Source organism: Urocitellus parryii, chromosome 9 (assembly GCF_045843805.1).
Source record: "Urocitellus parryii isolate mUroPar1 chromosome 9, mUroPar1.hap1, whole genome shotgun sequence".
NCBI lineage: Eukaryota > Metazoa > Chordata > Mammalia > Rodentia > Sciuridae > Urocitellus > Urocitellus parryii.
The window spans coordinates 134469469-134601782 of NC_135539.1; the positions used below are offsets into that span (position 1 = coordinate 134469469).

General features: G+C 43.8%; 4 protein-coding genes and 1 non-coding gene across 11 annotated transcripts; 2 read left to right on the forward strand and 3 right to left on the reverse strand.

Moving 5' to 3' along the window:
* Positions 1-1228: 1228 nt before the first annotated feature.
* On the reverse strand, positions 1229-32421 carry Tor1aip1 (torsin 1A interacting protein 1). Of its 3 annotated transcripts, none has more exons than XM_077802366.1 (12): positions 31677-32421; positions 29911-29985; positions 26895-26957; positions 25653-25697; positions 20691-20735; positions 19308-19394; positions 15183-15239; positions 12298-12339; positions 11609-11677; positions 6437-6481; positions 6025-6081; positions 1229-3295 (listed from the first exon to the last, which is right to left on the reverse strand). In XM_077802366.1, exons 1-12 carry the CDS (start codon positions 32149-32151, stop codon positions 2505-2507), a joined length of 1851 nt encoding a protein of 616 aa, XP_077658492.1. In that variant the 5' UTR covers positions 32152-32421; the 3' UTR covers positions 1229-2504. The 3 variants fall into 3 exon arrangements, with proteins under 3 accessions (XP_077658492.1, XP_077658491.1, XP_077658493.1); XM_077802365.1 differs by having other exon boundaries at positions 29911-29988; positions 31677-32419; XM_077802367.1 differs by lacking the exon at positions 6025-6081 and having other exon boundaries at positions 29911-29988; positions 31677-32420.
* Positions 32422-36866: 4445 nt separating this feature from the next.
* LOC113182503 (torsin-1A-interacting protein 2) lies at positions 36867-51421 on the forward strand. 4 transcript variants are annotated; one of them, XM_026388434.2, is made up of 3 exons: positions 36872-36951; positions 46941-47099; positions 48272-51421. In XM_026388434.2, exon 3 carries the CDS (start codon positions 48877-48879, stop codon positions 49270-49272), a length of 396 nt encoding a protein of 131 aa, XP_026244219.1. In that variant the 5' UTR covers positions 36872-36951; positions 46941-47099; positions 48272-48876; the 3' UTR covers positions 49273-51421. The 4 variants fall into 4 exon arrangements, with proteins under 4 accessions (XP_026244218.1, XP_026244219.1, XP_026244217.1 ...); XM_026388432.2 differs by lacking the exon at positions 36872-36951 and adding an exon at positions 41018-41107; XM_026388433.2 differs by lacking the exon at positions 46941-47099 and having other exon boundaries at positions 36867-36951.
* On the forward strand, positions 36872-64664 carry LOC113182502 (torsin-1A-interacting protein 2-like). 2 transcript variants are annotated; one of them, XM_026388430.2, is made up of 5 exons: positions 36872-36951; positions 56500-56676; positions 59141-59623; positions 59914-60018; positions 60616-64664. In XM_026388430.2, exons 2-5 carry the CDS (start codon positions 56577-56579, stop codon positions 61377-61379), a joined length of 1452 nt encoding a protein of 483 aa, XP_026244215.2. In that variant the 5' UTR covers positions 36872-36951; positions 56500-56576; the 3' UTR covers positions 61380-64664. The 2 variants fall into 2 exon arrangements, with proteins under 2 accessions (XP_026244215.2, XP_026244214.2); XM_026388429.2 differs by lacking the exon at positions 36872-36951 and adding an exon at positions 41030-41107.
* Trnaa-agc (transfer RNA alanine (anticodon AGC)) lies at positions 48119-48190 on the reverse strand. The gene has a single exon. It is a non-coding gene; the product is annotated as a tRNA-Ala (tRNA).
* A 14284-nt stretch (positions 64665-78948) lies between the features above and the next one.
* On the reverse strand, positions 78949-79919 carry LOC113182568 (protein FAM163A). The gene is made up of 2 exons (XM_026388526.2): positions 79827-79919; positions 78949-79365 (listed from the first exon to the last, which is right to left on the reverse strand). The coding sequence occupies exons 1-2, from the start codon at positions 79917-79919 to the stop codon at positions 78949-78951; spliced, it is 510 nt and encodes a 169-aa protein (XP_026244311.1).
* Between the last annotated feature and the right edge of the window lie 52395 nt (positions 79920-132314).

Sequence of the window (132314 nt, forward strand, 5' to 3'; positions counted from 1 at the left end):
AGATTCTTTTTTTAAAGAGAGAGAACTTTTAATATTTATTTTTTTTAGTTCTCGGCGGACACAACATCTTTGTTGGTATGTGGTGCTGAGGATCGAACCCGGGTCGCACGCATGCCAGGCGAGCGCGCTATCGCTTGAGCCACATCCCCAGCCCCTGGTGCAGAGATTCTTATGTCAAGTAAGGAAAACCTTAAGTAACTACTGAATTATTAAAATTTCCTGGGTAAGTGAGGTATGGTGGTGCACATCTGTAATTCCAGTGGCTTGGAAGGCTGAGGCAGGAGGATTGCAAGTTTGAGGCCAGCCTCAACAACTTAGCGAGGCTCTAAACAACTTAGCGAGACACTGTTTAAAAAAAAAAAAAAAAAGGCTAGGGATGTGGCTCAATGGTAAAGCGCCCCTGGATTTAATCTCCAGTGCAAAGAAAAAAGAAAAGTTCCTGGATAAACTAGAAAATCATGGGTGTTCCATTTCTTTTTTCTTTTGGTACCCCAGGGGTAGTTAATCTCTGAGCCAGATCTACAGCCCTTTTTTATACTTTAATTAGAGAAACGGTCTACCTAAGTTGCTTAGGGCCCCCACTAAGTTGCTGAGGCTGACCTTTTTTTGTTTTATTTTTTAGTTGTCAAAGGACCATTTATTTATTTATTTACTTATGGTGCTGAGAATCAAACCCAGTGCCACCTCACATATGCTAGGCAGGCGCTCTACCACTGAGCTACCACCCAGCCCTGAGGCTGACTTTTGTGATCACAGGAGTGCACCACTGTGCCTGGCTGATTGTTCCACTTCTAACCAATGTACTTGTGAATCGCTCAAATTCTCTGGTCTTTGTTTCTCCCAGCCAAAGTCACTAAAATTGTTCAAGTGTAAAGAAAATGTGGATTTATAAGAAAAAGTTTCTAAAATCATTAAGTTTATATCACATAAGTGTACAAACCAAGAAAGTAAGTTTATTTAAATTACTAAAATAGCTTTTAAAGTCATTTATACATCAGCTGCTTCAAATATTTTTCCTGAAAGATATAAGTAACATATTACTTTTAAAAAATGTTTCACTGGGGTCAGTGAAACATTTAATAAAAACATTTCTCCATATAATATGTATGTATAAAATAAGTCTTTTCAAAAACTCCTGTTTTCTAATCCTCTATAAAATAAATCAGATGATCTAACTTTGGATAGTTAGGAACAAATTACAATAAAGAGTATAAATTTATGAGTACTGATAGTCCTAATAGAAAGAAACTAGACAACTCTCAGCTACCAGTTGTGAGACCCTCAAAGGGTAAATGATGAAGTCAATGACTGCTTTGAATACTCTAAAATTGGCCCTGTGGCCAATTAAAAAAAAGGTGAGTCCAGAATTATAAGATTTTATGAAAACCAAAGCAGTTGACAGGTGAGAAAGCTCAATTTAAATGCAAAGTTATAATTAAAATACTACAGAAGTACATCTAACATTCTTCTCATGTGGTAAAGTTTACTATCTTTTTGGCTTGAGGCACTCAATAAAATTTATCATGTGCATAATAAATCTTCAGATTTGTGATGCAGTGTCACTAAAGGACTGCAACAAATGGGCAAGCAGAAAATTAAATCCTTCTTCAATAGCCCAGGATGGCTGGTTAACAAACTGTGTGCCAATTTCTGAAACCGTATTGCTTATTTCAAAAAACCCCAAACTTCTGGTTATGTCCAAAATATACTGCTCTGAATTTACATGCCCTTAAGAGCCAAAGGAGAAAATGTATTAAACCTTGTGATATATAGGCTTTAAAAATCCTTGGGAGAACCAAGGATTTCTTGGAAGGAAGGAAGGAAGCAGGGAGAAAGAAACAAAACACATCTCAATAGATTTTGCTGAGGTCACAGTTCAGATGTCTGACTAACATATAGCTCAGTGACTTCATGAACATTTCATCTTGGAGACTTTTTCTCTTCCACAGCATTCTCCATTCCACAATTCCTCTCTTCCCTTCCCTCATCCCCAGCCTTCAAGAACAAAGGAAAAAATTCTAAATATATACTCAGATGACCGCTCATTACTTTTGTTCCTAACAAGCAGAAGCTGAGAACTCACACCTCTATGGTATAAAAGGAAACATAATGGGAAAGTCCATGGTTACAATCAGAGAGCTGCCTTAATAATAACAAACTGTGAGAAATCTAAGTTAAAAAGCAGGAACCGTTCCTAGGAAAGGAGCCTAACTCCTCTCACTGTCACACCGCAGCAATAAAGACTCAGTCCAGAACCAACACAGATCCTCTACAGGACTGCATATAATTTACTCTCCTAAATATCTTAACATAGCTCTCAACAGAAACAGAGAAATGATTCTCTCAAGTCACAGATAATTAGGTTGAATATATGATTTAGATGTTCCATGAACTTCCTTTAAAAAGAAACCAGTTCTTTCAAAAAGTACTCTGAATTTTGACTCTGGATACAAAGTCTGAAAAATTCTCAGAACTTGAGACATGATTTTCTCTTCTTTCACCCCTTATAAGCAGATGCCCCTTTTCAGGGCATTTTCTGGTTGCACAGGCAGAACTAAGTGGGAAATTCGGCTCCAGAGCCCATTCAGTTTGTCTGGGTCCATGTGATTGTAGGAGCTGGGTGTGTTTGAGTTGGTGAACTTGACTTTGAGGAAATCCCTCACTTTTTCTTCAATTTCCTTTAGGCCAAGACTGGTTCCAAGTGTCTCCTCTTCCAACAAGACAGTCAGAACTAAAGCTACATCTTTGAAGGCTGCATTTTCATGGTCACAATATTTATAGAAGATCATGGTAGAGCCTGCAGGCAGCGACTCAAAGCGGTGCACCACTGCGGCATTCTGGCCATTTTTGAATCCGTTGCTCAGCTGCTGATCTACCTCCAGTTTGACAATATCACTGTCTTCAGCAGCTTTGCCTGTCCCATCAATCCGGATGGCACGGACGCTGCGGAAGGAAGAATAGGCATCGGCAATTTGTTCACTCAGACACTTCAGTGCTTCTTCAGCGTCCCGGGCAGCAGTGAGCAGCAAGATAGCTGGCTGATTCCGAGGATGGGAGCTGTTAAGATGCTTTTCCAGGAACGTTTGGCTCCTTTTCCACAGCTTCTCATCTTGACCTTGGTACTTAGTCATAAGTTGTTGCATCTGGTTTTGGAACTCTTGAACAGCAGCAGTTTCTACCTCAGGAGTATGAAGGAACCAAAATATCCCGCAGGCGAGCGGAGCTATCATAAAAAGCAGCCACCACCCCCATTTCCTCTTGACAAAAGATTCGTTTTGGGGTTGTTCAGCCACTTCTGCTCAGAAAAAAGAAATGACACATGTATCATTTTCTTAGATTCAGTATTGTGTGACTTTTAAAATATTAATCTTTATAAACATTAGACAAAAAAGAGGGAGGACTTTAAAGAAGGGGACTGATAATTTTCTTTCTTGAAGGAACAAAATAATTTATCACATTTTCAAGAAAATCTCACACCCACAGGCTTGAATTCATGTATATAAATATGCATATACCTCTTCAATGTAAAATGACAAAAATTATGAGGAAAAAGTAGAATTTAAATGTACGAAATGGCATAAACAAGTCAGAAATAAAACCATTTACAAAGCAAAACTATTATTACCACTGTTAATAGTTAGGAGATAAAAATATTAAAAGATACCTTATATTTTTAATTTATAAACCTAGTAGTTCAAATGACTAATTATCTAAGGTAGAATCTCTCCGAAGAATATAAAATAAAGAGATGCGAGGTATCTCCCACAGATGTCCCTTTAGACTGACTGCACTGATGCCTATCTTTTTGCAACATGCAAGTCACACTGGTAAAATTTACTTTTGAATTTCATCCCAAATTATTAATAATAGTTACAATATCAATTTACATTTTCATAGCACTTCTCCGTTTATAAAGTGTTTTCTCATATACCACTTCATTTAATTGTTAATAATGACAGTAGTAGTAACACTTTTACATCTTTTATTGATTGTTTCAGCCTAACAATTGTACTAGGACCTTTAAGAGCAACAGCTCCCAAAGTGTGGTCTGTGGGGTATCTCAAGACCCTATTTAGTGAGGGTGTCCATGAAGCTAAGAGGTAAGATGTTTTTTTACTTTTTCCATTGTGTTGACATTTGTACTGATGGTGCAAAAGCAATGGTGGCAAAAATTTCTGATGCCTTCGTGTGAATTGTAGGGTAGTGGCACCAAACTGTACTAGGAGAGTGACTATTTTTCACTGCCGTGCATTCAAGGTTTAAAAAAAAATGAACATCAGTTTCACTTAAGATTGTCCTTCATAAAAGAGCTAAAATTATCTTGGGCTTGGGGTGTAGGTCAGTGGAAAGCTGGCTTACCATGTGTGAGGTCCTGGGTTTAATACTCAGCAGTACACAAAACTAAAAGCCCCTCAATTATTTTTTTTAAAATATTTATTTAGTCATTTATTTATTTTAGTATAGGTGGACACAATATCTTTATTTTATTTTTTTATGTGGTGCTGAGATCAAACCCAGTTCCTCATGGATGGCAGGCGAGCACTTTACCTCTAGGCCACAATCCCAGCCCGAGGCCCTCAATTCTTGAGTACATATCTCCTCAATACTGTGTGAAGAGATGGGAAATAGACACAGGGCACTCTGATATACAGCACACAAGCACATTGTTGTAAGGAAACGAACTTTGTGCAACCGAGTTGCAAGCTGAATCAGCACTTTTTCTCATGGAATACCATTTTCACTTCCAAGAACAAATAACAAAATATGGTTAGTCAGACTTATTTATTCAGCAGCCATTTTCTCGAAGATGAACAAAATAAGCCTGTTACTTCTAGGAAACAAAATGGCAATATTTTTGACAATTATAACATTCAAGCTTTTAAATGAAAACTGAGGAGTTTAGAGATATATCTACCACCATGAGCTTGATAGCCTCCAATATTTGAACACTTTGATAAGTCTTGAGATTGGTGGTGAGTGGTATTTGAAAATGTGATTATTTTTTACACTGTATGACAACATTTGTAAAATCTGCATATCTCAGTGAACTCATATTTTCTAAATGACTAGTGTATTATATTCCAATCAAAACACAAGCTCAGTGAAATTTAATGTAAGAGAGTACAAAAAGGTCATTAATATGGTTTCAATCATATTTCAAATAATACTTAAAAAACTAGCACTTGTTAAATTTTGAAGAATATCAAAAAAGAATATCCACAATTATCTGAAAAAGCTATCCAAATTCATATTTGTATAATATTTCTACAGGTACTTCAATTGAAACAACATATTCTAACAGACTGAATGCAGAAGCTGATGCAGGAAACCAACTAAATGATATTAAGCAAGGCATTTAAGAGATTAGAAAAAATTCAAAGCAATCTGTCATTCTTTTTACTTAAATTATTTAAAAATAGAGATTTTAAGAAATTTTTTTTACTTTAATTTCTATGTAAATATACACAAAATAGAAAAGCTTTTTTTTAAACTTTTTTTTTTAAAGAGAGAGAGAGAGAGAGAGAGAGAGAGAGAGAGAGAGAGAGAGAATTTTTAATATTTATTTTTTAGTTCTCGGCGGACACAACATCTTTGTTTGTATGTGGTGCTGAGGATCGAACCCGGGCCACACGCATGCCAGGCGAGCACGCTACCGCTTGAGCCACATCCCCAGCCCATAGAAAAGCTTTTATTTATATATAATAAATAAATATATATATATTATATGTCTGGCTATGTGCCCTCTTTCTGCTGATTCAGCATGGTTCACTCAGTTAACCAGTTAAAGGCACTGGAGGCTTTGGCTTTACTTATACTTTTATTTTGGGTCTTATGGATGACAAAGTGATGGGGAAAACTAGATGTTGTTTCATATAATTTGTTCATAGAGAATTTCCTTGCTAATAAAATTCATATTTTTTCCTTTGAAGTGCTTCAAATAGCATGAAGTTACAATACTGTCAAAACATTCCCAAACAATTATGGGTCAATTTTAGAGACTCAATAAAAACTGAACAAACTTACGTTGGCTAGAATTTGATGGAGACTGATTTCCAAGCTCTGATTTCTGAATGCTGTCATCTAATGATAGGAGTAATTAAAAAAGACTATCAACTTATATTTCATAATTTGAGCATTTATTTCTCATAGACAAGGAAGATACAAATTTGACCAAGAGGAAAGGCAGAGATCAACCACGAGCAGAAGAAAAAGCGGGACATCCAAATCCTATTATACTGAAAGCTTCTTAAGACATAAGAATTGTATTTTCCATAGTTATTTACAGCATGTAGTGATGCAGCACAAAGCACACACTTGATACTTGTTATGAGGAAAAGAGTTGACCCATAATTAATTTAATGGGATTGGTAAAATTCTGGGACAAAGTTAAGAAGACAAAGAAAATAAGAACACCATAACAAAAGGAATACTGTACCATCTGGAAAACGGCCATATACTGAACTCTTGCCTGGTGAAGATGCTGTAAAGAGGGGGGGGAAAGGACAAAATGTGGATTATGGATTACTAAACTACCTGGATACATTGTTTCAATTTTAGAAAACTCAAACTTCACTATATTCTACCTCAAACTAATTCAAATATTTCTTTGGGGCTTCTGACTATTTCAAACATGTAATATATCTAAAAACTTTTCATCATTTCTGTTAATAGACAAATAATTCTGTTTTAGGTTTGTGGTTAAACTCCAAAGTTCAAAAACAAATTTCTCATAAATTCATTACATCCTTATTTCTCTCATTATTTCAGAAAATAAATTAAAAACTCTCCCAACTTTTCCCTTTCCCTCTCCATTTTTCTTAACATAGCAGCAGGATCTAACATCTGAGAGAAGAGACAGAAGGAAAGGCCAGGGTTGGGAAGGTGCATAAGCTGAGTTATCTTACTGGTCTGCCCTACATTTTAGTATTGCCATCTATGGCTTCTCTGGAGTTTTGCAACTTTTATACATATAAATGATTTTCCCTGTGTTTATCAACAGCTTTCATTTGAGAAACATTGGACAAAACACTGGAGGAATAAATTTAGCTCTGCTAAGATTAAAGAAATAACCTCATTTTTGATCATATGATAAAAAAATCCCAAATAACACAAAATAACATCAACCATGACTCTAAGAGGCATATTGTTTTTCAATTACTAAATTAGCTTAAGAAACTTTATAATTTTAGAAGTTTCTAATTTAATTCATCTAAGTCACAAGTGTGTTACTAAAAAACCAAACACCAACCACACAAAAAAATCCCAAACAGATGTTTATTTTGAAAAATTCACTATATGGCTGCAAAAACCAAATGAGAAAATATTTATGAAAATGCTGATGTGCTATATTATGATGATGTTTATGATGAATAAATATTAATATGTACCATGTATAGTATTTATATAATTCATAGAATACACAAAACAGCATAGGAAATATACACTGCTTAGGCAAAAAATTGTCTGTAATCCCAGCAGCTCAGGAGGCTGAGACAAGAGGATCGCTGAGTTCAAAGCCAGCCTCAGCAAGTGAGGTGCTAAGCAACTCAGTGAGACCCTGTCTTTAAATAAAATACAAAAAAGGGCTGGGGATGTAGCTTAGTGGTCTAGTGGTCTAGTGCCCCTAAGTTTAATACCGAATACCAAAAAAAAAAAAAAAAAAAAGTATACCACTCACCACTCTATCCTACTTATTCAAATTATTAGAAACAGTAACAAAAATTCTGAAAGAAATCTTTTTAAAAGATAAAGATCAACCTTTTCCAGTCTGAAGAGTATGGTAATAATTACTTCACAAAAGTCAAGAGTGAAGGAATGAATTCTCCATCTTAATGATTTTTGCACAACATATTGTTAATAATAAAAAAGCCTTAATATTTAAGTGAGTTACACTCTAAAAATTGTTTATACATGTAAGTTTATTACAACAACCCAGCTTAAGCACTACTGTCTCTAAAGGTAAGAAAACCAAGGTTCACAAAGCTTAAGTGACTTTACTCCACTTTACTAATTAGTGGAAGAGCTAGGACTGGACCCTGAGAGAGATCTCTAACTCCAAACTGGTCCTGGTGGCACCCTCAGGTAATTCCATCCACTCATGAAGTTGAGGCACGAGAATCTTAAATTTAAGGCCAACCTCAGTAACTTAGCAAACTCTATCTCAAAATAAAAAAACAAAAGGGCTAGGGATGTAGCTCGGTGATAGGGGAATCCTGGGATCAATACCCAGTACTGTGCAAAAAAAAAAAAAAAAAAAAAAAAGGAGGAGGAGAAGAAAGAAGAAAAAGGAGGAGGAGGAGGAAGAAGAAAGATGATAGAAGAAGAAAGGAGGAAGAAGAGAAAGAACAGAAGAAGAATAAGAGAACAAGGAGAAGTACAAGAAGAAAGAAGGAAAAGAAGAAATGAGAAAAAAGAATTCTAACTTCAAACTCTACTTTTTTTTCCCTTCACATCAACTTAATAAACAGATTCCAAACCCATATATTAATGATCCGGTCTATCCATAGACATCTTCCCTATTCTCACTATTTTACCACCTGTAAATACACAAAAAAGTGAAGAAGTGACTCCATCTTTCCCAAAGACTAGGATGCAAGCAGAAACGTGAACTGGGACCTTTTACCCAGGGAATTGGTGCTAACATGCAGTGACAATAAGGATCCAAAGTCCCAGTTCTTGAACACCCAAATTTTACTTTTCCCTCACCAAAGCAGGCAGAATGTGTAATAAAGAGGATGAGATATGCAAATTGAATTGGAATGCTAATAAAAAAGTTAAAAATGTCTTGGATTGAAGAGGAATCTATGATAAGGATCTTAAAAAAATACCCCCCCAAAATACACTGTTTTAAAAAAAAAATGATAGCCAACAAGAAGGCAAGGGCAAAAGACCATTTTAGCTCTAGACAATTGGAGAACTCATGTGGAGCAAGACTTCACAGCTAAAAAAAATGAATTGTGATCACTTAGGAAGTCATTGCAGTCTTCTTCTATTTCCATTGACAATATTTTTTTAAATTTTTTTTTAGTTGTTTATTTATGTACTTATGTGGTGTTGAGAATCGAACCCAGTGCCTAAGACATGTCAGGCAAATGCATTACCGCTGATCCATAATAGCCCCAGCCCCAACAATATTTTTTACCTGTGCATTACTCTATCTTAATGTTTTCATGTGGTTTAAAGTCTGAAAATTCTGTTACATGCATATTTCTAGTATGTTACTTCTACATAACTCTCAAAGCTCAATAGAGTACCTAGATATGGTAGATGGTTACAAGTATTTAAGCCACAATAAATATACTAACTTAAACCAAAATCAGAAGGCAAATAGAATTCTAAAACTGAGCTATCAATTTGGAAACAAAAAAGGTTTCTTTGGCATTTCAATTAGATGTTCAATATAATTATTTTTCCTTTTGCATTGCACAGTGTCTCATTATTGGAAATAACAATACAAATACATTTTCTGCTGGGTACGATGGTGCACACCTATAATCCTCAGCTTGGGAGGCCGAGGCAGGAGAATCACAAGTTGAAAGTCAGCAACTTAGTGAGGCTCTAAACAACTCAGTGAAACCCTGTCTCAAAATAAAAAATAAAAAGGGCTAGAGATGTGGCTCAGTGGTTAAGTGCCCTTGGGTTCAATCTCTGGTACCAAAAATAATAATAATAAAAAAAATTTAAAAAATCATTTTTTATTAACGATGTGTACTAACTTCACTTATCTGTAAGTTGTTTAACTGCTACTCACTACCCAGAATGTATAGTTAAGAACTAAGAGGGCTGGGCTATAGCTCTGTGGCAAAATGCTTGCCTAGCACGTGTGAGGCACTAGGTTTAATTCTTAGCACTGCATAAACATAAAGTAAAGGCATGTTGTCCACCTATAACTACAAAAATAATTAAAAATAAAAGAAAGAACGAATGAACTAAGAAATCACATAAAAAGTTTCTGAATTTCTCTTGATATATATCCTGAAACTTATGCATTTTCACTTTCAAAGAGTATCTCAGGTTTTCAAATTTAATTTTCATTTTAAATTCTGGTTATAAACATAATTCTAATGAGATGAATAGTTAATATTTGGTTTCCCAACTATAATAGCTCAGGAAGAGAAAATTATAAGAGGAAATGGTCTTTTAATAGTAGGCACACATGGGCTGGGGTTGTGGCCCAGTGGTAGAGTGTTCGCCTACCATGCATGAGGCACCGGGTTTGATCCTCAGTACCACATAAAATGAAGATATTGTGTGCACCTATAACTAAAAAATAAATATTAAAAAAATAGTAGGCACACATAGCAATTAGAAAAAGACATTCAAGGCAAGGTGCAGTGGCACATGCCTATAATCTCAGCAGCTTGGAAGGCTGACACAGGAGAAACTAGAGTTCAAAACAGCCTCAGCTGGGCTGGGGATTTGGCTCAAGCAGTAGCGTGCTCGCCTGGCATGCGCGCGGCCCGGGTTCGATCCTCAGCACCACATACAAAGATGTTGTGTCCGCCGAAAACTTAAAAAAAAAAAACAAAAACAAACAAACAAAAAAAAAAAAACAAAAAAAAAAACAGCCTCAGCAAAAGCGAGGCGCTATGTAACTGTCTCTAAAATTGGGCTGGGGATGTGATTCAGTGGTTTAGTGCCCCTGAGTTCAATCCCTAGTACCCCTGCCCCCCCCCAAAAAAATACACTGCTTTAAAAAAAAATGATAGCCAACAAGAAGGCAAGGGCAAAAGACCATTTCAGCTCTAGACAACTGGAGAACTCATGTGGAGCAAGACTTCACAGCTAAAAAAAATGAATTGTGATCATTATTAAGTTTACTAATGGAAAGACAAAACCGAGAGGTTATCTAATTACAGTTAACCATTCCAGGAGCAAGAGACAGAGTAAAAAGGGGACAGAAGATGAAGGTCATTTAAGACAGTGAGCATGTGCGGATTTTTTTATATAGTCAAGGTTTAATATGAACACATTTCTACAGAAATTATGATAGGCAATGAATTGGAAGTATTATCATTCTATCACATCAATTCATAGGTATTTCTTAAGTTCTGTCACATTTAATCCATCCTAAACCTAAACATGAAAATGCAATTTATGGATTTCAGCCCTTTTTATGTAAAATGATGGGTATGCAAATAAGTGGTTACTTTATAAAGTCTCCTAAAAACAAAAAATAGGAATTGTCAAGAGTACAATTTCATTATTGTATAGATTGTTTTCTGCTGCTAGAATTGACAGCCTATCAAGCCTAGATCTACATCCACTGGTTTTCTCATACCACTTCCTATATTCTTTTCTTTTACTGTGGGGAAACATTATGGTTGTACATAATGAATGATGGGATTTGTTGTTACTTATTTGAACATACATAAAACATAACAATATAATTTGGCCAATATCATTCCCTAGCACCTCCCCGACCATCTACATTCTATATTCTCTCATCTGACATCAGTCCAAGCAAATGGAAATTAAACTAGTAATCATAGCTGTCCTTTATTAGTGAACTTACAAACACCCCAAATGCTGATTTGAAGAATTAAATATTTTTGTATGCAGATAATCAAAAAAAAACATAGCAAATAACAGAGATTTATCTACTTACTTTGCATCTTAGTCCTCATTCTTACATTTTGTTCAATACACTCCTGAGGATTTTTTTGATATCCTGAGCCTGAGAGCAAATATACATATCAAAATATTATTTCACATACTTTCTATGTCATAGTGTAGTGCTATATAATAAATCGATCAGAAAGGACAAACAAAGTAGGGATGAAAACAATGAAAGTAACAGTTTCTTATGTAAAACATAATCTCAAAGGATTGTATCTGTAAACATGACTTCTCATAGCAAAATAGGTAGTAAATAAATATATTTTCATCTAAGAGACAAAAACTACATATTACATAGTTTGCACTGGTCTATGAGAATTACTGAGTTTCAAAAGTACTTTGGTGGATTAAAAAAGCAAAGTGAGCTGGGTACAGTGGTGCATGCCTGTAATCCCAGCCGCTCGGGAAGTTCAGACAGGATGATTTTGAGTTCAAAGTCAGCCTCAGCAAAGGCAAGGTGCTAAGCAACTCAGTGAGATCCTGTCTCTAAATAAAATACAAAAAAGGACTGGGGATGTGGCTAAATGGTTGAGTGCCCCTGAGTTCAATCCCTGATTCCCCCCCCCCCAAAAAAGCAAAGAGGGTGGAATGGCTTCAAATTATATTAGAACTTTCCATTGACAGAATAATGCAATGGGTTAGAACTGACTGAAAGAGAGCAGACTGCCAACCACTTACTCAGCACTGAAGTTTGCTTTTCTTGAGCTGTGAAGTCTTGATCTAAAACAGAAAACAAGGAAAAAGGTCACAGAACCTTAGAAATAAAAAAAGATAAAACAGGGGCTGGGGTTGTGGCTCAGTGGTAGAGCGCTCGCCTCGCACATGCAAGGCCCTGGGTTCGATCCTCAGCACCACATACAAATAATAAATAAATAAATAAGTTAAAAAAAAAAGATATCACAGAGACATTTTGCTTGTTTACCATGTATATTATAAACAAACAAAACCAAACTTTTTATCACTACTCTCACACGTACACAATAAATGCACTCACCTAGCTTTTGTGAGGGCCTGGGTACCATCCCCAGCACTGTTGCTTCCCCACCAAGAGCCATACGGTGTTTAACAGTTTCAAGTATAATTTTGTTAAAAAATATTTTTGGTTGTAGATGAACATAATACCTTTATTTTATTATTATTATAATTATTATTTTGTTATTATTATTATTATTATTTAAGAATAAAAGACAATAACTTATTCTTGAAAATAAATATGCTTATGGTAAAACACCTCTGAATACATTTCCACATCACAGAGTAATTCTCACATGTAGTACCAAAGCATCATGGTAGATTAAAAAAGCAAAGTGAGCTGGGCACAGTGATGCATGCCTGTAATCCCAGCTACTTGGGAAGCTATCTATTTATCTGTTCTTATGTGGTGCTGAGGATTGAACCCAGTGCATCACATGTGCTATGGAAGCACTCTACCACTGAGCCACAACACCAATCCCTTATGTATAATTTTATTTAATTCTTACACCTTATATAGAAGGTGCTATTAACCCTATTTTATAAATAAGGGAAAACAAACTGATAATTTCCCCCAAGATTACATTCTAAAAGGAATGGGACTGAGATACAAATTCGGGCAGTCCAGAAGTATATGTCATATTATATAGAATGGTATGAACTATATATGCAAATTTGTGGGCATTGCAAAGTTAGCTTGGAAGTAAAAGATGCCACTTCAAGTTTAAAAGTGGTATTTAAGAATAACTGTAAAATGATGCAAGAGGATAATTAGAAAATAACATTACAACTATAACAAAGCAAACTTTAAAATCCACAAGAAGAAATGTATTGCTTCTGTCCATTTATAATATAAACAAATACCAATGTCAATATCAGTGTCAAATGTTATTTATGCATCTGGGAGGCTGAGGCATGAGGATTGTGAGTTCAAAGCCTGCTTTAGCAACCTAGGCTCTAAGCAACTCAGTGAGACCCTGTTTCAACATAAAATATAAAAAGGGCAGAGGATGTGGGTCAGTGGTTAAGCAATCCTGGGTTCAATTCCTGATACATCCCCCTGCACCACCCCCCCAAAGGCTAGGTATGTGATTCAATGGTAAAGTGCCCCTGGATTCAAACCCCAGTTTGGGGAGAGGGGGAGGAACTTTATGAACAGTGATTAGATCGATTTCCAACAATGTTTTCTTTAAAAGTAATTTATTTTTAAAAAGAGGGTATGGAAGAAAAAAGTTGAAGACCTTACATACAAGGATATTTTCATTTAATTAATAAGTAACTCAGCTGGGCACAGAGGTGCATGCCTGTAATCCCAGTGGCTTGGGAGACTGAAGCAGGAGGATCATGAGTTCAAGGCCAGCCCTAGCAATTTAGTGAGGCCCTAAGCAACTCAGTGAGAACTTGTCTCTAAATAATACAAAAAAGGGCTGGGGATGTGGCTTAGTGGTTAAGTGCCCCTGAGTTCAATCTCCAGTACCAAGAAACAAAAAACAAACAAACTCATTAACAAAAAAAAAAAAGTAACTCAAATTCTGGGACTTTTTTTTTTTTTTTTTTAAAGAGAGAGTGAGAGAGGAGAGAGAGAGATAGAGAGAATTTTTTTTTAATATTTATTTTTTAGTTCTCGGCAGACACAACATCTTTGTTGGTATGTGGTGCTGAGGATCGAACCCGGGCCGCACGCATGCCAGACGAGCGCGTTACCGCTTGAGCCACATCCCCAGCCCTCTGGGACTTATTTAAAAATGGAAAAAGAAAACAGTTATTTTCACTTAACCTAAGAAATACATATCCATTATAGATAATCTGCAAAATATAGACAATGATAAAATAAAAGAAAAATGTCAGGCTGGATGTGCAGCTCAGTGGTAGAGCACTTGCTTAGTACATAAAAGGCCCTGGGTTCAATTCCCAGTAGCATCCCACAAACATCTCCCAAAAAAATGTCACCAATGTTCCTGTCATTCTGAACAAATCATTGTTACCATTTTAGTATATTACTTTCCAAAATTTTTTGACATATTTCCTCAACATCAGATCATAAAAATTGTCAGAATTGTAAGACTCAAACTATTGTAACAAAGTAAATGTAATTGATACATTTATATTTAACAAATCCCAGAAAGCAATAGGGTTCCCCCCCCACCTTGTTGTTTCTTTTTAAAATTCAAATTCAGGTTTGAGTTTAGAGAAGAGTTAACTCAAAAGTGAAATCAAACTGGGTGCAGTGCTGCACACCTGCAATCTCAGCAACTTCAGAGACTGAGACAAGGAGGACTAAGTTCATGGCCAGCCTCAACAATTTGTCAAAACCTGGTTTCAAAAAATAAATTAAAAAGGCCTAGATAGCTCAGTGGTAAAGTACCCCTGGGTTCAATCCTCAATACCAAAAATGGTGGGGGGGGGGGGAGAAAAGAAGGAAAGAAAAGTGAAATCAAAAAGTAGAGAGATACTGGGTGAACTTTTTTAGCTTTTATCACATCTCTTTTTAATTTACATTAACTTGCAAAAGAAGATCTTCAAAAATAAGAATAATACTATTAGCATCTGACCACACCCAAAGGTAGACCTCCAAACATTGCTTTACTTACTTTGTGATAATCTCCAAATTGATTCTGGATGTTGACCAGATGATCTGGTGGTTAGATCTAAAACATTAAAAAAAAAAAATACACTGTAAATTGTATTTAACTTTTTAATACACATTTTACAAGAAAATAATGAATATTTAATCAAAAGAGCAAAAATAGACAAACCACAGAGAATTTAACATTCAGGTACACAACTTATTTTAAAAAGTGTGTTTTCCCCATATACCACTTAAAAAAACTGTAAGATATAGAAAATGAAATTTCTGCATTAGAGAAAATTGTTTTTTCCCACATTTTTAAAATTGGTGTATTATTATTGTACATAATAATGGGACTTATAAATTGTTATCTATGTGTACATTCACATAATATAACAATAAATTTGGCCAACATCACTCCCCAGCACCTCCCTCTACCTCCCAGCTCCCACTCCTTGGTCCCTTTCCTCTATTGATCTCCCTTTGATTTTCATGAGATCCACCCCCATCTTTTCTTTTTTCTCTCTAGCTTCTGCATGAGAGAAAACATAGGACTCTTCACCTGATTTATTTTGCTTAACATAATGGCTATTTTCCTGCAAATGACATAATTTCATTTTTCTTTATGGATGAATAAAACTCCATTAGTGTATATACCACATTTTCTCTATCCATTCATCTGTTGATAAGACACCTAGGCTGGTTCCATTGTTTGGCTACTGTGAATTGTACTACTAGAAACATGATACGCACTTATCACTGTAGTATGATGACTTCAGTTCTTCAAGGATAAATACCAAGGAGTGGTAAGCTGGGTCATAAGGTGGGTCTGTGCCTAGTCATTTGAGAAACCTCCATACTGATTTCCATAGTGGTTGTACTAATTTACAATCTCACCAATGGTGTAAAATGTGTTACTTTTTCTCCACATACTCTCTTGGCATTTATTATTTGTATTCTTGATGACTGCCCTTCTGACTAGTGTGAGATGAAATCTCAGTGTAGTTTTGATTTGCATTTCTCTAATTGCTCATGATGCTGAACATTTTTTCGTATGCTTACAGGCCATTTGTATTTTTTCTTTTGAGAACTGGCTGTTTCATTAGTTTGCCCATTTATTAATTGGGTTATTTGATTTTTTGGTGTAAAGTTTTAAAAATTTCTTTAAATATCCTAGCTATTAATTCTTTTTTTTTTTTTTAAGAGAGAGATTGAGAGAGAGAGGATTTTAATATTTTTATTTTTTTTTAGCTTTCGGCAGACACAACATCTTTGTTTGTATGTGGTGCTGAGGATCAAATCCGGGCCACAAGCATGCCAGGTGAGCGCGCTACCACTTGAGCCATGCCCTATTAATTCTCTATCAGAAGAGTAGCTGGCAAAGATTTTGGAGAAAATTTTCTTGCAACATTTTAAAATTTGTCAGATTGGTATTTTGAAACAAGCATTTGACACATCTGGCTAATTTTTGACAGTACATAACTTTTTCTTTCTTTCTTTCTTTTTTTAGTATACAACTCTTACTAAAAAAATTTTGAGCCTTGATCCTTGAAACATTTTTTTCTTTAATTATTTTTTATTTATATATGACAGTGGAATGCATTACAATTCTTATTACACATATAGAGCACAATTTTTCATATCTCTGGTTATATAAAAAGTATATTTATTCACACCGATTTGTGTCTTCATACATGTATTTTTTTAATACCTTTATTGATTTATTTTTATGTGGTGCTGAGGATGGAACCCAGCACCTCACATGTGCTAGGGAAGCGCTCTATCGCTGAGCCCCAGCCCCAGCCCGCATACATGTACTTTGGATAATAATATCCATCACATTTTTTCTAACATTAAAACATGCATCACTGAAGTAATACTAGTTAATATGTAATTTTTTTTTTCCAGTGCTGAGGATTGAACCCAGGGTCTTGCACAAGCTAGGCAAGTGTTCTACCACTGAGCTATATTATATCCCTGGTCCATGAGTTGTGTATATTATAAAATTAGACATTTTAAAAGAATGAAATTAAAAAATGTGAAATTTTAGTATTTTCTTTTGTATTCCAGTGGATCTTCTTATAACTCTTTGGTGATGACTGGCCTAGAAGATGACCTTGGGAGACCAGTATTCTTTTTTTTTGGGTACCAGGTATTGAACCCAAACACACTTAACCACTGAGCCACATCCCCAGCCCTTTTTAATATTTTATTTAGAGACAGGGTCTCACTGTTGGTTAAGGCCTTGCTAAGTTGCTGAGGCTAGCTTTGAACTTGAGATCCTCCTGCTTTAGCCTCCTGAGCCACGGGATTACAGACGTGTACCAATGCACCTGGCTTAGTATCTTAATATGCCTCAATGCTTTGTTCTTTACAAGGAATTTTCTTCTGCATGTAGGTATGCACATTTCTATTAGGTTACAAGAACTTATTAGATTTCTAAAGGGGTCACAGACATCGGTTATGTAGTTCCAAAGTTATATGCTTGTAGGCAGTGAACTACTGGCTATACAAATGGCTTAATCTCAAATTTTTAGAGCTCAATGTATACATATATAAAAACTAATAATAGTGCTTATTATAAATGTTGACAATGTACCAGATACTGAGTGTTCTGAATATGTGAATTAATTTAATCTTCACAATAACACAGATGTTGAGGGCCACAGCCAAGTTGGGATGAAGCATGGCATTTTTGCCAGAACCAGTGGTTGAGAGGTGATGCCAGCAAGCCATTGAGATGATGATGGTTATGTTAAGCTGTGTATTCAATTGTATATTAGACCCCTGCTGTCTGCCTGCCCCCCCCCCCCCACTTTGGAGTTCTCGAGGGGATCTGAGTTGGTTGGGGAAGTGCTGGAGGAGGTTGGTTAGAGCTTGGTGCTGATAACGCCAAGGTCACGGGTTCCATCCATATGGGCCACCAAATGCCGCAGTCTGGCTGGGCACAAATCACGAGCCACTCAAGCAGGAACAAACTTTATTTCTGAACTCCCTCGAATGCCACACATGCGGCCTTCTCCCCGGACACACCACACATCAACGGGAAATCCCTCCTCTGGCACTTCCCCAACTAACTCGAACTCCCCAGGAATCCCCTGGAGAGGAGAACTTGGGAGAACTCCAAAGTAGCAGGCCTAGGTGGACAGCAGGGGTCTAATATACAATTGAATACACAGCTTAACATAACCATCATCATCTCAATGGCTTGCTGGCATCACCTCTCAACCACTCTTCTGGCAAAAATGCCATGCGTCATCCCAACTGGGCTGTGGCCCTCAACACAGGTAAGAAAACTGAGAAACATAGAAATTAAGCAATTTACTGAGGGTGTGTACACCAAGTAAGTGAAGAATTGGAGGGATTCTGGCTCCAGAGGCCATGTTCTTAGCCACTTAGAAATGTTACATAGCTTCTTTTAGGATTTCTCTATCAATTAAGAATGAAGGAAAGAAAATGAGGAAGAGTGGGAAATATACAGAATACCAAATGCCCATAAACCAGATTATGGGTTTTGAAATTTTTTGCAGTGCTGGGAACTGAAGGCAGGGCCTTATGCATACTAGGCCAGTCTTATAGGCTTATTTTTTAAAGGAATGATGAAGTAACTCATAGGAATTACAGAAATTCTCATGAGTTAGGTAAGGGGAAAGACATTTACTTTTCTGTGGGACTAAAATATAAAAGTACTCATTATTTACAACATCCTCTTAATACTCAAATTAGTTTTATTCTCTATTTAATTAGCAACTGTCATCACATCACTAACTTGGTATGAATTTGAATAATCCAGAGAAAAGTGGTTATCTATGAATATTAAAACTTCCTTAAAAACTAAGTAACACTCCTGATAGTGTGGGATGTTCCAATGTCCATGTGACTAATTTCTTTGTAAAATTCAAATACAACAGGTAATTCTTTTTTGAGTACAAAAATATCTTATTTTCCTTAAATAACTATACAGGCTAAAAGTAATTTACTTAGCTAGTTACTATATGTATATGGAATGAGTAATTTTAATAAGTATTAAGGGTTTTTAATAAAGAAATTCAGAAATTTTTTAAAAAAGGAAATGTTAACATACATTTATGTTTTAACTAAAAAAATAATTCCTGAGAAGACTCATATGTATATAAAGCAAGGTTACCTCTAGATTCAACAGAATCCCCAGATTTGACCTTAACAGCAGTGATGTCACTGCAAGAGCTGTCTTGATCATCATCTTCGGTTTCTCCTAAAGAGAATAACGTATTAGTATAGTATTTATTCTAAAGCTTATAAGGTCTGCATTAAAAAAACAAACAATTCAACAATAAAATGAAGGCTTTTAAATTTCAGATATGGAATTTTCATTTATTATGCTTACTATTTTGAATCACAAACTTCCAAGTGAGTTCCACTTGTTTGGTGTTCTTTAAGTTACATAAGTACTTCCTAAACAAACAAACATTCAGCTTACTAGCTAAAAGAGTATACTCTGAGGCTTTAATGTAGAGTAAAAAATTAACAGCTAGGCTTGATGGTGCACACTTGTAGTTACACTAATGGGAAAAGATGAGGAAGGAGGATTGTAAGTCCAAGCCCAGCCTGGACAACTTAGTGAGATTCTACCTCAAAATAAAATTTTTTTAAAAAAGGGGGCTGGGGATGTAGCTCAGTGGTAGTGGCACCTCTGGCATCAATCCTCAGTACCACAAACACCCACACACAAAAATAAAAAACAGATGAGTATTAAATAATGGAAAAAATTTATTTTAGGGAGGGAAAACTACATACATATAGTTAACATGTAATTAAAGTCAAACACAATTACTGTACAGATGTGTATTTATTTGTAAGTATGTGTTTAAGGGATAATGTACACACACCTATACACAAACCTTTCAGTATACAGGTGACTAATTTCAGATTATGTGGCTTAAAAATGAACAAAATTTTATATATGTACTTTTAAAACACTGACTAGTTATGAGAATTTGGAAAAGTGATTATTTTAATACCATAATCAAAGGCCAACACATGCCAGAAATGGAAAATATTATTTGTTTAAAATTAACTCAAAAGATAAAAAGATGCTTAACATATACATAAGGGGCTGGAGGTATAGCTCAGAAGCAGAGCACCTAGGTTTTATCCTTAGTACTGCAATTAAAAAAAACAAATGACGGGAGGCTGAGGCAGGAGGATCAAGAGTTCAAAGCCAGAAACAGCAAGGTACTAAGCAACTCAGTGAGACCCTGTCTCTAAATAAAATACAAAATAGGGCTGGGCATATGGCTCAGTGGTTGAGTGCCCTGAGTTCAATCCCCAGTACCTCAAAAAAACAAACAAACAAAAATATTTAGGGTTCTCATCATTCATTCTATCCCATTATATTCTGGTTTAACAGTTTAGATATGTATTATTTTTTTTTTTCCAGAAGAAAAAGACACTATTTTCTGTTCTTACCTCTTACATATTTATTAAAATTGCTTCTAATGTGAAGAAAAAGTCTTAAGATTATTTTGCATGATATTTAAAAAGAGAATACCTTCTTCTTCGGAAAAATTGACCTTCTGTAAGACACTGGCCGCTTCTAGAAAAGAAAAGCATATATATATATAACTTCAAAAGCTATTGCTTAGGAATTAATAAGAGCATACAGTTTTTTTTTTTTTTTCTTGGTACTGAGGATTGAACTCAGGGGCACTCGGCTACATTCCCAGCACTTTTTTGTATTTTAGTGCCTTGCTTTTGCTGAGGCTGGCTGTAAACTTGCGCTCCTCCTGCCTCAACTTCCTGAACTGCTGGGATTACCGGAATGTGCCACCACTCGTGGCAACAGCATATAATTTGGGAAAATTAACATCAAAAACAAAATAAATATTTTTTTCTGTTAAATCACAAAGAATCTACCATTTCCATCTAGCTATTTTAGAAATGAGTCTGATACAGATTAGAATCAGAAATAAAGTATTTATTTTCTCCTCAGTTATAGGTCTATTTGTCAACTAAAATATAACTTTGGTGTGCAGGAAACATTAAATTCTACATTGACAAATATTTTAGTCTCTATAGGTTTATGCATTCTCATTCTCCTATTTGCTAGATTTCCTAAGTCCCTTGAGAAGTCTCCCTTTCCACCACTCCAGCTGAACTGACAAGCCAAGTCTTTAGCGCACTGGTGTATCCAAAAAGGAAGAAAGAAAGGTTAAAAACCCTTTCTCTCGTTCCAGCAAGGCCATGTATATCCCTGTTTCTTAGAGAAAAAGGGAATTCAAATAAAAACAGATGAACAAAACTTATGATACTTTAAAGACAGTATTTTTACATAGGCTACTCTGATTTTTTTTAAATAAAGGGAAATCTACCCAAATGGATGCATTATATATGATTAGCCTAAAATACTGAAAAGACCCAAATAGAGAAGTAGCAGTGTGATTCAAACTTCAACAAAGCTAGAGAATATTTCTTTTCAGTGTTTTTCTTTACTGGCTTTAACCTGTTTTCTTTCTTTTTAAAGAGCATAAAAGTTGTCACTATCAAACCTAAACAAGATGGAGCCAGGAGGCCATTAAGGAAGGTCCTTCACGCATGTATGCTTAAGATAAGAACTATATTATAATCAGTCTCTTACACCACAAAAATTCCAGTGTAGTCACTTCCATAAAGACATCTCTCTAGCAACAGTCAGAGTTACCAACGAGTGAGTAATCACCAACTCCTGCAACAGTTCTCGTAGCCAAGGCTTATTTCAAAGCAGCTCACATGGACTTCTCACATCTTTAAAATTTTCCTCATGCCCCAGCCCCCTTTAGTTATACTCATGGTCTGCCATACAGCGCACATCCTGGACTACAATTCCTTGTGATTTTCAAATAAACTCTGTTTTGGAGAGTTGTTCTCTCTTGCCCATTTTAGGTTGATGAGGGAAAATATGAGTGTGGAAAGCAACTGCCAATGCATTATATGGTGAATTTGGGAAAAAATTTTCACATCAATTTAATTGTTTTTCTTTGTCATTAGATCATGTACTCTTTAGCAGAAAACTTTCTTGGCTCTTTATGGTCCAAGCATTCAGGTAAGTACCTGACACACGGAAGGTAGTTAAAAAGAAATATTTATTCAATAAGTGAATAGATTTTATGATAACAAAATTTAACATTTTTTCCCTTTCGTGGTACTAAGGATGGAACCCAGAGTCTTGCACATGCTGGATGAGTGCTTTACCACTGACCTACATCTCAAGCCCCAAATAAAACTTTTAAATTAAGACTTTTGCCAATATATCTCTGATAATGATAAATAACACTAATTAGCAACTTAAGAAAAATAACCTGAAATTGGTTCTCAATAATTTGATTTCATGCAAGTTTTAAAACATTCAATCTATTTCCATATTTTTAAAGTGATCTACAAACAATGTACAGATAAATATATCTGATAATTTATCAGTAGCATCTATTGACTTTCTACATTTTAATTTCATTTCCCTATTTTGTTTTTCAGCTTCCTTTAATTTCAAGTTGGTTGCTACATGCAGAAGGTTAAAGCATTAAAAAGGCGTCATTTTCTAAAAGGTGTGAAGGAGGCACATGCCTGAAATCCAGCAACTCAAGGCCAGCCTCAGCAATTTAGTGAGACCTTTAAGAATTCATACTCGGGGTCTCAAAATTTTTTTTTGAAATTTTTAATATTTATTTTTTAGTTATCGGCGGACACAACATCTTTGTTTGTATGTGGTGCTGAGGATCGAACCCAAGCCACACGCATGCCAGGCGAGCGACCTACCGCTTGAGCCATATCCCCAGGCCCCAGTGTCTCAAAAAAAAAAAAAAAAAAAACAACAAAAAAAAAAACAGAAAAAGGACTGAGGATGGCTCAGGGGTAAAGCACTCCTGTATATAAATAAAGAAGTTAAAAATTATAATAATAAAAGGCAGTAGTTGAGTGGTAAAGCTGGGTTAAATCCTCAGTACAAAAAAAATTAAAAATTTGGAAGTAGGTATTATTCTTTCTTATGTTCATATAGAAGCTGTGAGAAGCTAAAATTCTATTTGAAGCAAAAATATAATGTCCCTAATAAAAAATTAAGAGAAATTATAAAGGTTGTGGATTTAACAAATAGACAAATGATAGTAAACTACACTGTGAATAGGTGTGACCTTCTTATCATCATCAACGGATTAGGAAAAGCTACTTTCAGAAGTCCTAGGTCTTGGTTTAGGAACATATCACTTATAATCATCTCTTGTGGAGACCATCCACTAAATGCACCACTTTCTTTTGCTTAGCCAGATTCTTTAAAGGAATACAAATTCCAGGTATATCTCAGTTTGTCAGACTCATAAAAGTACCCAAGGATGAAAGCCCAGGTTCCCAAAGCATCTACATTTCTAACATTTCTTTCTTTCTTTCTTTTTAAATTGGTATTGGGGATTTAACCCAGGGCTGCTTTACCACTGAGTTAAAAATCACAGTCTTTTTTTTTTTTTTTTTTTTTTTTTGAGAAAGGGCCTCACTATGTTGCAGAGGCTGGCCTCAAACTTGGAATCCTCCTGCTTTAGCATCCCAAGAGTCACTGTGATTAGAGACATGTCCCACCACATCTTCTGATTCCTAGAGACTTATGAGATGTGCTTGGTGTGGAGAACACCGGGTACTCAAGAAAACATAAACTTTATTTATTCTATGTTCTGAAAAAAACATAAATTTTATTTACTCTATGTTTTATCTGGGGACAAAGATACGAAAATATAATAAATGTAACAGCAATTCTTTTTCAAAGGAAGACTAGATAGAACACAGGAGTCATTGTCTTCTTTGTTCCTGCGCAATCAGTACAACCTAGTAAAGAGTGTTGTAATAAAGATATATTCAGGAAAATAGAAAGTCCTGAATTTACTCTTAGAATAAATAAAATGGCAACTTGGGTGATTTAATGTCTTTGTTACCATCATCAGTATAAATCAGGAATCAGCAATTTTTTTGGGGGGCGGGGAGTACCGGGGATGAAGCTCAAGGGCACTTAACCACTGAGCCACATCCCCAGCCCTATTTTGTATTTTATTTAGAGATAGGGTCTCACTGAGTTGCTCAGCACCTTGCTTTTGCTGAGGCTGGCTTTGAACTCACGATCCTCCTGCCGCAGCCTCCTGAACTGCTGGGATTACAGGCATGTACTATGGCACCTGGACAAATTTTTTCCATAAAGAGCCACACAGTGGACTGGGGTTGTGGCTTAGTGGCAGAGCACTGGCTAGCATGTGTGAAGTACTGGGTTTAATTCTCAGCACCACATTAAAATAAAGGTCTATTGACAACTAAAAAAAGAAAAAAGGGCCACACAGTAAATAGTTTAGACTTTTTGAAGCACATAAAGGCTCTGTCACATGTTTTTTGTGCACATGTAAAATTGTCTCACTACATTGCTCAGGCTGATCTTGATCTTGAACTCTTGGACTCAAGCAGTTCACCTGACTCAGCCTCACAAGTAGCTGGGATTATAGGCATGAGCCTACACACCTAACTTTGAAAGTACTTTTAAAGTTAAGTTTCTATTATGAAATGATTTCTAAGTCTAGCATGCAAAGTAAGAATGTTAGGTTATTTCAGCTCCAAGTTCTTTTCCAATTAAGAATCTATAGCTTAAAAAACTGCTTTTTAGGGTTGGGGCTGTAGCTCAATGGTAAAGTGCTTGCCTTGAACGTATAAGGCACTGGGTTCAATCCTCAGATCCACATAAAAATAAATAAAGATACTGTGTGTTCATCTACAACTAAATAAATATTTAAAAAACAAAACAAAAAAACCACGCTTTTTAACATTTTGAGACAAAACTTGAGAAACTCTGGTGGGAAAAATATATAAAACACGCTGCATACTACAAGGATCATTTTCAGTACCCAAATACTATAAGTCCCTAAGTCTCTAACGAAATCATCAGCCTGAGCTTAAGTGAAAAATGAATTTAATATAGAGGAAGTTGCAACTATAGCAACCACATATTACTTAAGAAAAATAAAAGTTCCTTTTTTTTGCCTTAAAACTAAGTCTAATTATATTCAATGTAGGTTCACTTAAAGCCACAGATTCTGGAATCTCATGTCCTATATGAAGGCAAAAAAAAAAAAAAACGAATTTAAGATAGTTCAACAAACATGGGAAAGAACACTGAACTTTTAATGAAAAACATTTCAAACTTACTTCCTACATCAAGAGAAAAACTATAATAGGTAAGTTGATATATTCTTTTTTGTCAACAGTATGAATTTAGCAAAGGCTAATAAAAACTATTTTGATTTGCTATTTTATGCTCTCATATAAATTTAAAAAATAAAAGATTCAATTTCAGATAGAATGAAAATCAAGACTACTACAGCAGGTCAATGCCACAGGACAGTGTACCACAAGCAGAGATAATGAACAAAGTAATATTCTCAAGCGACTAATAAAATATATGTTCTCTTATATTCTGACAAATACAATTTATAAGAATTAGAGAAACACTAACCTACTTCACTCATTTTAGTATTTCCATTGGTTTTGTAAGTTGAATCTGCAAGACAGAGAGTAAGAAAATGATTAGAGCTGTAAAGGAAATGCATCATATGGTTTTTTACCACAGGCTCAAACCTTGACAGATCTTTATCATTCTGACCCTAAAAGAATAACGAATTATTATACAAAACAAAAATCATGATTTTTCTCTTAAAGGGATAAGGAGCAATAGAAAGCTAAGATTAACAAGTTTCCTTTTGTTCCTTGATACAGCATCCTTCACCATCAATAAACACAGAAAACAAAATAGATGTGTGGAGTGATCTAACTGGTTTTCTTTCACTGTCATGAAATCCATTTAAGGGCAATACTTTTTAAGGTTTTAGTCAAAAAGAAATGTAATTGAGATGGAGAAATTTTATAGCCCATATCACAAAATCTCAGTCTTGAATTTTTTATTAGCAGTATATTGGGAAGGATAGAAAGTTCTTGACTCAATTTAAAAGCATCATGTTAGCACAAAAGAACCATAGCCATGTATAAGAAAAATTTCTTTAAAAAGATCAGGGAAAGACAGGTGTGGTGGTGCACCCCTGTAATTCCAGCAACTTGAGAGGCTGAGGCAAGAGGATTACAAGTTCAAGGCCAGCCTTGGCAACTTAGTAAGGCCCTAAGCAACTTAGTGAGACCCTGTCTCAAAATTTAAAAAAAAAAAAGGGCTTGGGATGTAAGTCAGTGGTAGAGCACTTCCTTAGCATGTGCAAGGACCCGGGTTCAATCCCTAGCATGGTGAAAAATAAAATAAAAAGGACTGAGGATGTAGCTCAATAGTAAAGCACCCCTGGATTCAATTCTAAGTACTAAAAAAAACAAAAACAACAAATCAAAAACCAGGAACTTTTTTATATACCAATATGGAAAGATATCTCAATACATGTGAAATAAAACTAAAAGCAAACAACAAGAAGGTGCAAAGTACTATTTATTGGGTCAAAATTTTGTGTTTGGAAAAGGAGAGAAAATATATATATGAATTTCCTTAACCCTCCCCCCAAAATCTTTGGAAAATATATAAGAAACTGACATTGGTTGGCTAATGAAACTGGGTGTTTAAAGGACAGCAGAAAATGAAAAGTCTCCCTGTATCTATCTATAGTAACATCTGAGTTCTTAACCTTATGAATATATGCAGTATTCAAAAAACAAAACTGTATTTATAAAAAATCTTAAACCAACAGACAAAATGATCTCTTACCAGATCTTGGGCTTCTTAGAGGGGGTCTACATAGGCTAATCACAGGATCTTCACTTGCCACTGCTACAGGAAGAGAAACAGTTAAAAAATATAAAAATGTGGAACATAGTTGATTTATTATGCAATCATCCCTTTATTTAGTTAACAAAGATTTATAAACCTTTTCATCATGCTAAAACCTAAAGACAAGTTTTCTCTAAGTGACAAACTCTTGTGAACTAGTAACCATAGTGAACTAGAGATGTTTCTTGCCATATAAAATTCTTTGTCTTGGAGAACTTTGCCATTTTTCTCAGGAAAAATGGAAAGGAATACTAAATAAAACTTCTAAATTGCTTAATTAAGAACCAAAATCTGTACTTTAGCACCAACTAAATTATCTATTCCATTCATAACTTACCTTACTGTGGATTATTGATGATACATTTTCATCTTACAGTTGATTTAATAATCTACTCCAGCCAATATAATCCTGGGTATGTTCAGGAAATGCAAAGTCTACTTTTAAATAAGATGTCACTGTTAGACATAGTTCATGTCAGTCTATGGGTTTAATGACGCAGGATTTCGGGGAAGTTAGTTCCATTAAACAACATGCTAATTTCGTCTAGAAAGCTACACATAAAGTACGCTTTCTCAGAGGGCCCCATACAGTATAATATAAAACCCAATATATATATCCTAAATTTGGATTATGTTGTTTTGTTTCAATCATTTCTATAAAAAAAGCATGGTTTTGGTTCTGTTTGAAAGCTGCAAAAATAGACAGGCATAGTGCTGCATGCTTGTAATCCTAGTGACTTGGGAGGCAGAGGCAGAAGGATGGTTCAAGACCAGCCTGGGCAACTCAGCAAGATCCTGTCTCAACATAAAATTTAAAAAGGGCTTGAGGCTGGGTTGTGGCTCAGTGGTACAGCACCTGCCTTGCACGTGTGAGGCACTGGGTTCGATCCTTAGCACTACATACAAACAAATATTTAAGATATTGTGTCCATCTACAATTTAAAAAATATTTTTTTAAAAAAAGGGCTTGGGATGTAGCTCTGAGTTACAGCACTTGCCTAACATGCTGTGGCCCCAGGTTTAGTTCTCAGTATGAAAAGAGAAAAACTGGAGAAAACACATTCTGGAACTCTGATGATCCCCCTAAATCTTTCAATTCTAAGATTCTATGAAATAGCTATTTGGTTGTTAGCATTTCACATATCAGGCATTTAGAAAACACACACTAGCACACATATATGATAATATACACTAAAAGTAAACCTTGTACATATGTTGATAAAGGGGCAAATTTTACTTACTAATTACTCCCAATATTACAAATACCTTTTGTATTTGTACTTTTTTGTACCAACTTTTTTGGTTTAATTCAAACCTAAAACTCAAAATCCATTTGTTGTTGAGCTGTTAACAAAATCTACAGACGTCAATTACTATCTTTAGTTCCCATCTATTCATTTAAGAAGCTTTTCCTGTGTGTTCTACTACATACACAGCCCTTGGTAACATATTTGAAGGAGACAGAGTACCAGAGAGAGGTATAAAAAAAAATAAAATAGCAAATACCCTTCTTTGGGTAGAAGTCTCCTTCCCTTGTCTGCTTGCTCATCACTACACCCTCAGCCTCAAGTGCGGGAACTGGCATAAAGCAGGTGCTCAACATTTTACAAACATCTCTTATAAACTACCATGAGAGGCGGCGGGGAAAAAGCCTTATCATTTGTATGTTCTATAGTGTACAAAGTGATTTCACATGGACTCTTTTTTCCAGTGGTCCTGTGAGTTACACAGGGCAAGTAATACAGCTGTAAAAGCCTGAGGCTTAAGGTAGGTGGGTAAAGCATAAAGGTGTGTTTATCTGAAACTGAACTACAACCAGACATACTTTATTCTAAATTGAGAATAGAATAGTTCAAATTATAAAGAATAATTGTAATAGAAGTAACAGATAAATAAATCAGGATTTGGGCAATAAAAACCAGGGATGGCATGGGGGTGCACACCTATAATCCCAGAGACGCAGGAGGCTGAGGCAGAAGGATTGAAAGTTTCCTGAAAGCCTCTGCAACTTAGTAAGATTCTAAGCAACTTAGTGAACCTGTGTCTCAAAATAAAAAAGGGTGTAGCTCAGTGGTAAAACACCCCTTGGTTCAATCACTAGTATTAAAAACAACAACAACCACAACCACCACAACAACAACAAAACCCAGGGATGATCAGTTTCAATAGGTCTTATGAAATTTTCTTGTTATCAAGAAAAGCAAACTGAAAATAAATGAAAAAACTGAGGCATTAATAAACTAAATTGAACCTGGGTCTGAATTTTGGCTGTTAGACATCACACGAAGAATCTTAGATGCTTTGAGCTTCAGTTTTCTCATCTATAAAACATGTATAGTTAAGTGCATAACTGTAATCACAGCTACTTGTAAGGCTGAGGAAGGAGGATGGAAAGTTTGAGGCCAGCCTGGGCAACTTAACGAGATCCTGCCTCAAAAATAAAAATGGCTGGGAGTGTAGTGTAGCTCAGTGGGAGAGCATTTGCCTAACATGCTCAAGGTCCTGGGTTTAATCACCAGTACCAGCAAACAAAAGGGTATAATATCTATCCTGCAAGGTTTTAAGAATTAGTATAGGGCTGGGGATGTGGCTCAAGTGGTAGCACGCTTGCCTGGCATGCGCGGGGTGCTGGGTTCGATCCTTAGAACCACACAAAAATAAAGATGTTGTGTCCACCGAAAACTAAAAAATAAATATTAAAAAAATCCCCTCTCTCTCTCTCTTAAAAAAAAAGAATTAGTATATACAGAGTGACTGGTACTTTGAGTGCATACTGAAAGATGCACCTTTTCTTTTCTCGACACATTCCTATATTGCTTAAGTCAATGAACTGACACAGAATGACCCACGAAACTAAAGAAGTATGACTTGGGATCCTTAATGAACACTTGATAAATCTATACTTCAAAAAGTTCACAAGTAAGGAGAAAAACAAAAATTTAACTATTTTTACCTGGAGCCTCTTGGGTTCTCCTGACAGTTTTCTTTGAGACTGTCTGGCTTGTAACAGTTTGGTAAGATGTTTCGTCTTCTAAAAGAACAGATGACTAAAGTTAAAATTCTGGGTAAAGGAACCTCAGAGACCATTACAGATTATGACTATTTAACAGCAATACATAAGCAGAGAATGCAGGTATTTGTGTATATTTAGGAATGTGAAATCAAGTTTACCAAAACTTTGGAATTAAACTAGTCAGAACTCCTCTAAAGACAGAGAATAACTAATTCATCAAATATATCAACTATTCACGACACCACTGATGTTTTTGAACCAAAATATATTACTTTAGAAAATTTAAATGATGGGCTTGAGTGCAAAAAAAAAAAAAATGATGTGGGAGAAAGTAAATGGAAGAGTGATAAATGTTTAAATCCTTACAGATTTGCTAAAATAGAGGCAAATTCCTTAAAAGACAAAAGTTAGCCTAGGTAAGGTACTAGGTGGGAGTCAATACAATATAACATATATTTACATTGCTTCCCAGGTGCAAAAGCATTTTTCCATGTACTGAAAGATACAGAAATTAACACAAGCCTTTAAGTAATCTCATTATCAGTACACATGATAGGATCCTTGTCTTCAAGAAGTTTGTCATCTTAAACACACACACTAAACTATCTGGTTATACCCAAAAGTAACTTACATATCTTTATGTAACAAAGTTTCCAAAATCAACAAGATTTCAAATGTGTCAGCACTGTCATCAGGTCAACTTGCAGCATACTTACTATCATGCTCTGATTTAAAATTCACTCCTCTTTATATGCATCAATGGTCTACATTAACTATGTCATTTCATTGTGACTCAAATCCCCTGACTTTTACCTCTTGGTTTGGTGCTTTACATGAGATTTCATCTGTAACTCAAGTGTTAGATCTGGAGGAGAGGGGACAGGGTGTTTTAAGGAATGTGATTCACCTGTGACTTACCAAAAACTATCATACAGTCACTGTCAGCATTTTGGTCCATTTGGACAAAAACTTCCTAATTAACTGACCATCTCGTTTTGTTGGGCTACTTTGTCAGCCTTGTCAGGCTACTTGATGTTACAGTTAGGGTCCTCAACGTGGGAAGATTTTTGGTAGAGACCACACTTGAGAAAGGATCAGCTGAAGGACATCAGACATCGGGGAGCCTCAGTTGAGGATAACTGAGTCACCCCATTTCCGCATAAGTATTTGGAATAAAGTCTCAACTCACTAACTCTGCTATCCCTCGAAACCTCACAAAATTTCTCCCCACCAGAACGGGGCTGGGAAAGACAGGAAGGTTAGAGTAGAACCACGCTCCTCAGCGGGGGACTCCGGGCCTCCAAGGGTTAAAAGAGGAAAATGGAAGTGGTTTAGGGAGAAACATCTGCAGAGGACACGGAAATGAAACCGAACCCTGAGTAATCCGGTGTTAGACTACCGCCTACCTCGTTGTCCCCTCTAGAAAGCCTGGAGAAACAGGCGACCCCCAAACTGATGCCCAGGGATGGGCAAGGCTCCCCGTCCGCCAGGTCTTTGGCACCACCATCTCTCCGCACCGAGGTCAGTCCCTCCTCGCCTGCGGGTCGACGCGGACCCCGCATGGGGGCGCACAGCGGTGGGGTCCGAGGGGCCCCCGTCACCCTCGCGAGGACGAGCCGCACGAAGGCGCGCGCCACGCCGCGTGCGCCCTCCTGCCCGCCCGCTCCCTGGCTGAAGGCTGAGACTGTTATCTCCGCTCCCCTCACCTTCAGAGGACTGCGAGTCCCTTAAGCCTCTCCTGGCCGTAACCGGAGACGGCGGTAGAGGAGGCTGTGGTGAATGCTGCTGCAGAAGGCGGGTAGCCCTTCGCGTCTTCATCTCCTCGGCTTCCTGGAGTCGCGGCTGCCTCCGCTGCCGAGACCGAAGGTAGTAGGCGCTTTCTCTCACTTCTTCTTTCGCAGAATCCGGCCGGAACTCTTCTGGTGAGGTTCGTTTTCCCACCGGGGACTTTTCTTTGGCCACCCGGGGCTCGAAGTCGCCGTATACTTCTGGCGGTTCCTCTGAGAACCTCACTTCCCGCCGGCCCTGGCGCGACGGAGAAGTTCCGTACGCAGGCGCGTCACTGCCGCTGCCATTTTGAGGGGCGAGCCGGTGCCTTCCCTCGCGAAGGGGGGCTCGGGGCGTGACGTACAGGGCCCAGCCTTCTCCCGCCGGCTCCGCCCGCCGCCCCTCACGCGCCATAGTTGTTGACGTAGCTTTAGTAGATCGCGAAGATGGCCTTGAGACCCCTAGATCCTCCTGCCAGGGTTGGCAGCGGCTTCTCGGGGGTGTTGGGCGGTGGTCACAATGGTCAGGGAGGCAGTTGAGAGTCGCCGGGGTCGTCACCCGCGTCGTCGCTGCGGTGCCGCAAACCCGCCTCTGGGCCCATGGTGTGTCCTGAGGGCTGTGGGAGAGGCAGTGCCCGGGCTGGGTCAGCTGCTGTGTGGGTCACTCCCGCCTCCTGGCTGGAGGCACCAAAGAGGAGGAGAGGGGGAGGAGGACGTCGTTGTCCTGGCCTTGGGGGAGGGGAAGGTGGGGTGCCTGAAGGGTGGCGGGGCAAAGTGCTCGTGCTAAATCGGGCGGCTCCTGACAACTGTTGCCCGCACTCAGCATACGCCTGCCAGGCCCGCGTACCGAGTCTCTGGGAGAGGACAGGCGAGGGTGGAGGAGCCCGAGGCCAGTCCTTGCGCCAGGCTGTTGCGCAGTTTCTTCGGCATCTTTTGGATGGACTGCTGTCTTAGAGCCTTACGTTCCCAAGTGTCCCCAGCAGGAGTGATGATCAGATATTTTTGCATGTGTCGTCTTTAATAACGAGAATTGTTTCAAGTCGCTTATGAAGGCGGCTACCCAGTTTTAAAATTTAAATCACCTGTTGAGGGTGTACAAAGTCTTATCTAGAGTCATACTCATTGGACAGATTTGCATTTGCGAAACATACCAATAGCAAGCAGCCTTATTATTCCTGGTCTTTCACATAAAGGTTCTATTCTGCAGTGAGAATTGAATAGTGTGATTAAAGACTGCACTGTAATTTTAAGTTGAAATTCATTATTTTTAGATTCTGGGCATGACGATTTTCCTGCTTTGGATTTAAGGTTCTTCGCGTTTAATTTACAGAATAAGAAAGCATGATGAAAGTTATTTGTGGGCTGGGGATGTGGCTCAGAGGTAGAGCGCACGCCTAGCATGCGTGAGGCACTGAGTTCTATCCTCAGCACCACATAAAGTAAAATAAAGACATTGTGCCCACCTGTAACTAAAAATTAAATATTAAAAAATTAAAAAATTATTTGTTTCAGCTCCATATTTTTACAGATGTGGATAATCTGCAAATATCTAACCAAAATTAAAATGATGGAAGATAGATTAATTTGGTATAAAGTCTGAATTAGTATTGAAATAAAGCTTAATGTTGCAATACATAAACTATGCAACTTCTTGGAAGACTTTCTATGATTTATTTATTTATTTATTTTTTAAAGACAGAGTGAGAGAGGAGAGAAAGAGATAGAGAGAGAGAATTTTTAATAATTATTTTTTAGTTCTCGGCGGACACAACATCTTTGTTGGTATGTTGTGCTGAGGATCGAACCCAGGCCGCACGCATGCCAGGCGAGCGCGCTACCACTTGAGCCACATCCCCAGCCCCTATGATTGATTTAAATGGATAGGTTTAAATTGAGATTTGGAGCCGGGCTTGGTTCAAAGACAGCCTCTGCAACAGCGAGGTGCTAAGCAACTCTGTGAGACCCTGTCTCTGAATAAAATACAAAATAGGGCTGGGGTTGTGGTTTAGTGGCAGAGTGCCCCTGAGTTCAATTCCCTGGTACCAAAAAAGGGGGGGGGGCTGGAGATGTATGTTGGTGGGTAAAGCTCCCCTGGGTTCAATCCCCAGTACCTAAATAAATTGAGATTTGGATACCAATTAATTACAACGATTCCAAAAATTTTGAAGACATTTGTTTACCTTATCAAGTATTTAAAATAATCACTTTATAGTGTGTGAGCACTTCATTTGTTGCTCAAACTTGCACAAATTTCTGTTACTTATGTTTTCTAATATTCCACAAATTTGTCCAAAGAGACAAGGAATGACAGAAATTAGGTAGGTTTCAGCAGTTAAGAGTTTAGCTTTAACATAACCAAAAGAATATTTAATATAACCAAAGAAACTGGAGTACTATTAACAAGACTTTTTTAAAAAAAGTTGTTGAAAATGAAAAGGATACTTCTTGTTGTTAATCTGGAAAATTTGAGATATATTCTACCAAATGATACTTGGTAATATCTGACTTTTATTTAAGTAATTCTTTCTCAGCATGGTGGCTTTTACATTACTCATTATTGACACATAATAGTAAAAATTATTTAATAGACATGCAGTAAGTATTAGAGAATACAACTTTTATAATATTAATATACTAAGCTCATTATGAACATATGTTAAGAGCATATGTTAAAAGCCTCTTTAAAACATTTACTGGGACAGGTGATTATATAGGAACTTGGATATTGGCTTATGAAACTTTTGGTTTGGGGGAACATATTAAAAAGACAAGAGGTTCTACATGTATTGAACCTCAGAGATGGGAAGTTTTACAAGTTATTAAATAATTAGTGTATGTGTTATAATTAAAACTGCTTATAAAAGGCTTAGACTTTTTAAAAAAATAAATGAGAATGTTAAGACAATGAGAAGCATGGTAACTTTAGTATTAACACACATATTTGCTTAGGATTTTCCCTGTTTTGTTTAGGCTATAAGAACACATGATCCTAGTTCTAAATAACTGCCTCCCACACCTAGCAACCTTATAAATACCAAACTTTCATTACTAATTGAGTTAAAGGAAGTCTTGTAAAACCAGATATTCTACTGTAGATGTTTTCCAAACTACAGACTACATAAGGTTGCCCCAAATGAAATTAGAAACAGTAGACTTATAGCCAATGTTGTAAGAGATTTGATGGCCCACCAGTTCCAAGGGGAGACTTGAGCTCTAGATGTTAAATAAGTAACTGGGAATTTTAGAAATATGGAGGAATTCATATTCTCAGAAGAAAGAAATGTTTTAACTGTTGAGCCGGGGTTGTATCTCTGTGGCAGAGCACCTGCCTAGCACATGTGAGGCACTGGGTTCAATCCTTAGTCCCACATTAAAAAAAAATAATAATAAAGATATGATGTCCATCTACAACTACAAAAAAATTTTTTTTTAAAGAATTCATTATGGGGCTGGGATTGTGGCTCAGTGGCAGAGCACTTGCCTTGCACCTGTGAGGCACCAGGTTTAATCCTCAGCACCATATAAAAATAAACAAAATAAAGATCTTGTGACCATGTATAACTAAGAAAAAAATTTAAAAAGAATACATTATATAATATATTCTGGGCAACAAAGATGAAGACAACTATGAAGGAATTTGTCATATACTTGACATAAATTATAATTCAGATAAATGGTTGGCATTGATTGCTTACCCAGCTGGTATAGCCAGAGGTGGAAATCCTGTGCTCTTGACATTGGATATCTAAATGAAGCAATTTTAAATGAAACATTTTACTTTAAACTTACTTTAAAATAATTTTGGTACAGGATTTTTTGGTTAAAAGTAAGCAGAAATTAAAGAGAAAGCATCAATGAAGGCATAATACATTTCTGGATGGATAGGGAAATAACTTTGTGATTATGGCTTATAATAGAAGGGGCAAATCTAAAAAGAAAATAATAAAATATTAAGAGGAAATAAAGACATAGTATCTGGCTGCATTCTCACAAGCAACAGAAAAAAATTTTTTTTATTCTTTGCAGTACTGGGGATTTGAACCCAGAAGCATTCTACCTCTGAGTATCCCTAGCCCTTTCCAAATTTTTTTATTTTGAAACAGAGTCTCAAGTTGCTGACGCTCCTTAATCTTCCTACTATAGCCTCTGGAGTCAACTGGGGTGACTCAGTGTACCACCAACTCCAGCCCTTGGACTTTATTTTCAATAATAGGAGTCAGACAAAAATCAATTTTAGTATATGTGCTGCCAAAGCAAGCGCAGACAAAAGTGAAAGTTAATAAAGTGTGTTGGGAAAAAAAAAATGAAAGAGCGAGATTTACAGATTTCTTCTTGGTTGTTTTGATTGGGTAACAGGAACAGGAATGTTAGACATGTTTGGCTTTTCCCCTACCCAATTACATGTTCTTGGATAAATTGTTCGCCATTTCTTTTCACAGATAAAAATTAATAGATCGGGGGCTGGGAGAGCACTCTCCTTGCACATGCGAGGCCCTGGGTTCGATCCTCAGCACCTCATAAAAATAAATAAAATAAAGGTATTGGTCCAACTACAACTAAAAAATATTTAAAAAGTTAATAGAACCAAATAATAGATATTTTTGATTCATGGTTTACTATGGTCATGCTGCTTACATTATATTATTTACAGCAACCTCACATAGGTATGTAGCCTTGTCCCCGTTTGACACACTAGGGAACTGAGGTTTAGATTATGTAACCCATTAGGACACACTCTTAGTCATGGCAGAGGCTGGGTTCCAAGTCAGGTTGGGCTGGTGTTGGCCATTTTCATTATACACCGCTTCTCACTCTGTTGGGCCCCATAGGTTTTCCTAATCTATGGATTTCAGGTCTTTTGAAGGGTCGGAGTGGCCAGGCATGTGGCATAGGTGTCTGTGTTCCTTCCAGATGAGCAGGAGAAGCCGGGCAACCAGTACTGGTCACTCAGGCCCACTCCGGCTCTCGCTGGCGGCCAGGCCCCAGAGAGGCCGGGGCGTGGAGCAGAGGGAGGGGCCCGCAGGAGGCGGGGCCCCGGAACTACCCGTCCCAGCATTCCTCGCGCCTCCCGGCGGAGGTGGCGGTCACGTGGACGGGGACAGAAGACGTTCTGCCGCGGCGGCCGCAGGGTGCTTCTCGGCGTCTGGAGCAGGAGGCACACTTGACGGTCTCCCCTGCCGCTGACAGCTCCCCACCCAGATCCCCGCTGGACCTGGTAAGCAGGCGGGACGGGCACGCGGCCTTGCAGGCCGGAGCTGAACGGCGTTTGCTCCTTTCAGAGGCCTTTCAGCCGCGGCCCGCCCCGCCCCCACCCTCGCGCGGACCCGGGACCGGTGTGGGGCCGGCCCAGCCCGCGGGAGAGCGGGCGAGCGGGGGCCGGCGGAATCCGGATCGTCCAGCGCGCCGCGCCGCGCCGCGTCGAATTGTTGGTTTGGATTTTAAGACCAGGAGCTGAATTCCCTTTGGTTTCGAACCCTGAAAGGGAAATCTGCTGACGTAGGTGGAGGTTACTCCTTTTACTTCCACGCACAGCAGGACCCCGGCACGCATCATCTTAGTCCTTAAAAGATAGTGTTTTTTTCGTCCTTAATGGTGCTAAAAAGTTTGAAGTTTTTAGTAAGACCCATAGTTACTGTTTTGCTTGCATATTTATATACTCTGAATTATATTTCATATCCTATGAAAAAGTTCATTCCTTTTCCTTCTTTGAACAAAGTCTCCGTGCTTATCAGTAGTGCTTACTTGTTAGACTTTGTACTGTTAGAGAGATCCGGAGATGAGTGATCTTATTTGATTAAACATACTGTTTTTTGGTACTGGGAATTGAACCCAGGGACACTTTACCATTGAGCCACATCCCCAGCCCTTTTTATTTTTTGTTTTGAGTCAGGGTCTCACTAAGTTGCTGAGGGCCTTGCTAAGTTTGCCTGGCAGGCCTCACACTTAGGATCCTCCTGCCTCAGCCTCCCCAGTTGCTGGGATTACAGGCGTGTGTCCTGGCGCCTGGCTGGTTTTGTTTGTTTTACCTCTCTTTAGGTTTTAAAATACTTATTTTGGATGTATATGAGGGATTGTTTCCTCCTCTTTATTTTTTAAGAATTAAGGCCTTGGGGCTGGGGGTTGTGGCTCAGCGGAAAAGCGTTCGCCTAGCATGTGCAAGGCCCTGGATTCCATCCTCAGCACCACATAAAAACAAATAAAATAAAGGTATCGTGTCCAATTACAACTAAAAAATAAATTTTTAAAATTTATAACTAAAAAATAAATTTTTAAAATTTATTTTTTAGTTTTCGGTGGACACGACACCTTTATTTTATTTTTATGTGGTGCTGAGGATCAAACCCAGCCCCCCCCCCCATGCCAGGGGGGGCTTGAGCCACATCCCCAGCCCCCCAAAATAAATATTTTTTTAAAAAAGAATTAAAGCCTTGACAGCTACCAAAGTTTATCCGTTCTGTTTTTTAAAACACATGGTTAGTTTGTAAATGGCCAGTGAAAATGGAAAAAGGAACTTCATGGTTGAAGAAGAAAAATTTAATTTTGGAAGCCTTTGGATTAGAATAGTTTGAAAAATGAAAATTTGCTATGGAAGCTTTTATCTCTATGTTAGGAAGAAAACCAGATAAAACAGAGCTTAAATGAGTCATCCAAGGTAACATGATAACCCTGTAGCAAAACTGGTCATCAAGCTGGGGACTCTGTATTCAACAGAATGAAAAATAAAAATAAAAATAAATCAGAATTTAGCTACTTATTGCAGGATTATTGGATATGTTGGTAATACGTTGTATCTTGTATATGATTTATTTTTAACCTGAGAAGTCATTTTAAATTGTATTTGTAGAAGTCCACATTTCTTTAAGTGCCACTTGAATTTCCCAAAGGAAGTTTGCTCAGAGAATCCTTATCTGCTTTATCTATTTGAGTTTGTGCACTAAGCCAACTGTGAAAGCATATAAACTTGGAGGTTCTACAACACACCAAAAATGTAAAGAATAAAGAATTGCTGGGTGGCTTTTTTTCTTCCAGCTGATTATATCTGTATTTTATGAACCGCTTTTTAAGCCGTGCTCACAAGAGATGATTCAGTATGGTGATTATACTTGATCATAAATTTCAGGCAGAAAAATCAAGTGTTTGGGAATAAGGAATGGTGTCCCCAATATTGGTTATGCATATAGACTTTGGAGTATAGCTGGGTCTGAATCCTGTTCTTTGACAATGTGACTCTCATAGATAACCTTGTAGTGCTGAGCCATTTCCTTATTAGTAGAGATTCAAAGGGTCATTTGGAGTATTAAATGGGATAGTATAAGGACTCCAGATGAGTGGAAACTGCTATTATTTATTGGGCTACTTTCCTTCATACTAGTATTAAAGGAGTTTTATTACATGATTTTGGTAATCAAACTAGAGAGGAAGAAAATTCACCTATAATTCCACTACCTTAACACATCAAATTGTTTTACCTTTTATGTATTTTTCTGTAGTCCATGACTGTAAATGTACAAACATTGGTTTGTTAACTTCAGAAGTTCTTTTTATTTTGTTGTTGCTTTCCCAACTGGGGATTGAACCCAGAGCCACTGAGCTACATCCTTAGCCTTTTTTATTTTGAGACAAGGCCTTGATAAGTTTCCCAAACTTGTGCTCTTCCTGCATCAGGAGGCTCTGAAAGTTTTATTGTAACTATATGAATAGAGCTCTCTGGGTTTGCCTTTATTCTGATCTACTGGTAAAAAAGCAGCAGAACTTTACTTAGTGCAATTTCTACTTTTCCCATTCCCCAGTATGTTTAAAAAAAAAAAAAAAAACGTTTTCAAGAACTTTTTTACGCCCCACAGTGGTGTTACATATCATCTAATTTATCTGCACCCTGCCTCTGTCTTCTAACTAGTGTTATTCCATTTTGTGGTTAAGAAAACCAAAGGCGAAGAGAGAGAATTCAGATCAGAAGCAGGAGCAGTCATTAATGCCAAGGCAGTCGGCTTTAGTGGCAAGTGCCGTGTTGGCTTCTATATTTGTAGATTCATTACATGGCTACTAGATCATATATGTAATAATCAGGAGTTAATCCTGGAGGATGACTTGCAGCTTCTTTGTATAAAAGTAACAGCATCTGTACATGATAACTACTTAGACCACCAGATGTAAACATCATCTTATAGGAAAATGATAAAGAATAGGGAAGTGTTTAGATCCTTAACAGATGAGGCCACTCATCTGTTTTATTAGTTGTGGCAATAAAAATATTTATACGCAAGGAAGTTATTAGGACTACACTTTCCTTTTTTAAAAATAAACATAGGTTTATAATAAACATAATAAACATAGGGTTTATAATAAAGAAGGATGCTCCTTGAACCTTATAGTTTATAGTGAGCACCAGAATCATCTGGCAGACCTGTTAAAACAAATTCTTTTAGGAGACCTTGGAGATTCTGGTCTAATGGATCTGGAGTGGGGCCCAAGAATTTGTAGTTCTAACAAACTCCCAGGAGATACTAATTATTCCCAGCTAATAAGTTTAGTACTGTAAGGAAACATAATATTAATATTAGTGGTAAGCATGGTGGTGTGCCTGTAATCCCACCTACATGGACACTGAGGCAGCAGTATTGAGAGTTAAGAGGCCAGCCAAGGCAACATGGTGAGACCTCTCAAAAGAAAAAAAAGGGGGCGGGGTTTATTGTTCCAGTTGTTGGCTTGACAGTGACATCCCAATAGCATTGAGCACCTAGATCTTGATTTTTGAAGGAACCAGGTTGATTTCCCCGGGCCAGGACAGAGAAAATACCAGAGAACCTGGAACATGTCATGATGCTTGAAGTTAAGGAAGTACTCAAAAGTTTGGGTGTTTATTGAAAAGAGAAAAGTCAAGTTAGAGAATCTTCTTTTTTGGTATTAGGGATTGAACCCAGGGCACTCTACCACTGAGCCACACCCGCAGCCCTTTTTCTTTTGAGACAGGGTCTGTGCTGAGTTGCTTAGAGCCCTGCTAAGTTGCTGAGGCTGCCTTGAACTTGCTATCCTTCTGCCTTAGCTTCCTGAGATGCAGGCACAGTGGCGGCACAAGGCAACTTGGAGAATTGTCTAATGGCCAAGTTAAAACTGAGAATAACAAAATGAGTATTGATAGTATTGAGTTTGTTTGTTTGTTTGTTTTGTGGTACTGGGGATTGAACCCAGGGGTTTTCTACCACTGAGCTATATCTCCAGTCCTTTTTATTTTGTTTTGAGACAGGGTCTTGCTAAGTTGCCCAGGCTGGCCTCAAACTTGTGATCCTGCTGCCTCAGCTTCCCAGAGTTGCTGGAATTAACAGGCGTGTACAACTGTGACTGGCAATAGTGGTCGAATTTTAACCCTCAAAGTAAGTATGAGTCTATATTAATACTAGCCGAATAGACAAATAAGAAGGGAGAAGGGATAACTCTTACAGAGGAATTTAATTAATAAACAGAAGGAAAGAAGGAAATAGAAAATCACCAGTAGGCAAATAGCACCATACTAAATGTTGCAGATGATATCTGCCTATATGGTAGTGGGTGAAAGTTAGTGGAGAATCAGGCTGTTTACATAGTCTCTAGTATCTTGCCAAAGATAGTTATTAATTACAAAGGAAAAATAATAACTCAGCAGTTGAGAAACTGTAGACCAAGTAATCAAGGTTTACATCACATAAAACATCTGGGCGTCATGAATCTGGCGGTGGGACACAGTGAGAAAGACGCAGCATTGCATCTGTGGTGTTTGTTGTTCTTGCCAAAAATGCATCACCTCTTTTGTCTTTCTCATCATGATAAATGTTAAACAAACCTACAGAAGGACACTCTCCAAACTGATCATACTCTTCCAAAGTGTCAAAGTCACAAAGATGAGGAAAAGTCACAAATGAGAACTAATGGAGGAACTGTCACATATTGGAGACTAAGGAGAAATAGCAACTAAGTGCAATGGGGGTCCCTGAAACAGAAAAAGAATGTTAATGAAACATGGACTATATTATTTTAATTGACTTGCACCAATGTTAATTTCTTGGTTTTAATAATTGTACTTTAATTATATAGTTGCTAAATGAAGGATATAAGGGGACTTTTTAATTTTTAAACTAAATTCTTGCAATTTTCCCATAAGTCTTAAAATTAGTTCATACTAAAAAGTGTAATAAAAATATGTTCACTTGAAGTAGATATAAAAGGTGACTAGGGAAGGTGAGTAATAAATTGAGAGTCAGTTATGGCACCCACTGTTGGAAATCTTAGCAAACTCTTGAATTTTTTGTGTATTGCTATTGCTTTTCCAAGGTCAGGCTAAACCAGAGAGATATGAATCAAAGGGTTGGGAGTGGGAGGAAGAAGGATAAGCAGGAAAAAAAAATCAGAAAGTACGTGTAGTATCTGAACCGCTCCAGGCATTCAGTCTCTGTTAAAAACAGTTCCATAAGGAAGTAATGGGAGTTCTTTTTTGTTCCTGTTTTAAACTCCCTCTTAAACCCTCTTAAAAATCTGGAACAAGTTATCAGTTAGTGAAAATACTGGAAAGTGAGTAGAAAAACTGTGAAAAAATAGTACTGGGATATTATGACAGTGGATTTGGTGCAGAGAAGTGGACAAGACCTAGAAATTTGTTATAAACACAAATAGCTATTGCAAATATTAAAATACCTAAGCTTGTACCAGGTCTGACTATTGAAATCTGTTTGGCTGTTGGTATTTTAAATGGAAACTGGATAGAACCATGGACTTTTGATCTAGTAGGGCAGAGTAGGTGGAATGTGCCAGTAAACTTCTAAACTATGTGTTCTCTTTGCGCACATACCCCCAACCCCCACTATACAACACATACACACACCTGTTTTGTTTGTCAGTTCCTGCAGTGAGACAAGAACATTCTGCAGCTGTCCTCAATCCTAGGATCATATTTTTTAAATTAGCTTATCTCAACAGTGTTTGTGCTAAGTAGCACTAAATATTATCATCCACATACCTTCTCTCAGTGATCTCAAGACTTTGACACACTAAAAGTAGTTGCTCAAAAAAAGGTAGTTCTTCACAAAATAAAGTCTTCAGGACTATTTCTTTTTATAAAATATTTTCAATAAAGAATTATTTTAGAGTATATGAATTCAAAAGAGGGGCTTTTTTATTTTCATATTGCCTAATCATCTAAAATGAGAATTCATGAAATATGAAGCTCTTAAGATTTCACTTTGTGTATAAAACTTACCGGAGAAACTATTTCATACAAAAAGTAGACACTTAGGACTGTAGATTAGCCTTAGATTATGCTGTGAAAAAGAATATTTTAAGCGGAAATTTGAGAAGAATCAAAGCTTTTATTTTTTTAATGTGCTTTTGATTTTATGTATCATATGAGGAATTTGGTCAAGGCTGAAGTCTTAAGGGATATATTGCCTGAAAAATTGTCACCCTAGGGGCTGGGGCTGGGGCTCAGGGGTAGAGTGCTCGGCTGGCACATGAGAGGCACTGGGTTCGAACCTCAGCACCATATAAAAATAAATAAGTAAAATAAAGATATTATGTCCAACTATAGCTAAAAAATATATATATATATTAAAAAATTTGTCACCTTAATAATTAATAATTAATAATCAGACTTAGTCCGAAACTTAATTATATTCGACCACTAAAAAGAATGAGCGAATTTTTGTCTATCAAAGACAAATTTGAGCTTGCTTACTAACAATTTGTTAAAGAAATAACAAAGAATGTTATTTATTATGTTTAAAGCTGCTGTGGTTAGCTGATATAAATTTCAGTGAATTAAACAGAACTTCATTTTTTTTTTTTTTTTAATAGTGATAATTGAGCCCAGAGGCACTTAAACTTGGCAGTCCTCCTGCCTTAGCCTCCAGAGTTGCTGGGATTGATTATAAGAGTGTGCCACCATGTCCAGCTAGAACTGCATTTTCTATTTTGGTGCTAAAGTACTGTTCCCCGCCCCCCCTAAATTTCCCCTAATACAATTTCAGGAAGAATCTTATATTTACTTTAGTTCTCACAGTCAAAAAAACTGATTGGTAGTTTCTTTTGTGCTGTACAGGACCTCTTTAAGCTTTGTTTTTTTACCCACTGTGTTTGGTCATTTAGTTTGTTTGAAAATAGAGGCATTCCAGCTTCTTTTGTGACCTTGCTAAATGTTAGGTGATCTTTTTTTTATATCCCTCTAACGTCCTTAGCTTTCACCTATAGCATTGATTCCACTCTGGATTCCCTGGGCATAGAAGTCTTGAAAGATTGTTTTTTCTTATCTATAATAATTGGCATTGGGTCTGGCCCATGGTGAGTCCCCCTTAAAGAATTGTGTTTAATCGTTAGTAGGGTAATGGTAGTTTTCAAGATATTTTCAGCATTTCTAAAAGCCCAATGATAGTAATACTTTTACCTTAAATCAACTGCTAATTTATTTATTTTTTAGTTGTAGTTGGACACAACTTTATTTTACTTATTTTTATGTGGTGCTGAGGATTGAATCCAGGGCCTCGCTCGTGCTAGGTGAGCACTCTACCACTGAGCCACAGCCCCAAATCAACTGCTTTTGACTTGCGTTAGTAGAATTGAAGAAGGAAGCAAATTCAGGGTATCTCAATATTTCCAACGTTATAGTGTAGATATTTTGAATAGTATTTCTAGTTTAAAATGTTGAAAGTTCTAACTAAAGCTAATAACACTAGTTTTTTTATTAGAAGTTCTGACTGGCAAATCTACGAGGCTATGAGAGTGCAGATTGTTAGAATGTCTTTCCAAAATGAGATGGGGGGAACAAAAGTTGCCCTTGGTAGTGAAATGATTAGGAACCATTTTAGATTCCTTTGGGAGTCCAAAAGCATGTACCATCTTTCTGGGAAAAAATGCATATAAAATTTTTTATATGCACTGTCAGAGGATTCAGAAGGCCCTGAAACCTATCCTGTTTATCTTTTTGTATATGGGGGTGGAAAATCATGAGAGGTGATTTCTCCCGTCTCCACCCTAATATACACACTACCAAACCGTGTCCTGGAAATTTGTGAACAGTTTGTGAAAGGACTTTCTAAAGTATTAACTGTCACTGTTTTAGAAAGGGAGTGTCTCATAGTGGTTAAGAGTAAAAAGACTCTGAATCAGGATGGTCAAATCTGGGTTTCTCTAAAGCTATGCATGTGACGTCAGGGAAGTTGCTTAACTGTTTCGTAACTATGAAATGGGGATAATAATCCTCCTGTGGATTATCGTGGTGATTAAATTGTTAATACACATAAAGTGCTTAGAAGAGAAAGTGGCTTTCCTCAGGTCTGCTGTTAGCTGTTGTTGACAATAGGAGTAGCTGATGGTGTGTTACTGTGAGTGGTTGAATACCTGGCTAGGTGAGGTGCTGGAAGCTGCAGATTGCCTGGAGGAAGGGTTTGTTTTTCTAATTGGTGCAGAGACACTGTATGAAATAGCAGTGTTCCTACACACAAATGCATTCCTTCATGGGGAATGCCAAAATAAACATTCTTTTTCATACCAGCATTAGGTAGGCCTCTTTTACCTCATTTCTGTAGAAAAAATGGTGGTAACAATTTCAGGAGAAAAGCAAAGATCCATATTGATCTTTTCAAAGAGTATTGTTGCTCTTTTTAAATTATAAAATATTGAATAGAAATGCTGTAAGTTACTAGGAATTGTGATATATTGAACATTTTTTTTCTTCCATCTAGTTATCTTTAAAATTCTAGGAATGTCTTCCTAGGTCCTCTCCTTTAATCCTCCAGTTAAAGATAATAGTTACCCTGGGTTTGATGCTTATTGTCTTTTCTTCTTAGCTTTACTGCATGTTTATCCTTAAATAATATATCAATTTTATGTTTTCCAAACTTTATGTAAGTAGAAAATTTATAGGAATGTGTGTATGTATATATTATTTTTCTTTTGCTACTTTCTTTTTTTTTTTTTTAAGTTTTATCTCTGTATACACAGTATCCCATTGTGTGGCGATACCTGGATTTATTTACCTATTGTACTCTTCATGGGCATTTTGGCTGTTAGTTTGGTGTTACATAGGGCTACTCAGTGTTTTTATTCATGTTTTTAAATGTGTATTCACAGGTTTCTCTAGGGTATATGCCTAAGAGTGGAATTGCTGAGTTACGAGTAGTGCACGTCTTTAGCATTATTAGATAATGCTAACTTCATCCAGAAGTGGTTTTACTCACTTACACACTAACATTAGAGTATAAGGGTTCAAATTGCTCTTCCTTGTCATTTACTTCTTTTAAGAAATATTTGTTGGACACTTCAAGCAGTGAATAAAAGGACTAAAAGCCCTCTTCTCAGGCAGTTTATATTTTAGTGGCCAAAAAAGCTAAAACTTGTAATATAGCAAGATGTTAACATATTTTGTGGGGTCAAGTTAAGAAAGGGGAGTGGGTGCTTTCTCTCTCTGCTCTCAGAGCCATATGGGCAGTGAGAGTCTTAAGGGGATGAAGGACAGCCAGGAAGGCTGGGGCTTCATGTGATGTTTGACATGAACAGAGGTGCAGGTAAGAGATTGGTTCTGATGCTTGCAAGCAAATAATGGTAGTAACCCTATGAGTGTTGGTGAGGTGCAGGGGTTTGGAAATTGTGCCAGAAGCATTTGACCCTTCTCTCAACTTATCCTAGTGGTAGTGAGACTGAAAAGTGAGCAAGGAGGCTGGTAATGGGTGGCATTCTGAGCACTTGGAGATCTTTAGTCCCCCTTGATTCTTGCCTGTTGTGGTTTGAGGGACCAGGGCAAGTGTAGCTCACCTGAGACATCTGCAACACCAGCGTTTTGATTCAGGATTACTTGGAGTTCTGGTGATTGCTTGATTCTTGAAGTTGGATGTAACCCAGCTCTAGGTCTGTCTCTCAACTCCTATAGATGGAAATGGGAATTCCTGGGGGAGAGATGCTTTTACCTCGAACGATATGTGGCCCCCGATTGTCAGATTTGTCAATTTTGCCAGTCTGGTAGATGTAAAATAGTATCTTGCTATGGTTTTAATTGCATTTCCCTGATTTCACTCTAAGAATTCCAAATTCTATATCTGACTTAGTCATGAAACTTTGCTTTTATCATTTATGTTTAATGAGTTCCTCAATTATGAGGATTTTATTTCCCATCTGTCTGTTCTATGACTATACACTCTATATTTAATCTAGCACCTGAAATTTTATTTTGATTGTTTCTGTCAACAGAGCCTCGGGGAAATCTATCATTCCCTGTACAGTCACTACCAAGGAAGTCCTTGAGTCAAAAACGCACCTGAGTCGGAGATCCTACCTTTCTTCCACTCTGCCTGAGTGCCTGACTCGGTAGACTCATCCACTCATTGTCATCTCACTTCAAAAAAACAGGTCAATAAATCTATATTGACTCTTTCACTACCTCTGGGTACCATTGAAACACGGGCCCCATTTCACATCACTGTAGGAGGCTCTTCGTTGCCTTTTCAACTTGCCATTTTAAAATCAGAATCATGACTCTTCTTGCAAGTTTGTAAGGAAAATGGTTGCCTACACTGAGGCTGTAAGTCCTGCTTTTCAGGCTAGTTCTTTATACAGTTTTACCACTTACACACCCTCCCCAGTGTTCCATGTTGTCCCTTGTTGCCTCAGAATTTACAAAAAGAACACTGGAGAAAGGGAGAGTATATGATGTAATTTTGGTAATCTGGGGTACTGCCTAATGGCTGCGGTGTTTCAGGTACCCTACTCCCCCCCTGTTTACAAGTTACATTCAGTGGCATGAGGGAGCACAGAGGTGATGATAGCATCTGCACATTCCAACTGGTTGATGATGCATTTTCCAAGATAAATCAGGTCTCTTGTTCAGGGCTGTGCCTTCACATACTTGTTTTCACAAATACAGTGTGCATTGACCTGCGAAGACAAGCGTAGGCAATGAGACCTGCCCCACTGGTTTCTTTTTCAGCCTTCAAAAGGGTTTTATCCAGTTTCCTATGGTTAGCTATTAAGAATATTACCTAATAATTTTTTAAGCTTTCTCCTGTTCAGATTGAAGTCTGTGATGGAAAGCCTACATTATTAATGTCATCCCACACATCGTTAATGTTTAGGGAATACCATATACGGCATTCCTTTCACAGAAGAGATATACTAGAGCTCTTAAAGTTTAACCAGGTTAAATATGATTATACAGACCTTATTATTCCAGAAGTGCAAAAGGAGTATAAAAAAGAAATCTAGTCCTAAAAACATTGTCTTATATAAATCCTAAATAATCCAAAACCTTTCTTAGAGCTCACATGAGCATGACTCCCAGAAGATAAATTTGATTGAACCCATACTATAGTCTCATCTACCCTGACTGATCCAAAAAGTTCTAAATGCATGTCTCTTATGTTCTTTCCTTTTTGTGGTGCTGGGATTGAACCCAGGGCCTCCTGCATGCTAGGCAAGTGCTCTACCACTGAGCCACACCCCCAGCCCTTCAGATGCATGTTTCTGATGATATTGTGAGCAACTGCAAAGCCCATATGAGTCGTCTGAAGTTTTATCATTTACAGGTGTGTGACGCATTCCCAGACCCTCCATCCAAGTCAGCATCAGCTACTTCTGACTGGGTCCAGATTAAGGTCCTCCCAAGACAGACTTCATTAGATCCACGCTTAAGAGGAATCTGCCAGGTTTTCCTACCCCCTCTGCAGCACTGTAAAGTGTCAAGGCCTGAAGACTTGGGTACGTGTATTACAACTGCAAGGGTGCCAGCACCAGCTACGCAGAGTAAGCCTCGTGTCTGTGTGACGCCACCACCGGCTGATAACGCACAAGAAAAAATAACTAATTGAGACTAGAGCCCTCTCTTTTCTTGTGAAGCTGGGATTTGAAAGAGCTGTTCTGAGATCTGCACTGCTAGTAAGTGACTGATAACATCATAGTCTGCATTGGTCCCTGAGGTCAGAGATTGAGCTGCAACTGAGTGAACACCAGACAACGAAATCTTGAAGAATTGCACTGAGGTGCAAGCCACATTGAACCTTCTGCAAGTAATGCTGGTTGAACTGAGAAATTGCTAAACAAACCTGTAACGGGACTGCTTATTTGGGTGTCTCTCTTTGTCAATTTGCCTCTTGCTGTTACATTGCTTCTTGTGTTGTCTTTTGAAGTCCAGATGTTCTCCGATAATTCACATTGCCCTGATTGTGGGCAGCAGTGGTTCCCTAGTTTAGAACTAGGCCATTGGTTGTACCAAACCGAACTTGTTGAAAATGAATGCTACCAAGTATTCTTAGACCGTATTAACAGAGCTGATTATTGCCCAGAATGCTATCCTGATAATCCTGCTAATAGAAGCCTTGTTCTTCCTTGGTCTTTCCCACTTGAGTGGGCTCCCCAAAATCTTACCAGGTGGACCTTTGAAAAAGCTTGCCATCCATTTCTTCTGGGTCCTCCACTGGTTAGAAAAAGGATACATGACTCCAGAGTAGCTGGTTTTAACCCTGCATTACAGTTAATCTTGACCAGAACAGATAAAACCTTAAACAAAAAACTTGGCCAAAATAAATAACTTCAATAATAGTAAAAGTCATGGAGACTGTAGAGGGTTTTGTGCTAGTAGCCCAAGGAAGATGGAAATATAATTCATTTTTTTTCTTTTTCCTTTTTTTTTCGGGGGGGGGTGTGCTGGGGATCAAACCTGGGGTCTCACCCATGCTAGGCAAGCACTACACCACTAAGCTATATCCCCAGCCTCATTTCTGAATCTGACCCAGGCACTACTTAGGGGAACTGCTTAAATTATTGGGTCTGCTTCTGTGGCCTAAGCATATTTTATTTAGCATATTTTAGTATTCTAACCAGATGGTTCATCTAGAACCAGACTAATGCATATAAATAATGTTTTGAAACTAGCTTGCCCCTCCTAAAAAGTTGTACAGCCTAATTATTGACATCCAACTAGGTATTCCTGGAGGGGAGGCCCCATACTATGTGCCCCATAATTGTATTTCTAATAGTAACTTTTGCAGGAAAGCATCCTCACTGTAGCTGAATTCTAGATTCTTCCAATAAATTTTAATAAGAAACTACATTGTTCTAAATTGTCCCTCTTCTACATCTATCGGTGATAAAGAGATGTATGAGTGTGTGTGTATATAAAATTTGTTCATATATAACTATTTATTCCTCTTGCTCTGTTTGGCCCCATCCTCATGTTAATAACTGGTCATGGCCAGAAAAATTACATTCTATTAGGCAACACTTACATAGTTTACACAAAAATATGTAAAAATGCTGCCTGTTTACATTTTTAACTTGGCTCTACATAACCAAAGACTACCCTGTCTTTGTAGTGACTGAAACCTAAAATGTCCTCCCTTGGAAATGGAAAAGTACCTGTGTTGTGAGGTTTATGGCAAAAGGAATTACCAAGATTGACTTTATATGAATTATGAACAGTCTAGTGGAAACATCTTTCTTAGAAAGTCTTGCTGGCCATGTCTGGCCTTCTCTTATTCATGAAAATCATGGAACCAGAGTTGGGAGTTAGGCGACTTGGGAAAAGCTGTTGGAAACATCTCAGAAGCCACTGGACAATTTTCAGATTAAGATGCTGGGTAATCCAGTGCTTGTGTAGCAGCTCAGCAATGCTATTGAGGATCCAGATTCTTTCTGTCCTTACCTCTAGGATCCTTGTGTTTGATTTCTGTCCTCATGGTTTGTTTTCTCAATGAGTGTAATATGGTTTGTTGTTGGCCCAGACATTTTAATCCCACCAGACACTGGAAGCAGGGAGCAAGTCTTTCTCTCTTCAAGACTGTCTTGTTTGGGAGTAAAATCTTTCCACCAGATTCCTAGCAGATTTCTTCTTACATCTCACTAGAAGGTTAACCAGGGAGCCTGGGGAAATCTGGCAAAGGGGAATGGGGTTGGTATTGCCCCAGTGGGGCACATGGTCTCCACTGATACAATCAAGATTCTTTTAGGAAGGAAGAAGTGGGGGATGAATGGCTGTTGACACACAACAAATCATACTTGCTGCATGTTATGAAACCTAAAGTTATTTATTAGTCTGTGTGAAGAATGTATCCCAGAGACCCACTTCTGTGTTCTGCCTTATGTCTATCATGATGGTTCTCCCCAGTTACATTGCTGAATAAACTCTGTGGACTGCTAAACGGAGTGAAGACCACTTAGTTTATCATTAACCTGTGATTCAAAACTCCCTTCACTACTATAAAGCTCTTCCTAAAAAAGAGACAGGGCTTTTGAGGATAGTACTATGATAATGTTGTTGCATCTGAATGTTTTCAGTTATTAGAGAATGGTTATGCTCCATTTCCACATGCTAGGAAATGTTGGGGACCACAAATCAAGTCAAGATGGTGCCTGGCAGTTTGCCAGGAGGAGTGGTTTGTGAGGCAACGCCACCAAGCCATTAAAATGGTAAGGATTCCTTATTGGCTGACTGCTGTATCTAGATGATGCTAATTTGAGTCAAGCTGTGTGTAATCAGGCATATATACCTCTGCTGTTCTGCAGTAAAGCGGTGCCTGCTATCTTAGGTGCCCGCTACCTTGAGTTCCCGCTTCAACCTTCAAGTTGCTTGTCACCTCCCGGTTATTTTGCCCAGCCGGACTGCGGCAAGGAAACAGTCTACATATGTGAAATTTTCAATATCAGCAAAATGGAGAAAAGGTCTGTATTTTTGTTTTAACCAATTTTAAGTAGTGGAGAAACTCTGCAGCAGCACATCCAAGGTATTTACTTATTGGTTTAAAAGGATGGGAGCTGTGTGAGTAGTTTTTACACTAAAAGGTAATGATGTAGTTTGGTGTCCCTAATTCGGAGATCTGAAATATTCCAAAATCTCATACATTTTTGAGTTATCTTGTCAGTGCTCAAAAATTTTTGGTTTCTGGAGCATTTTGAATTTTGGGATTAAGGATACTTGACCAGGCCAGGCATGGTGGCGCATAATCTCAGCAGTTTGGGAGGCTTAGGCAGGATGATCCAAAAGTTTAAGGGCAGCCTCAGCAATTTAGCAAGGCCCTAAGCAACTTAGACCCTGTCTCAAAAAGAAGAAAGGCTGGGGATGTGGCTTGGTGGTAAAGCACCCCTGGGTTTAATCCCCAGTACAAAAAAAAAAAAAAAAAAAAAAAAGACTCGGTCCATAAAGTCTATGCAAATATTTCAAAAGCCTGAAGTCTGAAATGCTCTGGATTTTGGAGAAGGGATCTTCAACCTGTATTTATCATACTTTATACATGGAATATAAAAAGGTTTCATGTCAGACTGAAGGCCACTTGATATTTTAGGTCTTAACAGCCATATTTTTCTTTTTAATTAAGACTTCCCCAGGCATCCTCATGAACAGTTGTGTACTGCATTATAAGTATGTGGACAAGAGAGGGGAATTTTAAAAAAATCTTCATTTTAATATTAACAAGGGTACTTTGCCTTCAAACATGATGGCATTATCACACCTATTAGGGTTCACTCTCAAATCGACTTCATGTAGAAAAGCTCATAAAAGTGAGCAAAGGAGAAAATTTAGAAAGCCTTTTTTTGCTTCAGCTTAGGTCTTTTTGGAATGAATTCACAAGGCTTAAAATTGTAGACTATTCTAGAATACCTTGTAGTTGATATGAATAATGACATTAAAACAAATAGGTTGCTAAAATTAATTCTAATAACCTGCTCTGGGGTCTGATATTTTCAATTGTGAGCCTTATAAGTCTCTATTTGCATTGTGTGGGAGTTGATGGTATTACTTAGACATAATGGTAGCATTTTGAAAATGACCATTATACCTGTTTCCAGTTATTTAATGGCAGATTTGAGAGTGGAAACATACTGGGGCAGACTGGGGAAAATATACACCCACCAGAGCAGTGGCTTCTGAGGCAATGTGTGTGATTGAAATAAGACAATAAGTTATAGCAGGAGGCCTGGCCAAGCAGACAGGTAAAAAAGCAAGTCTGTGGCATCCGAAAAGTATGTGACAGTCTGCATGTCATGGCTTCTCATACCCACTTCATCTCCTAGGTCTCCACTGGCAACCCTTGAGACTCTGTGGAATTTTAAGGACATGGCTTAAAAACTGCTTTGTAAGGAGGAAAAATAATGACTTTGCTGCCAGCTGGGTTTGTGTTCTAACTCTGATGCGATCAAATGATGTTGGGCATGTTAACCATGCTGTGTGGTTTCACCATCTGTGAAACAGGCAGTGTTATAATGCCTACTGCATACCATTGTGGGGTTCGAGTGTAATAACATAATCTGACCATACTTCACATAGTAAGGTCGAGGAGAAGGTCAAGACATCAAGGCAGAAATGACAACTACGGGATAAAGTAGAGTCTTAGTTTTAGAACAGGGGTTAAAGCCTGTTAGAACTTGCTCTGAATTATCAAAAATTTAATCTCCCAAGAAAAACAGGATTGTTCTGAGGTCTGAAGTTGAGCCTGTAGTCACAAGTCAAATGGTCTTCTGTGTAAAGGTGAAGAGGCCTGAAGGAATGGATGACCCAGGGCAGACAGATCCTTGTCACATTTTTCAGGCTCGTGGATAATCTTAATTATGGTATATGTCATTGCCACATGATTTACTATGTCATCTGAGCTTTTCAACAACAAATAAGCAGAGCAAAGTTGAGAGATGTGTAGATTCACTCAGGTCACATATGCTAGGGTCACATTCACACTTAGATCTAATATTGTAGGACCTGGGTGCTTTGTTTACCAGTTTGAGATTTTCAAACTGTCTTAGTCGAAACTTTGTGTGCTACAGCCAGGCTATCTTTTTGTTCGAAAATTCTGACTCTGCTCTTAATGGTCATGTGTTCTTGGGTAAGGTTCTTAAACTTCTGCATCTCGGTTTCCTCATCCAAACAGTAGGAGGAATATTAATTGTCCCAACTATATGAGATTGTTGTGAAGATTAAAGGGTCATTAATGTGCTTTGCTGCCTGGCACAAAGAGGGTGCTCAATAAATGTTAGCTATTACAATTGTGCATGCTTTATTTGTTGTTTGTTTCCTCAGCAGGATTAGAAATTGCTTGAGGGTCAAGATATCGGTTTTCATCCTGAGATCCTAAAGTTACATAATTTACTGAATTAAGAGTGGTTAAAAATTTAGAAATACATAAACTTACTGGATCCTCACTGCTATGCCCTTGTCACAGTTGCACTCATTTAAACTACCATCCTGGCTGGAACGACTAATTTCTTTTGCTCTACAGCTGCTAAACTTTTAATTTTCTTGTGCTCGTCCTCTTTAAAAACTTAAACGTGTTTCTCACACCTGGCCCCCTCCCAGGTCTCCACTTCTGCCCTTCTTTTCTCTAGCCCCTGTGGCAGTGCCAGAGGTTTGTAGGATGGAGTGAGGGAGGGTAGGTCCTGCTGCTCTGCCCCTCCTGATTTCCTCACAGGCAGCATTTGCTTGGCTCCTTTTTACATAATTGTTAGACTTCTAGGTTTCCTCTTCGTTGAACTGCTTGTCCATCTCTTTTGCCCACTTTTTCATAACATATTTGTCTTTTATTGACTTGGGAGTTTTTGTGTATTCTGGGTGTTAATCCTTGACTAGTCATATATGCTGCAGATATTTTTCTAGTCAGCAACGTACCTTTTAATTTTCGTATTCTTGTCTAGTAATTAAACTTTTATCATGTGATCACATTTGTCAAATTCTTCTTATGGTTTGTGTATTTTATATTTTGTTTAAGAAACCGTTGAAGTTAGAAAGATATTGACATCTTCTGAAAGTTTCACAGTTTTGCTTTTTACATTTAGGTCTTTAATCTGAAATTGATTTTTGTGTGAGGTCAAAATCTAATTTTTCCCCATTTGACTTGTCAGTTGTGCCTCAACTATTTATTAATCTAATTTTTTGTGTGTGTCACTTAGCCAACTTTCTTTACACAGACTCACACCCATGCGTCCACGTATTTTTTTGACTATTCTGCATGTTCCAGTGGTCTGTTCTTGGCCCAGGACCTCATTGTTTCTGTTAAATGTGTCATTAAAGATTGCCCCTTCTTTAGGATTTTCTTAATTCTTCTCGATCCTCTGCCACTTGCCGTTTTCAAACTTTAGGATCAGTTTGCCTATTCTGTTAGAAACCAACCACAATCAGAAAGCTTTCTTGAGATTGTGTTTCACATTGTGTTGAATTTATAGATTCCTTTTGGAGAAAATTGGCACCAATGGTTTGCATTGTTACTGTCTATGCACAACTTATTTTTCTATTTATCTCTCCCTGAAGTTCTCCCACATCTGTCGTTAGATTTCTTACTGTGTACCTTTTAGTTTCTGTTTTTAGGTACCTTATGCTCAATGTGAATAGCATCTTTACTTTCTAAAATTTTTTTCCACTGGTACATAGAAAACTTTTTACTCTAAATATTCTTGGTTTGGGCTGGCAGGAAGAAAATTTTCTTTAAACAAAATTGAAAAGGATTGGGTACTTTTTATTTTCTTCAATGAACTCAGAGAGGAGGAAAACTCGCGTATAACAGGGGATAGCACAATTAAATTAAATGCAAAGCAATTCCAGGATCTTAAAGAAGAATGGGGTGATTAGGAAGCCTACAAGTCTGACATGTTCATAAGTGTTCACATCAGTGGAAAGAAGGGCCTGTCCCGCATTCCTCCCTTCCAGTGTATACACCACAACACTGTTGATTCATATATTCATTCATTTTTTTCTCATTTTAAAAATGAAATACAGAATTCTTACTATACACTGGGCACTGTGTTAGGCATTTGGAATACAAAATTTTAAAGATTTTAGTTTGTGTAACTAAATTTTACAACGGTACTGTGAGAAAAACAAAAGAGAGCCCATTTGAGAGGCTAACCAACTAGCTATCAAAAAATGTAACTGTACAAAGCTCTTTCACATGTGTTTTTGCATTTATACAACAATGCTTTGTTTCATTTTTTTTTAAACAGGTAATGAAGGTTAAGTAAACTTAATGACCAATTTGTTTTTTCTTATTTTTTTTATTTTTAAAATCTTTTTTTTGTGGTGCTAAGAATCAAACCCAGTGTTTCACATGTGCTAGGCAAGCTCTCCACTGAGCCCCAACCACAGCCCAACCAATTTGTTTTTGACAATAAGACAACTTTAAAATGATCTAAGTTTTTATTGCTTACAAACTGCCTCTGATTTTGGTCTTTTTGTATAAAGCTCATAATATTTTACCTGTATTTTCTGAACATGACATAGGAAGGCTTTGTAGGAAGGGTTCATCTCTGATTTTACAAAAGAGTGCTGGGAAGAAGCTCTAGGAGGGTGGTGATGAAATTCCAGATGCGTGCTCCCTGGGACCATAGGCAGTCATTGAATTTGGGTGGCACCATGTATTCCTACATGTTAATAAGTGGGAGCATCTGACAGGTGAGCTTTTGCACAGTGAAGGGTCGTCCAAGCCATACGGAAGTCTGCAGTGGCCACCGACCCGCTCTTGGGAGTCGTTAGCATTTCAGGTTCAGAGCTGTGGTCTTTCGGGCTCTGCTCCCTTGGTATGACTGTTCATACCCTTGCCATAGCCCTGGGATGTATTGGGAGACCGTGACGTCTGTGCCCGGTTAATAGTCGGGGGCCTCTTTCTGTGGTCTAGGATTTGGAGGGTAATGCTCATGAAAGCCAGAAGCACCTTTTCTTCACAAGGAACATTTCAGAGAGAAAATACTGTGTAGACCAAAGAGGTGTAAAAAATACAGCTGAAACTGGCATTTTGCCTTTTCATGGCTGAAAAGTCATTTAATGTTTTTCATTTTATTGTAGTCATGGTATATATGCCTTGTCTCCTGGGTCTGCGGGAAGCATAAGTCTGTTGGGACTTGGGATGAGAAGAAAACAAGATGTCTTCACAAGGAAACCCAGACACTAAAAAAAGTATCCTAAACTCTGAAGAGATAGAACACAAAATGACCGACAGTGGACTTAGGGATCCTCCAGAGGGTAAGACTAGTTGGGATGGCACTAAGCTTATGCTGTAGGAGACTAGGGCTGTGCCCAGAGAAAATCTGATGATTAAAACCTGAAGTTCTGGGGCTGGGGCTGGAGCTGGGGCTCAGTGGTAGAGCACTTACTTGCCTGGCATGTGTGAGGCACATAGAAATAAAATAAAGGTTTTGTGTCCACCTACAACTAAAAAATATATATTAAAAAAAGAAGACCCTGAAGTTTTAAAGTAAAAAGACTAACTCAGTGGATTCATTTGTTATGATTATTCTCTTTTGTTCCTATTTACTGAATTTTAACACATAGCAGACCCTCACTATAATATGAGGAAGAGAAATATTTTAGGCACTTCGATAGTAGGGACTTACAATATTGGCCAAATGCATACATCTTTTAAAAAGATGGTAGGCAGATCTTCAGAGTTATAAAATCAAAAAACCTGTAGTATGCTATATTTAGAGGGCATCATTCAATTATAGGTAAGGATGAGACTTAGGGTCTTCTTCCTACTTACAGAAATGAGATATAAAATAGCCAAAATATGAAATAGACTTTTCAGAAGAAAGAGGACATGTTTATTTTAAATCTTTTATTAAGTTTTTTCAATGTATAAAAGTAGAACAATATGAACCCACCCCCACCCCCCAGCATCCTCAGCGTCCAGCTCCACCTTTGACCAGCACAGCGCTGGTCTTACCTGCCCTGGATTATTTAAAAGCCAAGATAAATATGACTTCATTTGTAAATGTTTAGGTTTATATCTCTTAAAGATGGATTTTTAAAAAAAATATAACTAAAATGTCATCATCACATCTGAAAGATGAAGTTATTGTTCCTTAATATCATTACATAGCCTGTTGGTATTCAAATTTTCCAAGTTGTCTCATAATTTTGTTTTCCACAGTTGAGTTTGTTTTCGTTCTAGTTGGGCCACAACTGCATTTTACTGATATGTCTCCTCGGCTGCTTTTTTCCTGAGCTTTATCATAGATTATGTCTAACATAGATAAAAGCAGAGGGCTGAAGTGAGCCTCCCTGTAAACAGCTTGGTCTGTCCTGAGCACAGAGCTAACACTCTCAAGTCTGTGCTCCCTGGTCCCTGCTTCCCTCAGCATCTGACTGAGAAATTCTAGACATCTGTACTAAAATATGTCCCTCTAAAAGATAAGGATTCTTTTCTTTAAAAATACAACCCAAGCCAGACGCTGTGATGCACGCCTGTAATCCCAGCAGTTTGGGAGGCGGGGGCAGGAGGATCACGAGTTCAAAGTCAGCCTCAGCAAATGTGAGGCACTAAGCAACTCAGTAAATAAAATACAAAATAGGGCTGGGGATGTGGTTCAGATGTGGTTCCCGAGTTCGATCCCCACTACCCCCCACCACAAAAAAAACATAATCCAATAAATTTTGTTGTTCTAAATATTTTTTTATTTGTTGATGGACCTGTATTTTATTTATTTATATATGGTGCTGAGAATTGAATCCAGTGCCTCATACATGCTAGGCAAGCACTCTGCCACTGAGCTACAACCCCAGCCCCCCAATACCTTTATCACACCTAAAAAGATAATTTCTTAATATCATCAAATATCTGGCAGTCAGATTTTTCTGATTGTTTCATAGGTGGTTTCTTTAATGATTGGTTTATTCAAAACTAGACCTAAACTTTTTGGCCTGCACATTGTGTTTGTTTTTTTTTTAAGAGAGATTACCCCTCCTTTTTTCCCCTTTTCTTTTTCTTTTTTTTTTTTTTTTTTTAAAGAGAGAGAGAGAGAGAGAGAGAGAATTTTAATATTTATTTTTTTTTTAGTTTTTTCGGCAGACACAACATCTTTGTTGGTATGTGGTGCTGAGGATCGAACCCGGGCCGCACGCATGCCAGGCGAGCGCGCTACCGCTTGAGCCACATCCCCAGCCCTTTTTTCCCCTTTTCTGGCCATTTATTTTTATTGTTGCTGATGACATCCTTTTAAACTCCTTATAAACTAGTAATTAGCTCTAGAAGCTTAATCAAACATAAGTCCAGTTTAGCAAGAATGCTCCACGGGGGGATGGTGAACTCTCCATTGCCTGTAGTGGGAGGTTAATGATGGGAAGGTTGGTCAGTGGGTTCAGCAGTTGTCAATTTGATTCATCCATTATAAAATTCCCCATCAGCCTTTTGCATGATGGTTTGAACTGCCAGTGATAATCACTGCCTTTCATTAGAGGAGATATTTAATATACTCAAACATTAGTTTTGTCATTCAAAATTGTTTTACATTAGTATTAGCTGTTAGATTTATTAACATGATAATGAGTTTGTTTTAATCACCATTAGTGGGTCAGAGACAAATACTCTTTAGGAAGGGTACTTTCTAACTAGGAAAATCTATATAAATATCAATCAGGGACCTTGTTAAAATACAAAAAATATGGGGGAAGTTTTTTTCCAATAAAAATTAAATTTTTATCTTACTAGACTCTCAGAAGGTTTTGGAAAATGATCCATCAATAAATTCTCAGGCACAGGAGACCACAGTGACAGCAAGTGCCATTGAAGAAGAAGCAGCTCAGACCCCTCACCCTGCCTGTGGTCTTAACGAAGACCACCAAGAGGTAGAGGCAAACGGTCTAGAAAGTGCAGATACAGATGATAAATCAGAAAGTCCAGATGAAACAAATATTGGGAGCCATCCAGAGGATAAAACAGAGCACGAGAACAGCCCCAGTTCTGAGGCTAGCGCTCGAGGGCACCACTTCCCTTCAGAAGGGCTGGGTGAAAATCCCCAGGATCCAGATCCCAGCTGCTCTCCAAGCCAGGAGGTGGGAAGAGCGCCAGCAGGCCTGGGAAGTGCTTCTGAGGAGCCACCTGCTGAAGACTTTCCAGAAGCCCCGAGTCCTGGTCATTCCAGCGCAGGGCCGGAGGGCCAGGATTCACTGAGGAGGCGACGACCTGCCCCAGGTGAGGGGACCCACTTAACCCTACCCTGTTTGGTGTTGCCCTGTTACCAAGGACAATTTCAGGATTATGCAGGTTCACTGTGAGTAGAAAAGAAAACGTTGTTTTAAAAATGCAGTTGATGTGTGGGAAAGAACCTGACAGAGTGGAATGAGCTAATCTATAATCTTGGTGGCATAAAAGAAATTTTTTCAAAGTTTAGAAATTCAGTGTCAGGTGAAAGGTCATAAAGGCATACACACTCTTATTAGTGTACTGTCTAAAAATAATATTGTTCCTCCCCTTCCCTCCAGAGGCTGAAAGTCATGAGCCAGAAACACAAATATTGGAAGAAAAGGAAGAGATTGCACAGGATACCACCATAAGAAAGATTACTAAAAAGAATTTTTGGAACTATGGTGAGAACAAACCTGGTTTTATTGTAGTGTTGAACACATTCATAAATCCTCAGTGAACATATCTAGAAAACCAGCACAGTTAAACGGTTTTAATATCATGTTAATATCTTTCTAAAGAATGTTTGATAGCAAGTCATAGCAAGTCATAGTAAAATAAAACAAGAAAGTTTGAGGATTTTTTCCCCCTTAGGGGTACTGGCTGATGTTTTGCTGAGCTTAAACAAAATGGAAATCCCCACTGTGGGAAGGCTTTTCATAAACAAGAAACTAAACCCGCCTTCCAGTCAGAGTACTAACTTGATTGCTGTAGGTGGTAAGCATTTTGAGAAAGTGGAAGAAAATACTAATAGCTCATTTCTAAAAACATTAGTGACAACAAAAGATAAATATAATCCACTTTTACCTATTAACAAAAATGCCATATCTTAAAAAATAAGAGATAAAAGGTATTTCTGGTAGACTTTAATTGTTAAGTTTAGAAGATTCAGGCGGAAGGAACCTACTCCTCCCTGTGAGAGCTGAGCACTCTGCCTCATTTCAGTCACCACAGGCTTTGCATCTGACTCTGCTCTCTCTCGTTTTCTCCTTCTTTGACAGGCTTCTTTCTTGGCTGCCTGGTTATCGTGGCTTTTGTGTTAAGTTCAGTTAGTAGCTACTATTCCTCCCCAGTCCAGCAAGTGCCTCCAAATCCAGCGTTAGAGGCCTTCTTGGCTCAGTTCAGCCAATTGAAGGACAAATTCCCGGGCCAGAGTCCCTTCCTGTGGCAGCGAGGACGTAAGTTTCTCCAGAAGCACCTGAATTCTTCGAACCCCACCGAGCCAGCCACCATCATATTCACAGCAGCTCGAGAGGGAAGAGAAACCCTTAAGTGCCTGAGCCACCATGTTGCTGATGCCTATACCTCTTCCCAGAAAGTCTCTGCCATTACGATTGATGGGGCGGACAGAGCCATGAGCGACAGCGACACGGTCAAGCTGTGGGTTGACTTGGAGCTGAGCTCTGGATTTGAGAACGGCCAGAAGGCTGCCGTGGTCCACCACTTTGAATCCCTCCCTGCAGGCTCCACCTTGATCTTCTACAAGTATTGTGATCATGAGAATGCGGCCTTTAAAGATGTGGCCCTGGTCCTGACCGTGCTACTGGAGGAGGAAACATTAGAGGCCACTGTAGGCCCAAGGGAAACCGAAGAAAAAGTGAGGGATTTACTCTGGGCCAAATTTACCAACTCTAACACTCCCAGCTCCTTCAACCACATGGACTCTGACAAACTGAGCGGGCTGTGGAGCCGCATTTCACACCTGGTGCTGCCCGTCCAGCCCGTGAGGAACATAGAGGAACAGGGCTGCCTTCTGTCAAGCTAAGCAGGGAGCTGGTAACGGAAGGCCCTGGTTTGCAGAAGAGCTTCAGACTGCCCTTTGGTGGAGAGAGGGGGAGGGAGGTGGAGAGAGGGAGGGAACAGCCTGAAAAAACACCAACGAGCCTAGTTTAGAAAACAGCTTTCACTTTTTTACTTTCTGTAAATTTTTTCTAATCTAAGCTTTGACAAAGCTAAAATTGACCTTTTCAAGTAAATCAGGTTTGAGATATAGCATGATATAGAAATCTGAGGGATTTTTAAAATCCCAAAATATAACAGAATCATTGCACAGAAAGATATTATTCTCAGAGTAACTACAGAGTGACATTTGTTTTCTTGAGGGAGACGAAAGAGGCTTTTTAGACTTGGACTGAATCAGAGTTTGAAGCAGTGATCATTTTTAGAAACCTTTCAGTCATGTTAAATATTTTAAAAACTTGCTTTAATAACCAAGTTGAGGGATGATATTTTATACTAGTTTGTACTTTTGACTAGTATGGAAAAAAGGAAATAAGAATTCAAACCACCAGATCCCTAAATACTCAATTTATGTAAAGCACTACACCTTTGTTCCGTTAATGAGCTGAGGTCAAGCAAGCTATATTCAAAAATGTTCTTAAATATTGGAATCAATGGGAAATTGCTTGTAATCATTGGAAGTGAAGACATTCCAATTGGCTGTGTCTTTATGTCAGCTTTCCCTAATGATTTAGAGCAGTGATTCTTAACACTGTGTCTACCAGGATCCCTACGCTTTTATCAGAGCAGTTCTGCTTTTGACAGTTTTATATGTTGGGGATCTCTGTATGATTTCATTGGAACAGTTTCAATGATAATGAAGTTTGAAAATCAATAAGTGAAAAAACACCTTAGAATATAGGAAATAAGTAGAAAAAAATAAAGATTAAACCTTGTGAGCAGGCAGAAGATGAAAAATAGGTTTATTGTATACTTGTACTATTTATGAAAGAGAAAGACCTACAAATGAGGATTAGAATGTATAAGCTAGAATTTACCAACATGTTTCTGATGCTTTTGTTCATTCTGTTAATCATTTCTGTCTCCCTAAATGGAATTTTGTCATTGTTTAGGATGAGAGTCTGAGTACCATTTTCAGAAGAACAGATTTTAGTAACCAAGTTAATGGTAGTCTTTATACGGGCACATTGGCATAACTTCACCAAAGTTTCTTGGCTGTGCTGTGATGGAGCATTGTATACTGCAGCTCATTTTTAGATAGCTAGTTAGAAGCACCATTAGGGTAAAAATCAGAGAAAATGTGGGCTAGGAGTGTAGCTTGGTGGTAGAGTGCTTGCCTAGCATGTGTGAGGCCTTGGGTTTGATCCCCAAAACTGCAAAATAGAAGTGCAAGAGATGTTATACTTGGTGAGGAGAGGCAGAAATGGTAGAGTCTCAGAGGTTTTAATGACCAATATCAATTGCTGAATGATGATCTGTGATTGTGAGACAAACTGAGAACAATGTGTATGGAGACAGAAGTTGTTGATCAGCATTTGAGCTCTTGAAAGCGGAACACTAGTAGAATGTAGACCTAACAAAAGGTCTGTTCCATTACATGGACTATCACCACAGCCCTGGAATGTTTTAACTAGACTTTGGCTTCTCTTTGACTGTGAAAGCATACACATGTGTATTAGTTAAGAATTCTTGTGATTGAAGAATGGAAGGATTTTAGGAAACACTAAAAAGATGTAAGGATCTGTATTGATACCAAAAAGATTACAAAGACATGGGGAAAAGTTTATTTGAATATCTGCCAGAGGAAAAAAATGTGTTTTGAGCAAGGCTTTAAGTGTGCTCAGTTGAGTGCAGGGATATCCCCAAAGGAGTACTGACTTGAAAGAACCTCAATAGATTTGAGAAAAGACCTGAACACAAAGTTAAACCATAGTGAATGTAATATCAGGGTCAGTCCAATATAAAATCAGGAAATAGAAGAAAACTCTATATGCCATAAGTTGAATTTTTCCAGTATTTTTAGATCTTCGATGCTAGTATTACATTACACACAACCATTGGTGCCTTGTAGAATTGTTATGTTGGCCTGCTGACCTGTGTGTGCTACCTCAGATCTATAGAGGAACCAGTTTGAAGTACAGATCTAGTTTCTGTCAGTGATTCACATCACACTTGAAACAGAGGGAACTGTTTCTTCACTCGGTTGAATATGGATTTTCATCATTTGCTCTCAGTATAATTTAGAAGAATTGCTAAAAGTTGCTCAATTCCTTGTTTACTGTTTAGCTTTTGTTATACATGGAAGGAAAAGTATGCTTAAGTGCAATTGACTGAGATTTGTCAGTTTTCTGTCCATTATTTCAAAAATCATTTTTAGAAAAAGCAGATAATCTCATGAATAAAATGATTGTTTTTACAGTATAAAACTATATTTTTAAAATATGCAAATAATTAAAATCTATTATATATGGTACTCTATTAGTTTCTATTCCATTATTTTTTACATTTTTCATTTTTCAGACTTTTGTGTATTTAGTTGTTCACCTTTTATTGTTGTGGCAATTTGCTTATTTGACTCTGAAAAATGATTTGTGGGCACATGATACCACACATGACACCTGAACATCATTAATTATTGTCACAGAATAACTTCCATGACATTATGTATTAATGTAAAACACTTCTTGTAGGAGCAAGTGTCATTGGTTTTTTCCCCTCCTTAGGATGACATTTAGTTTTTCTAGTTAATTTCAGAGATTGAAAGGCAAGTTCCAAGGGGTTCATACTGCTAAAGGTAGTAGTGCTATTTGTTTCTTTTTTCTACTTTTAAAATCGATGAATAAAGTAATTGTAGCATGTTTCATTTGGAAGCCTCCACACTTGGTTGGTGAAGCTTGGTGTGTCCTTGGCCCACCAACCCCTGGGCCAATGGCCCAACTGAACAGTGCTAGCTGCCAAGGAGGCTTTGATCTAGCTCTTGTTTGATCTGTACTTCTGTCTGTTAAAACAGGAAGCATATTGAGCACTGATGTTAGAATATAACAAAGACAGCTTATAAAAGTGAGAAAATTCAGCAAAATGCTCTTCACCAGTTGTTTGCTAATCTCTGGCCCAGATTTTTAAATACCATTGAATTTTGCTTTTGTGAATTTAAAAAATTAATGGGCATTGAGAATCATTAATGTCAGACTTGACATTTCCCTTTTCCTTATATAACCATGATTACTTTTGCATTTATTTCCTGTAGACATTGAGTGTGCCTTATTCAAATCAGTTTTCTGGTTCTTATAAAAAATAAATCTTAATTTTTTTCTCAGCTGACTGATTTCTTCTTTTATTTTTCTTCTTTTGGGGGAATGGTACTAGAATTTGAACCCAGGGGTGCTTAACTACTGAGCTAAATCCTCAGCCCCTTTTATTTTTTTAATTTTGATACAGGGCTCACTAAGTTGCTTCAGGCCTCAATAGGTTGCCAAGGCTGGTCTCAAACTTGTGATTCTCCTTCTTCAGTTTGGGATTATAGGATTGTACCACCGTGCCTGGCTTAGATGACTATTTTTTTTTCCAAGTTGTAGATGGACACAATACTTTTATTTTCTTTATTTTTATGTTATGCTGAGAACCAAACCCAGTGCCTCACACATTGTAGGCAAGTGCTGTACTGCTGAGCTACAATCGCAGCCCCTGATTCTGGATTAAAGTTTCCAAAATAGCAAGTTTATAGAAATGGAAATGGTGTAATGAAGGGAAAGGAAACTGCCTTCAATTGGCAATTAGGTGAAGAGCCAAAGATTCTTGGGAGGTACTCATGGCCATCAGTGAAGAGGTATAGTGCAGATGTTACCTATCATCTCCTGACGTCTTCTGATCACATTCTTTGCGAACAGTTCCTGCTCAAGGAGGTTTTCCTGACAGAGGAAAAAGAGTGAAGTAATAGGTGCAAGCCCGGGAGTTGCTACTAACCTGGGGTGTCCTGATTAGGAATGCAGTTCTTAAGCAAGGGCTTCCATGGTCTTGTATGTGGGGAGTGTGGAGGTGGGTGTAAAGAATTCCAGTCTCCAGGGGCTGGGGCTGGGGCTCAGTGGTAGAGCACTTGTCTAGCATATGTGAGGCACTGGGTTCGATTCTCAGCACCACATATAAAACAAAAAAAGGTCCATCAATATCTAATTAAAAAAAAAAAAAGAATTCCAGTCTTCAAATGGTGCCAAAACAGAATTAGCAGAAGCACTTGGGTCCATACCCATTAGATCCTCACCATTCTTTCAAAGTTACACTCCACTGTCTATATGCAAATAAAACCAAAGGATTGGTTGACACATTTTTCAGACTAGTTTCCTACCAAATATGAATTGAATTATAAAAATCTGGAAGATTTATTTTTGCAGTTTAGAAAAACAGAAACTCTCAGGACTTGGCATATCTTAAACTATAAGCTTTCAGTGAACTGGGCTAGTCAAGTAAGCCAGAGGGGAAGAACACGGATTCCCTAATACCCATTCCAAATATGCACAGTTGGTTAGCAGCAGCATGTTTTTCTTAATGCATAAACTCACCACTACAGGATGTTAGTCTATACATGCGCTAGAACACACAGGCCTCAATGCTGTAAAAAGTGATAAGGAAGGGAGGGATTATGAATTATTCAATTACTGTAATAATTTTAATTTTATACAAGATGCAATAGGAATGACGTCAAATCTGGAGTTGCACTGTGTGTCACTGGTGCAGAAGCAGCACCATCAAACTAATAAAAGAACTTAGCTCCTGGACCAAGATCTTAGCTGCTTTAAGCCAAGGAGGCAGATCCCTGTGTGTGTGTGTGTGTGTGTGTGTGTGTGTGTGTGTGTTCGCGCCTGGACTGAGGAACATTCCACATGCTATATGATTTTAGGGCCAACAGGAGCCCCAGGAACACAACTAAAAATCAAACTGTGTACTTTTGACCCATAGCCTGATGCTTTCTAGGATCTGTGATTTCTTTTTTTTTTTTTTTTAGGATCTGTAATTTTTTAACATCATACAAGTCAACAATTTAGATGAGCCATCAATACGACAGTGCTTTTCAATGTTGAATTTCTAGAGATGCCATTGGAAGTCCTCACTTGGGAGTGAGGCACACCTAACTCCAAACACAATAATAATAGTTAAAGAAACCCAGGCTCTAAAACAAGAGGTACATTTTTGAGGATCAGAAACAATTTAACACTCAGAAGTGGCGAGTGGGTATGAAGCTGCAGACCTTCCATACCTCCCACATCTGAACTGCTGCACACGAGGTTGGCTCCATTGTCAAGACTGCTGGTTGGCAAGCCCTACGGTGGTGGTGGAGGTATCTGCAAATATCTGGTAATTGTTTTGTCTCAAGCAGCCTTTTAAAATGTTTGAACGCCTCTTGTGAAGTTAGGCTGCAGGTCAGTTTCACAGTTTCCTATATGCCGTGTTTGTTTTTGACTGAAGAGGGCCATTTGAATGTGCCCCTGCCACCTTCCTGCAGATGGGCAGCAATCCCTTCACACAATGGGGGACTCTGATTGCTTACCAAACACATTTCTGAACAGTGTGGACATATACTGGGTGTTCATGGTAGTTACTAATTCGTCACATTGATTCTACTCTCGGTGACATTGCACAACATTCTTCTGTCAGTTTTCATTCTCTGTTTCTTCAGATTTTCCACTTGTTGGTTTCAACCCGAGATCTGGCCTCTCAGGTAGAAAAGCAGAGGCATGGATGAATTCATTGTCTACCGTGCTGTCAAAACCATTGATTATTGTTTCCACATGACCAAATGTCCCTTCATATTAGCTAGTAAGTTATGCTGTACTTTAAAAAAAATTTTAGATGTTGATGGACCTTTATTTTATTCATTTATTTATATGTGGTGCTGAGAATTAAACCCACACACTCAGTGCCTCAGTTGTGCTGGGCAAGCGCTCGACCACTGAGCACAACCCCAGCCCTATATCGTACTTCTTTCCTTCACATTGTGTATCACTGATTACATCTGATTCATGATCTGCTTCATAGATGTTCTTGTACATAATTTGGGCTTATTTTTCCTTCTCATGAAATTTTTGAGGTGGCAAAGCTGACCATTTTACTTTTTGAGTTTTTAAATTAAAAACCTTTTGGGGCTGGGGATGTGGCTCAAGCGGTAGCACGTTCGCCTGGCATGCACGGGGCCCTGGGTTCAATCCTCAGCACCACATAAAAATAAAATAAAGATGTTGTGTCCACCGAAAACTAAAAAATAAATATTAAAAATTCTCTCTCTCTTTAAAAAAAATTATTAAATTAAAAACCTTTTTTTTTTCCCAGTACTGAGGATTGAACCCAGAGTTCCTCTGCCACTGAACTACATCCCCAGCCCTTTTTATTTTGACACAGGGTCTCATTAAGTTGCCCAGGCTCCTTGAACTTGGGATCCTTTTGCCTCAGCCTCCTGAGTAGCTGGGATGATAGGTGTGCCAGATGTCCAGCCTGACATTTTACTTTTAATACATGTTTACAAAATGTGAAAAAATCCTAATAGAACTTAAAAGATGGTTTAAGTGGGGAGAAAAAAACCCACTAAGAATGTAGCCATTAGAGATGAGCAAATTTAGGCAAAACTGCTCATTCTACTAACACTATTCAAGACCTGAGCTAGGTGCAAAATATCATGCCAGGCACTGGAGAAAACCAGACAAAAATACCAGCCCTGCCCTTGAGGAGATGATTAAAGTGTAGGGTGGAAAAATCACACACATTTTCACAGATGAAATCCTAAACACTTCAGGCATTTACTTTCCCTGGACTAAAATAAAAACACAGTGGAAGCCAGGTGTAGGAGATGAACTCAGATTTTTTAAGACTGGCCATGGTTGGAGACGGTGAGTGGAATAATTACTTTAGGAAACTGCTGTTAACCTCAGCATTTCTTCCCCTCCAGACTTTGTCCTCAGTTTAGAGAGAAAAAGAGTGAAATTACTAAGAATGGGCCTTAGATCGCTATTTATCAAAGTCGGTGAAGACAGTGAAATTCAACTAGAGATGAGCACAAAATGAAGAGGATGGGCAGGTGACAGGCTCATAATCTTGAGAAGTGGAAAAGATAATGAGGTCAATTAGGGAAGCAAAGGAAGAAAGAAGACGCTCCAGACTGGACCCTGGCTGTTAGCATCACAGCTTCCTAGGGCTAGAAGGACCGTTTGAGGTCATCCTGTCTACTTAGCGACATGGAACCACAGAAGCTGTCTGACAGGAAAAGCAGTGTGCCCAGTTTTGCAGATAATGCCATAGTCCAAGATTTCATCACAGAGGAAAGCCATCCCGGCAGAGCTGGCCCACTGGGTCTGCACAGCCATTACTAAGTCAATCAGCTTCAAAGTTCCAAGGCAGAGCTCTGCTTGGGTGTAAGGAGCCCTCTGTCTTCAGTTTCTCAAGCATAACCTAATGCCCTTTAGATGACACAGCTAAAGGGAATGAAGGAATCTTAACTCCCTGAACTTGAATCTTGTTCTCACTTGAAATTATTGTACTGTTCTATTTCTTCCTCTCCCCTTCTGAATACATCTACCTCTTTAAAAATGTTAAGAATGGCTTGATCTGCCTCACGCCCATCAGGATGGCTACTATCAAAAACCAGAAAATAACAAGTGTCAGGATGTGGAGTCATGGGACCCCTGGGGCAGTGGATGTGACTGTAAAATGGCAAAACTGCTGTGGAAAACAGAATGGTGATTCTTCAAAGTTTAAACAATTACCACATGCGCCAGGAATTCCACCTCTGGGTATACACTCCGAAGAGGTCAAAACAGGATCTCAGAGTTCTCTCTACACCCATGTTCTCAGCAGTATTATTCATAGTTGCTAAAATGCGAAAACAACCCAAGTGTCCTTCACGGATGAGGTTCATAGATAAGCAAAACGTGGTAACAGTACCTGCGATACAAGAGGGACTGTCAGCTTGAAAGGAGGGAAACTCAGGTATGCTACGTCGTGGATGAATCCCGAGGGCCTGATGCTAAGTGAATTAGGCCAGTCACAAAAAGACAGATACTGTATGATTGCACTTTTATGACGTACTTAGAATAGTCAAGATCATCAAGATAGAAAGTAGAATGGTAGTTGCCAGGGCCCAAGGAGGAGGAGGAGATGTGCACTGTTGTTTACAGAGGGCGCAGAGTTCCAGTTTTACAAGATGAAATGAGTTCTGGACATGGGTGTTGGTCATAGTTGCACAGCCTTATGAATGGATTGAATTCACTGAACTGTATACTTAAAAATGGTTAATTTTATGTGTATTTTACTACAATAGCAACAAAAATTAGGGGGACCCCCCAAAAAACATCCCAGTCTAATGAAAGGGAGAAGGGCTTCTCCCTCCTGGGGCAGCATTGGGCCGGCTGCAAACTGTGCCCAAGGTGCTGTGCTGGATGCCAGGGCTGACATGGTGGTGACTCCAGCCCTTGCGGGATGGGCCTGCCTGCAGTGGAAGATGAGGGGGTGACAAGGACCAGTAATCCAGCCCAGAATGTCAGAGAGGTGTTTGGTGGAGATCAGTGGTTTTGCTCATTCAGAAAAGGGAATGATTACTTCCAAGTGCTGCATGGGCGTAAATCATGCAATCACGAAGGTCTGAAGGAGAGGTAGGACTTGGGTAGGTGCCCATAGGTTTGTGGGGTCAGAATTGACAGTGGAAAGTCATGCCGGTGGGTGAGTATGGTAGAGAAAATTCATAGTGATTTGTAACTGGCGGCGGCCGGGGTAGGTGCACAGACCCGATTTGAATACTAGATGTGCACAAATTTCATTGAATCCCTGCAGGTTTGTAGACCTTATGATCATTTCAATGGGTCAGTCTGCTGCGGCCTCAGGGTGGAAAGTCTGGAGGTGCAGGGAGTGGGCTCCTGGTTTTTCTCTACCCCCACTCCTGGGGCCTGTGCTTCACTCTGTCAGTCTAGGGACCATTTATGGTCCAGGGCAAGCATTCCTAGGTGTGTGTGTGTGGGGGGGCTTTAGTGGACGGTTTCGCCTGGGTACCCATAAGTGGCCTGCCTGAAGCCTCCGCCGTCCATCCCATAGTCTAGAACCTCAATGTGTTAACAGGTTGGAGAAAGGAGGCCAGGTGGGCCAAGCTGGGCAGGGGAGAGGAGATGCCACCCACCGCTGTGCCTAGGCGAGCCTCGCAGCCTCCCAGCGGCTCCTCCTCTTCCCGGCGCCTCTCAGTGCTGAGGCACGTAGCTCTCCCAGCCTCCACCCTGTTGATATCCTTCCTTTTCACTTTAAATCGTGCTGCCCATCCCGCCTGCCCAGGACCGGCCATTCAGCTGCATTCCAACTCCTTTACCTTTGGAGCAGCTGAAGCCACTTCTCGCTGGGCGGAGTTCACCCTGGGAGCAGAAGCGCGGCCCTCAGCTTTTCAGGCTCACTGAGCCCCGTCCTCCCAGCGGGGCGCGCGGGATGAGCCTGCCTTAAAACTGTCTCAATGCAGAATAGCACAGACCTGCTAAAGGTAAGCCCAAACGGCTCCAGAGGGTCCGCTAGGGGCCGTGAAGGGGCTTCGGGAAGATCGCGGAGGTGGCTTCGCGACCTTGTGAATGAGTTCATGCCATGGAACCGTGTACCCTTCGAAATGGTCAAAAGCCACACATTTTCTATTGCAGTGTTTCCTTTAACCACGACAAAAGTATCTGTAGACATCACACCGTACGAACCTGTCCTGCCGACTCTGTTTTTCACGCTGATCTTCAGCGCTTTGTCTTGTTGGGAGAAAAAGGCTGAGCAATTGGAGCATGGCAGCCCCCTGCCTGCTGAAAGCCACCGGAGAGGCCCCAGGGCAGCAAGTCCCAGCTCCGGGACTGGAGGGTGGAGTCTGGCAGCACCCTAGGCACTCGCTGTGGGCCCGGCGGCGCCCCAGCTCCTGGGCGCCTCTCCCGGCGGGGGCGCAGCTTTCCCGCGCATGCGCCTGCGGGAGACCGCCAGGGCGCGCCTGGCACCCTCAGTCGCGGTTTTCGTTTAAGTTTACTTAGGGGAAAAGAAAAAAAAAACTTTTAAAATGTAGAGTGACCAAAAAACAAACAAACAACAACAACAACAAAAAAAACACAAAACAAAAAAATTCTTAGAAATGTAGAGTGACAAAAAAAATCAAACTAACATAACAAGGCATAATTTGAAAAGCTTCGTTTCTGCCCCCTTGTCATTCCCTGTTCCCCAACAGGAAATATTACCACGTCATCATCATGTGGATTCTTCCCATTTTTCTTTATCTTAGGCACATTTCCTATTACGACCTTTGCGTTATTTTAAATTCTCAGTTCCTTTTTCTTTGGGGCTCCTTCTCCTTTGTCACCAGCTCCAGGCTCCCCTTCAGGAGGCGGGAGGTAAAGGCGGAGGCGTGGTGAGACCTCAGTCGCTGGAGGCCTGGGGCTTGGAGCGTGGGGCCTTTTGGTCATTCCGGAGCCCTGCAGTTTGGGGCTGGAGCTCAGGGGACTTTCCCAGGGGGAAGCAGTCTCTGGTGTAATTTCCCAGTTTTTCCTTAGACCCAGAACAGAGCCTTCCAGGCAGTGCTCCGGTTTTAGGAGTGAGGATGCAATTCCCATGCAGTGGGAAACTGCCAGGTCCAGGGGCCAGGGGTTGGGTGGGAGCAATGCAGACCTGGTGGGTGCACGAGGGTCTGCAGTGAACCCCGAGCTCTTCCATGTGCTCAGGACTGAGTGAGCTGGTGTCTTATGGTCAGACTTGGAGGGGGAAGACAGTCTCAGATGCTCAGGACGATTTAACCAATCCAAGCCTCTGGCCATCATTGGATTGATGCCCAGGTGAAATCATCCTGGGCATCTGAAATGATGAACTTGGAATTGTCCATCCACTGGGAGTCTTCAGGGAGGCCCATCTGCCTACCCCTCTCCCACTAGGCTGTGGCTGAGGTCCCCATTTTGAGGCCCCATGGAGCTGGGACTTGCTTCTGTGGGGACTCTCGGGTGGCTTTCAACAGGCAAGGGACTGCCATGCTCCAACTGCTGGGGCAGTTGGTGATAGGATAGAAAGGAAGTATGGAGATCAAGTGGTTCCCCGGGGCTTGGGCAGGACTGGCCACACTAGGGAGCCAGGTGCACCAGGGACCCTGGAGGGGAGTTTTCAAAAGGAGGGGTGACTTCTGCCTAGGTTGGGGCAGGGACCCTGGTTGGAAGTTCATCTCCTAAGCTCCAGGGAGAGTCCAGGGCTGCCCACCCAAGGAGTTAAGAAGCAGAAAGTGTCATCTTTTTTTTTTTTTTTTTTTTTTTTTAGAGAGAGTGAGAGAGGAGAGAGAGAGATAGAGAGAATTTTTAATATTTATTTTTTAGTTCTCGGCAGACACAACATCTTTGTTGGTATGTGGTGCTGAGGATCGAACCCGGGCCGCACGCATGCCAGGCGAGCGCGCTACCGCTTGAGCCACATCCCCAGCCCGAAAGTGTCATCTTTGAGGATATTCATGACAAGTATGTTTATCCTGAATGTATTTGAATATGTTCATCAAACAACCTTTTCACAAATTTGGAGGACGTTGAGTTTTTCATAGCCTGTATGTAGTTGCTCTCAGTGATCTTGACCTTTAGCATCAAGAATAAGATAACTTCCTGCCTTCCCCTGCCTTCCTCTCACTCCCTATCTAGGACTCTGCCCGCCAGGGACGAGTTAGAGACTCCGCTCCACAGGTTACATTACTGACACTGTGACGGGTCCAGTAGACATAGGTGGTTTGGAAAAGACCTCTCCCTTTGGTTGGGTCCCTGTGTTTGGGGAAGGATTCAGGGGACTTTGTGAGGAGGATCAGGCCTCTGTTTGAGCTTGCATTGTTTAGTCCAGAACAAAAAGTCTGGTGACAATATGACGAGGAATGTGCTCACAGGGTTTATTTTTTCCTGTCTAAAAAGAGCCCACTTCTGCCCTTCAGAGCAGGCCCAGGGCAAAGGCAAGCACACGGGAGCTGCCCTGGTGAGCCCTTCTTCCGCTGGTGCCCACCACAGCCCAGGAGGGAGACGGAGGCGGAAGTGTGCAGGTGGTTAGTGGCGCTTGGTGGCACCATGGTAGGATGGCCGCCCATCCTCCTCCGCCGTGCAAGTGGAGGGTGGCTTGAGGGTCTGGTGTAGAAGTTGGCCCCAAAGCCTTATTCCCATATTCCATCTGCCAGCACTGGTCAAGGTGCCTTAACTCATTGAGGAGTTGAAGTCAATCTGTGGATGCAACGTCCCCCCTGCAACCAAGAATTACCTAGAAAACTGGCCTGAATATGTCAGATGACCAGGGCCACCGCAGGGCTGCAGGTTGGCTTCACCATTTTGGAGGCTGAATAGAGAAAGAGAACCTTGATTTCACATCTTAGGAAGTTTATGTCCGTTGGAAGGAGGGGCTTACAGGATCACAGGGTGGTTAGTCAGGGGAGTGGAGTTGCCTGTGGCCCCTGGGTTAGCCTTAGAGCTGCAGTGACATTTCCTTCTCTGTGGAGCCTGGCAGGACGTGAGGTAGGAGGGAGGATTCAGGGCAGAGGAAGCCGGTCCCTTTCAGCCAGCTCTGGCAGCCATTGGCACATGGCAGGGCCAGTCCTCCAGGTGGCTCTCCTTTGGTTTCCTAACTCTGAAGGCACAGGGTGTTCTGCATGGGTGCATGGGTGCATGGGTGTACGAGTGCATTCCCCTCCTTCCCTACCAGGTATCTGCCTCCCACCCTCTCCCCTAAGACGGCTGGAGTCCCTGCCCGTTCTTGTAGCAGGGAAGCCAGAGAGTATAGCAGGTTCTAAGTGAAGCCCAGCAGAGCCAGGAATAGGCTCACGGGAATCCAGGCTCACAGGAAAGGGCTAGAGGTCCTCTCTGTCCCCAGATCGGCTTTACAACCCAAGCACTGAACTTGGGAACCAGCAAAACCAGAAGCACAGCCAAACTGAGAGCTGTGCATTGAGCTGGAAGACAAGAACCCCCTCCTTCCTTCAGCTCATTGGGGTGAATGCAGTTTCAGGCTGACCGGCACGTGGGTCACTCGGAGTCACAGACAGAGTCATTGGGGAGGGAGAGGTCCAAACGAAGAGGGAGGCAGAAGTGCACAGGGCTTTAGTCCTAGCAGTGCCTGGCTCGGGCAGGGAGAGGGGCTCAGTAAAGGCGTGAGCATGAGTAAAGGTGGAACAAGAGAGTGGAGCCCAGAGGAGCCTCCCACCCCGAAGCCTGAGCAAGCCCCACGTGGGCCCCTCTCGTGCAGATACAAGTCTGTCTACAAATCCTACAAATGGGAATAGTGACCTCGGGTGCCAGGCATCAGTTCACTAAATTTCACAACAGTGAACTCGGTAGACATTAGGATCTCAATTTTCCAGATGAGGAAACTGACACAGAAAAGTTCAAAACATCCCTGAAGTCCCGGGGTGAGTGGTGGAGCCAGGAAGATTCACACTGAACTTTCACTCGAATTCCAGCCTCTACCACCACCCTTAGATTGCTGTGGCTGCCAGAGAGAAAAGAGACGATGGCCTTGTGACCCAGGATCCCCTCCATTCCCTCTCTCGGCTGTCCCCACACAATGCCCACCGGCTGGTGATGCCATCTGGAGGGTGCTGTGTGCTGGGCTGGAGGATGGGGTGTTCCAATGAGCATCCTGCTCTCCGGGAGGGCACCCAGAGACACACGTGCATGCAGTGTGTTCTGGGAGATCACGGACTCCCTGGTTCTCCACAGAGGGAGCAGACAGGTGACAGAGGAATGGTGGTCACTGGAATGGGGACTGGGGTAGAGAGGGTACAGACATCGGGGGAGGGTGGGGAGCAGCTTAAAGGTGACGTGAGGATGGGACGGGTGCCGTGGTAAGATTTGCCTCAGGGCCTGGTTTCTGTTCCCAGAGGACTGTGGTGACAGAGCTGCAGCCAGCGTTCCCTGCGCTGGGGTAAAGTTGTGCTCCCAGTGCTCAGGAAGGCCTGCTGCAGGTGCGGATTGCTCAGGCCAGGGTGCCTGCTGCCACCTGGCTCTAGTTATGGCTGCCATGACCCCGAGGTGGGGCGAGAGCCTCTCTCACACAGATGCAGACACACTCTGGCTTCATACCCGAGTTCTCTTTTTTGCATACAAAGTCTTTTCCCATCACTACTCTATAAGGCTCCTGTTTTGTCATCTCTGCCCAACACACTTGGCTGTGGCCAGTGAGGCTCAGCAAAACAGGCAGAACCTCTCAGCCTTGGGTTGCAGCTAGCACAATCCCTCTCCCCCAAAGCAGTCAATCCTCCCTGGATGTGAACTCCAGCAGAGCCCAGGAGGGGCTGCCTGAAGCAGGTGAGGCCTCATGTGAGCAGTAGAGGAGAGGAAACGGGCCTTCTGGCTGTTGAAATGGAGCGTTCCCTCTAAAATCCATGCCCAGTTGCCCCTTCCCCGGGAGAAGAACGGAGAACCCTGTGGAGTTTCTATTTCAAATTTCTCATTTATTTTGACATTCACTTGGTTGTGACTCCAAGTTATCAAAGATGCAAGACAAGAAATCTGCAGGAGTAGTGAAGTGGAGGCCGAGAAAGATGGCGAAGATGGGCCCCGCCTCCTTCTCTTCTGTTTAGGGTTCAGTTTGAAGAGTGTATAAATAGTGTCCCGTAGTAGACGCCACAGCTAACAGGACAGTGTGGCCGAGTGGGGTGAGCTTCCTCCTCCACGGGGCAGGCCTGTTACCGTCTGGGCCTGGAACACAGGCTCCCCAGCGCAGCAAGGTCCCGGGTGGGGCTTTTAGGCAATGATTGGGTCCTGGGGGCTCAGGACTCATCCGTGGATTAATGATTTGATAGATTGATAGTTTGAATGGGTTTTCTGGGAACTGGTGAGAACTCTAGGCAGCTGGAGTGTGGCTGGAAGGTGCAGGGCACTGGGAATGTGGCCTCGGGGGCTGCTTCTGTCCCTGGCCCCTTCTCTCTCCCCGGCTCTGCTTCCCTCTGCCACACCCTTCCACCATAAGCCATGGAGCCCACTGACCATGGACTGAGACCTCTGATGGAGCCCAAATAAGCTTTTCCTCCTCTAAGTTCTGATCGAGTATCATTGGTCACAATGACGAAAAGCTGACCGGCACAAGGCCCGGCAGCCACAGCGGGGCAAGCAAGCCTGAGCCTGGTTTGGAGCCTGTGCTCTGAGCAGTGAGGGCTGCAGAGGGAGGGCAGTGGCCTGCCTTCTAACACCCGGACCTAGATTCGGACTTGGGTTAAGAGCAGTTAGGTTGGGACAGCTGCCGGAGGAGACAGTGCTGTGGGATGCTTTGTCCTCAGGGACCCCAACAGATCAGGGGCAAGAAGCGGGTGGTGGTGAGCTGGGTTGTGCTGATTCTTCCCAGGCAGGAGGTGCAACGATGGAGTTGTTATTTTTGGTGGGGAAGGCTGTGGCCCTGGGGTCATCGGCTGTGGAATTGAAGGGGCGCAAGGCACCGGGGCTGGTCCTCAGGAAGCAGGGAGGGCGGCCAAGCCCAGCAGCTCATCACAGGGTTACATTAGCCCAGGAAAGGGATCAATGCCGTTCCCCTGCACTGGGAGACAAATCTCCTTGACGCACCTGGAGCTGCTTCCTGCTGCAGAAGCAGTGCTCCCACCTGAGGAGGTCACTCCGTGGGGGTCAAATATGTCTGTCTGACAGAGTTCAACCAGCATCCCCGTACACAGGATCAGACAGCTGGGAGCACATCCATCCCCCGTCAGGAGGAGGGCGAGAGGGAATAGCCAGGCTGCACCTGTTTTTAGGAAGCCCTCACTTCCTACAGCACTAGGGGGCCCTGAGACTTCACCCTCGTCTTCCTGGAGAAAATAGAGTCTTAGAGAAGTGACTGGTCCTAGAGCCAATGAGTGACCAAAATGTGGCCAGAGCCCAGGTCTTCTGCTTCTCAACCCAGTGTGCTCAGATTCCAGGTGGAGGCGTGAGGTGGGCGACCCCTTCCCACTCCCTCCACTGTACCTACCCGTGTCGAATACTAGGATTTCAGCAGGGAGGCCAGCCTCATCCCTGTGCCGCTATCTGAAACATCCAGCGACTCAGGAGTGGGCAGGGGTTAGCTATGCCCTTAGAAGCGGGGACAGCCACCTTTTACTGCAGAAGCTACTGGAAATTGCATCAGATATATGACTTAAAAAGCATAAGGCCACTGCAGGGTGGTAAGCAGGACTTGAACTTGGGACTAGAGTGAAACAGCAATAAATGTCCCACCAGCAGGAGACCGGAGAGTGGGGTGGCCAAGGAGGGTAGCAAGCACAAAAGTCAATGGCCAAGACACACCTGATCCTCAGAAGCCCTCTAGTGCTCGGGAGAGCTGTTGTTCCCTGTGGGACAAAATGATCTGGTGACACGGGTGGATGCCCAAGTGGAGTCCCTGGCTTCTGGAGGAGCTTGTGGGGGCAGCTTCAGTCACTGCAGCATTGCCCCATGGACTCCAGGCTCTTCCTGGACCTTCTGTCTGGTTGCCATAGGGACTGGCCCCCTAATCACCTCCTGGGGGCTGGGGCTGGGGCTCAGTGGTGGAGCGCTTGCCTGGCACATGTGAGGCACTGGGTTTGATCCTCAGCCACCCATAAAAATAAATAAAATAAAATAAAGGTATTGTGTTCATCTATAACTAAAAAACAATTTTAAAATATCACCTCTGTTCTTGCGGCTTTTCTTGCTCATTGGTGTCCCTGGACGCTTGTCCTGGGCAGCTATTACTGACTGTGACAAAGCCCTCAGTGCCTGCTGGTGGTGACTGGTGCGTGTGCACCTGGGGAAAGGAACGCACACCTCCCCACAGCACTGTGGCCATGCATGGCGCTAAGCGAGGTGGACCAGGGCCTGGGAGGACCAGAGGGATCTCAGAGCTAAGTTTCTAGAACTCTAGGAACAACTTGAAAAGCTTCTCCAGCAGGGGGCAGCTGGTTCCTAAGGCAGAGAAAGGATGCGGTGGGGGAGGGGATTGAATAGGGATATTCAATGCAGACCCTACATAACCTGTGCCACGACCTTTAAGGTCAGCTCGGTGTTCCGGGGGGTGGCGGTGCAGAGGCAGGTGTGGGACGTTCAGTCATCAACAGGCCCAGCAGAGCCGCTCCAGGGACAGTACTAGCTCTGGCCCCCAAGGTAGAAAACTGGACTGTGAACGAGCTCCTGGCTGACCCCAGCATGCAGGCCTCACCTTCCCTGCCCTCCCCAACTTCTGGGTGTCCAGTCCTCACTTCTCCCCTTGCCCTCTGTGCCCCTTTCCTCTGGACCTGGCCGCTTCCTCTCCCACAGGCTCCAGAGGCCCCTAGAGCCGTGTTCCCTGGGGCTCCTTTGCCAGCCAGCAGAGCCGGGGCTTGGGGATCCTGGAAGGGGTTGTGGTGATGCAGGGGGTGGTCAGAGGGGAGTCAGAGGGAAACTGGGGGAGCGGCAGGGCCAGCCTATCAGATGGGCCCCCACCTGTGAGCCACGGGGCCGGCGGGAGCCAGGCCTGCCCTGGTTCTCAAAGCACTCAACAGCTCGAGCCCTCCGCCGTGGAGCAAGAAAGGCCAAAGAAACGAGGAGTCTTCGTGGGGCTGTTGGAGGGCCACTGGCCGCCTCCTCTGCTCCTCCGGGTGGCAGCGTTGGTGTGTGTGCTGGCTGGGGTGGACGGGGTCACACGTCTGTACTAATAGCCCTTGGATTGGTGAAGGCCTCACGCCCAGAGCCTGGCCAGGTCACCGGGTAACTCTGGGGCGCTGCCAGTTTGAGGGATGGGGGTCCCCCCTCCTTGTAGCAAACGGGAGCAAAGGAGAGCCTCTCGCCTCCACCTCCGTTGGGCACCATGTCAGCTGTCCGTATGTAGAAGGGGGCGTGGTAGGGGGAGCAGGTGGTGCAGTGGCCGGCGGCCACCCCGCACGGCTGGCTGCAGGGCTCGCCGGTGAGAGGTGCCAGGCTGCCTCTGCCGTCCAGGGCTCGGGAGCTGCAGGCATTGCAGGTGGGGCCCCTGGGGTGGGCGGGAAGGCCATGCTCCTCCTCTTCGTCCTCCTCCTGGTCTGCATCTTCAGCTGTGCTCTTCTTGCAGCAGTAATACTGCGGGGAGGGGACAGAGATGGCTGAGAGGTGGTGCCCGCCCGCCCCCGGGTACACCTGGCCTTTTCTCTCCCTGTTGCTCAGTGTAGTAACTCCAGGCTACGGTTGAGGAGGGCCGAGAGAAGGACACACATCTCAAGTGGAAGGCAGGGCTGAGGGCTCTCCAGGAGCAGCTCTCAGAGTATCCCCCGAAGGGTGGCCTTCCCACCTCTCCCAAAACCTCAGGTGAATGTGATGACCCAGGATCTCCTGGCCACTCCCTGGGTGCCTGAAGGGTGCAGAGGGTGGTGCGTGGCTCCCTTCCGACCACCCACAGCTCCCAGCCTCCTGGACTTAGGTCTCCTACACTCCATGGCTTTGGGCTTTGTTGGGCCCAAAGTGGGCTTCCAGTTTTCTGCCCCCATAATGAAGTGGCTTGCCGGTGGCTGGGCAGCCTCCAGCCACAGGCCCAGGGGACTGACCTGGAGCCTACAGTAGCACAGGACGGCGATGATGCAGAGGAGGATCACCGTAGCTAGGATTCCGCCAGTGATCACGACCGTTCCCGCGGTCATCCGCCCGATGCCCCATCCAACTCTGCAAAGACGTGTGCGGAGGTTGAGACGCAGGGGACCTGAGGGCAGCAGGAGCTGGGAGGGCCTCAGCGCCCCGGGGCCTGAGATTGGCAGGGGCTGGGGCTGGGGCTGGGGCTGGGGCCAGCCTGAGCTGGGGTGAGTGAGAGCTGTTACTCCCCGTGGAATAAAATGAGCTGGTGACGCAGGTGGGTGTCTGAGTAGAGGACTGGCCTATAGAAGAGCTCGTGGGGACAGCTTCCATCACTGTAGCATCATCCCACGGACTCCAGGGAGGAGGCGGGTGCTAATTCTGCTCCCCATTTCCAATGTCACAGGTTCTTATTGTTTCCTCCTCAGTCCTCTTGCCCCCATTCCTCTCTCCCTACCTCCTTCTTGACCTCCCTGGCCCCATGGTTCCAATACCGGCCTCTGTAGGGGGCTGAGGCTCTGGCCACGGGAGGCCTTCATTGCTCACAGGGACAGTTTGGGATGGTCACTAACCATCCCTGTTCCATACAGGAGGAGCTGAGGCCCGATGGATCGGCTGGGATTCTGCCCAGTCCGTTTCCCCCAAGGACCTGTCCTTACTGCTGCTCCCCTGGGTACAGACACTGATGGTCCTGGCTCTTCCCTTGATCAAGCCCACATTCCTTTTGGGGGCAACTCTCCTCGCCTTCAGTTGATGGTAAACAAGGCGAGGTGAGACCAGAGGGAGTGGGTGGGCCACGCCCAGGCTCCTGGAAGGCTGTGTCCAGGCTGGGAGACTGGTCCTGCCGATGTACAGGGGGAGGCAAGCTCCAGTAAGGGGCTGCCCGGGCCTCCCAGGGAACTGGCCGGTGGGGTGTCTGGAGGATGGAAGAATGACTGTAAGCACTTACGTTCAGTAAAGGGAACGGTGACCTGCAAGACAAAAAAGGGACAGAGAAGAGTGTCACCCATTGCAGAAGGCCCTGAGGGCGAGCTAGTCCCTCATCCTCCACCTGCTCTCATTCTCTCATCAGCAAGCCCACAGAGCCCAATGCAGGACTCCAGGTGGGTCTCCAACTGCCAGTAGATGTCCATTCCACTCGGAAATCCCCACTGTCACCTCAAACTCAATTAGGACAGGCTAAAGCCATCACTCTGCTCTCCACACAGGCACCCCACCTCTGAGCATCGTCTCGGGGGTCCCACCAAGGCTTCTCTGAAGGGCGTGGCAGGCTGTTCCTTCCTCAAGTGGGGGCCAGACCTCACCAGCACGCTGCTCACCATGCTGGGCATCCTGTGTGTTCACCAGGAGCAAGAGGTACCTTTTCCTTCACCCAAAGACTCCTCCTGTCCTCCGCTCTGCTCTGGAGGGCTCCTTCCTCACAGTAGCACTGTTCTCAATTCACTTAGGGGTGCTGAGCAGCCTCATTGCTGCCTGTGGTCTGTGGACCAGGCCTGGGCATCCTGGGGGAGCTGGCTGGAAACGTGGTCCCCCCTGAGGCCTAAGAGCCGGAGTCTACCTCTTGCCAAGGTCTCAAGGGGGTTCAGTTATACATTAGTTTGATGGAGCCATAGGATGTGCTCCTAGTCACTCAGACTTTAAAATCCTTAAGGTCTTCTGTTCTCCAGTGCACCGAGTCAGGGCCCTGCATCTCAGGCCCGCACTGACGCGATGGCTTTCCTAACGGGTTTTCTTCTTCCCACCAGGCCCCCCTTCCCCTCTGTGGCTCCAGCGCCTTCCCTACACCACGCTGTCTGCAGTGTACATTTATCTGGGCACAAACTTTCGTGAGGAGCTTCAAGGCCTCTGCCCTCCCCTCCCTCCCATGTGTCATTACCAATTCACCGCTCCCTCCAGTTCCCCCACGTGGCGCCTCGGCCCTGTCAGGTAGCCCCGGTTCCTAGGAAGCTTATAGCTTAGTGATGAAGACACTCAGCACATCCTATGACATGGAGTGAGACAGGCAGCCACGTCACAGTCCCGGGGCCTGGGGACACCAGAAGGGCAACTGTGAAGTGGGGAGGTGTGCCATGTTTGAATCCCACGAGCTGATGAGTGGGAGACAGGCGGACAGGGAAGAAAGAAGAGTCCAGGGGTGAGAAGCACCTGGACTTTGGGGTAGTAGGGTTCCAGAAGTGTAAGGGCAGGCGTGTAGCTGGAGAGACTATAGGCAAGGCACAAAATTGGGACTTACCGTTGTGGAGATGAAGGGGGTTCCCTAGGGGCTTTCATGGAGAAGCGCATCATCTCCACCTGTTCAAACCCCACCCATCCTTCAAGGCTGCAGAAGCCTTCCTCATCTTCCCCATCCCTGCTCTCCCAGTTCTGGACTCCACTGCCTTTTTCCATGTTCCTTCTTCAAATTCTGCCTCCGGGGGATGCTAGTGGCCTTTTAGCGTGGGGATATCTTGACTCCTCCACTAAACTGCCAGTCCTCTGCACTCAGGGGTTGTGTCTTGGATTGCTTCCTATACCCCCCACCCCCCAGCATCCTGCATCCTGTGCAGAAGAGTGGGAAGATCATTTCACTGTGCAGCACGTCACAGGCCTGGCAGTTATTACTTCAATTTTCCACCAGGGGGCAGAAAATCGCAACTCTCAGCTTAATCCCATCTGCAAACTGTTCAAGATCAACTTGACTTTGCCCAGATGCATAGTGGGCCAGGCTTTGGGAATTCACTGAGGCATCTAGTGGGGGAAAGATGAACCTCTGGCCAGAGAGGATTTATGTGATTTCACTACATCATCACTTGATCCTGCCCTGTTTCCCTGCATGCTCACGCCGAGGGCTGCTGAGGAGCCCTGTAAGGTGACAGACCAGGATGCAGCAGGCCCAGGTCATCATGCGGGGATTCCTGACCCAGAGAAACTCAGATAATCAGTGTGTGTCCTTTTAAGCTGCTAGGTTTGTTGTAACTAATACACGTCCCTGAAAATCTCACCAAAACTCCACAATGCAAGAGGGGCAGCCTAGGTCACAGGACGGCAAGTGTCTGAGCCAGGATGCCAGGGTCAGGCTGTGGGGTTTCTGTCGAGCCGGCTGCTTCTTGGGGAGCTTTGTGAGAAGGAGGAGGAGTCCCTGTGCTTCTGCCCAAGTCCTCGAAGGTCTGGGGCACAATGACTCAGTGGGGACCATGTCCAGGACCCAGACTTTCTGAAGCTCCCTCTCCATCCAGCTTCCTCCCCACTCAGGTCCCCGACACCTGTCTGTGGGGGTAGAGGGTTGGCTGGTGCCTTCACTTACGTGAAACAGCTGGAGCAGCGGTGGCTCAGTCACACAGGCTGCACCTGTGCAAATAGTGGTTGGGGGTTCCTCATGGCCAAGGGCATCAGTCCCTGCCAGAGAAGAAAGAGGAAGGTCAGTGGAGGCTGGACATAGAGGCTGGGGGGACAGACAGGCTGGAGCACTAGGTCATGACCTGACCCTCGGTGGAGGTCTCCCAAGGGCTTTGCTTCTTGCCCCCCAGGGTTGCCTTGGCCTCTTGAGAACCTGGGGAGACTCATAAGGTGGTATCAGGTCCCATCGTCATTTCCTTCCCTCTGTGCTGCTGTCTGGACCCCTCACACCTTGGCCAGAAGCTGGAGGCCAGAGGATAGACATGGTGCCTCAAGGACTGGCATGCCTGTGGCCAGCAGGTGCCAGGAGCAGAGCTTTGGGAGCAGCTCCGGAGGCAGCCGGCCACCTGCAGAGCGGCCTCCGTCCTTCCCTTCCAGGCCTCCCAGTCCCGCAGCCTGGCCTCCTTTCCCTAGGAGGCTCTCACTGCTGGGAACACAGGTCCCGTGTGCTTGGAGGTTACAGCAGGGCTCTTCCTACCCAGTCGTGAGTGACGTCAGAAGACCCAGGAGAGTGGGACAAGTCCTGAGCGCTGGCGGTGTGCAAGCTGCACAGCGGAATGGAAGAACATCTGTTTCAGGATCCACAAACCCACCTCTGTCCCCCATAAAATGCAGGTGGGTCATTCATCTGGTGAAGAACTGGGGAGGAAGACTTTCCAGGCAGAGCTGCTGCTGAGTTGTGAATCCCTCCCTCCAACGAGGGAGGAGGACCAGGGCTGGCCCCGGGGTGACCCACATCCCACCCAGTGGGGCCAGTCGTCAGAAATCCCAGCGGAAGAGGCTGAAGGCGGTCCCCAGATGCCTGGGGCTGAGCAAAAGCTGCCGGGGACCCTGCGAATGGAGACGGGGTGTTTGCCTGGGTTAAGGGAACTGTAGGAGAGAGGGGCACAACAGGAATCTCAGGGGGCACCCCACCCCGCCCCATTCACAAGAGCAAGGGCCAGTTTTAAGGCCTTTCCAGCTCTCAGTATCAGAACCCCACGATTTCTATCCTGGCAGGTCTAAAACCAGTGCAGTTAGGGAGGGAAAGTGGGGGTGGGGTGGGGGTGGTGTCAGACAGCAGAGGGACCTGTGTCACCTCCTCCCCAGCTGCTTCCAGCCTTAAGCAGAGCCAGACCCAAAGAAGGGAGAAGACTGGAGGGTGCCGATTATCACTCAGGACTGGCGTTCTAGTCTCCAAGTTCAGACTGCATCTGTAACTTAAACTAGCCAGAAGAGAATCCACCACCCCGGAGTAAGAGAGCAGAGGGGCTGGCCAGGTTTCTCCCACCGAATACATTTTAAATTAAAGGAAAACTTGGGGGGGGGTTGCTTTTGGGGCACAAACCATGTGTCATACTTGCTTACTGTACTAATGACTTATAGAAAAACAAATGAAATGTAAGGACTGTAAGAGGTCTGGCCCAATATCTTTATTTCTACATGAAGAAATCAAGTTCAAAGAGGTCAAGGGACTTGCTTAACAAGAGAGAGACGGAGCTAGAGAGGTCCGGGGACTAGACTCCTGAACCCAGGGCTGCTGTCGCTCCTTCCAGAAGGTCTACACTTACTTCACCACGCCCCTAACGTAGGGTTTCTCAAATGGGCTTGATAGTGACAATCACCTGAGCCACATGTTAAAAACAGACCCCAGCCAGGTGAAGTGGTGCAAGCTGTATTTCCAGCTCTGGAGGCCGAGGCAGGAGAATCGCAAGTTTGAGGCCAGGCGCAGCAACTTTAGCAAGACCCTAAGCAACTTAGTGAAGCCCTATCTTGCCCACAGCAAGACTGGCTTTGAATTCTGTGTCCTTTAGGCAAGTGGGCCAGAGGTCAGGAGGAGGAAGGGAGCCTAAGAAGAGTCAAGGGCACATCCGTCTGGGGAATGGCACCCGTAATGAGGTCAGGATGGGAGGGCCCCAGAGGCATTCTGCCAGCAGAGGCTGGGAGGGACGTTAAAAGCCACCGTGATAGAACGTCTTCCACTCTGCTCTCTCTGAAGGACCCTCAGTGAATCAGCGTCACTGGATTAGAGTCACAGAGTCACCTCACCTCCCAGTCTGGGCAGACACTGGCAGGAAACGCAGCAGCCACTGCCCAGCACGTGTGATGAACAGGCACTGCCCTGCGTCCCGTGGCCCCGGGGAACGTGGGTGATCGAGTGGGCCTCTGTGCCAGCCATCTCAGGGTCTTCTGACCCAATTAGGCCTTCCAACCGCTTATCAACTCAAATTGACTGGCAGGTTAGCGCCCCAGAGAAGAGGAGCTGCGTTGCCCCTTGTGACCCGTCTTCTCGGACCTCGGTCCTCAGGCAAAGCCGGCAGAGGGGAGGAAAGAAAAGGGTCCTTTCCCTTTGATCGTGTCTCTGCCCACTTCCAAGCCCCGACTAGAGAATAAGCGTTGGAAGAGGTGGTGACCGCACAGGTCCCTTTGCCCCAGATAGGCAATCACAGCAGCTCCCAGGAGAGCGCTGTGTGAGAAGGAGCCTCTCTAGGAGACGGGGAACTCTTGCAAATCACCAAAGGCAAAAAACCCAAGGACGGGGATGTAATGATGGGCCAGGGGCAGGTGGTTTTCAGAAGGGGTGACCCTAAGGGCTAACAGGAGAATTAAGAAGAGGGGGAGCTACATGGCAGCTAGGTAAGATCCCAGGTGACTGTCTCCCCACAGACACTCCAAGTTGGATGGACAGTCATGCCTTCTGATACGGAAACAGTGACGACACACCAATCGCAGACTCCTACAAACCCCCACCTGGACACCATCCAGTGCTGAAGCAGTGGAAGTGACCAGTGCTAGAAAGCTCAGAGAGAATAAGCAGCCCGAGGAGAAGGTCCAGGAAGACAGGTACCACCAAAGCTGGAAGAGGGAGACTGGAACACACCTGAGCCTTCAATGCCCAGACCCCATCGCACACCAGTAAACATCTGGAGCTTTCAGGAAACCAGGATCCAACCTAATATTCAAAGTGTAGTGCCCAGAGAGCCGGGCATGGTGGTGCATGCCTGTAACCCCAGCGACTTGGAAGGCTGAGGCAGGAGGATCATGAGTTCAAAGCCAGCCTCAGCAACTTAGCAAGACCCTGTTTCTAAATAAAATATAAAAAAACAGGGCTGGGGCTGGGGCTCAGTGGTCAAGTGCCCCTGGGTTCATTCAATCCCTAGTACCAAAAAAATTAAAAAGATAGTACCCAGAAACTGATCAACTAATAACCAGTTTGGGAGAACTCAGAGAATTTAAAACAGTTTTATTGTGTGAGTGTGGGGGTGGTTCCTGGGGACTGAACTCAGAGGAACTCGACCACTGGTGGCTGCCTATGGAAAGAGGGGAACGAATGCAGAGGTGAGAATAAAAGAGAAAAAGAAAATAAGAGAGGGACTTTTCATGGAAAGATGTGCTCTGATCTGAGGAGTGTAATTACTTCGTCTTTTTCTGCATCTCAGATCCAACTCAAACCAAAAGAGAATAAAGAGGCCCTCACTTCCCCCAGGGAGCCCTCCAGGATGGACTCCACATTGCATGTTCTTCTTTGGCCTTCCTCAGGCCTGCTGCCCTGAGGTGCCTGTGTGGATTAATACACTGGTATCCTGTGGGTACACTTCCTCCTTCACTAGCTTACAGGCCATTTGCAGGCTGAGATCTTATGCCTTTACTAAGGTCCACTCCGGCTCTCTGGTGTTTTGCACATTTTGGATGCAGGAATGACTGGGTCTACTGGGAAAGCCGTTTTCCATGCCGAGTGCTATTCCCAGAGAGCCTTCTAGTCTGCCCTGCTTAGCTGTGTGTAGCGGAAAGAGCACTGGGCTGCGAGGCCCATAATTTGGGTTGATTCTACCTTCCTCGCCCATTAGCTGCATGACTTTGGGCAACTAATGATCTCTTTCTTTGCAAAAGGGAGATAAATAATAGACCTTTTTTATGGGATGAGGGTTGCATGGGGAAGGTGGGGAGGGTGTCAGTTAAAAGTTATGCCACTCTCTAGGAGGGGTGATTTGCCCCTCTGTGCTTAGAGGCAGAGATGATTATGAAAACAGTGGCCCTTGAGACAGATTTGGGGCTTCTTCTGAGCAAATCCTACCTAGATCCTGCAGAACAGGTGACCCCAGATCTTAGCTGAGTGGTACCTGAGCTGAGGCAGGGGAAAACTGTCATCCCCTTTCGTTCTGTCCTTGACCCGCTGCTCAGGTCAGAGTGCGTCCTAGGGATGCATCAAGACTCTGACTGACACTCTGGCTGGGACCTCTGAGCCTCGGCACACTCGGAACACACGCTGCTGTTCCCTGTCACGAGCGGCCCGTGGGCCGTGTGCGGACTGTGAGGGGCGAGGTCTGGCACCGGAACTCCCTGTCAGGGACCGATCACCTGATGCAGGTGAGCCTCCCCCTCGGGCTCCGCCTAGGATCCCACGCAGCACCTGAGAGGGGTGTGACCTGCCAAGATGCCAGTCACGATGCCACACCACAAAGAAAGTCTGCCCCTGAAACCTCATCTCCGCCTTCGATGTCCCTGTTATACAATAAACCAAACACGGGCTCAGACCCTCTTTCCAGAGTGGAAGCTTGACCCTAAGGTCACAGAGCCGTCTTGCCCTCAGCTCCCAGATCCCTTCTGTGTTGTGGGGTGTTTCATCCTGTCTCTCGGCCAGCACACTCCACACCAGGGAAACCCCAAATCCCTAGCTCGTGCCGACCCGGGTGAGTGGCGTCAGGTGGTAATTCCCTTTATTTACTCCTTGTTCACTAGTTACGGAGCGTGAAGGGAGGAGTGGAGCTCTTGGGGGCAGTCGCGGCTGGCCTCCTTGAGGCCTGTGCAGGGCCAGGCTGGACCCACGTCTTCCCTGACGGTGGTGACAAGGCTCAGGCTGCTCCACACGTCCCCTCAGTAGAGGCCGCACTGGCCACAGAAGAAGAGTGGGCACAGGTGCGTGGGAGCCCTGCGCTGGCAGAGCCCGAGAACCAGCTCGGGTTGGGTGGGGAGGGGTGTGACCCTGTGAAGCCCCTGAGCCCCCTGCTGTGTGACGACGCTGCCCAGGGAATCGCCAGCCCCAGATCATGGCAGATATTCAATACAGATTTGTCCAAAGGAGAAACGAGTCAGTCAAGGCACGCCAGGTTCCGGGAGTCCTGCCTGTCACCACCCACCTGTCGCCTCTGCAAAGCACCTCAAGGGCACTTCAAGCTCCACTTCTCCTCCACCTCTGACACCCCTCTCCTGGCCTCTGTGGGCTCTCTTCCTGAAACCCAGCTTGGTCACAGTCTGTGTGACACCCCGGACCTGCGCAGGTGCCCTTTCAGGTGAGTGTGGGCTGCTGTCTCTGCTGCTCTTCAGGTCCTGGGGGCAGTCCCCTCCCTGCCTTGAGGAAGGGTTGAAGCAGCAAACCTGTGAAGGGCTCGGTTCCCTGGACTCACTTTGTTTCCCTCTCTCTTTTCCTAGGACGCTCGCTGGAGCAGCCGACTGCCTCCCTGGGCTTCATCCGGTTTGGCCCCCGAGCGTGGACGTTTCTGATTTCTCTTATTTTATGGAAAACATTAAAGTTCAGAAGGTGATTTGGCCAAGGTCACAGGGCTATTTCAGGGAGACCCGGGACTCCCTGTCCCCACTCTTTCCAGAACCCGTACAGCTATTGCCATGTGAGGAACCCGTGGGGCGGCCCATCTGTGTGCTGACCCCACTCTCCCAGCCCATGTCCATGCTTTGCTGGCCTCACCATGTGGCCTCAGTTGCTAACCTTTGGCAGGAGGGCTGGGGCCACCACAGCCGGGTGTTGTGGAACAGGGTTCCCATTTCATCAGGAAATGGTGTTGCTGCTGATGTTCAGGTTTCTCTGACTGTCCTTGACATCTGCCGTTGTTTGGCAAGTGCTCAGGCAGCAGGCGCCCAGTGACGGTTACCCAGGCTCCTTAGAACAGAACCTCCACCCGGCTTGCTTCTCCTCTGGGGCAAGATGTCAGCAGACTGGAGGACCCAGCTGAGAACTCAGGCTGCTGAAGGGACAGAGCTTGACCTCTGCGGCTAGCTGAGTAAGGAGAGGCCTGGCATCAGGCTGAGATGGCCAGAGGAGCCAGCTCTAAGGACTGCTCACAAGCAGAGGGCCGTCGGACTCTGGCTTCCCAAGAGGGACAGGATTTGAGGCAGGGGGGAGGACTGTACCCAAGGAGATTAAAACCAAGCCCAAGGTCATTCTCCCCGAAGGACATAACAAGTCCTGCCAGGAGGTTTGGGGACTGCACTCACCAGGCGTGGGGGCTGGGGAGCATTGCTGGTCCCCTCTCCTCGGCCTCCAGGGGTCTGACCAGGCCAGGCTGTGGGCTTGTCCACGGTGAAACAGGGCAGTGTCTGGGCTTAGAGGCCTTAAGAAAAAGGCATCAGGATCTATTCAGAATCCTCAATCACCTCAAAGCAAACTTCAAAAACAGGTGTAAGTGTTCTGAGGCGGCTGTCGAGAATCCAGTGCTGGGTGAGCAGGTCGGGAGGCGCAGGGCTTTTGTGAGAGCACAGGAGAGGCCCCTAGGAGAGGGCTCACGAAATAACATCCCAGACAGCCCCACCTGGGGCAAGCCCAGCACAAGACACGGGGGACCTGGGGACGGCCAGCCGAATCTGCCGGCAAAGGGTCCGACTGGCTCAGAACTAAATTCTCCCCTCAGCCACGTGACCAGAGCTTCCATTCCAGCTCCCTTAGGGGACAGGGGGACATTCACCTCCAAATGTGCCTTAGATTCATGTGCTCAAGTCCACTGTACAGCACACATGGGGTTCCAAGTTCACCCCTCCTGGAAACTGTCTTATTGATGACTAGAGCCAATGTTCTGATGTGGAGAGGAAGCAAAACCGGGAAAAAAAAATCATCATTATCTCAAATCTTTATGATTTTATTTTATTTTTTTTGAAATATTTAATTTTTAGGTTTTTTTTTAAGGTGGACACAATATCTGTGTTTTACATTTATGTGGTGCAGAGAATCCAACCCAGTGCTTCACACATGCTAGGCAAGCGCGCTACCACTTGAGCCACATCCCCAGCCCGTGATTTTATTTTTTAATTGACAAACAAAAATTATCAATACTTATGGTGTATGACCTGCTTTGATACATGAATACGTCAGGAAAGAGTAACATGGATCACCTCACGTACTTGGGCTTTATGGCAGGTACACTTACGACCTACGCTCAGCATATATTTTTAAGTATTATTGTTATGAACTATCGTCGCCATGCTGTACATCTCTTGAAATTATCCTTCCTGTCTCAACCAGTCTCATTTCTGCAGAGTCTCTGACTTCTCTGGCAGGAGGACAGTCCTGTGCTGGTTCCTACTGCCAGATCTTTGTCCCTTTGCACCCTGTGGCCAGGCTGGGGAGGCTTGTGCGATCCTAAACTGCAGCTTCTGACTCTTCCTATGGAAGGGAGATGGAGGTGGGGGTGCATTTCAACCCTGAGTCAGGCTGAAGGGCTGAAAACCACAGGTGGGTGCTCATCGGGGAAGCCCCCAGAGCAGGCTGAGCCAGGGAAGCCTGTGCCCTAGAGAACGGCTCTGGAGGGCTAGTGCATGGGTCCTCCACTTCACTTGGCGGCTTAGGCTGAGGCACAGTGTCCATAGCCTTCCCCTCTTCTGCTTTCTGAAGCGTGTCCACTAGCTCATCTTCTGGACAAGGCATATTTGGAGTGGAAAGTGAATCGGGGAGGCACCCTGCTGCTTGGATTAATAGAAGTGAGAAGGGTTTGAACATTCGCAGACACTGAGGGAAGAGGAGGACAACTCGAGGAGCTGGCATTTGAGGAACATCCTGGGGGCACTGCCAAGAGCAGAGGAGGGTACTAGTGTGCCAGAGATGGTGGGGGAGGTGGAGAAAGATTTCAAAAATCTTGGAGGAAGATTTCAAAAAGCCTTCTGGGAACTTGGTGGTGCCCGACCTGTAATCCCAGCTACGCAGGAGGATTGCAAGTTCAAGGAAGGAAAATTAAACGTAAGCAGTTACCAGGTAGGAGTGGTCAGGGCAGGAAGTCACTCCCACAAGCAAAACAAGCCAAAGAGTAACGACACAAAGTGAAAAGATACAAAGGAGACAGGGATCAATTATAGATATTAACATATTTATAATATTAATGATAAAGACAAGTGATGATTATTCTTCAAATTATCCCTACTGGCTAACCCCTCTGGGGCCAGCTGCCATTGAGTCCTGGGTATGTGGACAAGACCATGGCACTAGTCCAGTTGGTGGGAGCAATAAACCCACAGAGCAGATCTGAGGACAATTTGACAGTATGTATCAGAAGTATCCATTTTGCCTCAACCAATTCTACTTCTGTTGTATTTTATTTATTTTTTGTGGTACTGAGCATTGAACCCAGGGCTTCATCCATGCTGGGTCAGTGTTCTACCACTAAGCTATCTACCCAAACCTTTTTCATTTTGAGACAGGGTCATGTTAAGTTAGCCTCCAACTTGTGATCCTCCTGCCTCAGCCTCCTGATCAGCTGGGATCACAGTTGTGCACCACTGTGACCACTGCAATTTGACATCTAAGGAGTCTATCCTACGGAAATGTGCAAATAGGTGTACAAGAATGTGTCTGGCAGTAGAATCCATGCAGTCATACACTGCTTAAGTAGGAGGATGCAGCTGGGCTCTATGGCATGTGCCTGTAATCTTAGTGACTCTGGAGGCCAAGGCAGGAGGATCACAAGTTCAAGGCCAGCCTCAGCAATTTAGTGAAACCCTGTCTCAAAAAATTAAAAGGACTGGGGATGTAACTCAGCAGTAAAGTGCCTCTGGGTGCAATCCCCATTGCCAAGAAAAAAAAAAGGGAGGGGATATGTTCTAAGAAGACTTTGTTATCACATGAACATCATAGAGCATACGTGCATAAAGCTAGCTGACACAGGTCAGTCACTAGGTGTGGCCTCAGATGCAATCAGGAGATACCAAAAATAAGATGCTGATGGTGCAGACTTCACTGTGAGATTTAAAAAGTTATAGAAGGCCTGCACTCTAGTGATTAAAAGTCTAGTAAACCCACACTCCAGAAACACATCTGTCTCTATCTTGTTATGTACATATGTTCCACTGTGACCGTAGGCTACCGGGTCATCAGTGATAGGAAATTTTCAGCTCCTCTGTGATCTGATGGGACCACCACCGAGGACCTGCTGCACTGTCAACTGAATCATCATTATGCACAGAATGACTGTAATTGCAAAAATTTGATAAATATCCATCAGCAGAGCAATAGTTAAATGAATTAAAGTTCTTCCATGGAACACCGTGCAGTTGTGAGAATGAGGCAGAGAAAGATTCCATGTTTATTAAAAATCGTGCGTACAAGACTAACTCCTCCTAACCTAAAATCACACTCACACATTGGGTGTGACCCAGTGTTCCCGTTTCAGGGGAACATGTGGGCGTGGTTAATGGTGCACACTTGTGATCCCAGCAACGTGGGACGCTGAGTCAAGAGGACCTCAAGTTCAAGGCTAGCCTGGGCAACCTGGGGAGATCTTGTCTCAAGATAAAAAAAAAAAAGAGGGACTAGGGATGTAGCTCAGGGGAAGAGCACCACTGGGTTCAATCCCTATACCACAAAAATAAATAAGATAAATAAAGCAAGCCGGGAAATAGGCCAAAATAAGGAAAAGATTATAATCAGGTAACAGGTTCACTAGAGTATTTATAATATAAATTCTAAATACTAATACTAAAAACTGGAAACAAGCCAAAGCACGGGGTACGGTTATTATAACAAGGACTCTAATATAACAGTGTGAAGTGGACAAGAATTCACACCAACTGACTCCCAGGTAAAGAGCTGAGGGCTGGGTGTGGAACAAAGGAGCGGACTCTCCGGCCCTTGGCTAGGTGGGGTGTGTGGAAATTCATCCGATTCGTCTCTGTTCTAACAGTTTCTGCCAAGCTGTGTAATAGCTACTGTAAACCCCGTTTGCCCCATGGACCCCCTTCAGAGCAGGTCCTCCTTCTCCTTCGGCACTTCCGTTCATTCTGATGGCCTCTCCCGTCCCCCTCTCACCCCGTCACCAAGTGTCGATCTCGTGCTGTCTCTCTCCTGGGGAAGGAGGCCAGGCTTGGAGTCGGAGGCCCAGGCTAGATCCGAGGTTCAGCGGCTTGGCACGGACTTACCTGGCCTTCTTCCATTCCCAGGCCTCATAACAGGGCCCCTCTCCCGCCTTATGCTGGGGCACCTCGTGTGGAGGCCCCTCCCTGCAGCCTCTCGTGCCCCCCAGAATCCACTCATGCAGTGTCTGAACCCCTTACCAGATGCAAACTCCTCCGATTCAGGGGTCTGTCCCCCAAGGGCCCATGGATTAAGGGTTTGGTCCCCAGCTTGGTGCTTTGGGGAAATGATAGAAACTTTAAGAGGGGGCCTAGTGGGAGGCCTGAGGTCATTGGGGGTGCACCCTGGAATTGGGCATTGGGACCCCTGCTCCCACCTCTTCCTCCATTGCTTCCCAGGAGAGCAGTTGGCACCATCACATGCTTCCCACCCTGATATACTGCCTTGCCACAGGCCCACAGGCAATGGGGCCAGTTGATCATGGACTGAAATCTCTGAAACTGTCAGCCAAAGTAAACCTTTCTTCTTTTTAGGTTTATTCTCTCAGGTATTTTGTTGCAGTAATGGAAACCTAAGATGTCTTATTTATGTTTGTGTTTTTCAGAGCATTAAGCAAAGAGCTCTGTACATAGTGGGTACTCATATTTGTTAAGTCAAAAGTCACACACATAGAAGTACTATGGGAGTCTTTCACAAAGCAAAGGATTGCTGATTTTTAAAAATGAGTATTATTGGGGATGGGGTAGTAGCTCAGCAGTAAAGTATTTGCCTAGTATATTTGAGGCCCTGGTGATCCTTAGCACCACGTAAAATAATAAAATAAAGATATTGTGTCCAACTACAACCAAAAAATAAATATTCATAAAAACAAAAATGAGTAGTATTATAATGACTGTGACCTAGTTTCACCTCACCCTTAGGAATCCTCAAAATGGGCCTATCCCCAACCTGAAACAGAAATGACTAGCAGGCTAGTCTAAAATCCAGATTCTGGGGAGCCCCCAGTCCTCTGTGGATTCAGTATTTTAAGTAGGGTGATGATTTAACTTATTGACTGAATGAGGAGTGGAGAGGCCTATTAATAATCATGCTGGACAACACTCCCGGACCAGGAGAGGTGCCTTAACTTCAGGGTTTCTTTGGGGAGTGGCGTGTGAGACCTGCTTGGCAGAGGGATCCAGGTTCCCTCTCTTGCTCCCCAAACATCAAAGTCAAGACCGGGCCCCCCACGGAGGGCCAAGCAGCAGCCACAACGCTGCCACTAGGCTGTGCAGAAGCAGAGGTGGCCAGGCAAGGCAGCCAGGGTCTGACCAGGTCTCGAGCAGTGGTCTGCTGCCACCTTAGATGCCAGCCGTGGCCACTGTGAATGAAGCCGTAAGGGACTCCTCTGGTGTCCCCCCCAGTTATCCTTCAAGGACCTGGCTCTCCTCACTCACAGACGGGTCCTAGGCCTAACGGTGAGAAGGAGCAGCCCTGTGAAGTCAGGCCTCGGGGCCAGCAGCCGCCACCCAGCTGGGGTGGTGCCCTGCCATCTGACCAGGTGCCCAGAGCATCATTCAAGACATGCCACTCCTGTGGCTGGGCCTTGTTTCCTTCCAGGGGAACGTTGGTCACTTTGCTTTTCCTCTTAATTTACAATCATGGAAATCACCCAGGTCCCTCGAAGCCAGTGCTGGGACCTTTGAACCAGAGCGAGCTATGAAATGAAAGCCGGAATACGAGCCCTGGACTAGCTCCTCACCATCCCCTGAGAATCAATGAGACATCGTCTAGAGCCGGCGTTTCATGGTCCCCCAGTGGCACGAAGCCAGCAGCTCACAGGACTCTGCATCAGCATGTACAGCTCCCTGCTCTTGTTTCTGTGCCCACTGCTTCTCCTTGGTCACACACACACACACTTTGTGCCCATGAGACAAGCCCACACGTTCTCACATGGATGGATGATCAACTTTCTGATTTGTAGCATACTTTACAAACTCTAGGAATTTGGGCAAGTATGACCTATATTAATTGGCGAGTGTGTGTGTGTGTGTCTGCCTGGTGGGTGATATTGGGGATTAAACTCAGGAACTCAAGCAGGCTAGGTGGGTGCTCTATCACTGGGCTCCATCCCCAGCCCTAAATAAGGGATCAATTATGGCTAAAGAACAATCATGGAAACCTATGTGACATCGGTAGACAGATGCATACTCCCAGCCACTGGGACACACAGAGACGGGCCATGACCAGGATGCGCCAGGACTTGGAGCTTCACTACCAATCAGTGAGCGAGGAGCAAGCAACCCAGAGATGCTGATCCTGTCTAAGAGCTTTTGGAGAAAGGATGGGAGGGGACATAGTTCTATTTAACTTTGTTAAACTAAAAACCCATCATTTGAAAACAGATCAGCCTTATTGTGTGTTTCTGTTTCATAAGGCTGCACGACTTCATGCTTTCCTTTTTCTCCATGAATTGATATTCCTATCCCAACTACCTTTACCTCTCTCTCAAATATTCTTACTCTATTTTAATATGAGCTTTGTGGGGTGATGGGGATCATCATTGATCCATTTTATTGATAAAGTAGGCACAGAGAGAACAGGGGAGCATACAAGGAGTATGTGGCCACTCAGACTGGTTCTCAGGTCTCCTGTGTCAAACATCAACCCACTTCTGCCATAGATAAAAGTGAGAGAGCACCAAATAACAATAAAATCAAGCCATTATTTTTTTTTGGTGGGGGGAGGTACCAGGGATTGAACTCAGGGGCACTCAACCACTAAGCCACATCCCCAGCCCTATTTTGTATTTTATTTAGAGACAGGGTCTCACTGAGTTGCTTAGTGCCTCACTGCTGCTAAAGCTGACTTTGAACTTGAGATTCTCCTGCCTCAGCTTCCTGAGCCGCTGGGATTACAGGTGTGCACCTGGCTTCAAGCCATTCTTTATTGGCATTAATTGTGTCCATCAGCACTGAGCCTGAGCCTTCTGCTTAAGAAGAATGAGAAATGTCTACCAGAGGTTTATTACTCATGACCACCTTCTGAAGCAGAAATTATCATTTCCACTTTACAGATGAGGAACCTGAAGGTCAGAGAGATGAAGACACTAGTCCAAAGCCACACATTCAGTAAGTGGCATCGGGATTTGTACCTGGCCCACACGAGGTTGAGTCTCATTAACCTCTGGGCTCCATTGCCCTCCTGAGGGAGGCTGACAGTTCTGTAATAGGAAGATGATTTTGACTCAGAGGAACACTATTTAGCAGTGAAGAAGGTGCAGAGACAGGAGGCAGTGAGACCAGCGACGAATCATAACTGGAGGTGGCTGGACATTCTGTGGCAACTTGAGCTTGGCTGGGCTGTTAGCGTAAATGACTTCCAATTCCTTCTATTCAAGGTCTTGCTCTGAACACTGAAAAAGGATGCAGAGGCCATAGACCATATGTCTAAAAACCTAAAAATCAAGCTAGGAACTGTTAAATAAAAAATGTTCCATCCTCCTGCCTCAGTAAGTACGCTTTTATCAGATCTGGAAAAGCAGGTGCAACTATAGAATTCCAAGGCTCCTCAGGGCTCTTGCTGAAATGTGGCGATGTGGGGACAGTGGGCCCAGTCTCCAGCCTGCAACCTGTCCCCTTCTCTTTTTACCCTAGACTGGGTCCTGGACCCGAGGGCCCTCCTGTGCATGCAGTATGGACACCGCAGCCTGAAGGTCCAGGTTCCATCCAGTACCGCCACAGAACTGGCGCTCAGCTACCTGTGCAGGCTGTGCCGCAGGGGTGGGCGCACCTGAGCAAGCTCAGAGCAGGGGAGGGAGGCAGGGCCAGGCAGTGGCCTAGGAGGGAGGACACAGACCCACCCTCTTGACCCCAGACTTGTTCTCCACCTGGACAGGGCTGTAGCTGAGAGAGGCCAGGGCACGGCCTCACTTGCCTGAGTCTAACACATCTGACCATGAGGTTAGACTCCATAGGGATTCCCTTTCTCTTGCATGTTTATGTTATCTAGAGCTAATACACCAGTTGAAGACAAAATCCTCTGTCTGGACAAGATGTCTAGGCTGCAGGATTCTGAGCGGGGCTTTAGGGGAGCTTTGCTGGGCTGTTAGGCTTCGGGTGCAGTGACCCAAGAGGGAACATTGCAGAAGAAGCGCAGACAAAATACTGGCAGGAGCTCTAATTTAGCTCCTTTGTGTCTGCTCATTTCTCGCAGGCTGCTTGATGCTTGGGCTTTAAGGATTTCCCTCCTCTTTCCCAGTTTCTTCCACTTCACTCTCCTTTTTCTCCCATGTTCCCAAGGCCACATCTTCTGGGCCTGCAGAGTCTGAACTGAGGTGCCCTTCTCCCACCCCTGCGGTGGAACTTTCCTACAGAAAACACACTAATGTGAACCCCAACCTCAGTGATTGCCGACGGCCACCAGCCGGAGCAGTGCAAGGGTGAATTTGGTCTCTTCCGGGTGATGGTAGGCCGCTTCAGAGGCCAGGTCTGTCTGGTGCATCAAGCCAACTTCCCCTTGGCCAGCCTGTCTCTACAGGTGTTCTGGGTTAAGAGAGTGGGTTCTGGAGGCCATCAGACCTGGGTTGGCTCCATGACTTCTCAGCTGTGTGACCTGGATAAATCACTGAGCCATTTTGGCCCTCAGAATCCCACTCTAAAATCTCTGAGAGACAAGAATGTTAATTATACTGCAGGGCCATTAAGAGACGGGTGAGAAAAATCCACAAGAAGCACTTAGACTTGTAATGAAAGCTTACAGCAGTTGCTCAAAAAGACGTCAGCAGGTAGCACTCACATGTCCCACTCCTGATGCATTCTTTTGGCTTCCGGGCTTGAAACCTGGGCACTTTCTTTGAGCCTCTTCCTCCTGCTACCAGCTGAGTTGAGAGTTGTCCTGCTTCAAATGGTCCCAATCTACCCTCTTCCTTTCCATCTCTTCTCTATGCTGTATTCAATTTTCTAACGGTTCATGATCCTTCTCCTTCTAAACATTCTGGGATTCACCCATAAAACACCGACTTGCCAGGCACAATGGTGCATACCTGTAACCCCAGCAGTTTGGGAGGCTGAGGCAGGAGGATCACGAGTTCAAAGCCAGCCTCAGCAACTTAGTGAGCTACTAAGCAATTTAGCAAGATCCTGTCTCAAAATGGAAAATAAATGGGCTATGGATGTGGCTCAGTGGTTGAATGCTCTTGGGTTCAATCCCTGATGCCAAAACAGAAAAACTCCAGAGAGAATCACCTGTTCATCCCTTCAAAACATAGCCCGAGTCCTTCTTTTCTGCCATTATTTTCCAACATCCAAAATATGAGTCTTCAACTCAAGTTGCTCTACGTGTGAATTTTGGCAATCAGATATCTAGGTTCAAGTCCAGACTCTGACAGTTATTGTTGCAGGATCTGGGATGGGACTCTTAACTGCTTTCAAATTTCTGTGTTCTCATTCTGCAACCCAGGGGTAGTAGTATTTCAATATTGAATGCCTTTGCCTCCCTTTTAGGCTGGCTGTGTGGATTAACTAGGACAATGTCACGGCACTCTGCAAATATTGAGTGTTTAATCCCTGTACCTCTGGTCCTGGCCACATTTGTCCTTCCCTTTTAAGGAACCCCTCCAGGTGCATTTAATAATGCTCTAATAATGCTCTAAAATGAAGAAAACAAGAAGAAAGAATGGGAGAAGAGGAGGAGATAAATAAACCTGATACCTCTGCTCTCTTGGAAATGAACTTGAAGATTTTAAGGTTAAGTAACCTTAAATTTTACTTATTTCAAGCTGTGGATTGGATGGTTCTCCAGAACCATTTTCAGGTTCGCAGAAGGCTTCTGGTGGCAGACACATCCACAAGGAGGCCATGCTATGATCTGCACCAAATCCCATCTCCCAATCAGGTGTTCTGGCCTCAGTCCAGCGGAGATCTACATTGGTTCTTACAGGCTTGGCACGTATAGAGGGCAGCGGGGCCAGTGCAGGAGCAGGCGTTGGCCAGGGCAGGCTTTCCCTGAGGCTCAGGTCAAGATGCTTCCTTGGGAGGAAGTAAATGGGCTCTGGATGGTTCACATACAATCTGGGAGTCACAGTTTTATTTCAGACCAGAGGGATATCATTTGGATTAAGCAAATCTATGCACAGGTGAGTGGGCGGTGGGAAAGAGGATTATTCACTTTCAAAATGGCTCCACTTGGCTGGAGGGTTTTTATTGCCCCCCCCCCCATTGATCTTAGGCTGGGGCAGGGTGGGGGGCAGGGAAACAGATGCAAAAGTGGAGTGCTCCGAGATTGAAGGTCAAACCTGCTGCTGATTACACAGGGAAAGTGATTAGGTGGTGGTTGTCGAGATTGCTTTTATGGTGGAATCCTGAGAACCACATCGCTCATATCTGCAGAGGCATTTACAGCGTAGAAATCTCATCTATTAACTTGCCTCCAGCAATCCCTGAGCTGGAGGACATCAGGGACAGCAGTTCCCAAGTCTGGCTGGCATCAGTGCCACATGGGGGTTTTCTCCTCCCTCTTTTTTTTTTTTTTTTTTTTTGCAGCACGGGGAGGTTGAACTCAGGGCCTTGTGCATGTTAGGCAAGTGCTCTACCACTGAACTTCTAGGGAGCTTTGTAACCACCTAGTACCCCAGATCTCATTCAGACCCCTGGAGTCTGGATCCCCACAGGTCGGAAACTGGTTAAATGCATCCCCTGGGAAGTTCCAGAACAAAGCCTGGCACTCTGGGGAGCTGTGGAGAGAATGTCTAGACCTTGCACTCACACCCCAGGCTACTCCTCGTGCAATGCTCCTGTGGAGTGTTTCCTGATCTCACACCAGCCTGCAGCCTGCACAAGGCGCTGTGACTTCTGTGAGCACTGCTCCGAGTTGTGTAGTCATTTGATTACAGACCCATTTACCTGCACAAGACCGTGGGGCAGGGAGCCTTTGGGGCAGGGGCTGTATCTTGCTCATTTCTGTATCCCTGGATCCCTGGTGACCAGTGTGTGGTAGGGGTTCTAAAAACACCAGCTGAATGAACACAAGCATGCTGGTACCTTGACCTGTGATTTATGTCAAATTTAGATCAAGCAAGTCTCAAAATAGGTGTGTTTAGGTTGAGCTCTCCTTGCTCAAATAGCCCAGCTAAACAGCTTACTCTATTTACTATAAATTAAGAGGAGCCCTGGGCTAAAGAGCTTCCTTAGGAACTAAAGGACTGTTTTGGGTTTGATACCAATTGTCCCATGACCACTTAGTGTTTTTGAAATAACCTCATTTCAAACGTTATTAATAATAGTGCTCTGTAAGTCAGGGTTTGCTAATGGGCTTGATCTAATTCATCCTCCACCTCGCCAGTGGTAGGGAAAATCTCGCTCCCTCTTCCTGGCATCAGGCCTGCTGTCTGGGTGCTGGCTGAGCTGGCACTTGGAGCAGTGTGGCCCTCCAACCCCTGCCCTCCCGTCAGCTCCCTCCACTGCCAGACCCTTAGGAAAGGACCATGGTTCATGGACCTGAAACTCACAGAAGCACACAAGGATGAGGCTAGAAACTCTGGGCTCAGAAATGGCAGGGGCCAGAGGTGTTATAGGTCATGTTGGAATCACTCAGGGGCCTGAAATCCTAGCTCTCCTTGTGACCTCAGGAAGTTTATTCAATCTCTGAACCTTAATATTTTCATTTGTAAATGAGGATAATTTGTATCTTCCTTATTAGGTTGTCCTGAGGAGTAAATGATACGATTATGTTAAAGGACTCAGGCAGTGACGTGCTCTACACGGTAGCTGGTATCCCTGGAGACTGAGCCCAGGGCTTGGGTGGGAAGCCCTAGAGCTGGGTTGGGCCCCAGGGCCCACTTGCACACTATGTGAGAATCCCCTTCAGGTGGGTGTGAGCCCGTCAGGCCTGCAACCCAGGTAGGTGGCTGGCTCTGAAGCGCCCTTCTTCCTCTGGGCTGAAAAGGCTTCTTTGCCCACCTGTGCCTGGCTCTGGTATACCCTGGGGCTGTCACTGCCAGCCGCCTGGGGATCAGGGAGTTCAGAAGGGCCCAGCAGAGGAAGGCATGTACTCCAACTCGGGTTCTTGGGTATCTAGAAATGTGTTCAGGTACTAATTAACTAGATTAAAACAACACGAGGACTATTGTAATACAGCCAACTGGTGGACGTTAAAAAATATGCTTAATAGTTTTTGGCAAGGGTGTGGAGAAATGGGCACAAGCACCCACGAGTAGAGATGCGACCTCTCCAGAGGGCAGTGTGTCCATGAGAACCAGTCCTACAGAGGAAGGGCTCATCAGTTCCACTTCAAGTATTTACTCTAAGGAAGCAATCGTGGCCGTGCCAAAACCTCCAGTCAGCCACTGCGGCTTCGTGTTATGGAAGCAATCGAGACACTTAACAACAGAGAGACTTAATCACCACACAAGTGGAATACCACGGAAAAAATTAGCACAAACACTGCTGAGCAAGCAGGCTATAAAGCAGTATTACTGTGACACTCTTTAAACGCCCCCTTTGTTTTTATTTTTTTTTTTAGGTAAAGAAAAACAAGTATATTCATATACGGCCTAGAGGAAAAATCTGAAATAATACATCCTGACGTGTTAATAGTTTTTGCCCCCCCCCTTTTTTTTTGGTACTAGGGATTGAACCCAGGGGTGCTCAACCACTGAGCCACATCCCCAGCCCATTTTTTTTAAACTTTTTTTTTTTTTTTTTTGAGGCAGGGTCTCGCTAAATTGCTGAGGCTAGATTTGAACTTGAACTTGTGATTCTCCTGCCTCAGCCTCCTGAGCTGCTGGGATTATAGGTGCATACCAATGTGCTCAGCCTTTTTTTTTTTTTTAAAGGAGTTTTAAAGGGGTGAGATTATGGGTTATTGTTTCCCTGTTTTGCCTTTCAAGGTTTTCCAAGATTTTGCCTTAAACTCACGTAGCTTTATATACACGGTGAAGAAATAATTGTTGTGAAAAGAAATATCAAAACAAACCCAAACCCAAACCCAACCCAAAGTCCAGGTGAGGTGGCCTAAGGCACTGGTCCTGCCAGAGGCTCAGAATCCCCAGGTTCACCCAAGAGGGCAGGGTGCAAAAATGAAACCCGGGGAATGCCTTTTTGATCCTGGGCTGGATGTTCTCTCATCTTATCAAAGCAAAACCTCAGCGGGAAGGTGCTGGTCAGGGTGGAGAGATGGCGCTTCAGAGACTTCCACTCACGGCTCAGAGACAGACGCCTGTATTTATAGTCTGCGCAGTGACCTTTCACGCTGATTGCAATTTATGGCTTCTTAATTGGTTTTCTTGAAACAAGCAGTGGTAACTTATAAACCCAGCAAGGGAGGAGCAGATCTCATCCGGGTGAGCGTTGGGGGAGGGCGGGAGGTGGCCTGTTCCCTCCAGCAGCCTTCCTGACACACTGAATTACTGTGCCTTTGATTGATCTGTGAATCACAGCGAGGAGATGGAGAAGCTGGGCTCTCAATGAGTAATCGCTTGATGTTCTATATTTATTTGTCCTCCCACAGTGACGTCAGTGGCCAATTGCTAAGGTTGGGCAGCTTTTCTTTGACATTTGGGGCCACCTGCCTGGTAGCCAGGCAACGGAAGGGTCCGGTTTGTCTGACGGCCTTGAAGGGACAGAGATGGGGAGGATTGAAGCCACTTGTTACGTCAGTAAATAAAATAATCACAAGGAAAGGAAGGAACACCCCAAGCCCTCAGCCTCCAGCTGGTGTGTGCTGAGATGTGTCACAATCGTGGGCTGCCTTCTTGAGAGCCATGAGGCGCAGTGTCCTTTATCTGGCATGTGACAGGAGTTCAGCAGTCGTTAGTCTATGGGTCCCTCTGAGGTTGTGCTTCCTTGAGTCCCTCAAGGGAAGATGCCCCATGCCACATTTCTGTGGGTCGGGGTCGTAGGCAGTTAGGTGAGAAGGATACCTGCCCTGGGCCAGGTGTTAATTATGAACTTAGCTTGTCTTCACCACAAATTCTTTAATGCAAAATTGTCTTCATTTTCAGATGAGGCCACAGTTTCAGAGGGATTAACTTGCCGTCACTCACCCCACTAAGCAGCGACAGTTCAGATGTCAATGTAGGCAGTGGGTCCCGCGTTCTGATCTCCTGGACCAATGCTCTCAAAACGAGGCAGTCTGGCTCCTGGTGGGACGCAGGTAAGTGTAGCTGTGGCCTATCATTCTTGGAGAAGACAGGAGGTTCTGCAGGGCACAAGTTTCTGTAGGTGAAAGGCACATCTATCTTCAAATAGACCCAACTGTGCCCAACCTTGAACCACCCTAGCCTTTCAGGAATCCTGCAGAAGGAGTGGATTTTTGTAGAAAAGGTCTAAAAGACTGTGAAGCTTCTGGCAGTCCTGTGTAGGGGCTCACACAGATTTAGGACCGGATTCTGGATTTGCTACTTAATATCTAGGTGACCTTGGGCAAGCTTTTAAACCCGTCTGTGCTCCACTTTTACAGGATTATCTTTTCCTGTTCCTTCTACTATTTCAACAGAATGTTGGGGTGAGTAAGAAAGATAAATATAGTATAGTTTCAAGTGTGCATTTTAAAAGCAAATATTGGCAAACCATTTTCCCTAAGGGTCTTACAAAATGTCACTGCCACCTGGCAACACGGGGTTGGATCAGTCTGATAACCTAAGGCTCCTGCTAGGACGGACCATCAAGCTCAATACACAGTTGCTAACAATAGTGCCCAGAGCAGTCTGGTCCCTGCCTTCTTTAGTTGATAACTAGGCTATCTGTGCAGTTTGGTATCCTGCTTTTGGAACAAATGGTTTTCGAGTGGTTCAGGACACAAATAGCTGGAGTTCACAAGAATGCACTCCTGGGCTGAGGGCAAAGGGCCCACAGTGAGTGTGGTGTGGCCAGACAGCACCTGCTAGGGGTGGGACACTGCACTGCAGCTTTGACATTGCCTCTAAGGGGGGTTAATGGTTTCCTTCTTTGCAAAACGAAGACACAGCCTCAGGACTTTTAAGAACTGCTCTGGCTTTTACTCTCAGGAGGCTGTCTGTTGGGGTGAGCCTAGAACTGTGGGCTCTGGAAAGAGGAGGAGACGGCAGCAGCTGCAGGGTCCCTGGGAAGGAATAAGGGTAAAAGAAACTGTTCAGAAGCCTGGAAATTGGCCTTTGAGAATCCAGATCCCCATGAGCAAAGCCTTAGCAGCAGCAGAGGACAGTCCCGCAGTGCACCCATCCCGCGTACACGCCCAACACATTGCCAGGCCCCCGTGTGTCCTAACTGACCAAGTGCTCCTGGACCCCCACCCTGTCTCTTCCCCAGGACCCCCCATGAGTGCCGTCCTCATCCCCTCTACATTTGCTAATTCAATGAGTCCCAGGTCTGTTGAATTAAGCCCACTGCTGCCCCGCCAGGATCCTGTAACGGCCCTAATTGGAAAAACAGGCTCGGCCTCTGCCCATCAAAGCTGATTATATCCGGAGCAGAGGGGCCTGGGCCTTGCTGGGATGCAGGCTCCACCGGCTGGTGAGCTCATCCTGCCCATTCCCTGGGGCTGTCTGCCGGCTGTGCGGGAGTCAGCCCAGGAGAGGCGCCTTCCCCACATCAAAGAGCAGCAGCTGGCTTCCCAGGCCTCTCCTCTGACAGCATAAACGAATTTGCAAACGAATTTGCGAATTTGCGCTCATCCCAGGGAACTGGAAACAACTCATGCTCAAGGCAAGAAGTCATTTTTTTTTTTTCCTGTTCTGCACTTGCTTTCCCTCTCCATAATCCCAGAGGAATCTCTCAAACTGGAGGTAAGGATTTACTCCAAGAAAAAGTACACATTTGCCTCAGGGAGTGGTCCTGAGAGATCACAATCCAACTGTGTGCTAATTCCCAGGTGCTTGCTCTTTCAAATCCCTCTCAGGGCTCAGAGCCATCAGCTAACCCCGTGAGAGTTCACTGAGCATCTATTATGTGCTGTCTGTGGCTACATGTGGGAGGAGGAAAGTGAGTATAAGCATGTGTTCCAAGAAATCACTGGCTTTTTAAAAAGTAATTTGAGATAAAATTCATTGAACATAAAATTATAACCATCATAAAGTGTAACTTCAGTGGTGTTTGGATATTCATAAAGTCATGCACCATTACTACTTATTCTAGGACATTTTCATCACCCTAAAGAAACCCTTTCAGCAGATACTCCCCGTCCCTCACCCAGGTTCTGGCAACCACAGGTCTCCTTTCTCAGCCCACTGGTTTTAAGAGCCATTCTGAGTATCTTTTTCTCCCCTCATCTCAATGTTTTGCACACTGGGTACCAAAAGGCCTTTGCCTGAAGCACAGGGGGTGCCTTGACTCCTCCAAGCTCTCAAATGCTGTAGTCCCTTGGTTCTTGCCACACGTTGTGATTGGTAAGGGGCCTCTGTTCTCGGTCCTTTGGTGTATCTGGGAATAGAGCTCTAGTTTAGCTAATATAACTAACAGAGTGTTAGAAGTTAAACCAATGACAAAAGCCTCAGTTGTTTTGGCATGAAAAACGAAGCATTTCAGCAAATGTGAAAAACCATGAAGATGATCCCTGCAGACTGTCTTGGGCAGGTACCTGTATAGGACTCTCCAGAATCACCTGGAGGCCTTGCAGAAGTGCAGGTGGCTGGCCCAGCCTCTGGGAGCACACGCATGGCTCAGCAAGGATAAACACTCACCTAACACAGATCTCCTAACACAGACCACCTTACAAAGCACCTGGCTTTGTTTACACTTCACTTCTTTTTTTTTAATTCTAGGTGGACACAATATCTTTATTTACTTTTATGTGGTGCTGAGGATCGAACCCAGGACCTCACACGTGCTAAGCGAGCGTTCTACTGCTGAGCCACAATCCCAGTCCCTACATTTCACTTCTTAAAGCTAAGATTAAAAGTTGAAATCTGTTCTTGATGATAGTCATTGGTCAATAGCATTGCTGGTATTTCCAGAAATAGGTTTTACATTCAAACTTTCCATTCCACTCTTGGGAGCCAAGATCCACAAATTCTTAATGTGCTTGCAACAGGGCGTAATCAAATAGTAAATAATTTCCTTTATGAAGGGAAGTGAGACTGTGTGCAGATTATTTTCCCCTCTGGTTACAGTTGCTTTTGAGATCTTTACATGTAACACAAATATACATTTGCACAGATCTGTGTCTTTTGGCTCATCCGGTCCAGTTCAGCCCATTCTCCTTCGAACATGTGTCATGGCTAGTATCAGTGTCCATGTGAGCCTGCCCGGCCCCAGTACCTTATGTCTTGTACTCCAGACACAGAGCCAAGAGTCAGACTTAGGGTCACGGCCAGGGCATTCTGAGCCTGTACTTTTTGTGAAAGTAATCACATGTTTTCTGAAAAGAAGTGGTAACATAACGGTAACCACACACACAAATATATATATATATATATATATATATATATATATATATATATATATATATATATATATGACACTTTTAGATTGTATAGTGTTTTCATGTAATATAAAGCTCGAGGCAAACCTACCATATAAACTGGGCTGGTGTTACAATTCTATTTCACAAAGAAATACGCTCAGACTCCACCTCTTGGGGTGATTTGTCCAAGATCCTCCTGCTAGTGATACAGTGGGACCTCTACTCAAGGCCATGGCTGCCTACCACCACTTAATCATTCATGTGGGCTCCCAGAGTTCAAATTCCACTTGTCATTATGGAGACCTTGAGATCTCTGCTTGAAAACAACATAAATCTCGTTATCTGTAAGATGGCAGAAGCCGAAGCTGGCAGATAAGCAGGAAATTCAAATGCATACCAGTCATCAATTTTTAATCCCAAATGTCCAGAAAACCAGAACGTGTTCCCTGGAGCATGTCAGCCTATTCATCTGACCTAACATCATCCAGTCCCCTGCCTGGGTTGCTCTGAGACCCCTAACCAGGTCCCAGCAGGGCTTTGAGCCCTTTGGGAGGAAGCAGCTCTCTGTCTGCTAAGAGCTAGCCACGGTCCCCCACCCTGCTGGTCCTCATTCATGTGGCAGGGGAGGCTCTTGGGCTCTCCGGGGCTCTCCACAAAATAAACATGTGACCCTGACGCTCTGGTCCACCCATCATAGCCTCCCCACATCCTCTGAGCCTGGCCTCTGACTCCGAATTCCTCTTCCCAAGGCTCGAGGCCCACTCCTTTCTTCCTACTCTGTTACCAGTACCCTGGTGCAGTCTTCCTACCTCCCGAGACCACTGCCAGTATAACTGGTCAACTATTTATTTTGATGTAACTTTTATTGCCTCTCTTTCTAGTAATATAAGTTAAAAGCATAAGGAAAATAACCAGCCAGATTCTTAATACCCAGGATAACCACTTAATATTTTGTCATTTCTTCAATTATTGAGGGTATATGGAGAGCATTAGGTTTTATAACTTTGTAAAACACAACTATGTTGTTCCTCTGCTTAAACCTTTTAAAGGTTCCTCCAGCCTCTAGGTGTTGGGGCCTGTCCCTGCCTCTCTGTGATCTGCTTGGTACCTACCCCATGTATGTTGGCCGCACACCCCTCTAAGCCTTTGGGTTAATGGCCTATGTGGGTAGCCACACAGGTCCCCATGCCTCTCCCGCACCTGCCTTAGCCTCTGCTCCAGCGATTTGCTCTGCCTAGAAAGCTGCTGTCCCTCCTGCCACCGCTTGTCAGAAAACCCACATCAAATCCTCTTTTTTCCAGACCCCAAAATGGACTCAGGCTTATTTTGTTCCCTTTTTCTCTGCTCAACTGAAGATCAGCCCAACTCATTTTCTCAGGGAACTCAAACCATTACCTGAGTGTCATGTCCTCAACCGTAAGACAACATATGCTTCTGCATCTTTACCCATTTAGTTAAATTTGTTGAATATTGAGTGTCCACCTTCTGGCAAGCACTGGGGACAGGCAGGGCTCCTCTGAAAGCATGTGTTCTGGGAATTTCAGGGTTTTTCCACTGGACACTTGGGTCTGGGGGCTCATAAGGTCCTCCTGAGCCTGAGGGAGTCACTAGTAAGCTGAGATCCGCAGGAGCCTGCTCTGGAAAGTGGACACGGGCAGCCCGGCCATGACTTCTGCTGGGACAGAGGGCGAGTCAGGACATCCAACCCCCAGGGGACCCAGGAGGCTCCAGGTTGCTGGCACCAGCTCGGCCCCCAACCAGGGCCAATTCCTTCCTGGGGAGTTTTCCCACTCAAGCCGCTGCCCGCTCTCCCCACTCCTTCCCCAAGTCCCCTTCTCACAACACTGGGGGTCACTCTCAGCTTTGGGGGGCTACCGATGCTCTTTGGAATCCGAGAAAGCCACAGACACTCCTCTAAGGAAAACGCACCCCCCACAGGCTTGAAGTTTGGGGAATTCGCAGAACTCTAAAGCCCGTCCCTGCCTCTCTCCCTGCCCTGCATGGGCGGGGAGTGCTCTGCCTGGTGGCTCCCGGGTGCTCTTCGGGGCCTTTTAAATGCTCTGGTCCCTCCTCCTCCTCTCTTCAGAGAGACACTCGGTTGCCACCTAGGTGTCCCTGTCCACCGCGAGGTTCCACTGGGGCCCCCATGAGTTCCTCCTTCACATCCCTTCTCAGCGCCTCCCTCTGCCCCTCTGGGCACCTGAGAGTCGGACAGCTGTTGGGAAGGGCTCTGGCAGGACTCGATGGAGAGGAAGCTCCTGACAGAGGGTTAATTCCTTCCCGGGACACAGTCAAGTTCAGCAGAGCTGCCGGGCGGGCGAGGGGGCAGCTGTTGCTGGTCATCCCTTCAGGGAAGGAGCTCCAGGAGGAGGCCAGGTGGAACCTTCCAGGTGGCTCAGAATCAGGCCCAGCAATGCTCACTGCAGTCTCCCTCGCACCTCGTGGGCCTAAAAGCCCCTCTTTGCTCACTGCTCCACCGTTAGACAAAGGCCATTTTTGTTCTCTGTGAGCGGGTGACACGGGGTGACATGCCTTAGAACACCTGTGCGTTCCCAGAACGGAGGCTCCTGAAGGCTAGAAAAAGGTCTCTCTTCAGGACCAACCCAGGGAGCTGCCTGGGGGCCAAACCCCTGGAGGTTGGTGCTTCAGTGGTGACTCCACCAACAGGGCCGGGGTGCTTGGAGGTGGGGACCAGGCTCCGGAGCTTGTCCAGCTCACAGCAGGAACAGGTTACGGCAGAGACCAGCTGCTTCTAACACCTCCCCTTCCTCCTAAGTACCTTGATGTTGATTTTGTTTCCTTACTTTTTCATTTTGAGATAATTGTAGATTTACAAGCAGAAGCAGTACAAGAAATCCTGCTGAGGGATCCCATATGTCCTTCACCCAAGGGCAGCCTCTTATAAAACTAGAGGACAGTATCACACCCAGAAATTGACACGGATACCTTCCAGTGACATTCAGATTTCACCAGTGTCACATGAACAAGAGCGTACCTAGTTGGACAGTTGTATAGCATGTATAGTGTGCAATTTTATCACATGTGTAGATCCGTGTGACCACGAGGATAGTCAAGATACAGAACAGTGCCATCACAAGTCCCTCATGTCCCCTCTCTCCCTCCCGCCTTCCCAACCCCTGACGATCACTGACTTCTTATTCATTTTATAATTTTGACATTTCAAGAATGTTATCAAAATTAAATCATACACTATCTTACCTTTTGAGAAATGACTTTTAATTGGCAAATTGCCACACAGAACAAACAACATCTTTATTTCCCAGCTTTCCTGGAATCTGCTGTGACCAAATTCTGACCAACTGGATTCAGCGGGACCACTATTGGATTCTCCTGGGAAGGCAGCTTAAAGGAAGCCGATTTTGTTAGAAGAGGCCCCCTTTCCTCCTGGTCCATATTAGGATATAATGGCTAGAGTTCCAGCAGCCTTCTTGAACCTCGAATGGTTATTATTAGCCTGATTGTAGAGCCAGGTAGCAGGTTGAGGCAAAGCTAGGACCTGGGGTTAATAATGCCATCATAGAGCTGCTATCTTAGCTCTGGATGGCCCACAAGCCAGACTTCTTTTAAGTGCAAGAAAAATAATTTCTTTTTTTTTTTAAGAGAGAGAAAGAGAATTTTTTAATATTTATTTTTTAGTTTTCAGCAGACACAACATCTTTGTTTGTGTGTGGTGCTGAGGATCGAACCCAGGCCGCACGCATGCCAGGTGAGCGCGCTACTGCTTGAGCCACATCCCCAGCCCGAAAAATAATTTCTATTTTGTTTAAGCCACGTTGTTTAAAACTTGTTATATCCAACTGAACTAGGTCCTACCTAAAAGAAGGTGTTTTAGGATTTTAGCAGAGGAGAAACTTGTCCAGAGCAAGATTTGGGGCAGCGGTTCTCAGACTCTAGTATGCATCTGAATTGCCCAACGCAGATTGCTGGGCACTACCCCAGAGCTTCTGAATCAGTAGGTCTGGGAGGGCCCGGGAATGTGCATTTCCAACAAGGCCCCAGGTGATGATGACGCTGCTGGTCCAGGGATGTTCTTGAGACTCACTTCTTTGGATGGATGGAGTTGGTGCAGAGTGTTCATTGGTCTTGGGGCATAAAGACTGGCAAAGAGGGTCCAAAGGAGGCAGAAGGTGACCAAATGACTTCTGCCAGTGTGGTGAGACCTAAACTAACAATGGGATGAATGTGAGACCCTTAGGAACCGCAGAGTGACAGGTCCTTGGGCTGACCAGGTGTGGGCAGAGGAGAGGAAGCAGGTGGCTGGGGGCTTTTGACCTGGGTCAGAGAACAGAGAGAGTCTGCAGGGGCTGCTGCTTACAGGAGCAGACTGCGGCTGCAGACTGCGACCTGGACGCTGCGACAGTCAGGGGGTCATTTGGAGCAGCTGCGGGATGTGGTTGGTGTCGGCAAAAGACAGACTCTCAAAAAAACTTACATTGAGAGGAAGATGGAGAGGTGCTAGGTGTTCAACTGGGTGAACGACAGGATCAGAGGAATGACCAGGAAGGAGAAGGACGAGGGTGATGAGGAGGAGGCCAGGTATGTTGGCGCACACCTGTAATTCCAGCAACTTGGGAGGCCGAGGCAAGAAGATCAAAAATTCAAGTCCAGGCTCGACAGCTTACAAGACCCTGACTCAAAATAAAAAGTAATTTTTACTTAATAAAAAAGGACTGGGGATGTGGCTCAGTGGCTAAGTACTCCTGGCTACAATACCCAGTACCTCCCCCCCCCCCAAAAAAAGGGAAGCAGCCAGGTAGAGGCAGCCAGGTAGGAGGTGTCACAATGGCTGGTGTGTATGTGGGCAGATCTGAGGGATGAGTAGGGCAACTCAGTCATGGTGTTGGTTGGGTGTGGGGAGGAGGGATGGGCAAGCGCTGCGCTGCAGACACACACAAAGGAACACACTTACACAGTGACTCCATGCTATGGCCAAAACATCCCCACTAGGCAGCTGGTGACTGCTGACGGGAATGTCGTTCAGGAAGGTGGCCTGAGCCCAGCCTGGGGTGCCCCAGGGAGGAATCTGACAGCCACGCCCCGACATCTCTGCCACACCATCTGCTGCTGCATCCCCTCCTCTCACGGGGCTCTGTGTTGTCTGCTCAGGGTGGTAGTGATTGAGTCTCCAGAACTTTAAATCAATAATAGTCAAAATTGCTCCTGTTTCAGCCATCATTTCCTGAACTCCTGGCCTCCTGCAGAGAGGGAGGCAAGTGCGGCCCCATATAAATGCAAAAGTTAAAAAAAAATTTTAAGATCAAAGACTTTTTATTTTAGGGTTGAGGATGTAGCTCAATGGAAGAGCACTGGCCTCGCATGTTTGAGTCCTTGAGTTCAATTCCCAGCACTGATAAAACCTAAGCTTTTATTTTAGAAAATTTCAAACATATAGAAGTAGAGAGAATGGTATAGCAAGTCCCCAGCCTTGTTTCATCTGTACCTTCCACTGATAATTCTGAAACATACCCTAGATATGCATTTAATTTGCAAACATTTCAGTGTGCATAGCTAAAAGTATTTTTAAAACATGTAACATGATATCATTAATATGCATAAACAAATTAACTGCAATTTCCTAATATGAAAAAAGTCCCATGTCTATACACAGAGGACATCTGACCACACCAAAGCCAAAGCTGGATGTTCACAGGCACTCCGTCATTAGTACTAGCCTGGCTGCCATCACCTGCCTCTGCAGCCTATAAAAATCTCAGAGGCCTATCTTAGCTCACCCTAGGTATGACCAGAGCCTCTAAATACTGATGCAGAAGACAATGATAAAATCTTGAACAGACAGACATCTTACTGGCTATGGGGTCTGGGTAAGTCACTTTGTTTATGAGTGACCATTTGCAGGTTAAAAAAACTTTTGAGGAAACACCCCAAATGCCTAACAACAAACCAATGGATAAAGAAAATGTGGCACATAAATACAATAGAACATTATGTAGCCTTTAAAAAGAAGAAAATCTTGTCATGTAATATGACACAGATGAAACTCAAGGACATTGTGCTATGTGAAATAAACCATTCACAGAAGGACAAATCCTGCACAAATCCACTAATACCAAGTATGTAAAGCAGGCAAAATCATAGAAACAGAATGTAGCAAGATGTTTACTAGGGACTGGGGGAAGAGGAGAGGGGAGATTAGTGTTGAGTGGGTATAAAGTTTCTATTTTTGTAAGATGAAACAAATCTAGAGATCTGTTGTATAACAACATGAGCACACCCAACACGACTGAATTTGATGTTGCCTGTGTTTTTTTTCCACAATAGATTAGACAAACTTACTTCTGAGGTCCGTTCTGTCTGTAAGAATTGGAGGTCGTGATGGGGTTCTGCAATGCTCCCGTGTTTTATCTGTGTTGGGGGACAGGATCACTCTCCTGCAGCAGAGCCAGGCAGGGTTTGAGGACCATGTGTTTGGAACGTTTTCAAAACCCTCAGGAAGGTGGCTGCGCCTCCGCAGGCTGCAGATAGGGGGCGCCAGGAGGCCCCGCAGGGTGGGAGTCGGGGCCGGAGTCGGGGCCTCGGCCAGTGAGAGGAACAAAGGCCAGAGGAAGCCTTTATCAAGGCCGGCTGTCCTCGGGGAACGTTCTGGGAAGAAAGGAGAAGGCTCCCAGCTGGCCGAGAGCAGCCATGCGCGGGGATCCGAAGCGACAGATACAAATGTGCGGCACATCCTGCGGGGCCGGCGGGAGGTGAAAGTGCCCGCGTTGGAAAGACGAGCCCCGGGCCCTCCGGCCAAGGCACCGGGTCTGCAAGTGCTGTCAGCGCTCATTATCATAAGGCCATTTTTCAAATTAGCACGAGCCAGGCCTAGGGGAGTGCAGGCAGCGGTGGCCACAACTGGACGGCAGCCCTGTCCTGCCGGGAGGCTCCCCTGGAGCCCTGCAGGGGCAGAGAGCAGATGCCCTGCGCAGGAGGGTGATATCACCTTGGTGCTGTGAGGGAGAGGGATGGCAGTCAGGGCTCCTGACCCAGGACTGGGGCACTAAAAGGCACTTCACACGAGAGTCCTGCCTGTGCTTGGTTGCAGGACTCAGACGTTTGGGCGCCCATCAACTCTCGGGTGGGAGAGCCATGCTCCCCTCAGAGGTGGCTGAGGCAAAGACACTCTGAGGGAGCTTTGAGTGGGGAGACCAGACACCAGATTAGGGGGTGTCTGCCTCGTCTGGCCAGCAGTTGAGAACCTTTTTTAGTCCCACTCACTTCCTGGGCACTGTTGGGCACAACCTCCTTTGGGTACCATTAAGAGAACAAAACCCAGAGAAGGATCTGATTTAAGCAGTGGTCTCTGATATTTAAAAGAAGCAAAACGTCGCCAAAGCTCCTTCCTTAATGGGTGTCATTAGCTACCTGTGCACCCCTCCCCACAGATGGCCTGGAGCTCTGGTGCCCTGTGGCTCCTCTTGTCCCTGAGCAGCTCTCCTGGGACCCTGAGCATACTTAGCAGTGTGGCCTCCAGCAGGATCCTCTACAATCCAGGAACTTCAGTTGGGCACAAACATCCCAGGCTTTTGCACCCGCCAACACACCTGTGCTCTCCTAGTGTGGTCCCCAGAAGAAACAGCATCACCTGGGAAGCCACATCTTCACGTGGCTTCTGATTCAACGAGATGCCCAGGTGATCAGTGTGCACAGACTTCAAGTTGGAGAGGAACTGCAATTAGACAGCCACTCCACCCCCTGCCACCAGGGAAGTGGAATGGCAGCCACTCTCAGGCATGTCAAACCAACCTCTACCAGCAGCAGCTGCAACCACAACAGGGAAGGGAGGAAAGTGGGTGGGGGTGGACACACCAGAGGCTGCCACAATGTGTGGAGTGCATTTAAGTTTGAGGCACTGAGATGAAATCTCAGGAGGCGTTGGGTCCACCCTGAGGTCCCATGATCCTTTGCAGCCCATTAAGAAGCAGGCAGTGACAAAATAATCATAGCTAACGTTTATTGAGTCCTTCCTATAAGACAGGCACTATTTTAAGTAAAAGTGCTTTTCATGTATTGATTTATATAATTTGCATAGAGGCCTCTTGAGATACAGATGATCGTTGTCCTCATTTTACAGTTGAGGTCACTGAGGCACTGGGAGGTCATGTGACTCCCCCTATTTGCATGATGTGTGCCAGAGCCTGGATTTGCATCCTACCCTGTGCCCAGTGACCATGCGCTGACCCTTGGGAGACCATTTCCAGAAGGGACTGGGGAAACATTCTCCCCACCCTGGGGCTTTCTTTTTATTTTAATATTTATTTTTTCAGTTTTCGGTGGACACAACATCTTTATTTGTATGTGGTGCTGAGGATCGAACCCAGCACCCCACGCATGCCAGGCGAGCGCGCTACCGCTTGAGCCACATCCCCAGACCTGGGGCTTTCTTCTCAAGCACTGACATTCCTCTAAGTGTGACCAGCCACCTTGGTTTGTCTAGGACTATAGGATTCCCTGGATGTGAGACTTTCAGTGCTAACATTGGGAAAGTCTTGGGCAAGGGGGTTGCCCTGTGGACACCTTGCCTCCCAGGGAAGAGTATCTGAAGAAATATAGAAATAAAGGAAATTAAATTTAATAGGAAATCCTTGAGATTGCAGAATTTGCACTGCTGGGACGCTAAATGAGAGTTCCGGTAAACTGTCTCTTCTGGAGGATCCCCAAAGCCTGTCCGGAGGACTTTAAATAAGCCCCGTTCTTCCTTTGTGGCTTGGTTTCTGTACTCCTTAAAATGGGCATACTCTTCTCTGCTTGCTCTCTTCTTTCCTGCCTCTGCCAGATGTAAGAATCTGCAGAAACCTGTTGCTGGTATGCGCAACAGCACAACATCCTGGTAGTGTTTCCCTGTCAAGGTCACCTCACTCCGCAGGGGTCTCCGCTCCAGCTCTCCTCTGCAGGTGCTGACAGCCGGTTCTGTGAAGCCTGTTTCTTTTGAGCCCTGGGAAGACCCTTTGATTGGTTCAGGTTTCTGTTTAGCTGAGAGCCATTATGATTTCCTAAATAAAACACAAAGGGGTGGCTCAGCGTGTGTGCATGTGTGCATGCGTGTGTCTCTGTGTGTGTGTGATCTCTTAGAAATATTTTTAAAAGCAGTTCCCCAATCCCAGCTGGATGGGGCTGGCAAGGAAGCACCAGGACAACTATGACAGAGTCCCCCAGAGGTTCCACACTCTGCCACATGTCCTGGGCCGAGGGAAGGTGGTAGCTGGCAGCTGTGGCAGGACTCCAGGGATTAGGATTTCCCCTGTGGGTCTTGGGGGGAGGAAGTCTGGTCCTGAGTTTTCATATCTATAAAGTGGGACTTGCTACAGCCTGTCACCAGAGGCTACGTGCCTCCTCAGGAGAAGATGCTGTTCTCCCAAGGGTCCTGGGCCCTTTCTCAGAAGTCAGCTCCTTCACGTCTTTCCTGATGAACCTCATTAGATTTGTGATGGACGGATTACAGAGGAGAGTAGGACAAAGCAGAGCCCTTGCAAACTGCCCTCCTTTTCCAGAAGGAAAGCAGCCAGGACAGTGTTCTGCAGCCTCTTTGCCCACAGGTTTTTCACCATTATTTCAGTGGCTTTGTTGAGTAACCCTGAAGTCAGTGTATATTTTCTTTCCAAGTAAGCTGTTGTAGACCAAAATACACCACCCCAAAATATGCTTCTTTGGCATAAGGAATATTTGGAGCTAATGATTTTGAGAAAGAGCAGACACAGGAGTAGCTCTGAAAACAGGGGAGAAGTGACCTCCTCCCCCGAAAAGAGAATCTCCACCATGAGGGTGTCCCCTCTCTGCACCAGGAAAACAAGCCTGACTCACCAAAGCCAAGTCCCATCGATGGAGAAAGTTCCACCTGAAGCCCACTTAACCAGCCTCACTGCCGCTTTTTCCACGGCTGGCCTCTTTTGTCCTCAACTGGAGGTGGTACTGAAGCCGGAGCTCTGAGCCACCTCTTTGGGATTCACTCATTTCCCCCCTGGGTATCCCCCATGCACAGATCAAGTAGATGTATTAATAAACGTTTTGTTTCTTGCTTTGTTAGAGGAGATTACTTTGTCCTTTCCTATGCTTTAATCCCTGGAAGTTGAGAACTGTTGTGATGCTCCACTGTCTTTTCCTTCTGGGCTCCTGCAGTAGTCCGGACTCAGGGCTTTCCTTCCTGTTGCTGGCTAATGCAGGGCTGGGAAAAGGACCTGGGAGTCTGCTTTGTGCCGCAAGGAAGATGACTAAGGAGCTAAGAGATGTGAAGCAGCGCTTCCCTCAGTTTCTACGTGCTGACCCAATAACCAACGTTGAGCCTTCCTGAAGCTGACAGCACACACATGGAGAAAAACAGCTCCTCACCCGAGCCCGGGCAAGGCTGTCAGTTTGATACCATCAAGAAAAAATAAAGTATTTCTCTCACAAGTGACCCAGGAGGCTTTGCCATTTGGGCCTCCCTGCTGTGTCCCTAGACCACGAGGGATGCAGGCAAACTGCTTGGACCCCGTCAGGCCTCAGTGACCCATAGCAATGAGAACAGCCGACATCCAGCTCTGCCCATGGGAACCTGACCGGGCCAGCACCTCGCCCCCAGACCAATAAGACTCACTGACCCACATGCCCAGCACGGTCCCTTTTGTCTCTAGCCCTAGCAAAATGACTCCTGATGTCTACTCCTGGGCTTATCCTTGTAAATCTTGGGTAGGAAACAGAAAGAACTACCCAATCCTGCTGCATTCATTTGTAGCAACTATCTATGAGATAGGACTCTAATGTGATTAGCTCTCCCTGCCTTGATCTGATTACATGACCTTTTAAAATTATCTTTTCTTTTTTTCATTCATTCGTCCAAACATTCAACAAGAGCATCTGGCATCCACTTCCTGCTGGGTGCCTTCTAAGCCAAAATCAATAGGGCATTTTCCAAGCTTTAAAGTTCCCTGCCTGTAAGTAGCCTCCATTAATTAGGGAAATGGAGGGCTGGGTGCTGTTCAGAAGCAGCCATGTTAATACCCAAGCTCTGCTATTGATGAATTGTTCCTTCTGTTGAAATTATTCAGTTTCAACAGCTCTAAAATGGGAAGGCGTGAAGTTGTGAAGGGGTGAACTGTACATAAAACTGTACTTCATGCCTGGCCTAAAAAGGCACACTGTAATTGTCATTTTAAAGAAAGTGGCCTAGCCATCCAACACTCTCATCTCCAAACATCTCGTGATGGGGGTCAGAATCCTCTTTTCAGTTCATCTGGCTTCCTGGGACTGTGTGTGGGGTTTAATCCTCTGGTGAGCCGGCCCAATCTTTGTTGGGACTGATGGGCTGGGCCATTTTGAGAAAGTGATGGGCATCAAGGTCAGCTGCGGAGCGTAGCTTGTGGGAGGGCTGCAGCTGTAGCTTGTGGGAGGGCGGATACACACTGGCCAGTTAATAAACACACAGACATCAAGGCTACCGGCTGTCATAGTAACAAGACTTTATGCTTTCCTGGCTCCTGTCATCTTTGGGACTGAGAGCACTTAATGAATTAGTCTCTCTTGCGGTCCTCCTGGAGAAAACATACTGCTGTGTCTCCAGCAGGCAGTCACGGTAACCAGCCAGAGGTCAATGGCTCCTGTGAACATTGCCAACCCGATCCCCAGAGCGGCTTTGGGGGTGGTTTGTCCGTTATCACAAAAATAACAATTGTAACCGACGTGATTCTGCAATCTGCATTTGGGGTAAAATTGGGAGTTCATAACCCACTTCAATCTAATGTATGAAATATGATATGTCATGAGCTTTGTAATGTTGTGAACAACCAATAAAAAAAAATAACAATTGTGTATTCGAAAATTTAAATTACATAAATGGAAAGATAAAAATTGGCTGGGAGTGTAGTTCAGTGGCAGAGTGCTAGCTTAGCGTGCACGAGGCCCTGGGTTTGATACTCAGCACCACATATATGTACCTTATCACTCTGTCCACTGGGAGATAAGCACAGCCAGCATTTTGTTATGTTCTCATAGACACGACACACACAGACTTAGTTTATATTCTGTTCCTGATGCTTTATAATTTAATAATATATCATGACTGTCTTTTCATATGAAGTTTGTTTCTACACCATTTAAATAGCTGATAGTTTACTAAGGAAATCCTCTATTATTAAACATTTCAGTTGACTTTGCTGTGGTTTGGATGTGATCTGACGTGTCCCCAATGGTTCCTGAGTTGGAAGTCTGGTCCCCAGGGTGGGAGTGTTGAGAGGTGGTGTGGAATCTTTCAGAGGGGCCTAATTAGATCATGGAGGGCACTGCCCTGGAAAGGAATTGATGTCACTCTTGAGGGACCCTGGGTAGTCCTCAAGAGAGGGCTACTGTAAGAGAGCAAGCGTGGCCCCTTGCAGGTCTCTTACTGGCTTCCTGACTTGCCGCAGAATCTCTCCCTTTCGCACGTGTTCCAGCCATCCACCATGATGAGATGCAGCCAGAGGGACCCTTGCCAGAGCTGGCACCATGCTGTTTGGCTTTTCAGCCTCCAGAACTGTTAAATAAACTCTTAGAAGCACTCAGCCTTCAGTATTTTGTTGTGGTAATGGAAAGTGGACTAATACAAAATTAATTACTTTAACTGTGAGAACAAACTTGTGTTTTCTCCTTTTAGGATTTAGGCAGCAGAATGAGTAAGGGCATCAGCACGGAAGAGCACAGCAGGTTTGTAAAAATAAATGCTGCTCGCTGTGCCCAGTGCTGGTGGGGAGTGGGACGAGGGCACTCTGGAGCCCGGTTGTGGAGAACCTGGAGGAACTTCGAGAGGTCCCAAGCAGCTGAAGACCTTGGAGAGAGCCCCCTGGTAGCGCCTGGAGGAGACAGACTGAGTGCTGGAGATGCCACTCTTCTTTGACTCCTGCCAACCCCACCAGCCTCCTCTCTCCTGACCCTGCCACACCATTGGGCTGTGCTAGGTCAGGTGTGCCCCGTCTCCTCTACCTCACTTGTTAGATAGTTTTTAAAAATCAATTCAGGTGTCACCTCCTCTAGTTTTCCCTGACTCTCCCTCTTCCCAGGCTGGATTAACTTCTCTTCCTTAGATTTTAACACCTCATGTTTATAAAATCTCATCTAACACTCTCATCTCCAGACATCTCATGATGGGGGTCAGTACCCTCTTTTGAGTTCATTTGGCTTCCTAGGACAGTGTGTGGAGTTTAATCCTCTGGTGAGCCGGCCCAATCTTTGTTGGGACTGATGGGCTGAGCCATTCTGGGAAGGTGATGGGCACCCTCCACTCTGCTACCATTTTGTGTCTATCCCTCTCCTAGATTTTGAGCTACTGGGATCACTGTCTTACACGCTGGGCATACAATGGACAGCCAATAAATATCACTGAATAGAGTAAAGGTGGTCCCAAAACTAGTACTGCCAATCACTGGGTATGACCAAGATGTATGAGGCAACAGGAACAGGTGAGGCAGATCTCAAATCCATCCCCAGCTCAGTCTTCACTACCTCTTTCCTGGCTGCCCTTGGTCTCTTCCCTGGACCACTATCCTCATTGTCCAACTGGTCACCACTCAGCAGATGGATGATCTTAAAACATTAATCTGCATCCACTGCCTTCCTTCTTAAACATCTGTATTACCCTTAGAATACATGGTTCACAGGGCCCTGCGTAACCCAGCCCTTGCCTACCTCCCCAGTCTCATTTTGTACCACTTTTCCCTTTGGTCCTCATCCCCAGCCAGTGAGCCTTATTTCTGTTCTTCAAACAGCTGAAACCCTTTCTTACCTTGGGAACATCTCTTGCCAGGAATGTTCAGTGCCTCATTCCTCACCCCTTAAGCTTCTGCATAGGCATTAGTGCATCCATGAGGCCTTGCTTCATAGCTGAACCTAAACTAAGTATCCTATCATGGTGACCTGCTTATTTCTTTTTCTTTCTTTCTTTCTTTTTTTATTGGTTGTTCAAAACATTACAAAGCTCTTGACATATCATATTTCAAACATTAGTTTCAAGTGAGTTATGAACTCCCATTTTTACCCCAAATACAGATTGCAGAATCACATCGGTTACACATACACATTTTTACATAATACCATACTAGTAACTGTTGTATTCTGCTACCTTTCCTATCCTCTACTATCCCCCCTCCCCCCCATCTTCTCTTTCTATCCCATCTACTGTAATTCGTTTCTCTCCTTGTTTTTTTTTTTTTTCCAATTCCCCTCACAACCTCTTATATGTAGTTTTTTATAACAATGAGGGTCTCTTTCCATTTCCATGCAATTCCCCTTTTCTCTCCCTTTCCCTCCCACCTCGTGTCTCTGTTTAATGTTAATATTTTCTTCCTGCTCTTCCTCCCTGCTCTATTCTTAGTTGCTTTCATTATATCAAAGTCTTTTTCTTTCTTTGTTTTTGGTACAAGGTATTGAACCCAAGTACACTTAGCCACAGAGCCACATCCCCAGCCCTTTCTATATTTTTAATTTAGATACAGCGTCTCACTGAGTTGCTTAAGGCCTTGCTAAATTGCTGAGGCTGGCTTTGAACTTGCAATCCTTCTGAACTTATCCTCCTGAGCCACTGGGATTACAGGCATGCGCCACCCCACCTAGTCCCTGCTGGTTTCTTTAGAGCATCTTTATATTATGTAATTGCATTTTAGTTTTTGTGATTATATATTTAATAATAATTTTTATCCTCCCAATAGAGGAGAGTAATTTTGCTCCCCAAGGAGACAGTTGGCAATATTTGAACATAGTTTTGATTGTCACACTTGGTGGGGGGTATTCCTGGCATCTAGGGGTTACTGGAGACCATCCTCCAATGCACAGGAAAGCCCAGCACCCCCAATAAAGAATTATCAGGCCCCAAAGGTCAACAGGATGGGCCCGAAAGCTCCAGCTCCAAACTCCAGTTCCACAGAGCCAGGGACCTTGCCTTCCTTTTTCAGCCCTGCGTCTCCGGCATCTGGCCCGGCATCTGGCAAGCTGAGAGTGCTGGACACGTAGCCGAACGGAGAGCAGACAGACGACGCAGGGGTGTGGGCCAAACTCTTTAACAACCACTGGGGCGCATCACACCAGTCAGCACTGACGCCCACTGTGGAGCTGGAGCCCACAGGAAGAGGTCCTGCTGGGCTGGTTGCTGGACTGTGGGGAAGTCTGGCCATCCTAAGGGAGTACTAAGGGCAATCCCAGGTGCGGGGAGTTGGAGGAAGACCAGGAAGCAGCCATTTGTCATCTGATAATAAAGTATGTAAGGACCTCAGCAACCTGCATGGCCCTACCTGCCCAAAGTCAGTCCTGGACCAACAGGATGGACAGAGGCCAGGAATACGGGCGAGTAGCCGGTGAGCTGAAGGAAAGAAGGAACCTATTCCTGGTGTATGTGTGGACAGAGAAGCTCTGCCCTTCACATTTACTCAAATCCACCTGAGAGAAGGTCCCGGTGTGGAGCGGCACTGGCCCACACAGGACAGGGCAGAGGAAAGGGCCGTGGGTTGGGGTGGGGCGTGAGCTTTCTGTTGCTGATTCCCTTCTGCTGCTTTCTCCTGAACCATTAGAGGCCTATTTCTAAGAAGCTGCAGTTTTTCTTCTCAAATATTGTAGTAAAAGATCTTAATTTAGATTCTAAAAGAAAATATCTTCATTTAACTTCTGGAAGATCCAGAAGATTTAGTTACCATTTGTCTGCCAGAAGGGAAACATTTGGGAAGATGATCTGGGCTGAAGGAAGCCTGAAATCCAAATAAACACTCTCTCCCCTGAGCGATCTGCAGGCTGAGCCAGACCTTGCTAACAGAGACAAAAACTTTTAAAAAGCTTCCAGCACAGGCAGGCGTGGTGGCGCATGCCAGTGGCTTAGGAGGCTGAAGCAGGAGGATCACAAGTTCAAAGCCAGCCTCAGCAACTTAGTGAGGCCCTAAGCAACTTAGTGAGATCCTGTCTCAAAATAAAATAAACACACACACACACACACACACAATGGGCTGGGGATGTGGCTCAATAGTTAAGCATCACTGGGTTCAATCCCCAGTACAAAAAAAAAAAAAAAAAAAGCTTCAAAAAGAGCTCTCACCCAGCCTGCCATTCCCCATGTAACCTTTTCAACTCACAAGTCATCAAGAATCTAGTGATAGGGGCTGGGGTTGTAGCTCAGAGGTAGGGCACTTGCCCTACCATGTGTGAGGCACTGGGTTTGATCCTTAGCACTGCATAAAAATAAATAAAATAAAAGCAGTCTCTCCATGTACAACTACAAAACAAATTTAAAAAATAAAAGAATCCAATGATAATACCAACATCTCTAAGCCTATGTCACTTCCCCCCCACAGCATGAGATTGAATACCTAAGGTGTCTGAGGAGGTGACCATGAGATTCTGCCCAGCGGTTGGGCTAAATGGCTCTGGTGACTAGAGAGGACGATGGCTTTTAGCAGCCACATACCCTTGAGATAGTCCCAAACACTGGTAGGACTTGTTTACATGGATTTTCTGCCACTGCCCTGAACTTAACACACTCCAAACATCCCTAGCATTTTGTGCAAAACATCTCCCCTGTCTGTCAGCACGATCATCATCGTTCAATGGCCTGGGCTCAGAACCTCGACGCCTGTCATCACAGTCCTTCCACTCCTCTGGGGCTGCTCCCAACCGTGGCTCCTCTCACCCCCCCCCATCGGCCCCCACCCCCTGCACTCTTAGCAAACAGCACTGTCCACCTCTGAAGGAGACATACCCCATCCGGAGCCTAACCTAAAATCCTGGGCAGGATCACCCAACCCTCACCCTCTTCACCCTGTACCTAAAGGCTGAAGGGGTCCTCCTCTGGGTCAGTCCAGCTCCCACTTGGGGTCCAGATCCTACTTCCTCCTGCTCCTTTCCCCTCTTGGCTCTACTATTTTACTACATTGATATTATCAAGTTTCTCTGACTCTTAACAAACAGCCTATTGCTTCTCCTCACATGCCCCCGCCCCTGCCACTGCTGCTATCCCCAACTCTCTTCTTCACAACAAAGCCACTAGTCTACACTCGCAATCTCCACACCTTCCCAATGACCCTCCAGGTACCGCCGCATCCCTCCACCCCAGCCCTAGCCGCTTCTCTGAGGTCTGTGGGCATGTGCCGGCTCCACTTTCTCACAACGTACCTGTTCTGAACGTGCTGAAATCTGGCTCCAACTCCTACCTGCCTCCCTGAAACTGCTCTGAGAAAGGTCTTCCGTGGCCACCAGTCACTCTGCCTCTCCCAAACATTCTACTGTCAGGTCCTGCCAAAGCTTCCCACTCCCTAACTTTTCTCCTCCTTAGTTGCTAGTGAGGCTGCCTCGTCCCTCCTGCCTCCATCTCGCCCTCATACGCACCAGCCGTTCCAGGTTTCTGTCCTTCTCCACTCACATGTATACGGTCATTCCCAAAAGCGAGGTCTCCGGGCGGAAGTCCCCCTGAGTTTCAGACTTGTACCACCGAGTGGCCCCTAGACACTGTGGTCCAAAGTATCACTGAGTAGCTCCTAGGCTCAGATGGTCCCAATCAGGCCTGTCATCTGACCTGCTCTGCCCGCCAAGGTACCTTTCCTTCTGTTTTCCTCCTCTTTACTCAATGGCACCGTCATCCACCGAGTCTCCAAGCTCAGTGACTTGTGAGTTGTCCCAGTTTCCTCCCTGTCTCTCTTCCTTGTCACCCATCACCAAGTTCAACCCATTTTATTTCCTAAGTGTTTCTAGATGAATGAGTCAGCCTTGCATTACTAAAGAGCCAAGAGGGAAGAGGAGCAGGAGGAAGTAGGATCTTTTACTAAAGCAAAAAACCTAAGATAATTAACCTGTGATTTATTTAGCTCATCGTTCTGGAGCTTCCAGTCCAAGGTCAGGCCTACCCATTGCTTTGGGCTTCTGGTGGGGGCCAGAGTATGAGGAAGAGCCAGCAGCTCACCTCATGGCCAGGAAGCAAAGAGGAAGAGAAAGGGAGTAGGGTCCTGTAATCCTCCTTGACCTAGGGTTTCACCACCTCCCAGGAGTGCCACCCTGGGAACCAAGCCTGGACCTTTGGGGACGTTTATCCACACCACAACGCAGAATACATCCTGCTCTATTCTTTATACCATTCTCTCCATTTGGCTTCCCAGTAACTATTGACTTCCTTTACCCACTGTGCCTAACTCTGCCCATTAGGCAGACAAGGATTTAGTGTCTCTTGATGGCCCAGATGTGCATGAATCCCCCAATGTGCCCAGAACAGCCTGGGCAGAGAGTAGATGCCCAAAAGAGAAATGAGCAGCAATGCCACCTACCCACTAAGAGAAGTCTGTATTGAACTATCAGCATCCTGGGGTGAAGCTGTTCACCTCATTCCTTATCCATAGGGACAGGTAAGCAAAGAGGCTGGGAATGGTTTTCTGAGGGACCTTGGAAGGTGCTCCCCCAAGGACATTGTCATGGATTGTGCTGTCACCACGAGACTCAGCTAACTCTGGAGATCTCTATGGGCGCCCATCTGTAAGGCTGTCTGTGGTACAGAGTAGTACTCAGTGTCCCAGAATCTTGGAACTATGCCCTACCTATTTTGTGATGGTTGCTTCACCTTGGAAATAAGAAACAACAGTTCAAACCTTTCATGGATCTATTCTGTTTTGGGGTCTAGAGTATCCTATGTCCATCATCTTGCAGGAATTCTTATTCCTCAGGGGCCTGTGCTACTCAACTATGCTTCACTCTACCTTCTAACCCCTTGTTGATTTCTTCTCACTCACTCAGGAATTTAGTTGTTCCCCCTTCATTGAAAATTCAACCCAGAAAGCTCCAACACATACAAAGAGGATCTCTCACAGCCTAGCCTCAGACTTCATTACCTGCCAGTGGCTTTTACTCTTATTCACTCGCCCACCACCGTTGGCCACATGTTGGACCCATTTCACTGGATCCATCCTCTGGAGAGTCATCACCTAGACTAGCATCACAGTCTCCTGACAGTCAATCCAATCATAGTGACTCTTGGTTATGACCTCTGTCTCCCATCACCGTCCTACTGAACTCCTCCAACCAAACCACTGACCACAGAGTGACCTTCTAAGATGTAAACCGGGAGGTGTTTTGTCTTTGTTCACAAATCTGCATTGGCTCCACATCTCTTAAGGGTCACGACAAGGTCCTCAGCCCCGCAGGCAGCATGCCAGGCCGCTGTCCAACCTCTCATCGCCATAGCCTGGCATTTCATGTCCTGACGTTACTGGATTCCATGCAGTCCCCAGTTTCCTCACCATCTCCTGAGCCCCTGGACCTCCCTCTGCCTGGAAAGATGTTCATCTAATGTCCCAGCTCAAACACCACCCATTCTAGGAGGCTTTCTCTGCCTATTCTGGGCATAACTAGGTGCTCCTTTTCTGCGCTCCTCAGCACTTTGTGACATGGCCGTTCCAACATCTACCTTGTCAGATTCAAGGCACAAAGGCAGGAACCCTCCCTTTTCACCTCTGTGGTCTCAGCCCCGGGTGTAGGCCTGGCTCAAAGTTGGCTTCAAGAGACAGCATGAAAGGAGTAGAGGAATGAGTTCCAAAGGCGCCCTGTCCTCCGTCCACGGCCAGGTCAGAAGAGACTGGCCTCTTGAATTAATTGAACCTCTTCTCTCTTTACCCTGGCTCAGTGCCCTGCCCATATGATTAAATCCCCTAATAGAATCGGCCTTGGCTAAGCACCACACACAAATCCCTCAGCATTAAGTGGCGGAAAGGCTTCCAAGTGCTTAGAGAAGAAGGAAACGGGCTTCGGAGATGTTCATCTGCTGCTGAGCGCCTGGGAGAACTGGTGGATGTTTTATGTTAAAACCAGTCATGTGCTCGGCACTCACTAGCCCTTGGCACTGGGGATAAACGTTCAAATAACATTTGCCGATCACTTTCTACGCGTCAGTCACCGTTCTCTGGGGGAGGAATTATGACTATCACTCTTGTTTTACAGATTAAAAAATGGGCCCAAGGTCACACGGCTAGTGAGCGCTCCAATATCATGCTTCTCTAGTTTCCGCACCCTTTCTCCTCCTAATCCTTCCTCTTAGTCTTCAGTACACCCATTCTAGAATGAATGTCCTCCTCCTTCCCCCTCACCTTCTATCCTCTTTCAACTTCCTTCTCTTCGTCAGAAGTCAACAGCCTCACTTTCCCCACCATGAGCTGTATCCCTCTTCTCTGCACCCTGGATGAAGGGTGACGTTCACCCAATTCCTCTGCACAGTGAGAGAAGGCTCTTTCCCACCAGCAGTATGATGCTATCCTCCCATCTTTGCAGGAATATCACAGTATCAATTATCTTTCTTTCCCTTTATAATTTTCCACTAAATTGGATCCTTTCCATTAGCTTTAAAAAATTTGGTAGGAATGCCTAACATGAGACCAACAATCTTAACAGATTGTTAAGTGTATAACACAGTATCATCCACAGGCACAATGTTGCAAGGCAGATCTTTAAAACGTATTTATCTTGCATAACTGAAACTTTATCCCCATTGACTACCAATTCCCTATTCCCGCTTCTCCTAGTCCCAGGCAACCACCATCCTATTTTCTGCTTCTATGAGTTAGGCTGTTTTAAATCCCTCATGTAAGTGGAATCCTGCAGCATTTGACCCTTTGTGACTGGCTTATTTCAGTTAGCAAAATGTCCTACCGGTTCCTCCATGCTATTGCAAATAGCAGGATTTCCTCCTTTCCTAATGTGGAACAACATTGCACTTGATTAATACATTACATTTTCTTTATGCATTCACCCATCAGTAAATATTTGGGTTGCTTCCATATTTTGGCTGTTGTGGCTAATGCAGCAATGAACATGGGGGTGCAGAAGTCTATTTGAGATACTGATTTCAGGGGCTTCCAACACAAGAACCTTTGGGGGTACATTTAAACCATATCAAAACCAGAGCAGAGTTCCTTATATACTTTAATATACATCTTATCAGATAAAATAGTTTGTAAATATTTTTTTCCCAGTCTGTAGGGTTTTTTCTACTTTATTTCCTTTGCTGTGCAAATGCTTTTTAGTTTGATATAGTCCCTTTATCTGTTTTGCTTTTGTGTCCTGTGCTTTTCATATCCATAAGATCATTGCCAAGACTAACATCATGAAGTGCTTCCTCTAATATTCTTTTGGAAGTTTTAGGCCTTACTTTTAAGTCTGGGCATTTTGAGTTCATTTTTGTACGTGGTGTAAGATGAGGGTCCAATTTTATTCTTTTGCATGTGGATATAATTTTCCCAACACAACTTATTGAACAGACATTCCTTTTCACATGGTGTATTCTTGGCAATCTTGTTGAAGATTAGTTGACCATACAACATGAATTTATTTCTGGGCTCTTTATTTGTTCTGTCTTTATGTCATTCCATATTGCTTTTTTTTTTTTTTTTGGTACTGGGGATTGAACTTAGGAGCACTCAACCACTGAGCCACATTTCCAGCCCTCTTTCATATTTTATTTAGAGACAGGGTCTCACTGAGTTGCTTAGTGCCTCACCATTGCTGAAGCTGACTTTGAACTCGCAGTCCTCCTGCCTCAGCCTCCCCAGCCTCTGGGATTACAAGTATGCACCATTGTGCCCAGCTCCATACTGTTTTAATTAGTGTAATTAGTAATACATTTTGATTTAAGGATGCCTGATGCCTCCAGCTTTGTTCTTCAAGATTGCTTTGGCTATTTATTGTTCATTGTTGTTCCATATGAATTTTAGAATTGTATTTTGTATTTCTGCAAAAAAAATGCCCCTAGGATTTTGATAGGGATTTGCATTAAATCTGCATATTTCTTTGGAGAGTATGGACATTTTAACTTAAGTCCTCCAATCTATGAACACAGGATGTCTTCCCATTTGTGATGTTTCAAATGTCTTTCATCAATGTTTTATAGTTTTCAGTGTGCAAGACTTTAACTTCCTTAGCTAAGTTTATTTTATTCCTAAAGTACTGTATGCTTTTTGGTGCTATTGTAAATGGGAAGTTTCCCTGATTTCCATATCAAATACTTTGTTATTGATATACAGAAATGCAACTGGTTTGGGTTAATTTTGTATCCCACATCTTAATGGAATTCATTTATTAATGTAACATTTCTGTAGAGTCTTTAGGGTTTTTTTTTTTTTTTTGTATATACCATGTCATCTGCAAAAAGGGACAGTTTTAGTCCTTCCTTTCCTGGCATTGAGGTTTACACTTTCTTTCCTATTTGGATGCCTTTTATTTCTTTTTTCTTGCCTAATGGCTCTGGCTAGGACTTAGTATTGTGTTGAAGAGAAGTGGAAAGAGTGGGCATCCTTGCCTTTTTCCTGGTCTAAGAGGAAAAGCATTCATTTTTTTTCACCATTTATTATGTTTGTTGTGGGCTTTCCACTGGATTTTAAATGTGCTTAATTATGATTAAAACAGAATAAAACCACCCACTCTCACACCTAAACCTCTGGAAAGACTAAGTTACATGTGCAGCCTCCATGTTCTTACCTTCTACTTTCCCTTCCACCAGTCACATCTGGCCCTTCATGCCACTGGAGTTTTTGCTTAAACCACGATGCTCTCCACATTTCTGAAGCAATGGGCCTTTCTAGGTCCTCGTCTTCATTGGCTTCTCAGCAGCACCTGTGCTGTCTCTTCTGTTCTAGAAACACTGTGCTCTTGGCTGTCATGACATTTGCACCTCTTGGTTTTCCTCCTCCTCTCAGGTTCATCTTTCTCAGTCTCCTTCGAGGATCACTCTCCTCCTGGTATTGAGGTTCGACACCAGGTCTTCATTTCTAAACCTGTCCTCCCCCCTTACGCAGCCCCACCCCTGCTGAGGCTTCAATTACCCCTGGATGTTGGTGACTCACAGAGCCACAGCTCCTGCCCAGACCTCTCCTCTGAACTCCTGCCTGAATATGCACTTGCTCTCTTGCCCTTCCATCGAGATAGTTCAAAGTCTTCTCCAGGACATCATGGCTGAGATTTAACTCATGAGGTTTGCCTTAAAGCTGGTTCTTCGCCAGTGTTTCCTGTCTCAGAGCATGGCACCCCCCTCCCCTGGTACAAAGCTGGAAGCTGAGGACGCATTCTCAACAATCTTCTCCATCTCTTCTCACATCAAACCATTGCTTCCTCTCCATTCTGCCTTCTAGAACCTCTCAAGTCTATTTTCCCCCATTACAAATGTCCCGGTCTAAAAACTGTCACCTTTTACCCAGCCTACTTCAAGAATTTGCCAACAGGTTTTCCTCTGGATCATCTCCTCAAATACACTATCCGACTAAAATAGCAAGAAAGATCTTTTTGAATAGACATTCTGACTATGTTACTTTCCTGCTTATTTATGGACTACCCAACAAAATCCTTAATGTGACTTAGATTCTGCATTTTCTGGTCCCTTCCGACCTCTTCTGCTCATCTGTTATGACTGCCCCTCTTACTCACCCAGATCCACTGGTCTTTAGCATCTCAGAATGCCACGTTTTCCCAAGCCACGGCCTTTGTCCATTCCTGGAACATTCTCTCTGAACTTCCAAGCCCCCCCCTCCCTCCTTAGCTCCTACTCATTCTCCCAACTTTCAGCTCAATCCCCAGTTCCTCCAGATGATTTCCCAGCGCCTTCCTGAATGATCTATCAAACATTTTCAATGCCATGAGCCTTGCTATATAGCCTTTATCACAGTGTCACCTTACATTTATTTGGTGACAACTCTGTTTCCCCTGAGTAACTTTAAGATTCATGAGAGCTGGGGTGCTGTCTTCCTCCCTCCCACCAACATCATATCCCCAGGGACACTCAATAAATACCTGTTAATATCTTAAAATGCAATGCTCACTTTTCAGCCCACCTATCTATTCTGGCCTCTCTGCTCAGCTGTAACTGTCCTTGCTAAAGTCATCAACAACCTTCAAACTGCCAAGACTGTGCTTCCTTGGAGCCCTGGTGTTCTACCAGCTGGTCTAAGGGTTTCCTGCACTAAAATAGACTCCTGGTAATCTTTCCCTAATTCATAGAGGGAGAAAAGTGAGCTGACAGAATATTTGTAATTTAAAGCTTTTGTTTTGTAGTGTTTCCTTAACAGTGGGGATGTGTGGTTGAAGATGCTCTCTAATATATATATCAAATTGTATTTTTAGCCATGTTAATATGTCACTATTTCATGGCTTCTCCAAAGAACACTTTGATTTCCACGGGTTTTGTAACACAAACAAGTTTTTGATACCCACTGGCCAAATGCAAAGAAATAATTCTAGTTATTCAGTTTGTTCTCTGAGTAGTATGATATGGTTTACTATGTTACTTATTAATTTTAGCAACCAATGCTAATTGATCACATTGTGTCTTCCCACAGCCCTTTGTCCCCACTTCTACCCAGGCAATCATTCCTTCTACTCTCTCTTCTGTGCACTGTGGGGTCCCTAGACAGTATGGGGACCATGGCTTCTCCTTTTCTCTCTGTCTTCATAGTCAGCCCAGCACTTGGGCCAGACACATGAATGGTGTTTGCTGAATAAACAGGCAAGTAAAATGGTGGTTACAACTTCATCCACTGCCAGCGCTCTTGCTCCTGAGCTCTGTGGCCTCCACATATCTAAAATGCCACCAGTTGTCAACCTGATATGAACTTATAGTTTTATAGGTCTGTGGGCTTCACCTCTAATATCTAACGCATCATCAAGCCCTGTTGATCTTGCTACCAAAGATTTTTAGTCATTGACTCTTTTATGGGGATGGGAATGTGAACAGTTTTACCCTTTAACTACTTAAAAATGTCATGTGTTGGTCTGGGGACATATCTCAGTGGTAGACCACTTGCTTTGCATGAGAGAAGCCCTAACACTACCATAACAGAAGCAAGGCCATGTGCTGTCTGTGGCGGAAGTTGGGTAAGTGATGACGTTGTTACCATCAGCATATCTTCAGATACTCCGAACTCTGTCCTAGCTCTGAGCCTTTGCCCAAGCTGCTCTCTCAGCTCTGCCTTTTCTCCTGAGCTTGTCTAGCACAATCATACCTAACTGGCGAGGCCCAGTTCAAAACCCAGCTCCTCAGCCTCCGAGTCGTGTTCGCCGCTCCACACCTGGTGGCTTGTTCCTTGTACCTCTACTTAGTGTGTCTCCCTCAGCCTGCTTGCTCCTCTCCCACAGTGCCTTGCAGGCAGCTGAAGCCTGGGGACCATGCCTTGTTCAACTCTGTCTTCCCAGTATCCTGAAAAATGATCTTTTCTGAATTCAAGTGGGTTAAACTGCTCGCCCACTACCAGTGTGCTAGGAAACACCTTTTTTTCCCCTTAAAGTTGACTTTCCATCCCTCCCTCCCTTCCTCCCCTCCCTCCTCTCTTCCCTCCCTCCCTCCTCCCCCTCCCATCTCCGCTTTCCCCTTTTCCCCTCACCCCTCTGTCTTTTCTTCTTTCTCAGTAGTGGGCTTCTGGCTTCCCCTCCTGGCTGGGTTATGGCAGTCTTGGCTGAGAATCCAGATCAGCTCCCCCACCAACCCCACAGGGCAACAGTAGCACATAATAAAAGCAGTTGCTTCGTGTGCTCTAGAAGTTATTTGGGGGAAATTTCAAGCTGTTTCTCTCTGAGGCGGAATGGGAGTCAGAGGTGAGTCCTGGCCCGGGAGCTGCGTGGGAGGAGATGGTGTGCAGAGTGGGGCTCTCAGCTCTCAGGCTGTTCTTTCCAAAAAGCAGACAGACTTCCAGCCCAGGCCCAGAGCTCTGGGGACCTGTGCTGACCTTTCTCT

Excerpts from the sequence above, each read along its gene's own strand:
- LOC113182568 (XM_026388526.2), bottom strand. The coding sequence starts at position 79,919 with ATGACCGCGGGAACGGTCGTGATCACTGGCGGAATCCTAGCTACGGTG. Across the intron at positions 79,366-79,826 it reads TGTGCTACTGTAGGCTCCAG|TATTACTGCTGCAAGAAGAG; the intron begins GTCAGTCCCCTG and ends CCCTCCCCGCAG.
- LOC113182503 (XM_026388433.2), top strand. The coding sequence starts at position 48,877 with ATGTTCTCCGATAATTCACATTGCCCTGATTGTGGGCAGCAGTGGTTC.
- LOC113182502 (XM_026388430.2), top strand. The coding sequence starts at position 56,577 with ATGTCTTCACAAGGAAACCCAGACACTAAAAAAAGTATCCTAAACTCT. Across the intron at positions 56,677-59,140 it reads ACTTAGGGATCCTCCAGAGG|ACTCTCAGAAGGTTTTGGAA; the intron begins GTAAGACTAGTT and ends TTATCTTACTAG. Across the intron at positions 59,624-59,913 it reads GAGGCGACGACCTGCCCCAG|AGGCTGAAAGTCATGAGCCA; the intron begins GTGAGGGGACCC and ends CCTTCCCTCCAG.
- Tor1aip1 (XM_077802365.1), bottom strand. The coding sequence starts at position 32,151 with ATGGCGCGTGAGGGGCGGCGGGCGGAGCCGGCGGGAGAAGGCTGGGCC. Across the intron at positions 25,698-26,894 it reads TCTAAGAAGCCCAAGATCTG|ATTCAACTTACAAAACCAAT; the intron begins GTAAGAGATCAT and ends TCTGTCTTGCAG. Across the intron at positions 6,082-6,436 it reads ATATGGCCGTTTTCCAGATG|ATGACAGCATTCAGAAATCA; the intron begins GTACAGTATTCC and ends TCCTATCATTAG.